We start from the raw sequence: 121,896 nt of genomic DNA, 5'->3' as shown, positions 1-121,896 counted from the left end.
TGGTTTGATGCTGGTTGCAGAGAGAAATAGTATTTCCACTGTGGGCCTCTTAGACCGGGCTCCTAGGGCTGACTTAACAACTGGGGGCGCTCAAGCCCCTTGAGCCCCAACGTTCTGGCCTGGACCGTTGGGAGGGAGGGGAGAGGGGCCCAGGACGCCGCGCGGGGGTACTGGCCATACCGGTCCGGTCCGGACCGGACACGGATCAGAAAGGCCTGGGCGGAGTATGGATCTCTACCTCAGCGCCTGCTCCAAAGCTGCCAGCGTTGCCGCCACCAAGACTGCCTCCAGCAGCGTGGCTGAGAACAGCCAGAAGTGCGGATATGTGAGTGGCAGGAGGCCTGGGCTCCTTGTCTTTCGATGGGTGCAGGGCAGGGAGAGACACCCGCAGGTCCTGTGGTTTCCAACAGTCACCATTCAGGTGCCCTCATGCGGTGTAGCGGGTAGAGGTGGCTGCAAGAGGGAGGGATCGGGAGGTTGCCGGGGGTCAGCAGGCGGGCGGTCAACCCGGGCTGTAGGAGCCCGGGGCTCCTTCGTCCCAGCAGGTAGTTCGGCCAAAGACAGAACTCTCCCATTGTACCTGACAGGACGTGAACAAAACCCACTTTCCAGTGGTTGGAGCGGCTGAACTATTGGATCTGCCTCTTGGGGTCAAGCTGCCTGCGATCCCTGGGAGCAATACTTTATTCTACACTACGAAGTTAAATCAGAAGGTAGTTTTTATCTTAACCTTGGTGTCTTTGCCCATTTCTGCTTGCTGTTTATGGCAGGCGCTGCATTATACAAAGTCCATGAAGGGAATTTGCACTGACATTCACAGGAAAAAAAAAAATCAAACCTCCATCCAAATCAAACCGAGGTATTGTTTAGGATTCATACCAAGCCACGTCATCCAGTATGGCTTACACAGGATCGTGGGCTAAAACCTTTGGATTCTTAGTTCTCTCATAATTTCATAATTTATGAGAGCATATTAACTTTTCTTTATAATAACACTTAAGATATTTCTATTTAGTGAGATTTTATTTACTTAGAAATAAATATATTTGATTCAAAGGTGGAAAATTACTAGTGTTGGCTGGTATTTAATTGTTATGATTTTAACTAAGAATAACTTGAACAAAACTCTCATTAGAGAAATTTCTCTATGGTTTTGTTTTCAGAGGAATTCTATTGCATATACAAAATTGAAGGGGGGGAGGAATGGAATTGAAAACAGTTAATATGGTTAAGTACTTGAACCTCACTTTAATGGAAGGAGGCTCTACCTCCCTGAAGAGACTCCATCATCTCCCTCAACCTTCTTTTCCAGTCTTTACTCCAACCCGGAGCCTCAGCTTTTTCCAGTTGAGGTTCTTTATGCCTTCTCACACATACCACGTAAATGTTTCTGTGCTTTTATTTGCCTTGTCCCCAAACTTGGCATGCCCTGTGCTCTTCTCCTCAATCTGTGAATTTCAGCCATCTTTCAAAATTTTTTCTAAACTATCATAACCCCCTGTGATCTTATATTTACTTAAAATTTGTATTGCCTTTGGTTTGTATCATTTCACTCAACACTACAATTCTATAATTGTAGGTCTGTACTTTAAATCAGACTGGGTTATAGTGTGTACTTCCCTCAAACCCTTTCATGTTCCTAGTTCTCAATGCTACTCCTACCCTTGAACCTCCCCAGCCCTTGAGTCAATAATTGACAGTAAAGGAGGTTCAATCTCTTCTTTTGGAATGGTTTATTTGCTTCATACAGCCAAAAATTCTACAAGGGGAATTCTAAGTGACCCCCTTACCTTTCTATTCTCTGTGATATCAGAAATGGGTAGAGCCACTTGTCTGAGAAACATGATTTTGTAAAATAAGTTTTGCTCCTCGAAAATACTTGTTTTTAAAAACAAATCTGTTCTACTAGAATAAAACAAGCTAATTAAAACATGCGTACTTCACATAATTTAACTGAGTCACACTCACACAAATTAGCTTCTGTAAAGTATGTTGAAACCTATCTCACTCCTCTTTTGTGTCTATATTTAGCCCTGCCTTTCTTTTGTCTCCCTCAAATAAATTCGTGGCTGCATTACCATTTTATGTCAAATAATTTTTCTTAATGTTCTCTCTCTTTTTTATTACATTCATTCCCTTTAAACTGTCTTAATTTAATTACAATTAGGCACCAAAGTATTTCCTTGAAGACTGAGTTTGTGAGAGCTTTCTTTTTCTTTCAGTAAAAGCTCCTCAATGAAGTAATGCTTTATATTTACACTTTTAGGGTTTTTAGAAAAAATTTTTTAAAGGTAAACAGACTCATTATTTTAATTGACAACAAAAGGGTTACCCTGGTTAAAGTGAATGGATTTGTTTAAAAGGTGCTCTTTTAAGGTCAGTAGCCCAGGTTTGATTTTGAGAAACATCTCATCACAGATAAAAGTCAATATCTAAAAGAAGTCAACAGCTAAATTTCAACATCTAAAAGAAAAAATCAGACCAATCCTTGACTCATGAATGTTGGTTGCTTCATATCTGGTCTCACTAAATTTAAGATACTGCTTTGTAGAATTCCTTTCTTTGCCTTCTCAGGAAAGCAAGGACTTGTACTTCATGATTTAGGCCCCTTGGAAAGGATGAAAGTCTAGTGTTAAGCAAGAGAACAGAAACTTTCCAAGGAAGTGTGAAACGGAAAAAAAGGAAAGCTAGCATCTTATCAGGTTCTACCAGTCTGCCTCTTTGTCCACGTATGAAGTATCCTCCCACCTACTTTAAGGGAGTTCTTTTTAGGATCCCACCCAGACAGCCTCTTTAGTGTTACAAATCTGACTGATGTGTGTCAGACAGAACAAGGCAGAGGTCACAAATCAGTACCTGCAGACGTCAGAACTGTAGTGTTTTATAAATTGAATTAGATGCCTGCAAACAGGATAGATGCTCTCAGGTTTGCCACATCTCCTACACATTCCAGCTGCCTTTCACTTGGCCAGTTCCTGCTTTGACATTACGTTAGATTAAAACTACTGTTTTTCTTCCCCCCCCCCAAAAAAAAAGTAAAGGAAAACAAAAATAAAGTGAGGCCATTAGGACAACATCCACACCTACTCCTATCATCCACTTTTTCCCTTTCACAGATTTTTCCCTTAACACATTAACACCACCCTGCTATTGAAAAAATGGACAAAAAACTCAAACCAAAAAAAAAAAAGGAACCACTTTGGTAATGTTTTAATTTTTAATTTATAAGTGAGATTAAATAACTGAGCTGTTTCCTCTAAAATAACAAATATAGAAACATGATTATTAGCTGATATTTTCCTTCTTTTATAAGTTAATGGCTTTTGCATAAGCTTGTATTTGGTCTTTACACATATGGAGAAATCTTAATTCCTATCAATATCCTTTACAACTGGTTCTTCAATATATTTTACTTTTTAATTTAAATCTTGAACATTTTTTCTAACTGTATCACTCAGAGATTGTTGGGTTTCTTTTACAAATAAGACCCCAAGATACAATAACTCTTTAATCCATCATCTTTAACGTCTGAGTTTTACTTCTATTTTTTTGATAAATTTGTTTCCATGAATCTTGGGAATAGATTTTCCATTTTTCAGAATTTTCAGATTATTGTTTAATAGTTATCATTGATATTATCTCTTTATCCTTCAAAAGCAGAGCCTTGACCCAGAAGAGGGAGGAGGGAAATGGAGAAACTTAGCATTAGCTTTATACATTAAACTAAATTTTATTCAATTCTCCTTCTTTTCCTCTATTCTTTTCTTCTCTGGCTCAGGGCCAGAGATTGATGGCGATCAGTAGAGGAAGTGAGTGAGGATGGATTTCTAGAATAATTCAGACCAGTGGGGTGGGGGGAGTAGAAATAAGCAATTAGTATTACTCAATCCAAATCATTTTGTTTCTGGGTTTCCCTACATGGGATTCTTCTTGCATGCTTTATTTTTAATGAGTACTCTAGTCATTTTAATATATAGGTTGATATTTAAAAGTGAAACTCATTAATTTTACATTTGTCATCTTTTTAAATATGTGTTTGCAGCTTTTTCAACCTTCTTATGGTTTTAACCTGAGTGATCCTTATTGTCGACTATTGGAAAACCAATATAAAAGTCTTCATGATCCACATTTAAGGGCATACCATTCACGCAAAGATATCCTGAGGAGATTAAAGAAAGGTGGCTACATTACCAGCAACAATAAAGTGGGTTGAAGCTTACTTATTTTTTAGTCATTGAAGACTTCCAAGACTTGATATAAGCTTGCTTCTATACCTCAGTAGGGTGGGGTGGGGTTTCACCTTTATCTTGGTCATGAGAGATACTTAATAAGAAATTATATGTTATTTGGTAATTTTGGATTAAGGGAAATCAACAACCGTTGTTTCTAAATGATACTACTACTTCTCTTTTTTTATTTTTAATATCAAAGATGATTACCAAATAATTTGAGAATATAAAAATAATTTCCCAACTACATCACAGTTCTCTTTCTCTGTCTCCAGTGGTACTATATGCTTGTCAAAGATTATATCCTATGAACTTTTTAAAAACCTGAGACAAATAAGAACATAACAAAATTAGCCTGATGGAATCCTAATAGAACATAGAACAATCTTATATTCTAATTTGTATTGAATATTATTATTATATTGTTTTATTCTAGTAACTCCAATTATATGTACTAAATTCCTTATCACAGCATAAGTCATATTAATAAAGTAATAAGATTTGGGTAGAAATTTCCTGCTGTTTGACAATTGTAGAGATTACTGTTATAAATGTATTAACAATTTATTATTCTTGGTACCAAAATATTATCAAGTGTATATTATTACTATTTTTCCTCCTGAAAGTAATTGATAGGATATTTAAATGTTTGTATTTATATTCTATAGTATTGTTTTATGTGTGTGTTTCTTCAGATTGTATGCAACTTGAGGGAATTGAATAAGTACAGGCAATATCTTACCAGTTTAAAATTAGACTTCGAAAGAAACTATATAAGAGAACAAGTAAGTTAAATACTTAAATTTGATTTCTTATATAGGGTTTGGAAGAAAGGTTTATTTATCTAAAAAGTATTTTCTTATAATACTTTTAATTTTAACAAACTAATTAAATTTGTATTTTCTGTGACAGGGACAGAGAGAGACAGAGAGACAGCCAGATAGGGAGAGACAGGAAGGGAGAGAGATGAGAAGCATCAATTCTTTGTTGTGTGGCACCTTAGTTGTTCATTGATTGCTTTCTCATATGTGCCTTGACTGGGGGTGGGGGGCTACAGCAGACCAAGTGACCCCTTGCTCAAGCCAGTGACTTTGGGTTCAAGCTGGTGAGCCTTGCTCAAACTAGATGAGCCTGTGCTCAAACTGGCAACCTTGGGGTCTTGAACCTGGGTCCTTTACATCCTGGTCCAATGCTCTATCCATTGCACTACCACCTGGTTAGGCATAAATGATAATTTGAGGTTGCTGTATTAGGCCAAGAAAAGGAAAGAGACCAGGTTACCTACAAATACACCAGTGGTAATCAGCATAATTTAGTAATTAAATTGCTACTCCAATGTATTCCTTCAATCTGAGTGGGGCCAATAAGTAGAGTCTATTATGGCAACAAATTCTGAAGCTGGAATCCAAAACATCTTAAATAACAAGAGAGGGACAGTATGAATAGTTATAATGTCCTATGAGTGACTCAAAGAATATGTACATTTGTGTTTCTATGCCCACACACATACAGCTGTGTTCAATGATAAAAGTAATGTGGAATGATGGGTATAAAGTGAGTGGATATAAATAGTGACTTCCTTTCAATTTTTGACTTGAAGTTAGTGTTTCTGTGTGCATGAATGAATCTGGATTCTAGGGTCAAAGAGGATTGAATAAAAATTATAAAAGTGTGTGTGTTTATACCAGTTTATGTTCTAAGATTGAGAGAGTGGATAGAAATGAGAGTGATTTTCCTATACCTTTAAGTAGTCTACAATTTATCGTACTTCCCTCTCTGTCTAGAATTTCTCCTGCCCCTCCATATTTTTGTTTTTTTTTTTTTTTTTTTTTTCAGAATGGATGAAAATATATGGTATTTATCTTTATTTTCAATGACAGAAATCTTTACTTTGGTTTGGTTGTCTATGTCTAAAATGGGTTCAAAATAGATTTAAATGCAGTTAAACAGAATTAACTATCTAGAAAGTACAGAAATTCTACTTAACACTACATATAAGAAGGCATATCAAAGGACAGTTTTATTTCTGGTAAATTTAAAATCATTATAGACACATATGTAGAAAATTGCATATATATGATACACACTTTTTTTTTTTAAAGAAAATGCTTGGAAGACAATTAAAGAAACTTCAAGAAAACAGTCAAATACCTAGACATTGTGAGGTTTCACAGTTCAAAAGTTGGTTGTTACAGCAGGACACTCCATCTTTTAAGGACCAGGAACGACTAATAAGGCACAGGTAAAACTGAAGTTAATGCATATTTTATGTATACATTGTGGACTCAAATAAGTTGAAAAATATTAGAAAGAATTGAAATTAGGAATTTTTTTAAAGTACTAGACACTATTTAACTCCATTATTGCCCTCAGTATGGAGAGGAAGGGAGACTCAGATGGAAGATTTCTTCAAGGTTTTGTACTGTATTTATTTCCTCATGTAAAAATGCACCCTTTTAAAAAAATTTGGGGTCTAAAAACTGGGTGCGTCTCATACAGTGGTTGTGGCATTTCAAATGCCAGAAAAGGACCTGAGGAAAAGGCACTATGTGAAGACAGTAATTCTTCATCAGACACAGATGAGGACAAGCCAATGGAAGGGAGTTTTAACAGGGAGGAGTTGTATGAATTTTATGATGAATAAACCTTGAGTTCAATAACTTAATGTAATACATTTTTTTTTTCAAATTTCAGGCCCCAAAATTAAGGTGCATCTTATACATGGGAGCGTTTTATACATGGGGAAAAACAGTGAATCACAAGGGACCCAGGATACATTTTTTTCTTAGGAAATTCAAATCTATTTTTTTCCTTCTATATTTGGAATCAATTTTTCAGTTATTTTAGCTTTCTTTTAAAACTCATCTCCCTAAACTGAGTGATTTATGAATAATTACTGTTTAAAATGTGTTAAATAAATTTGCTTTATATATTACTATTGTCTTGGCCATAAGAACAGATACTTATATGGTAAGGGGATCTGTATTACAAAATATGTTGAGAGCTGGCTTACAAGTTCATGAATAGAACTGATAGAAAAATTGTAAAAGTATTTTAGTTCAAGGAATAAAAAGTGAGCCAGGAGGTGGTTTGGGCAAAACAAAGCACCTGATATCACTATAAGCGAAACACCCAATTCACCTTCACTTACATTTGCACTTTTATTTAGATATTTGGATATGATAAGTAGAGAATTAGAACAACGGGAGCACACAGCAGAAGAACAGCGCCTACTCCAGATGGACAGAGAAGAAAGGCAACTGCGAGAACAAACTAGAAGAAAACTTAGTCTTCGTAGAAAAATTGAAGAGGTGAGAGATACATTTAAATATTAAGAAAATAATTGTGCACAGTGTTTTATTTGTCAGTAATTTTAGCTGTCTATTATACTTGAAATCATTTCAGGTCTAAATAATTTACCTACTTTAATCTTTTTTTGCAGCTATAATATATAAGTTGTAACATAAAATAAGGAGGCTGAAACCACAAACTGTAAATATAAATCAATACGTGCTCTTAAAGAGATGATTGTGAAATTTACAGACACCATTTAACTTCCCTAGAGTCTTCAATGTAAGCAAGATATATATATATATATATATATATATATATATATATATATTAGTTTTAGTAAAAAATAATCATGTCAATCACAACCATGCCTCCATTCCTAATAGGAGTAAAGTAAGGAGAGCCCTTTCAAAATCCTATATATGACTTCCATTGTACTTGACCTGGTTTCTGTTAGACTCTTGACTTGTTCTAATTTGCTCATTGGTGGTGGACGTAATATAAAGGTTTATTGTAAACACAAAGTACAATAACATTGTGCTCTCTAGGAATGGAAGCAAAAAGAGATGTTACTTCTGACAAAGATTGGAGAAGATAACGAAAGAGAAGCTCGAGTAGAGGAACAACGGCGCAGATGCAGAGAAGAGCGTGACAAGAAGGTCTATTTAACTCTAATCTCTAATTTGGTTTGTTAGAGAAGAAGCTTTTTCTAGTTTTGATTTTTGAAAAGTGCATAATATGACAATGGATCAGTTCCCCTAACAATATGCGTTATACAAAACTGAAAGTTATGAAAGTTTTTACTATATTTTGGCCATATTATATTCTGACCATAATATACAAAGTACTGCTCTATTATTTGGTATAATTATTTTTTACTTTATCTCACACCATAAACTATACTTGTAATTCCCATAAAGTACAGTGACAACTGATTTTTTTTTTTTAAATCAGAATTTCTTGGAAAAATTACTCAATTTTTACCTTCCAGTTAATTTTTAGAGTAGTGCTTTTAAATTTAAATAATATATAATATGTTATGATTTGGAGTCTAAACCTGTATATAGAGAGAAAGAAATCATTTGAAGTCACAGTACCAACCTATTGGTACACAACTATTGTTAACCTGTTGGTACACACACACAGGCACACATTTTTGTGACATTTTTATGAATGTTTATGTGTTCCAATAAATAAATTCATGTTATTATACCCTAAAGGCTGTTTTGTTCATTACTTTTTCATTTAATTAAATAACATGGACAATTTGCCATATTAATAAATGTTGGTCTGAATTGTAAAAAAATCATCTTAGGTTGTTTATTTTTAACAGAACTAGACATAAGTATAGATTTACATAATCTGGTTATATTGATATGTACTGCTATATCACATTTTTTTTCATTTTGGAAATATAAGAAATACAAATATGTATGATAATCTAATCTACTTTTGTCACATGCTACTTTTATTATTATCAAGAACATATGGCTCATATGGCACTCAGTCTATTCTAATTTATTGTAATTATTTTTCTAATCAATTGTTTACCACTATTTTTGTGTGTGGGAGTTCTCTTGAAGTTGGCTTTTTATTTTAAATTTTTTTATTTTTACTTTTTTTTTTTTTTGCTTCCAGACACCTCTGAAAATATTTTTGATTTTGGAGAGCAACAAAAGGCCCTAGGTTGTCCCTTCATTTTGGCCTGATGCCAAATTCTATTTAATGAGTGGTAGTCAATTTTAGTGGCAACTAGTACAAACAGATAAATTCTGGGATTGCCCATTAGATAGAACCAGTCCAATGATGGGAAGGCATGTTAACATCACAGGCTGCTTAAGCTATGTTAATGGCAGATCTCTCTGAAGTATTGATATTTCTAATGGAATTATTCTAGATTGTCTTTTTAAAGCATGTTTTAATACAAGAGGCTTTCAATTCATTTGTATTTCCCAATATTTTTATAACTTTTCCCATGAGATTTGACATTATATGTTTTTACTCCAAATTATGAGCTTAGAGTTTACAAAAATCTTTAAAAGATTTTTGTTTTTGCATCTTTGTCACAAATATGTTGTATCAGTCTTTTTACTCTTTTTTGCTCTTTGACTTATTTGTCTAATTTACTGTCTTGATTATTGTATCTTTCATAATCCTTTAAATAAGTAGTAGTAGCTTTTTCAGTTGTTCATCATTTTCAAAGTAGTTTTAGCTAATTTAAACCTTTTAACAGATCCATATAAATTTTAGAACTAGCTTGTCAATTTCTACCAAGAAATCTTGCTGAGATTTTTATTGAAATTGTGTTGTCTCGATACATCAGTTTGGGCACAATTGATCTCTTGATAATACTGAGTTTTCCAACTCATAAACCAAATGTGTCTATTTAAGTATCCTTAACTTTTCTTATCAATGTTATGTAGTTTGCAATGTAGAGGTCTTTTTTTTACTTTTAGGTGAGAGGAAGAGAGATAATGAAGCAGACTCTTGCATGCACCCTGACTGGGATCCACCCGGCAATCCCATCTGGGGATGATGCTCCAGTACTGGGCTATTTTTAGTTCCTGAGGCTGATGCACTCCACCGGAGCTATCCTTAGTGCCCTGGACCATGCATGAACCAATCCGGCCACTGGCTGTTGAGGGGAAAGAAGGAGAGAAGGGGGGGAGGGAGAGAAGCAGATCGTCACCTCCCCTATGCACCCTGACCAGAAATCAAACCCAGGATATCCATACACTGGGCTGACACTCTATCCACTGAGTTACCAACCAGGGCTCGGTATACAGGTTTTATACATCTTTGTGATAGATTCATCCCTAAGTATTTTTAATTTTTACTATTATAATTTGTATTTTTATTTTAAATTAGGTGTGTATAGAAAAGCAATTTTATATTCACCTTGTATCCTGCATTATTAAAAATCACCTATTAGCAAATAATAATCACTTACTAGTTCTAGGAGTTTTTGTCCAGATGCCATATATATATATATTATTATTATTATATATATTAAAAATAATATATATAAATAATATATATATTATTTTTCCCTGATTGCATGGACTAGACCCTCCAGCATAGTGCAGAGTATGTAAAAAAATATAAATAAATAAATAGATAAATATACAAACAGCAGTGATAGTAAACATTACTACCAAATACTTCTTTTGCCTCTCTCAGCTCTCTAAAGATATATTATGCTGCTTAATGTTGTCCCACATCTCACTGACACTCTTAATTTTATAATTTTTTTCTCTTAGTCTTTTCCTTTTGGATAGTTTCTGTTCCTCAATGGACATTAACCTCTTTTTCTGAATTGCCTACTATGCTGTAATGTATCCATTATATTGTCATCTCACACATTTAAAAAATTGATTTTTTTTCCTTTTTATATCTTTCATGTCTTTTCCTTGTGAATATGTGGAATGGAGTTATTTTATCTATGTTAATGTTCTTATCTTTGATTTTAACAGTTGGGTGCTGAGTGATTTTATATTTTTATAAATATTTTTAACTAGTTATTTCTTAGTACTGAGGCAAGACCCATTTTAATACTCTACCCAATGCACTGTGAATAAAATTTTTTCCAGGAAGGCTGATGAGAATAGACATGATAAGTAGCTGAGGAGCACTGTTCTCTCTAATTCTTCAGGATGGTTTGTCCTTCTGTGGCCTTGGGTAGTTTTTTTTTTTTTTTTTTATGCATGTACTGATCCGTTCTCTTGCTGAATGCACTAGGGAACCATCTGAGGAGTCCTGGGGTTCTTGCTCTGTGCAGTTATCTCCTTTCTGGTATATCTAGGATCAATATTAGTCCAGGGATTCACAAAGGGAAGTCACATTTTATGTGTTATATTCCGTTTACCTATGGTAGGCCTGAGTGACTTGTGGTTAAGTTACTCAGTAATCCTCCAGCTGAAGATGATTTAGAAATTTTCTCAACTTCCCAAGATATTTATGGATTATGAGACCATTTCTGACCTGACACTAGACTAGTTCTCTCAGTAGGTTCATTGAGGTAAATTGCAACCATATATTAAATATGTATATTCATTATGTTTGACCACAAGTGGAAATTTACTCCTTAATACCCTCCAAAATTTGTTCTCATGGTAACTCACAAGTCAAAACAGGAATGACTATTCATTTTCAATATACTAAACCATATTATAAGTATTTGTTTTTCATTTCTAAATAGCAATTTGATGCTAACCAATATATTTCCTTTAATGTTTTAGAAACAAGCTACTTTAGAGAAAAAAATGGCTTATCATTTACAAAGATTGCAAGAAAATGACTTTAGAAGAGAAGAGATGGGAAAAAACACATGTGATTACAGAGGACAGGATGGAACGCATTTCGAATGTAAGAACATTAAAAGCTGAGGTGGCTATTTAGAAAGTACTTTTCTATGTATATAAAATTTATTTTGTAAAACTTTGTTTACTTACACTCATTCAACTTGCATTGTACCAGGCATAGTTCTCGGCATTTCCCTGTTACTGTTCAAGTTGAAAATAGACATATATGTAAAAATTAAAACAAAGAAAAATAATCTTATCTAATGGTTCAGTGGACAAATCTGATTATACTGAAATTCTAACTAATTTCCCTACACTTTATGTATTTTTTGCTACTGAAAGTTGAAAAGGTTACATTTAAGATGATGGTTAATATATACCAACATAATCTTTTTCTATGTTGCCAGACAGAAAGAATAATAGACCCAGAGAAAAATAAAGGGAAGAAGGAAGAGGGGAGTTAGGGAAGAGTAAGAAAGAATGGAAGGAAAAAAAGAAAAATAAGTCAAGCACAACTTTGCTATGCCAAATCTCTACCAGCTTCCTGTTATTTATAACATTATAAGATTATAGGGGACTTTATCAAATCATTTTAATTACTGATATTAAAATTTCATGGCCTGAATGCAAAAATGTTGACTTATTTTAATTATCTGTGACTATATAGTATGAGGAAATATATGATCATTTTCCATGCAGTTATCATCATAGCATCACATCAATCCTATCTCTGTCCCAATCTTCATCTGTTTCTAGATGAGAACCTATGTATGTCACTCCAGTAATGACTAACTAGTCTCCACTGGCTCTTAATCTAATCTACTTCAAATCCATTTTTTAACTAATTATACTTAAAACTTAAAGATCCTCATTACCTCTCAAATGAACCTCAGACTTCTTAGGCAAGAATTCATCATCATCTAGGGTCCAAACCAAATCTAACTAATTTATTTTATTTCACATATTTCCTGGAAGAAGACAGCTATAATCTAAGCATTATTTACGTAGACACTTGAGCCAAACTGCTGAAATCTAAGTCCTGCTTTACTATTTTCCCAAACATGTAAAGAGCTTGTAAAAATACTTTAAACCCTCTAAACCAGGGGTCTCAAACTCGCGGCCCACGGGCCGCATGCGGCCCGCCGAACAATTTTGTGCGGCCCGCAGACTAATCCACGAAGTTCAAAATATTTTGGATAAAATTAAGTAAGCCTAGGGGCCTACTTTGTATTTTTCATTTCTCTAGCATCCTAGCTAGATATTAGCTTAGTTAACAGCAGTTGTGATGCGAACTACAGTTTCTGGTCGTTTTGTGACACTGAAAAGTGTTGCGTAACAGTTGCCTTTTGTAGACCTAGTGCGGCCGCCTAACAGCTATGATCTTGCTCTGCGGCCCACATGCTGAGTTGAGTTTGAGACCCCTGCTCTAAACTATAAATTTCATCATTGAAAGCAAAGATGATACTCCTAAATAATTTTTAAAAGGAGTTTAACATTTCTAGCCCATAGTTAGGACTCAATTTATGTTATTGTCCAATCAAATGAGACTATTGACCATTCCTAAAATACAAATTACCTTTCATACTTCTTTGCTTCTCTTTTCCAATTTTCTTAACCTGGATTTACATGCTTACTGACCATCTAGCCAAATGCTACAATTATCTAAGCTCCATTGTCAGTGAAACTCCATAAAGCCTTTCTTAATAACCCTTATCGGAACATCTCTCTCCTGAGAATGCCTATAGTACTTTGTGTCATTCTTTTTTTTTTTTTAATTTATTGATATTAGAGAGAGAGAAAGCAGGAGAGAGAGAGAAACATCAATTTGGTTTTTTCATTTATTTATGCATTCATTATTGGTTTTTGTAAGTACCCTGACCAGGGAATGAACCCACAACCTTAGAGTATTGATCATGCTCTTACCAACTGAGTTACCTGGCCAAGGCTACTTTGTGTCATTCCTGATACACCTGCACGTACTTCTGTCTTAATCACCCGTAATATTGTAACCTTTATGTTTCACAGAGCACCTACTACTCATTGTATGTAAGTATAAATTAAATATGTTTGCTGAATGAACTAATCTATTCAGCTCATTGACATAATGACAGCAATGTCATGCTTCAGAAAACACCGCAGTAACTATATACATATGTCCCTTACTCTTTAACTGTTAACTTTCTCAATTAATAGGAAAAGAGTTTCAAGTAGACATTTTAAACATTTGTTACATCAAATCCCTTTCTTTTGAAGAAGTAGAATATAAATTAATTCATATTATCAAAGTGACAGAGAATAAGAATATTTGTTTCACAAATGAAATGAAATTATACCTCTTTAGTAATGTTGTCATCTTCCATGAAGTAGAGAGCTTTCAGAGGGACACAAAAGAGAATGGGAGAGAAAGGGGCTATCAAGTGAATCTACTACAGTGGGAAGCCAGATCACTCACAGTTTACATTTCTGATAAAAAAAAAAAAACCCATTGAGCACACATGTTGTAAAGGATCCTTTGCTCTACCAAATGGTTAGGAAAAGAACTATAATCACCTCTATCTCAAAAAGGGTTATATACATGGTTGCTTATTCCAGGTTGTGGTGCACATCTAAGAGCTGCAATAGTCACTGTGCGCTGGTAGGTCTCCAGCTAGTAGTTATGTCAGCATGCAACCCCACAGAGAAAATTATATTTTACAGTTGAGCAGTGTAGCTTTTCCTTTCTGCTAGAGAAAAATTCTCTCCCTCCAAGTATGTCATTTAACTTGAAGGGACAGTACTTGAAGAGTTATTGTCTTTCTTCGTATTTCACACCTCTCCATCTTCTCCAACACCATCCCACCATTCCACATGAAAATTTAGCATATGGTTTAATTTCTTTGGGGCATGAAAACATAGTCAATCTTGGATAAGACATCACCATTATTCAAAATAAATATTTTATTATATTTCTTTAAGCTCATTCTTCAAAGAAGAAGAAGATTTATGATGATATAAAGTTAATTTATCCTGTTTCTGACCAGAAAGCAAATGGTAATTAAATAGTGTGATAAGAAATGCTAAATAGTAATTTGGGAAGACAGTATTTAGATAGGCTCTTTTGCGAAAATGCAGATAAATCCTTGGTTCTGTTATCAAATGACTGATTTATGGTGATTCTTACGAGCAATGATATAGCTTCTATTACTTTCATGATTTGGTCTCCAGTTGCTGATTTAGTGTTTTGAACTTAACATTCTATGTTCATTTCAGAAAAATTAAATGGAGGGTTTATTGCTATTAAATAAATAGTACATAGAACCCAACAAATTGCAAAATAATTTTTATGCTCAAAATGATTTTAGAAAACTCTGAAGTGAGTCATAAATTAAGTACATTAACTGCAAAGCTACCATGAACCCTATTGAAATAGCACTTTATTATTTTCCTCACACTGTTACTTCATGTTGTCTGTTAGAGCTCACTGGAACCCAAATGAGAGCATAAAAATCCTTCAAATATTACACTGCCAAAAGTGTAAGATTCCTCAAAATTGAACAATATTTATTTCCTTCCACTACAACGTTTTCAGGGAAAAATTAAAATATATAAATGTTAAATTTCTTTGCTTTTATAAGTTAAAATTCTAAAGAAAAAGAAAAGCTCAAAACCTTTCCTCCCTGAGTATGTAATTTGATTAGTCAGTTTCATCGAGCTCAGAAACCTGGGAAGAGACAGGGTTGCTTTAGCTGACGTTTTTCATTCTCAGAACCACTGATGTTGAGCTGATTCACCTCTAAACTTTATGGATCTCATTTTTAAATTCCAAATATTTTTGTATGAAACACCAAAGAGTTCTTACCATACACAAGTATGACAACACTAGCCCCACATCTACTAAACTGTAGACAGTAAAACGAAATTCTCAGTATCAAAAGCAGTTATCTCACACAGGATAACTGTCTGACATTCCAGTGTTTAATGCAGCCCAGACTGGTCTTAATCATATCAGAAAGTCTCAGTGGATTGAAGGAAAAGATGCTAGATGGAATATATGGTTTTCAGCCACACCAAGTTACCAGTCTATCTGGGACAACTGTGTGGAGAACAGACCTGTAAATTTTAAGCATAGCTGACATTCTATTAAAAGATGTATTCTGAAACTATATTGATACATACTGAGAAGAGGGGCAGGGGAGATTTATCTGTCTACTCCACTCTAAGAAAAGTCGCATGGGAGTCATTCTTTTTTGTGAATTTTAGAACTGTATAGCAGTGACATCACAAATTATGTATTATGAGAAGTACTCCTCTTTCCTATTCACCCCAATCAAACCTTCTTGGTTTCAATTTCATCAGTGAACCCTGATACAGACTCTGTAGTGTCATCGCTTTTACACTTTTCTGGGCAATGTGCCATACAGTTTGTAGCTAGCAACTCTCAGGCAGAGTTCAGAGTCCTGAATTTCCTATAGCCCCTGTTTCTGACCTTGTCTCTGCAGTTTTTCAGTCTCAAAAAAAAAAAAAAAAAAAAAAAAAATCCTGAGGTATTTATTTTGCTTCACTAAAATGAAATGGAATTTTTAATACAATTTCATGAATTTTAATGTATATATGCATTTGTGTGACCTTTACCACAATCACATAAGAGCAGTTCTAACATTCTAAAAATTTCCTTTTGCCGTCACACCTGCCTCCCTCCCACTAATAACCCCAGGTAACCACTGATACGTTCTGCATCATTATAGGTTTCTCTCCCCTTTGGAGTATGCCTTATAAAAGGGATCATAAGGTATTGGCCTTTTGATAACGGCTTCTTTCAGTCAGCGTAATACCTTCGAAATCACTGAAGTTATTGTGTGTGTCAGTGGTTTTCTCTTTCTTATTGCTGAGTAGTATTCTATTGCATGTATGTACCAGAATGTTTATATAGCCACCAACTGAAGAAAATTTGAGTTGTTTCCAGGTTTTGGTGATTATAAATAGAAATGTTAGTAGTATTTGTATTCTGTATTTTGTGTGAACAAGGGGTTACTGGGTCATAAAGGTATGTTAAAGTTTATAAATGCCCCAGTTTTCTAGAGTGTCCTAGCATTTTGCATTCCCATCAGTAATGCAAGAGAAATCGATTAGTTATGCATCATTGCAAGCATTGGTATTACCCAAAACTTTGATTTTAACCACTCTAATAAATGTAGTGGTAGCTCTCTGTGGTTTTCATTTGCATTTCCCTGATGGATAGTGATGTTGAATATCTGTTCATATGATGTTTGCCTTTTGTAAATCTTGCTTGGTGAAGTATCTGTTGAACCTTTTTGCTCATTTTTAATTGGGTAGTTTTCTTACTGTTGAATTTTAGGAGTTATTCATATATTCTGGATTTGAGTCTTTTCAGATATGTGATATTTTCTCTATGTCTGTGACAAGCCTTTTCATTTTCTGATCCATTGATTAGCCCTTTGCTATTATGGCACTGTCTTGATTGCTGTAGTTTTAAAATTTAATTTATTGTGTTTACATAGATTCAAGTGTCCCACCGAGTACATCCCCCCCACCTCCATGTTCCCCTCAAACTCCTCCTGACCCACTACCCCCCTTCACCCTCCCCCTTTCCCTCCAAGATTTGCTTTACTGCTCTCTATAACAGTGTTATGTATATATAATTTCACCAAGCTCTTTCCCTTCTCTGATTCTATCCTCTCACCCCTTTCTCTCTGTCCCCTTTTCCTCTGTCCCCTTTCCCTCTGGTCCCTTTGATCCTGCCTCTGTCTCTATTCCACTCCTCAATTCACATTGTTTATTAGATTCCGCAAATTAGTGAGGTCATATGATAATTTTCTTTCTCTGCCTGGCTTATTTCAATTAGCATAATAGTTTCCAAGTCCATCCATGTTGTCACAAAAGGAAATATTTGCTTCTTTTTCACAGCTGCATAGTATTCCATTGTGTATATGTACCACCACTGCTTTACAATCCATTCGTCCACTGACAGACATTTGAGCTGTTTGCAGATCTTGGCTATTGTAAATAATGCTACAATAAACATGGGGGTGCATTTCTTCTTTTGAATCAGTGATTTGATATTCTTAGAATATATTCCTAAAAGTGGAATGGCTGGGTCAAACGCCAGTTAAATTTTTAATTTTTTGAGAAATCTCCACATTGTTTTCCACAGTAGGCTGCACCAGTCTGCATTCCCTCCAGCAGTGCAGGAGGGTTCCCTTTTCTCCACACCCTCACCAGCATTTATTGTGCATTGTTTTGTGAATGAGTGCCATTCTGATTGGTGTAAGGTGGTATCTCATTGTGGGTTTGTTTTTTTGTTTGTTTGTTTGTTTTTTTTTGTATTTTTCTGAAGCTGGAAACCGGGATAGACAGACAGATTCCCGCATGCGCCCGACCGGGATCCACCTGGCACGCCCACCAGGGGGCGATGCTCTGCCCCTCCAGGGCGTCGCTCTGTCGCGACCAGAGCCACTCTAGTGCCTGGGGCAGAGGCCAAGGAGCCATCCCCAGCACCCGGGCCATCTTTGCTCCAATGGAGCCTCGCTGTGGGAGGGGAAGAGAGAGAGAGGAAGGAGAGGGGGAGGGGTGGAGAAGCAGATGGGCGCTTCTCCTGTGTGCCCTGGCCGGGAATCGAACTCGGGACTTCTGCATGCCATGCCGACCAGCCAGGGCCTCATTGTGGTTTTAATTTGCATTTTTCTAATGATTAGTGATGTTGAACATTTTTTCATATGCCTACTGGCCATCTGTATGTCCTCTTTGGAGAAGTGTCTATTTATTTCCTCATTTTTTGATTGCATTCTTTATATCTTACTGGTGTTGAGTTTTACAAGTTCTTTATATATAAATTTTGGTTATTAACCCCTTATCAGACGTGTTATTGAATATGTTTTCCAATTGTGTGGTTTGTCTTTTTATTTTGTTTATATTGTCTTTTGCTGTGCAAAAGCTTTTTAGTTTCATATAGTCCCATTTGTTTATCCTGTCCGTTATTTCCCTTGCCCATGGAGATAAATCAGCAAATATATTGCCGTGAGAGATGTCGAAGAGCTTACTGCCTATGTTTTATTCTAAAATGTTTATAGTTTCACAACTTACATTTAGGTCTTTTATCCATTTTGAGTTTATTATCGTGAATGGTGTAAGTTGGTGGTCTAGTTTGATTTTTTTGAAGATAGCTTTTCAATTTTCCCAACACCATTTGTTAAAGAGACTGTCTTTACTCCATTATATGCTCTTACCTCCTTTGTCAAATATCAATTGTCCATAAAGGTGTGGGTTTATTTCTGGGTTCTCTGATCTGTTCCATTGATCTATATGCCTGTTCTTATGCCAGCACCAAGCTGTTTTGAGTACAGTGGCCTTGTAATATAACTTGATATCAGGAAGTGTGATACCACCCACTTTATTCTTCTTTTTCAAGATTGCTGAGGTTATTCATGTTCTTTTTTTGGTTCCATATAAATTTTTGGAATATATGTTCTATATCTTTGAAGTATGTCACTAGTATTTTAATGGGAATTGCATTGAATTTATAAATTACTTTGGGTAATATAGACATTTTAATGATGTTTATTCTTCCTATCCATGGGCATGATATATACTTCCACTTGTTTGTATCTTCCTTGATTTTTTTTATAAATGTTTTAAAATTTTCCGAGTACAAGTCTTTAACCTCCTTTGTTAAATTTACTCCTAGGTACTTTATTTATTTTTTTTTTGTTGTTGCAATAGTGAAGGGAATTGTTTTCTTAATTTCTCTTTCAGACAGTTCATTGTTGGTGTATAAATATGCCTCTGATTTCTGAATATTAATTTTATATCCTGCCACCTTCCTGAATTCATTTATCAGGTCCAGTAGTTTTTTGACTGAGACCTTAGGGTATTCTATGTACAGTATCATATCATCAGCAAATTATGATAGTTTTACTTCTTCTTTTCCAATTTGGCTGGCTTTAATTTCTTCTTCTTGTCTGATTGCTGTGGCTAGGACTTCCAGAACTATGTTGAATAAGAGTGGTGAAAGGGGCCAACCCTGCCTTGTTCCTGATCTTAAGGGGACTGCTTTTAATTTTTGCCCATTGAGTATGATGTTGGCTGTGGGTTTGTCATAGATGGCCTTTATCATGTTGAAGTATGTTCCCTGTATTCCCAGTTTGCTGAGAGTTTTGATCATAAATGGGTGCTGGATTTTATCAAATGCTTTTTCTACATCTGTTGATATTATCATGTGATTTTCTCCTTCCTTTTGTTTATATGATGAATCACATTGATTGATTTATAAATATTGTACAAGCCTTGCCTTCCCAGAATAAATCCCACTTGGTCATGATGTATGATTTTTTTCATGTATTGCTGGATTCAGGTTGCTAATATTTTGTTGACGATTTTAGCATCTAAATTCATCAGGGATATTGGCCTATAGTTTTCTTTCTTTGTATTATATTTGCCTTGTTTTGGAATAAGGATTATGCTTGCTTCATAAAAGGAGCTTGGAAGTTTTCCCTCCTCTTGAATTTTTTGAAATAGCTTGAGAAGGATAGGATTTAGTTCTTTTTGAATATTTGGTAAAATTCGCCTATAAAGCCATCTGGCCCAGGGCTTTTGTTTGTTGGGAGTGTTTTGATAACTGTTTTGATCTCATTTGTTGTAATCGGTCTGTTTCTGTTTTCTGTTTCTTCCCAATTGATTTTTGAAAGATTATATGTTTCAAGGACTTTGTTCATTTCACCTAGGTTGTCTAATTTTTTGGCATACAGTTCTTCATAGTATTTTTACAATTCTTTGTATTTCTGCTGTGTCAGTTGTTACTTCTCCACTCTCATTTCTTATTTTATTTGAGTACTTGTTTTTTTTCTTGGTGAGTCTGTTTAAATGTTCATCAATCTTGTGTACCTTTTCAAAGAACCAGCTCCTTCCTGGTTTCATGATCTTCTGTATTATTTTTTTAGCCTCTGTCATTTATTTCCACTCTGATCTTTATTATTTCCTTCCTTCTACTTCCTCTAGGCTTTACTTGCTGTTCTTTTTCTAGTTCTTTCAGTTGTATGGTTAGGTTGTTTATTTGAGCTTTTCCTTGCTTCTTAAGGTATGCCTGTAATGCTATGAACTTCCATCTAAGGACTGCTTTTGCTGTGCCTCATAAATTTTGAGTTGTTGTATGTTCATTTTCATTTGTTTCAAGGAAAGTTTTGATTTCTTCCTTGATCTCATTGTTAACCCGTTCATTACACTGGGGAACAAAATTTTTGTTGCATCCAAAAAACACTTGTTCTTACCTAATTCGAGTGTGCTGATCTCAAATCTGACATTAGTTTTTTCTCTGTAAGCTACAGTTTTTTGCTATTCAAGATTTTAGGTTTTCATCTTACTGTAAAATTTTCAAAATTTAGTTTAACATAATGAAATAGAATGTCTTCTTGGGCATCATCTTTGTGAAAATATAATAATTTATATAATGCAGTAAATACACTAATACACTAAAAGATATGACTGCATCAGAATTTGCCTACAATTTCAAAGTACAACATATTAAAACACTTATTTTAATCATAAAATTTGCACAAAACTTATTTAAATTCTATTCAGGCAAAAATTTGCATTTGTAGCTCTTGTGTTTGTGTACTTGTGAGGACAATCTCATTTCATGCTCCAGCAGTAGTCTGCCATCATATTTCTGTCCCATCGCCCTTGATAATGCTCTTCAATTATCTTCAGATCTTGATGAAAGCGTTCTCCCTGCTCATCACAAACATTTTCAAGATTTTCGGGAAACTTATCAAGGTGACTTTCCAGAAGTGAATCTTAATGCATAATGAAGTAGAATTGCTTCTTTGGCATCATCTTTGTGAAAATATAATAATTTGAGGTATATCGAATATACCTGCTTTTATCTTCTCAAAATACAAGGCAAGAAAAGCAGAAATAATATGTTGAAAGCATTTACTTTCTCTATTCAAAGCCTGAACAAATTGCTTCATTAAAGCAAGTTTGATGTGAAGTGGGGGAAAAATGATCCTGTCTCAATTAACTACAGGTTCATTACAATATTTTGCATACCTTCTTCCAGAACTTCACATTTCAGCTACTCCTTCTGTGTCCAGTGTTTCTGCCAAGCACGGCTGTCCCCAAAACACAGAAAGCAAGGATACATCATGAAACCTCTCTGTTGTCCTAGCAGGAAATTTACCATTTTAAGATCCACACAAATGATCCAGTTATGCTCCTCATACTTCAAAAAGTCAAGGACAATTTTTATCTCATTATAGTCTTCTTGCAGATTAGTTGAATAATGAATTGAAACCACTGCACAAACATTATCGTTGTGTAGGACAACACATTTCAGACTCCGTTTAGAGCTGGCAAGAAATAGCTGCCATTCTGTTGGACTGTAAGTGGTAACACCTAGCTGGCTGAGAAGAATACTGATATCATGACAGTAAACAAAGTGTTTGTCTTTGGAAAAAAAAGTCCACAAAAATTTGTTCATGCTTCCTGAAATGGGATTCCTTGGATGACTGGTGAAGTACATTCTTTTCTTGAAGCCTGGAGGCTAATAACTCAACTGCTTTCTTTGATAGGCTTTAATGATTTTGGTATGGCAGTGATCTTGATATCAAAGCATGATTTGGGAGAAGTATTCACTCCTAAACTTTTTGGAAGAGTTTGTGCAGAATTCATGTAATTTTTACTTAGCTATTTGGTACAGCTTCAGAATTGAAGTCACTTGAGCTCAGAGTTTTCTTTGAGGAAATGTTTTAATTACATATTTAATTTCTTTAATAGATATGAGGTTCTTTACAATATCTCTTTATTCTTGTATAAAATTTGGTAGTTTGTATTGTTCTAGGAATTTGTCCCTTGCATATAAATTTTTTTAATTATTGCCATACATTTTTCATAGTATTCTTTTATTCTTATTTTTAGTATTATCTATAAACTGTTGAGCTGTTATCTTGTTATCTCTAATTTTCCTGGTACTAGAAATTTGTGTCATCTCTTTTTTCTGGTCAATCTGGTTTATTCTTTTTCAACTTCTCAGAGTAAACTATTAGTTTTGTTTTGTCTCTTGTTTTTCTTTTTTTTTAATTTTCATTTTTATCTTTACTGTTTTCTTCCTTCTGATTACTAAATATTGAGAAGTTGTAGAAGAATTGAAATGCTGATAAACTGAAGAATGGTATATAAAATGGTAAAAATACTTTGGAAAACAGTTAAGTATTTCTTAAAAGTTAAACACATAACTACCATATGACACAGTCATCCCAATACTAAGTATTTACCCAATCAAAATGAAAAAAAAATCCACACAAAGACTTATGCATAAAATTTCTTAAAGGTTTACTTAAAAATTATAAACAACCCAAACAACAAAAAATATATAAAAAATTTTGACATAACCTGACCAGGCAGTGGCACAGTGGATAGAATGTCAGACTGGTTTGAAACCCTGAAGTCTCCAGCCTGCGTGTGGGCTCATCTGGTTTGAGCAAGGCTCCCCAGCTGGAGCCCAAGGTCGCTGGCTTAAGCAAGGGGTCACTCTGTCTGCTGTAGTCCCCTGCTCAAGGCACATATGAGAAAGCAATCAATGAACAACTAAGGTACCACAACGAAGAATTGATGCTTCTCATCTTTCTTTCTGTCTGCCTGTTCTTATCTGCCCCTCTCTCTATCCCTCTCTCTGTCTCTGTAACAACAACAACAAAAAAAATGTGACATATCCATCCACTGGAAATCTTCTTAGAAAAAATGATTATTACATGTGACATTATGTTGAATGAAAGAAGCCAAGCAAGAAGTAAAAATAAAAAAGAGTACAAACTATATAATTCTATTCATACAAAATTCTACAAAATTCAAGATAATCTTGTGTGAGAGATACACAGCAGTATTGTCAAGGGATGGGAGTAGAAAGATGGATGGATTAAAAAGGTGGATGAAAAAACTTTTGAGAACACTGGAAATGTTATTTTAATTACAGTGATGGTTTCTAAGCTGTAGACTTTTTAAAATTGATAAAACCATTTAATTTAAGCACAGTATATTATATTTCAATTATATTTCTATAATTTTTAGTGGAACTACAGTGTTTGCTTCTTTCTTTTGCTTTTAGATCCTGCAACAAATTTTATTGATCAATCTCAAAGTAATTCAAAGAATGTTGGTAAAAAATCATCAAATCCAGTTTTTCAGTCAAATACAAGATACAATGGCACTGAAAAAAAGGTATAAAATTATATCTCGAACTTTTGTATGCTGATTATTATTTTATCTAGTAACTTTTACTTCTATAAGCTCTACCTTTTACTATTAGCATGGTACTGATTGGTTAGGAATATTAGGTTCTATTCAGGAATACTGAACCCTTCCCTGAGTGTGTTGAGTTACCTTTGTGCTAAACTCATTATATAATGTAGCAGAAACTAATCTAAACAAATATTTAGCAATTATAATGATAATAATTGCTAATATTTATTGAGCATCTACTGCTGATCAAGTCTTGTACTAAGCCAGAAGGGAAGGAAAATGAGGAAGTTGGGTGACATAAGATACAAAGGTGAATGAGACAATCACGTAAGTACTCATTCTCTAGTGGGCCAGAGAGTCACAGTAAAACGAGATTCCGGGGTGATAAATTTTATTTTGATTATAAGCAGTGTGCATATTAAGCTTTAGATTAAATTGGAATGGATTGGATTGTCTTTCTCTGAGACAAAATGAATGACTCTAAACTTTTAGAACCAACCATTAAATTAACTCCATGCTTTAAACAACATGTGGAATATTGGAAGAGGAACAAGTTTGTACATTGCTACATGCTAAACTCAATTCCAAAATAGTTAAATTTGAGATCCCTGTGAAAGGTAACCTAGGAGGTTGGTAAAATATTGTTCCTGAGATAGTTTTCATGACAGAGTTAGAAGATAAAGGGAAGAGGGAAATGTGTATTTGGTTGATAGAAGGCAAAATCTTTTTCCAGAAATATAGTTACTAATGAATGTTTTTTCTCTTTAATGTTGTATCATATAGAAAGATGGATTGATAACTAAAAAATCAAATACTTGCAATGATAAAGGTAAGAAAATGAATAATATAATTGTTTATTATTTGTTAAGAATATAATTATGGTCTCATAATAGTTTTTCAAGTTTTACCTACCTCTAAAAATTATAGTTATCTTAGAAAATGAAGCATGGTATAGAATTATTTATAATTATAGATGTTATAATTAGCCCAAATAGTTAAGTAATTGCTTAATAAGTATGGCTTTTGAAATTTGCAAAGTGTGGAAGTTAGGGTCCCTGCTCTGGCTGTTTATAGTGATAATTAGATTAAATTATTGACAGATTGTGATTTTATAGGTTACAATACAGAAATATGTCCTTAGGAAGGTCTTTATGGACACAAGTGCCATCAACTTACCACATACAATATATCCTGTTTCCCAGATCTCTTTGACTAGAAAGGTACATTGACTTTTTATTTGCCTTGTTAGATTTCTGGAAATCACTAAAAAGGTCTTTCATATAAATATCCTAAATATACACAAAGAAAATATCAGACATCTCCATCCAGTGACTAAGAACCATCTCAAATTCAAAACAAAGTCAAATTCATCATTTTCCTGATCCCTCTATTTTCTCCTGGGAACAAAACATGAATTATCGTTAACTCTTCTTCTTATACTTTGTATTCCATAGTTGCCACTTTCTGCCTAATCTACTTCCCTAATTTCCCTCCCTCTCTATTCTTTTCCATTCCCAATGCTCCTGACCTTGTTTTTTCCATCCTTACTATTTTAATACCCTTGCTCCCATCTCTTTCTCCTCTTTTTAATCCACCATGCATTTTCTGTGAAAGTATTCTTCCTAAAAAGACAGCTTTGGTTATTCAAGTCATTAATGGTTTTCTACTGCAGACTGAATGAAAGGAAAAGTTATTCTGGCCATGATCTGTGGTTAGTTACAGGTATTAAGCTGATCATAATATTATAAAATTAAGATCAGAGGTTAAGGATTAAAAACTTGTCCTTGGAACTGATGGTGAACCACTGAAAATTTATAGACAGTGAACATCCCAAAAAATCACATAATTCATTTATATATTTCCATAACTCAAGTAAATCCCCCATTATAGTAATCTTAGTGATTGTGGTAACTCAGCAGGGGGAACACTGGACCAATTTTATTCATTAATATTCACCCTAGTTCCAGTAACATCATCTTCTCATATTTAAAGTTATCTCTTCTTTTTCTAGAATCTACATACATCTCCGCTCAAGATACAGTTATTTCAGCTCAAACTTCACCCACAAAAAACTTTTTCAGATCTTCACAGTCTTATTTAGATACTACAAAACCTGAGGTATGTAATATTTATTTTGTCCTAAATATAAACAGAATTAATAAGGTACCATCATACGATCATCATTGCTATTAAAAAGTTATTCATGGAGTGACCAGACAGAACAGCTTTATTCCCTGAAATTAATCATGCCATAGTAACATTTTAATAGCCCTAAGATAGTCTTACTAGGGTACAACATGGTAGTTCACAGAAAGTACCTGTAGCCTGAAGAAGAAGTATCAAATTGGGTTTCTTCGTTTGTCTTTGACTGGTACTAACAGATAGTTCAGGGACAGCTATACTATTTCTCCCCATTCTCTTCTGACCAGTGATTAGTTAACTGCTGTTGGAAAATTACCAAAAAATATAGGGTATAGTTTCTAGATATAACAATTTTTTTTCTCTGTGGATTGCCAACATGTTATTATATGAGTCAAAATCACATCTTCTATTCCTTTAGTAACACAGTGCTAACTGGCTCAGCTGTGTTAAAGAGATAATAATGGCTTGAAAGAGATACCAATAAACTGGTAATTTATTAAATTCTTTTTGAATAAATTCTACCTGATTAGGGTGAAAAGTGGCATCATTTTCTGTGTCCTCCCAGACTACATTATGTAGCACTTCTAAAATGTGGTATTTTATTATTATAATTATCCATACTATGATATGCTTCCCTGTAGTAGTTTTAATATAAATAAACATTTAAAATAAACTTACTGTATGCTAAGACTCATAAAAATATTTCTTAACAACTTTGATATTTAAAGTTCTCATATTGCCAAACAATAATTTCTAAGGTTATGTCCTTTACTAAACAAAACAAAGCAAAACAAAAAAATACCTGTCTAGGTCCTGGCCCGTTAGCTCAGTTGATGAAGAGTGTTGTTCCCAAACAACAAGATTGTGGGTTCAACCCCCCAGTCAGGAGACAAATAGAAAGCAACCAATGAATGTACAACTGAGTGGAACAACAAATGAATGCTTCCCTTCCCCCTCCTCTCTCTCTCCCTTCCTTTGTCTCTCTGTAAATCAATCAGTAAATAAATTTAAAAAATTAAGCCCTAGCCCGATGGCTCAGTTGGAGCATCATCCTGGAGCACAGAGGTTGCCAGTTTGATTCCCCAGTCAGGGAACATACAGCTCAATGTTCCTAACTCTCTCCCTGCCTTGCTCATAAAAAAGAAAAAGAACAGTGTCTAAACTTTATAACTGATTTTTTAAAGTAATATATATATATATATTATTAAACTTTCAATTCACATTGGTCTTAAATAGCATCAAATGTCTACAAATATCTAATTTATGAGAAATACCATTTTATTAATATAATTATCCATCCTGTTTGCTACATGTTATACACAGGCTACCACTGTCAAAAAATGTATATCTGGGGCCTACATTCATTCACCTTTCAGAACTGGTGTAAAAGGGAGAAGTCTCTTGCTCTGGATTTACCTCCCTGAGCAGAATGAATTCTTGGACAAATCTAGACAGCGGAATCCCTATGTATTCTGAGAATCTGTTCTGTTTTCCAGCTCTACTTAAACTTTACTATATTGTTAGCTTTGGTAAAAAAAATAAGCCCGTTCTTTTGTCCCGTTAAGTTGATTAACTTTTTTACTAATCATTGCACTCCAGATATAATTTTAAAATACCAGTGAATACTATTGTGCAGAAAAAAGTTAACATAACAACTTGAGACTAATGCTTTTAGAAGGGCCTATTTGCAGCATCGGCCTTTAGCTAATGTTTGATAACTTGACTTTTCTAGCATTTCCTAATTGAACTTTTCCTAACTGAATAGATGGGGCACTGTACCTAGACTCTGCAAACAATGCAATTTTTGCAGAATATCTGATTACCTTTTGGGTGGCTGGAATTTGGGTATGCACTAAAGCAGGAATGACTTCATGACCAGATTTCAATAGAAACTTGGAGTCCTAAGTTTCTAATGGATTTCCTGGGTAGAAACATTGCACACATTTCTGCATTTTTTACTGCTGAAGAAAAGAAGATGCTCAAGCACGTCTTCTCACAGCAGGGAAAGAGCTTAGGAAGACTACATGAATTTCTCCAGACTCAGCTTGTGTTTTTTCCCCTTACTTATCCTACAGGGTATCCTTTTATTGTAATAAATCTTAGATATGAGTACAAATACATTCTAAATCCAGTGAGTCTTAACAAAACACCAAATGTGTGAATGGGCTCATAGACCTCTTATGATATAAATATAAAATTTTAAATTCTGAAAATAGTTGTAACATAAATAGCACTAATTATTGTACTTAACTTGACACTTAAGGGAAGTTCACAAACTCTTAATTTTTTAAATATATATATACATATATATATAATATATATGTATATATTATATATATATGTGCATATATATTTGTTGTTCAAATCCTGGAAAAAATCTTTTAAGGATATGTGTTTGTTTTGTTGTTTGGATTATACAGAAGGATATAAATGCTGATTGGAATGAAAGACAAAACAAGAAATTAAGCTGCTCCAATGGATCAGGTAAAGATTAAAAATAGCTATTGAGTAAATTATGCAATGTTTTAATTCATTCTTTGAACTAAAATTTATTGAGCTTTTGATTCATGCTGGCTATGGTGCTAAACATTAAATGAAAAAAAATCCATGGTTCTTACTCATGGCTGTTACTGTGAAGTAAAGAGATAGGCATGCCAATAACCACAACCCAATATAATAAGAGCAATAAAGACAGCAGGTTTGTATACAAATCAGAGCAATTTGAAGACAGAACCTAGAACTACCTAGGGTAGTCAGCAAAGCTCTTATACAATAGGCATAAGTGATATATACTATCCTTCCTATTTAGAAATAAATAGTACTTGCCATAGTATACTTTTTTATGTGTTTTAAATTAAATCTCCTTTATTCTATTAATTATGTTGATTTTTAAAATTCCACCAAAAACTTTTGTTACTTTAAGTAATAATCATTTGATCAAATACATTATTTTTTTTCTGTGTACCCAGATTTAATGTGCCAATGTTTTGTTTTACACTTTTGTTTCTGTAGTCATGGTAGTATTTAGTTTATAATTTCCACTTCTCATAATTTTTTTTTTCCAAATAAGCATCAATTCTTTATTTTCTGCTGAAAGAGCTATGGAAAATATTGAATTAATTTTTTATTAAAGGTTTTGTTGAGTTTACTAGTAAAGCTATCTGGTCTAGCAATTTTCTTTGTTGGATAGTTTAAAATTACAATTCTGATTTTTTAAATATATGATTAGTTGTTAGTCTTATAAGTTATCTTTTTCTAGGAATTGATCAGATATCCTAAATGTTCAAATGTATTAGCATAAAATTATTCATAATGTATCATTTTATGTACATATTACTTATACTAATACTTTAGTTATTTTTAAAATTTCAAAAATATAGATTTTTGTGTTATAATCACAAAGCACTTATTTTCTGACTTTTTGGTTAATGACCATTAGAAGAGGTGTGAGATGCATCTGACTGGTGTTTTGATTTTCATTTCTATGATGACTAGTGACATTTAGCACCTTTTCATATACCTGTTCTTTGTTGGTTTCATTAACTGGAAAAATAGCTGATCAGCTCTTGGGTTCATTTTTACTAGGTATTTTTTTCTTTGCTCTTCAGTTGTATCCCTGTGTATTAGATATTAGCAATTTATTGAATATGTGTTTTGCAAATACTTTATCCCATTTCATAGGTTATCTTAACATTTTATTGATAGTTTTTTATTGATTTCCCAAAGTATTTTAGTTTGAAGTAATTCAACTTGTTTAATTTTGCTTGCATTGTCTTTGTTTTAGTGACCAAGCCAAAAAAATATTTGAGAAGATTAATGTCAGGGAGATAACCCTCTATGTTTTTTTCTAGGAGTTTTACAATTTCAGGTCTTATGTTTGAGGTTTTCATCAATTCTGAGTTGATTTTTGTGTACACTGTAAGATAAGGGTAGTTTTATTCTTCAGCATGTACGTGGTTCTGTAGTTTTCTCAGCATCACTGATTGAAGAGACTATCCTTTCCTCATTAAATATTCTTGACTCCTTGTTGTAAATTATTTGTGTATATATATATATACATTATTCTTGGGCTCTCTATTCTGTACTGTTGGCCTATGTGTCTACATTTATGTCAATATAATATTGCTTTCATTATTATGCCTTCAAAATATTGTTTGAAATAAAAAAGTGTGATGCCTTTAACTTTATTCTTCTTTCTCATGATTGTTTGGTTATTTCGAATCTTTTGTAGTTCTATACAAATTGTGGGAATGTTTGTTTTATTTTGTGAGAACTGATTTAGAATTTTGATAGGTACTGCATTGAAACTGTAGACCACTTGGGGTAGTATGGCTATTTTAATAGTAATTCTTCCCTATTACTACAGAGGATATATTTCCATTTATTTGTGTCTTCAATTTCTTTCATCAATGTCTTATATTTTTCAGCATGCAGATCTTTCACTTCCTTGTTTAAATTTTTTTGTGATGCTATTTAAATGAAATTGTTTTCTTAATTTCTCTGATAGTTTGCTATTGGTGTGCAGACATGCAACTGATTTTTGTACTGATTTTATAGCCTGTATCTTTTTTTTTTTTTTTTAAATAAATTTTTATTGATGTTAATGGGATGACATTAATAATTCAGGGTACATATATTCAAAGAAAACATGTCTAGGTTATTTTGTCATTAAATTATGTTGCATACCCCTCACCCAGAGTCAGATTGTCCTCCGTCATCCTCTGTCTAGTTTTCTCTGTGCCCCTCCCCCTCCCCCTCCCCCTAAATCTCTCCCTCCCTCCCTACTGCGTCCTCCCTCCCCTTCCCCTCTCCCTCCACCCCCCCCCATAACCACCACTCTCTTGTCCATGTCTCTTAGTCTCGTTTTTATGTTCCACCAATGTATGGAATCATGTAGTTCTTGTTTTTCTCTGATTTACTTATTTCACTCCGTATAATGTTATCAAGATCCCACCATTTTGCTGTAAATGATCTGATGTCATCATTTCTTATGGCTGAGTAGTAATGTGCCACATCTTCTTTATCCAGTCTTCTATTGAAGGGCTTTTTGGTTGTTTCCATGTCTTGGCCACTGTGAACAGTGCTGCAATGAACATGAGGCTACATGTGTCTTTACGTATCAATGATTCTGAGGTTTTGGGGTATATACCCAGTAGAGGGATTGCTGGGTCATAAGGTAGTTCTATTTGCAGTTTTTTGAGGAACCACCATACTTTCCTCCATAATGGTTGTACTACTTTACATTCCCACCAACAGTGTATGAGGGTTCCTTTTTCTCCACAGCCTCTCCAACATTTGCTATTGCCCGTCTTGTTGATAATAGCTAATCTAACAGGGGTGAGGTGGTATCTCATTGTAGTTTTGATTTGCATTTCTCTAATAACTAATGAAGCTGAGCATCTTTTCATATATCTGTTGGCCATTTGTATTTCTTCCTGGGAGAAGTGTCTGTTCATGTCCTCTTCCCATTTTTTTATTGGATTGTTTGTTTGTTTGTTGTTGAGTTTTATGAGTTCTTTGTAAATTTTGGTTATTAGGCCCTTATCTGAGCTATTGTTTGAAAATATCAGTTCCCATTTAGTTGGCTGTCTGTTTATTTTGATATCAGTTTCTCTTGCTGAGCAAAAACTTTTTATTCTGATGTAGTCCCATTCATTTATCTTTGCCTTCACTTCTCTTGCCATTGGAGTCAAGTTCATAAAATGTTCTTTAAAACCCAGGTCCATGAGTTTAGTACCTATGTCTTCTTCTATGTGCTTTATTGTTTCAGATCTTATATTTAGGTCTTTGATCCATTTTGAATTAATTTTAGTACACGGGGACAGGCTGTAGTCGAGTTTCATTCTTTTGCATGTGGCTTTCCAGTTTTCCCAACACCATTTGTTGAAGAGGCTTTCTTTTCTCCATTTTGTGTTGTTGGCCCCCTTATCAAAGATTATTTGACCATATATATGTGGTTTTATTTCTGGGCTTTCTATTCTGTTCCATTGGTCTGAGTGTCTATTTTTCTGCCAATACCATGCAGTTTTGATTATTGTGGCTCTATAATATAGTTTAAAGTCAGGTATTGTAATGCCCCCAGCTTCATTCTTTTTCCTTAAGATTGCTTTGGCTATTCGGGGTTTTTTATAGTTCCATATAAATCTTATGATTTTTTGTTCCATTTCTTTAAAAAATGTCATAGGAATTTTGATGGGAATTGCATTAAATTTATATATTACTTTGGGTAATATGGCCATTTTAATTATATTTATTCTTCCTATCCAAGAACAAGGAATATTTTTCCATCTCATTGTGTCTTTTTCTATTTCTCTTAGCAATGCCTTGTAGTTTTCGTTATATAGGTCCTTTACATTCTTTGTTATGTTTATTCCTAGGTATTTTATTTTTTTTGTTGCAATCGTGAAGGGGATTATTTTTTTGAGTTCGTTTTCTAATATTTCATTGTTGGCATATAGAAAGGCTATGGACTTTTGTATGTTGATTTTGTATCCTGCGACCTTACTGTATTGGTTTATTGTTTCGAGTAATCTTTTTGTGGAGTCCTTTGGGTTTTCGATGTATAGGATCATATCATCAGCAAAAAGTGATACCTTTACTTCTTCTTTTCCGATGTGGATGCCTTTTATTTCTTTGTCTTGTCTGATTGCTCTGGCCAGAACTTCTAGCACCACGTTAAATAAGAGTGGAGAGAGTGGACAACCCTGTCTTGTTCCTGATTTAAGGTGGAAAGTCCTCAGTTTTACGCCATTTAATATGATGTTGGCTGATGGTTTATCATATATGGCCTTTATCATGTTGAGATATTTTCCTTCTATACCCATTTTGTTGAGAGTCTTAAACATAAAATTGTGTTGTATTTTATCGAAAGCCTTTTCTGCGTCTATTGATAAGATCATGTGGTTTTTGTTCTTTGTTTTGTTGATATGGTGTATTACGTTAACCGTTTTACGTATGTTGAACCATCCTTGAGATTCTGGGATGAATCCCACTTGATCATGATGTATTATTTTTTTAATATGTTGTTGTATTCGATTTGCCAGTATTTTGTTTAGTATTTTAGCATCTGTATTCATTAGAGATATTGGTCTGTAGTTTTCTTTTTTTGTGCCATCCTTGCCTGGTTTTGGTATGAGGGTTATGTTGGCCTCATAAAATGTGTTTGGAAGTATTGCTTCTTCTTCAATTTTTTGGAAGACTTTGAGTAGAATAGGAACCAAGTCTTCTTTGAATGTTTGATAGAATTCACTAGTATAACCGTCTGGGCCTAGACTTTTATTTTTGGGGAGGTTTTTAATAGTTTTTTCTATTTCCTCCCTGCTGATTGGTCTGTTTAGGTTTTCTGCTTCTTCATGACTCAGTTTAGGAAGGTTGTATTGTTCTAGGAATTTATCCATTTCTTCTAGATTGTTGTATTTGGTGGCATATAGTTTTTTATAGTATTCTACAATAATTCTTTGTATATCTATGATGTCTGTGGTGATTTCTCCTCTTTCATTTTGGATTTTATTTATTTGAGTCCTGTGTCTTTTTTCCTTAGTGAGTCTTGCCAAGGGTTTGTCAATTTTGTTGATCTTTTCAAAGAACCAGCTCCTTGTTTTATTGATTTTTTCTATAGTTTTTCTGTTCTCTATTTCATTTATTTCTGCTCTGATTTTTATTATCTCCTTTCTTCGGCTGGTTTTGGGTTGTCTTTGTTCTTCTTTTTCTAGCTCCTTAAGGTGTGAAGTTAAGTGGTTTACTTCGGCTCTCTCTTGTTTGTTCATATAGGCCTGAAGTGATATGAACTTTCCTCTTATTACTGCTTTTGCTGCATCCCAGAGATTCTGATATGTCGTATTTTCATTTTCATTTGTCTGTATATATCTTTTGATCTCTGCGCTTATTTCTTCTTTGACCCATTCATTTTTTAGAAGTATGTTGTTTAGTTTCCATAATTTTGTGGGTTTTTCCCCCTCTTTTTTACAGTTGAATTCTAGTTTCAAGGCTTTATGATCAGAGAATATGCTTGGTACAATTTCAATTTTTCTAAATTTGCTGATATTGTCTTTGTGGCCCAACATATGGTCAATTCTTGAGAATGTTCCATGTACACTAGAGAAAAATGTATACTCTGTCGCTTTGGGATGAAGTGTCCTGTAGATGTCTATCATATCCAGGTGTTGTAATATTTCGTTTAAGGCCACTATATCTTTATTGATTCTCTGTTTGGATGACCGATCTAGAGCCGTCAGCGGTGTATTGAGGTCTCCAAGTATGATTGTATTTTTGTCAGTTTTTGTTTTAAGGTCAATAAGTAGCTGTCTTATATATTTTGGTGCTCCTTGGTTTGGTGCATATATATTAAGGATTGTTATGTCTTCTTGATTCAGTGTCCCCTTAATCATTATGAAATGACCATTTTTGTCTCTGAGTACTTTTTCTGTCTTGTAGTCAGCATTATCAGATATGAGTATTGCTACACCTGCTTTTTTTTGGGTGTTGTTTGCTTGGAGTATTGTTTTCCAGCCTTTCACTTTGAATTTGTTTTTATCCTTGTTGCTTAGATGAGTTTCTTGTAGGCAGCATACAGTTGGATTTTCTTTTTTAATCCATTCTGCTACTCTGTGTCTTTTTATTGGTAAGTTTAATCCATTTACATTTAGTGTAATTATTGACACTTGTGGGTTCCCTATTGCCATTTTATAAATTGCGTTCTGTTAGTTTTGTATCTAGTTTGATTCTTCTCTTTTGTTTTTCTATCATTTGTTTTTGTTTGTTTGTATTCCATACTTCTTTCCTCTGTTGCTACCTTTTTTAAGTCAAGTGTTTTTGTGGTGGTTTTTTCAAGGGTGGTTACCATTAAGTAATGAAAAGGGTACCTACCATATTCATTGTAGTACCCTTTCTTATGAGTATTTCTGCGCTTCATCGTCCTTTGCTACTGTTAATTTTCATCCTTTCTCCCCTTTTTTTTCTTTTGTTGTCACAGTTTAAGTTTGGTTTTATTGTTTTCTTGGTGGAGCTGTTACTTGGGGTTCTGTTTTCTTTTGTTCTTTGAATCTGGTTGGAAAACCCCCTTTAGTATTTCCTGGAGTGGGGGCTTTCTGATGATAAATTCTCTCATCTTTTCTGTATTTGTGAATATTTTTATATCTCCTTCGTACTTGAAGGATAGCTTTGATGGGTTTTAGTATTCTTGGCTGAAAGTTTCTCTCTTTCAGGGCTTTAAATATTGGGGTCCACTCTCTTCTAGCTTGTAGAGTTTCTGCTGAGAAGTCTGATGATAATCTAATAGGTCTTCCTTTATATGTTGTATTCTTCTTTTCCCTGGCTGCCTTGAGAATTTTTTCTTTGTCATTGGTTTGTGTCATCTTCATTATGATGTGCCTTGGAGTGGGTTTGTTGGGGTTAAGAAAACTCGGTGTTCTGTTTGCTTCTTGAATTTGAGGCTTTAGTTCTTTCCACAGGCTTGGGAAGTTCTCATCTATTATTTGTTTAAGTATATTCTCCATTCCATTTTCTCTCTCTTCTCCCTCTGATATACCTATTATTCTTATGTTATTCTTTCTGATGGAGTCAGACAATTCCTGTAGGGCTTTCTCGTTTTTTATTATTTTTGAGTCTCTTTTTTCTTCTCTCTGTTGTGCCTCAAGTTGCTTGTCTTCTATTTCACTAATCCTATCATCTATCTGGGCTGTTCTATTAGCTAAGCTTGTTATCTCATTTTTCAGTTCGTGAATTGAGTTTTTCATTTCTGTTTGATTTGTTTTTATAGTTTCAATTTCCTTGGTAATATATTCTTTGTGATCGTTGAGTTGTTTTCTGATTTCCCTAAATTGCCTTTCTGTGTTTTCTTGTATATCTCTGAGTATTTTTAAGATTTCTATTTTAAATTCTCTGTCATTTGGCTCCAAGGCTTCCAGTATGCTAAATCTTTTCTCCATAGATTTTTCCACATCTATTTGTGTTACCTCTCTATCTTTTGTAACCATAATATTCAATTTCCTTTTTCTTATTGGCATCTGAAGGTGGTCTTGTTGATATTCTTAATTAAAATTAATAAAGAATAAAAAGGGAAAAAAAAGAAAAAAAAAAAAACAAAACACTCCACACACAAAAAAAGTAATGATTTATTATTTCCCCCTTTTTTCTTTCTTCTCCTTCCCTCCTCTCACCTCTTTAGGTAAATATTGTGATGACCTGTGAATTATATTATGCTAAATGGAACAAAATTGCCTATAACGGAGGGCCTGATTTGGGGTGAATAGTTCAAGGGGCAAAAAAGGGAGTAGGAACCTACTAAATGCAAAAAAAAAGAAAAAAAAAAAAAGAAAAAAAAAAGGAGGATATCTTAGACAAGCATCAAATGATTTGCTTGTAAGTGATGGTCGACTAAGAGATATAATGAGAGGGATAAGAGGGAAACAGAAAAAAGGAGAGAAAAAATAATATTTAAATAAGAAAAAAATAAAAATAATAAGTAAAAATCTGTTGTATTAAGTGGAGTGAAGACTAAATACAATGGAGACTTTGGGTTGGGAGGAATGCTAGTGAGTTAAAAAGCAATGTAAAAAGTACCCAAAATGCCACAAAAACAAACAAATAAAGGAAAACCAAGAACAAAAGCAGAAAAGAAAAGAAAAAAAAAAAAAAAAAGAACAAACAACAAAAACAAAAAAAACTTTAGTCCCAAATTAAATAATTTGTTCGTAATTGAGGATTAAATGAGAGGAAAAGTAAAAGGAGAAAAGAAGGAACGAATAGAAAGGAAAAAATAAGAAAAAGAGAGAAACAAAGGAAGAAAAAAAGGAAAGGGAAAAAAAACAAAAAGAAAACAAAAGGGGAGAGAGTGAGAGTTAAGGGTTTTGGAGTGTAACCCTAAGGGAGAGTAAGGATGAAGAAAAGAAATAAAATGTAACACTCATGGGTAGTGTAGTTCAAGAAAAGGGTAGCATAAGATGGGCAGAGAATAAAAGGACCGAGGTGGAGGAAATACAAATAAAGACAATAAGAAAGAAGAGAGAAACAACAACAACAAAGAATTAGTGGAACAAGTTATAAAGTCTGTGGATTTTTCTTGATTTTGAGAGGTTAACTTCTTCCTTTTTCTTTTCTCTCCCTCTTCCTGGTCGGTGACTCTGTACCCCAGGTTCTGCCCCTGTGTCACACTTAGGTAGGGATTTGCAGTTGATGGGATTCTATGGCAATGTCATATAATTGGCTTTAGTCTCACTGGTAGTCAAGGCTTGTTGGCGTTTGTAGAGTCCAACAATGAGAGAGAGTTTGCTTTCCTGGAGTCTCTCCCCTAGTCTCCCCTTCCTGAATTAGCAGCCTGGTGATCCAGCTATGAGGCTGCCACTGCTTCTGTCTGGGGAGTAAGAGGCTCAAAGAGCTGGGAAATCCCCACTCTATCCTCACTCAGCGCAAGGCTCTGGGTAAGGCTCTAGCAGTCAGAGCCTCCAGCATAATCACGTGGGGCTGGGAGTCAATTGTTGTCAAGGTGACTGTTCAGCGCCTACCATTCAGTTGGACCACTCAACCCAGGCTTTCCACACTTTGTAGCCTGTTTTGGCTGGAAAGAAGATGCACTATTCGCTGCTTGCTATATAGATCTTAATATCTGCCAAGTCCCTCTTGTTAGGAATATCCCTGAATATGGAGGCTCTGTCAATCAGAAGTTGCCCCCGCCCCTTTAGCGAAAGGCACTGAAAAATATTATGCCTCTTGTCTTGGATCGCTGAACTGGGAGAGATCTTATCAATTAGAGCCCCGTGGGTGCGTAGATTTTGTGGGTTTAGCTAATTTCAGTGATTGGATCCGCAGCTGTGCTCCAGAGAGTATTTCAGGCTGCCTGCGCGCCCCTCCCCCAACGCTTGATTGTTAGCTCGAATGGCTGGGTGAGGTGTCCCATCCACGGAGAGAATCTCCTGACTAGTAAAGACAGGTTTGGCGCCCCTCCTGGACTGCGTCACGGGGCGCGCGCGTGCACGGCTTCTCAGAACACGCCAGTGGTGGCCGGCACTCCCTGGGACGCGGGGCTCGCGCACACGGCTTCTCAGAGCACGCCGGTGGTGGCCGGCACTCCCCGGGATGCGGCTCGGGGCGCGCGCGCGGCTTCTCAGAGCACACCGGTGGTTGCTGGCACTCCCCGGGGCACGCGGGCGCGCGGCTTCTCAGAGCACGCCGTTGGTTGCTGGCACTCCCCAGGACGCGGCTCGGGGCGCGGGCGCGCGGCTTCTCAGAGCACTCTGGTGGTTGCCGGCACTCCCTGGGACGTGGATCGGGGCGCGCCCGCGGCTTCTCAGAGCACAGAGCACGCCGGTGGTTGCCGGCACTCCCTGGGACGCGGCTGGGGCGCTGGGACGCGGCTGGGGCGCTGGGACGTGGATCGGGGCGCGCGCGGTGCTTTTCAGAGCACGCCCCCGGGACGCGGCGGGGGCAGCTGCACGTGTGGGTTGACTCACCCCAGGCGTATTCCCTCCTGGGCAACAGTCCCTCTGCTTTCAGTGTGTGTGCGGAACTCCGGGATGCTCCGAGGATAAATTTTTCTGCTTCTAGTTGACAAATTTGTTGAGATTTGGGGGAGATCTGTTGGACGCGCTGCTCACGGCGCCATTTCCGTGACGTCACCCTATAGCCTGTATCTTGACTGAATTCCTTTATTAGTTATAAAAGTTTTTTGGTGAAATTTTTTTGGTTTCTATATATAATATGTAATCTGCAAACAGAGACAATATTCTTTCTTTCTAATTTGGGCATTTTTCCCTTGCCTTATTGCTCTGGCTAGCATTTTTAATACTATTGTGAATAAAAGTGGTGAGACTGTATTTTTGTCTTGTTCCTGATCTTGAAGAAAATGCCTCTTCTTTTCACCATTGAACATGTTAGCTGTAGACTTGTCATATATTTATTTTAATATATTGAGTACTTTGCATGCACCATGTGTTGAAAACTTGTACCACAAAAGGATGTTGAATTTTGTCAAATGCTTTTTCTGCATCTAGAGATGATATGATTTTTATCCCTCATTTTGTTAATGTCATGGATCATACTTAATCTTTTCCTTTTGTTGAATTATCCATGCATTGTAGGTATAAAGCCAACTTGATTATGGTGTATGATCCTTTTAATGTACTGCTAATTTGATTTGCTAATATTTTGTCTTGGATGTTGCATCTATGTTCACCAGGGATATTGGCCTATAATTTTTTGTTTCTCATAGTGTCTTTGTCTGAATTTGATATATGGGTAATCTGGTTTATAAAATGAGTCTGAAAGTGATCCCCCCTTTATTTTGGAAGACTTTGAGAAGGATTGGTATTGATTCATCTTTAAATGTTTGGTCAATTAACCACTAAACTATCTGGTCCTGAATTTTTCTTTGTTTAAGAATTTTTTATTACTGATTTAATCTCCTTACTAGAATTTGGTATATTCAGATTTTTGATTTCCTAATTTTTTATCTTCACAGTTAGAAGTTCCTAAGAATTTATCCATTTCTCTCAGGTTATAGAATTTTGGGTAATATAATTATTCATCATAGCTTTTTTAGGGTTCTTTGAATTTGCGTGTTATCAGTTGTAATGTATTCTCTTTAATTTTAATTTTTATTTTTTTTCCATTTTTTTCTGGTATGTCTAGCTAAATCTTTGACTATATTTTCTTTTTTTAAGCACTTATTCTAATAAACATTTTATTAATTTTTTTAGGTTCTACTTTATTTATCCCCACTCTAATCTTTGTTATTTTTTTCTTCTATTAACTTTGAAATTAGTCTGTTCTTCTTATTCTAGTTCTTTGAATTGTAAAATCAGATTGCTTATTTGCTTATTTAAGATCTTTCATTATTTTTTTAAAAATTTTCATTGAATTTATTGGGGTGACATTGGTTAATAAATCATATAGGTTTCAGATGCACTATTCTAAAATACATCATCTGTATATTACATTACTATAAATGTCCCTTTTAGAACTGGACTTGTTGCCTTCCATAATTTTTTATATCTTGTGTTTCCATTTTCATTTGTTTTACAATATTTTTAATTTGTCTTTTAATTTCTTCTTTGCTCCATTAGTGTTCGCACAGCATGTTGTTACCACACAAATACAAAGAATCATAAAAAAATAAAAAACGGTGGTGAATAATTATATCCCTCAAAATTAAATAACCTAAGAGAAATGAATAAATTCTTAGGAACTTCCAACTACAAATATCCATGTATTTATGAATTTTCCTTTTCTTTTATAATTTTAGTTTTCACCACTGTGGTCAGAATATTTGCTTCATATAATTTCAATTTATTTGCATTTATTAAGATTTGTTTAATTTCATGTGCAATTGAGAAAAACGCATACTGTTGCTGTTCTATTGAATGATTTGTATATGTCTACTAGGTCTACATGGTATAAAGCATAGTTTAAGATTTATGTTTCCTTACTGATGTTCAACTTAGATGATCTAGCCATGGTTAAAAGTGGGGTACTTAACTCCTTTACTGTTATTGTGTTATTGTTTTTCACTCCTCACGTGTGTTAATATTTGTCTAATATATTTAGGTGTACCAATATTAGGTACATAAATTTTTACAATTGTGATATATTCTTTATTAATTAACCTATTTATCATAATATACTGACCTTCTTTGTCTCTTGTTAAGAGTTTTTGGCTTAAGTTATTTTTTTCTCTTAAAATTATAGCAGTTGCTATTTTCTTTTGGTTTTCCAGTTGCATGGAATATCTTTTCCATACCTTCATTTATAGTCTATTTGTGTCTTTAAAGCTGAAGTGAGTCTCTTGTAGATATCGTATAGTTAGGCTTTTTAAAAATTTTCTTGAGCTACTCTATTTCATTTGAGTGAAGAATTTATCTTATTTACATTTAAATTAATTTTTGATAGGTATGAATTTATAATTGCTACTTTGTAATTATTTTCTGCTAATTTATAATTCCTTTTTTCTTTAATTCTCTTTTCCTTTCTTTCTTTTTGTGATGGTTACTTACTGTAATGATGTTTTGCCTCTTTATCTCTACATCTTTTGTCTAGAATTTTTTCCGTGAGGTGACCATGACACACACATAAAACATTGTATTGGTGGAAGAGTATATTGTAAGCTCATAACAATTTTAGATTCATACAGAGATCTATGTTTTACACTCTCCGCATTTTATGTTGTTCCTTTCATAAATTACACATATTTATATTTTGCATATGCTGACCTCAGAAAGCATCTTGGTGTCCATTATTTAAAATTTATTTTTCTTAAATCATGTACCTCTGTTCCATTAAAATCAGTTTCCTGAGCTTTATCTTTTTCTTTTTTGAACATACGCCCTTGTTTCATCATTTTTCTTGACTCTTTGTGGGCTTCTACTTATTAAGTAAAACAGCTAGTTCCCCACCTTGACATAATGGCCTGGTGTAGGAGTTAAATCTTTTTATTCAACCTGGCTCAAGCTTCTGGTTGTCTCATTAACCTTATATTTATCCAGGCCATGATCTTTCTTCCTACAGTATTTTCATTATTTATAAATATCACTAGTGAATGTATTTGGGGGGTAAAATTTCAGATTTTATTTGATAAAACCTGTATTTTACTCATTTTTTCAGATATAACTACGGCTGGGTAAAAGTTCTCAGGAACAAATATATTTTTTAGCAGTTTAAAGATGCCATTCTACTTAAATGTTCTACTTTTTGTCCTTAATAATAATTCCAATGTAAGGGAAATCTTTCCTTTCCTTCCTCCTCTTCAACACATCTCAACTGCTTTTAAGTTCTTTTGTTTTTAGTATTACTATGATGAGCAGCTCTGTTGAAGCTTTTCTTTATTGTCTCTCCCACTTTCTTTATTCTTTTCTTCTGAATCACTATATATGACATCCTATTTCTCTTCTACATAGTCTAATTACTCCCAAGTTTTCCATTTTTCTCTGTTACATTTATCCTTCAATTTACCAATTCTCTCTACAGTTATACCAAATTTATTATTTTATCAATTCAAATCATTTTCATATTTTGTGACATTAAACAATACATATATAATAAAATTTCTAGTTACTTTGCAAATTTGACTAGATTTTATTTTTTAGATTTTTTAAATAGGTTCTTAATCTATTTCTGTTTTCCAATCCCTCCTTTATATATTTAAAGATACAAAATGCATTTATTTTATACTTTGTAACTGGTAATTTAAATATCCACAATCTTTGAGGTCTAACTATAATGTATGTTGTTTATTTTCTACTAACAGTCATGGTGTTTGGTTTCTTTTATTTGTGTGTGTATGTGTGTAGAAAGTGTTATTGTTGATCTATGTGGGGCCATTTTTTTAAAGAAATGTATTGTTGGGAATTGTATTTGTATAGCATGTATTATTCCTTACAGTATAGAAACTCATCAAATTTAATGCATTAAATATGCTCAAATCTTTAAATATTAATTACACTTCAATAAAGTTGTTAAAATTTTTTCAAATGCTTCTGTTGGGCATCTGGGAGAGCAATTAACAGATTCACTTTAAATTATTTTCTCACTTGGAGTTTTATGAATCATAGCATGAATTTGATCTTCAAAGTCACATAAGAGATAAACTGTGCTTATGAATTCTAAGGAAATATTTTTATTTTCTTTGTCCTCTATCCACAGCTGAAACCAAGACATAATTTATTTGTACTGCTACTTCTATGGTGTACCATTTTTTTAAGGCAACTCTTTCATAAAATTGTAGCTTTTTAGGTTCCAGTATATTTTTAGGGACTCAGTATTTTTGGTTATTTTTTATTGAATTTATTGAGGGTGACATTGATATAATTATGTAGATTTCAGTTGTACAATTCTATGATACATCATCTATATATTGGTACTGTGCATTCACCACCTCACATCAAATCTCCATTCATCACCAGGCTGCTTCCTCTTTGGAAATCATCATACTTGTTGTGTGTGGTTATGATTTTTATTTTTGCTTAATCCCTTCACCTTTTCTCTCAGCCCTCCAACCCCCTTCTCTTCTTTCAGCTGTCGGACTGTTCTCTGTATCTATGAGTGTGTTTCCAATGTACCACTCCTTTTTATCCACTCATCTACTGATGAGCACTTGGGCTATTTCCGAATCTTGGCTATTATAAATAACACTGCAGTGAACACAGGGGTGCATATCTTCTTTTGAATTAGCTTTTCAGGTTTCTTTGACTATATTGCCAGAGTGGAAAAGTTAGGTCATAAGACAGACTTATTTTTTAATTTTTGAGTTAGCTCTATTCTTCTTCCCACAGTAGCTACACCAGTCTATTCCCACTAACAGTTCTCAAGGTTTCCCTTTTCTCCACATCCTTGCTAGCACTTGTTGTTTGTTGATTTACTGATGATAGCCATTTGACAGGTGTAAGGTGCAATCTCATTATGGTTTAATTTGCATTTTTCTGATGATCAATAATATTAAACATCTTTTTAAATGTCTTTAAGGGGGCTCATTGTTTTAATTCTCCTCCATCTTTTTTATTCCTAAAGCCTTGTTTTAAATCTCCTGACCCACTATTAAGTTTGAAGGCATGGCCAATGCCCACACACAAGACAGGCATCAGCTTCAACAATTGCCTACCATTCCAGATTTATGTTCCCCTCAATTTTTTACTCTCACGAATTTATCTTACCTCCTTGAAGTTTAGCAGTTTTTAAGAGGATAGTTTAATGTTTTGTGCAGAATTGTAGGCATAAATATTATTAAAAACCCTGCAGAGTTTTTTTCTTTTAAAATAGTATTGTCTTCATACCTAATTTCTCAGGTTTGTGTATTCTTATTCCAATTGTTTCTTCTCCAAAACTGAATGCACACACACACACAAAATCATATTTACACAAAGTCAAAAAGTTTCATAGGATTTAAGTAAGACATTTTATACAAATCATGGGTATGTACTAACCACTCATTTATTGGAAGAAACAAGTGTTTTCATTTAAGTTTGACCTTGAATTGGCTTTAACTATTAATACAACTTTCTATAACCGGGACATTCTTTTTGTCTAATACTTTTATTTGTGTATTTGCATAATTGACATATACCTAACCAATGTGCTGATAGAGATCTGCACAAAGACGTCCTATGTCATCTTCACACAGAGTATTTACTATAATTGAGTAGTGGAATCTTACTAAACTACATACAAAGCAAGTTAAATGATATTTGAGTCAGAAGAGATTGATGACAGACAAATCAATGTATAAATGTTGAGAAAATATATACTAATTAAATTATAATTCAACAAATAAATAATATGTGTTAAGTTCTGAGGATATAGTGGTAAATTTATGTCACAGAGAGACAGAAAACTAAACACTTAATTACAATATAGCATTATCAGTTTTATAATAGAAATATATAGAATGCTTTAAGAGAAATAGAGGGTTTTTACTTACATTGGTAAGTTGAAAAAGGCTTAGTAGACAATAATACAAGCTGAATAATACAGAAAAGATGAGACATTAAAAGAAAGCATAGTGTGCTCCAGACAAAAGAAATAGGAAAAACAGGAGCACAAAGGTATGGAAAACATGGTATATTTAGGAAATTATAAGTTATTCTATGTGTTTGAACCATAGAATACATTGAAAAACTAGCCAAAGATGACAATAGACAGGTAGGTAAGAATATCAAAGTGTATAGTATTTTTTATGCTTTGCTAAAGAATTTGGACTTCATGGAATACTTTTATTTTATTTATTTGTTTGTTTGTTTTTTTACAGAGACAGAGAGAGAGTCAGAGAGAGGGATAGATAGGGACAGATAGACAGGAATGGAGAGAGAAGCATCAATCATCAGCTTTTTGTTGTGACACCTTAGTTCATTGATTGCTTTCTTATACGTGCCTTGACCATGGGGCTACAGCAGATGGAGTAACCCTGCGCCCAAGCTGGCGACCTTGGGGTCTCAAACCAGGGTCTTCCGCATCCCAGTCCGATGCTCTAGCCACTGCGCCACCGCCTGGTCAGGCCATGGAAGACTTTTAAACAAAGCATTGACAACAGAGAATAAATAGCTCTTAGAAGATATTAATTAAAATTTTATAAAAACTAACTGTAATTTTCTTTTTCTGATAAATAGGACCTCAGGATCCTTCCACACACCAATGTTTTTGTCCTCCTAATACTCTTTCAAATACGTAAGTATCTAAGGAAAATAATGTGTAATTACAAATTAATATTTTCTAATTTATTTGTTTAGAAAATTAATTTTAACAGGGTGACATTGATCAATGTGTACATAGATTTCAGGCAAACATCACTCCATCATTTGATTAGTTAATTATGTTATATAACCATCACCTAATGCCAAATCATTTTTCATCACCTTATATTGTCCCTTTACACTCTTCCCCTAATGCCCTTTCCCCCTCTCCTGTATCTCCCTCCTCCTAGTAACCCCTGTACTCTTATCTATGTCCATGAGTCTCAGTTTTGTCTTTGTATACCATCTGTGTGTGAAATCATACAGTTTTTAGCTCTTTCTAATTTACTTATTGCAGTCAGTATAATGTTCTCAAGAGTCATTATGACATAAATGACCCTATGTCATTATTGCTTATGGCTGAGTAGTATTCCATTGTATATATATATATACCAAATCTTCTTTATCCAATCCTCTGTTGAGGGGCACTTTGGTTGTTTCTGTGTCTTGGCCACTGTGAATAATGCTGCGATAAACATGGGGCTGCATGTGTCTTCACATACCAATGTTTTCGAGTTTTGGGGGTAGATAGCCAGTAGAGGGGTTGGTGGGTTGTATGGTATTTCTGTTCTTAGTTTTTTGAGAAACCACTATACTTTCTTCCATAATGGTTGTACTAATTTACATTCCCACCAACAGTGAATGAGGGTTCCTTATTCTCCACAGCCTCTCCAACACTTGTTATTAACTGTCTTGTTGATAATAGCCAATCTAACAGGTATGAGGTGGTATTCCATTGTAGTTTTGATTTGCATTTCTCTAATAGCTAGTGAAGGTGAGCTTTTTAAAATATATCCGTGGCCATTTGTATATCTTCTTGGGAGAATTGTCTGTTCCTGCCCTCTTCCCATTTCTTAACTGGATTGCTTGTTTGTATGTTGCTGAGCTTTGTGAATTCTTTGTATATTTTTATATTACCCCTTATTGGAGCTGTTGACAAATTAATATTTTAATAATTATGTGAATTCTATTCAATAGTGAATAATTATATGGTATCCTCCATTTTTACAGTTCTTCTTAGGTTTAGTGAAAAGTCTGTCTTTTGATAACTCTCAGCACTAAGTTTAAATTGTAGACTAAATGAATGTTCTCCCTTCTCTATTTCATTATCCTCGTGGTGGCTGTATACTTTTCCTATTGTTAGAGCCTTCATGCCACTTTCAGGTATACCCTACCATGGCCTCTCCTCTTCAGGTGGCTTTTCAGGATCTGGACTTGTATTTTTGCTTTTTTCCCCTTTTAAACATATACCATTCTTTAGGATTTTTTAGATTATTGGCTTCCTAAGGATGGTAAGTGAGGTTACTGTATTAATGACAATCAGTTATTTCTCTCTCTTGAATTAATTATATTTGCTGTATATTCCAAAATAATGATTTCTAATGATGGATATTACTAGTCCTTGGAAAAAAAATTTAGGAACCTGAGGAATTTTTATTCCTCAAACCTTTGTGGCCACCTATTCTGTTGGTATTTATGTATGGTTTTCTCAACTTTAGGTGAAAGACACTATTATTTTAGACTCAACACTATCACCTTTTAGAAGAAATCAATTATGCACATACAGTCCAGGAAATATACTTTACAAACCCCACATTTCTATGAAAATGGTTAGGTAAAATTAAGCAATGTAAGGTGGTAAAAAATAACTTATTCAGAACAAGCTTCCCTGGAGGATCTTAGCTTTAGGACTGAGGGATGTCAGTTTGACTGACTTACTGAGGGGTTATCCTATGATATATAAAGCTTTCAGCCCTGTAACAGAAGCATAAGGAAGGAAATGGACTAGTACAGTTTAAAGAAATAGAACAAGGTAGAAGAATGATGAGCATGTATACAAAATGAGCATTTTTTAATGTACTAGATATATAAATGTTTATTAAGTGAAACTATAAATGCTTGCCTCTTTACAGAAAAACAATTAGAGGTGGGTTATAATAAAGTTTTAATTTCCCCCTTCTTCATTTGTACCCACCTAAGATTACAGATTACAGAGTTACTTGAATATTTCATAGCAAATACCTTGGAACTCTTTCATTAAAAATTTAGGTCAGCTAAGATGAATAACTCTGTGCATGATCTGGAGCTTCCTTATTGCTCCCTGCCAAATTGTCAAGAATAAACTACTTTTAGCTGCAGTCACCCAGCCTAATACCAGGTAGAATACAAATAAAACACAGCTACCAGTACTTTCTAGTCTGACTCTTTCCTTCATATACATGTCACATTTTTCTTCTCTTAATTTAACTTTATATTTCATGACATTCCTGTGGAATCATCACTTCTGTTCTATCATCCACTTCCTTTTCCTCTGTTGCTTAGTTCTAATTGTTCTAATGTTAATATATACTCCGAAAGCTTTATAAAATAGACATGGTAATTTAGATGCAAGACAATGAAGACAAAAAATATAAGAGCGATGGGTATAACCAGAGTTGCAAAAACGAGGCAGACACCGCAATGAAAATAGGTCTCTGTGGTGATGAGATGTTATTTTTCACAGACACTGCGGAACTGGAGAAAGGGTTGGAAGTAGGGCAAGCGAAAATACCAAAGTTCACCATTCTTACCTAGATGAGCCACTTTTCTTAAATAAATGTATTCTGGAATACTGAGGCTTTTAGTTGATTTCCAGAGTTCTGAAAACTATGAAAAAATTTACTATGGAAAACATTTACTCTGGAACACTGAGGTCGCCAGTTCGAAACCTTGGGCTTGCCTGGTCAAGGCACATATGGGAGTTGATGCTTCCTGCTCCTCCCCCTTCTCTCTCTCTCTCTCTCTCACTCCTCTCTCTCTAAAAAACCAATAAATAAAATATTTTTTAAAAAATTAAAAAAAAAAGAAAACATTTACTATGAAATTATAAAAAAAATTTGTTTCCAGTTTACTCATTACTTTAATGGAAGAATAAATTTTGATTTTTTTACTCTGCCATTTTCCCTGATATCCTTTATCTGGTTATTACAATTGATTTGTAGTGGTTTGCATTGAAGTTTTCTCAGTTATGTGTTAATTTTATGACTAGGTCATCTATATGTATGCCTTTGAGGCAGCAAGTGGGTTGAGGGTAGGTGAGGTGTTAATTAGAACACTGGCTCCTTGATTTCCATTTGATGCCTACAGTATAATGTGAAGAGAATAGAAAAATGAATATGAGAAAGTTAGGTTGAAGAACATCTAAAAGACAAAAACTATGCCTAGGTTAACCTAGGAAACCAGATTCTGAGAAAATAAAACTGGCCAAAAGATAGTGAACATGTCACTGACATCAGTTTTCATGCTCCAGTTTCCATACTTCAAAAAGATACTCGTCTAAGTATGAGCTGTTCTACCAATCCTAATTTCTGAGCTGAAATCATTGAGGCTTTCTTTTTCTGCCAAGATTTCAAATATAATTCTCAATCTTAATGTTTCTCATAGTTGAATTTTAGGGTTGTGGAAAATCAAACTTTATAATATGAAATACAGGCCTAGAAAAAATAAAAAAGGAGTGTCTATTTTTTTAAAGAAAATAGAAAGAAGATAAACAAAAGGCCCATGTTCAAACATGTAAAAATAAATACCATATATTGAAATATATGAATGTAAACCAGAGCTACAATCTTGGATCTTATCAACTCTTCATTTTGTTATTCTATAATTTTGTTTATTGAGTTGTTCTTTTATTTGTTACAATTAAGAAAACTTTTTATATCAGTATGTGGTAATGATTCTAATTGGGTCACATGACAGAATATTATCATACACACAAAAAGGGCTACAGGTCAATTGGTATTGAATCTGGCCAGAAGCCTATGGTTTTAATCATAATTATTGTATAATTTTCCACATAATTCCTTTCTGCTATTTGATAAGAATGTGGGTGGGACTATGGAATTTGAGGTAAGTAAATGATTATCAGAAAGCTCTGGTCAGATTCCTGGCCTCCTCATGTCCTTTAGAAGAGAGAAAGGACTAGTCTGCCCTCTCCCTCCAATTTTGTCATTCCTCAGAGACCCATAAATCAGGCATGGATAAGGTTGGTCAGAAGTAGAATTTTCAGACAGATATATATTTTATTACTCTTTTGAATAATAAAGTATATGGATCAGTACAAAAAAAGGAGGAGATACAGGTTCATACTGGTGGGCAATAGACAGAAATAAAGTTTATTCCTCCTTTAGAATTTCTGTATAAAATCTCTCAGATATAAAGAGAAAATGATTCATTGATTAGATATTTTGAGAAAACTTCCTTAAATTTTTTACCGTAAGTAATAACTAAATAATCATTTTTCTTGATTTTACAGACAACAGAATTTCATACAAGATTGCTTTAAAAAAAAAGTATGTATCATAAAGTAGTATGTTAACTATACTTTCTAATGTGTCATAATAGGAAAAGTATGAATCAAATAATGATTAATTAGCTATTGATATTAGTCTCATTGCCCTTTTTCTGCTTTAATGTTTACTTTTGGCTAATTCTTTGCAGTGGTCTAAAGTTCTTATTAAAAGATAATGTTGGCCTTTCTGGAAGGGGTTTCAGGGGATAGAAGGAACAGAGGGTGTTAAGGGACCCAGCCATTATAAAAAACAGCATCATATAGCACAAATCCATTTTACCATGGAAAGACATTAAGTGACATGGCTTTGCAGACTTGTCTGGAGAGCTTCAATTCCTGGGTCTGTCATTAGCCATTTTCATAGGAAAGGAGCCAAGAAGGTCACATAAAAATGTACTTGGTAACCTATGAACTGAGACTTGGAACTGACAAGAATGTATATTTGTAAGTCACAACTCTGAATCTAATCAGATCAGCCAGGAAAGAGAAAGGGGCTGGAGGATAACATATATTCTAATATACTTTTTCATGTGGACACCTGCTCAATTCATAGAATGTGTAGCAAATACAAAAGCTTTGATTCACGAGAATATTTCTCAGTTTAATATGCTGCTCACAAAAATTAGGAGATATTTCAAGATGAATATGAAATGATAAAGTATCCCCTATTTTTGGCGAGCAGAATATTATAATAGAATGCAGCTGAAAACGAGATTCTATTTTACTGTATTTCACCACATAGAAAACTTTAGGAAAATATTTTTTTCATATATTAAGGTTGGAAACACTTCTTCTCACCTAGCCTAAGAATAATAATATAGGTCTATTGTTTATTACCTCTGAATATAAAAAAATAATAGATATTTTCTTAGTTTATATGTGTTATAGTAGATTAGAACAATTACTTTCTCTGTTAAAAATCTAGATTTTAGTCTTAATGTATTTGATTTAGGATGTGATTATATAAATATCATACAACATATGGTACCATCCGAAATATGTTGTACAATTGATAATTGAAAAATATTTTAGGAGATTAGGTGATTAGAACAGAATAAAATGGCTTTCCCTGGGGTGCCCCAAACACTCTCAAATGTATCAGGATAGAGTATACTACATAGGTCTCAACTTTTCTTTGAATGTAGACCTGAAACATGAGTAATGTCATGCTAACAAGGGGATGTGAACAGTCCCCTTACAAGAATCCTATTGTTTACTGTGGTACCTACATATCAGCTTTGCATGCTTTGCTGCCCTCTCCTTCCAATTCTGTCAAATTACTGTTTACAATCTTTACGTCTTAAGAGTAATAACAATTTTAAAACAGTCTACTAGTTTATTAGTAGGTAACAGGATTTTTGCAAGCCCAGAGTAGACTTTTAGTAAGTAGAGGTACCTAGAATTGTACAGATACATTGATTTCTACTCTTGGCCCAGTTTAATCTATGACAATGCCATTGACCTCTAAGAAAATGGTCATCCAAACCAAGTCCCTAGGTTTTTCTTTCTACCTCAAAATGAGAAATTCTCCAGCTTCTCTGCCCTTGCTCAACCCTCCTGACTCTTACAGACCCAGTTTTGGCTTGGACCTTACTTATTTATCTAATCTAATGGTTCCTTCATTGCATTATCCTTTCCCTGCCTTCTTATCCAAGACAGTTTGCACTTATACTCATTTGTTGCATACAAAAGCATTCGATCTCTGCAAAGCATTAACTTTTTAGTTTCCTACCAATTAATTCTTAACAAGTAGCTATAGTAATTTCCATATACACAGATTATAGGCTCATCCCTTAATCAGGAACTGGGGAATAGAGATAAAATATTTTCCAGCTAGACAGATGTTTCTAAAGGCACCCAAATATTTTGACTACATCGGTTTTGAGAAATACTTTGTTAGAAATTATCTTGTGTGTTCTTAGAAATTTTCTGGGTCATAGACACTATGTTTCTTCTTGCTAAAATACTTGCATGTTATTAATCTAGAGATAAATTTAATGAAATTTTTCTTTTATTTTTATCAGAAAATCATATACCCTAGCAATAAATTTGGGGGAAGAAATGTCTGAGGAAAGTGACTCAAATGCAGACTTATATAATAATGTTTTATGGTAGAACAGAATGAACCAACTTGAAATTAGTCTGAAATTTTAAGTGAATTCTATCCTACATTCTCTTTATAACCATGATGGTATCCAATTAGACACTGCATGATATAAAAATATAAATGTTACCCTCTATCCCAGAAATAGAGTAAGTTGCTACATGATTTTCTTTTTATTCCTGCTTACCTCCTTTCCAGGTAACTTCTCAAGAACTGAATAGTATAATTCAAAATATAATGACCTGGGTTGTGGCTACAGTAACCAGTATATTATACCCAGCCATCACAAAGTATGAAGAAAGACTGAAATATAAAACATTCCCAGCATCTGAGGATTCTGTTCTTTCTTCAGATAGTTCAAGTTTTTGTAGCACATGCAATGAAGAGTTTACATATGGAAGCTACACATCTGCAACAACTAAAACATTTCAGGATGACCCCTGTGCATTTGCAGTTGACATTTCAATAAGGCGACCACCAACAGCTTTGAAACCACCTTGTGCCAATGTGGAAAGAACAGTTTCTGGAAAAACACATCACATGAAGGGACAGTCTATAACACCTAAACCCAATTATAATAAAAACAGCACGACATATGCATTCTATGAGCTCAGAAGTTGTAAATCTGATAGTTACCTTTTAACACCATTTGAAACAGGCACCAAAAAATCTAAGGATGCTACCACTGAAACAGATGGCTTAAAGAGTCCACAGTTTTCTGATCAGAAAGTAAAAGATGAAATAAAGAATTTAAAGAATATGTTTGTTAACTTTAAATGCCACTTAAAAGGGGAAACTGAGTTGATTTTAGAAGGCATTTTTCAAGAAATAATGTCTGATTTAACCCTGGCCATTCCCTCTATTTCTTCTGTTACTGCTGAAGTTTTTGTTGATGAAAGTGAGCCTGAAAAGAGAGACTTGCTCTCCAATGTTGATATCAGCTCAGTAGCTTCAGAGATTGTGGAAAGTATGCTTGAAAAGCTATACTCTACAGTTGAGAAAAAATACGTTGCAATGTTTTCACAAGAAGGTATGCCAGTTGACGCAACCCCAAGCTTAACACCCAGTGGAGAATATCTTACTCCATCAAGTGGGGAACCTTTAAAAACTCCACTGCCTCATACTATGGAACCCTTGTGTGATATTGCAGACGACATGGTGCATGCCATTTTACAAAAGCTGGTGACTCATGCATCTTGTAAGCAAGACAAACTTCCTCATCTCGAAGACACAACTAAATTTTCCTATCAGCAACATATGACAGACCCAACATCTATGTTCCCTACAAGAACTGACAAAGAGAAATGTAGTCATAAACCTGATGCAGCTAATTTAATTGATAAAGGAGAAATAAAAAATTTAATATCAAATAGTTTTTCCCAGTCTTCTTTGGTTGCCTATATAGAGGAAGCAATCAGCGCTATACTAGGATATGTACAAACTGAACTTAAGAATGAGAAACTTATTGCGTCCGAAGAAACAGTAGAATTCCTCCAGCTACTCAATGGTATCTTCACCAAGCTACATCAGGAGCCAGAAATAGCAGATGTTCAAAAATGTAGACACTCTAGACTGAGAAATCCTTCTGACCCCAAAGAAAAGTATAGACTAACTGGCACTAGATTATCTAGTGGCCCTAGGTCTAGGAAACCATTTCCACCTATTAATGTTCCTGGCATGGTTCTTGATTCTGAAGATGATAATGAAGAAATAGACAAAATTGTGGAAAACGTGCTTGATTCATCTTTAAGAGATGAAAAAGCCAAATCACAAGAACAGAATTCTGAACATTGGTGTACAAAAAGAAATACTTGTTTTGAATACGAAAGACATAGCAAGCCACCCTTAAAGCCTACTTCACTGAGAAGTAAAGTTACATTTTCTGATGAGGGATTAAAGACTGAGTTACCATGTTTTAATAATGAAGGAATTTTAAAGAAAAAACCTTGTTTGAATAAAGACACTTTGATTTTCAGTCAAGATCAAAAACATCAAATACAAAAGGCTTCAGAAAATGTAGTCAAAAGTATTTTAACAGAAATGGTCAAGGACATATCTTCTGTTTCTCCTGGTCACCTAGGCAGTCAAACTGGCAAAGAAGTTTCAGTTCTTGCATTAGAAAAATCTCAAGGACTGTCACTTCAAGAATGGATAGACCAGATGTTCTCTTTGTCAGAAATTAATACAGTGGCTCAAGAAATAACAGATGCTGTATTAAATATACTTCACAATGCATCAAGCTGTATTCCCAATAACACCAAAAGGTCCATTTCATCATCAGTTCATCAAACTCCTCTGGATAGTTCTGATATACACAATATGGTCAAAGAAGCACCAAATAAAAAACCATTAAAAATATGGTTTGACAGTGAAAATAAAATGAAATATTTATCTTCACTCCACTTAGATCCTACAAAACCTTCCCTGTTAAAGTCTGAGGAAAGTGAACTTGAATCTGTTGATGATATTATTGATAATATCATTAATATAGTGTTTAAAAAGCTGAAATTATTCATTTATCCAAAATTACAAATGGACTTCAAACCTTCACTAACAGAGAAATCTTCACTTCACTCTCAACTTAGTATCTACACAACTAAGGTGATAAACATTGTTTTGCGTGCTATCCAGAATGAATTGGAACTCAATAAGAAAAACTTAAACCTTCAGGAAACAGACTGCAACAAATCCCTTAGAGGTGAAGAATTTTTTGCTGACACTGATAAGTTAGAATCTCTTGTCTCAAATCTCAATAAAGACATTATGGCATTTCCATTATTAACTTGTATTTGTGAAATGTTATCAAGTGGACATTTGAATCAAAGCAGTATTTCACTTCCTACAGATAAGCCTAAGTCTTCAACTTCATATGGATCTGACAATGTTGAAAAACAAAACACTTTGTCAAATAAGCAGGATAAAAAATCTTTTCTTGACTATTTAGCTACTCCATGTGCTCTCCATAGTGACTTTAATGGAAAAGATTACAAAGAGAATACCAGATTGCAAGTGTTAGATAGTATTGGGGAAACACTATATGAAATGTTATGTAAGCTCATTGGAGCTCATCCTGACTGTCAGCCATCTTGTAGTAAGCTCAACAGAGAGAAGATAAATGGGAATCAGCAAACTAAATTGCAGTCTAATATTCAGTTTATTTCCAAAACAATTTTGGAATATATTCTTGAAAAATTATGTAGTGTTGATATGGATACCAATTTTGCAAGTTCTGAAACTATAACTGTCTCAGAGTCTCTTGATATCGATAGCCTATCATTTCATTCAATTATTGAGGAAATGGCCAAATGCATTGATGTAATCTCCAGCATTGTTTCCCAGATGTTTCAGGAGAGTAATAAAGTGATGGCTAAAAGAAAGTCCAAAACTACTGTTCCTATGTCTTCCAAAACAGAGAGCACAGAAGAAGGACATCTAAATAAACTGAAAGCTATGGCTTCCGATATTCTTAATATGGTTTTTGCTAAACTGGAAGGATTTGCCAATGGAAATTTAGAATCTCTGGATTCTATTATTGATGGAAATAAGGAAAGCAGTAAGAAAGACTTACAGTGTGAAAGACCCAGTGTTTCCACAGACACACATGAGGAACAATTTCAGTCTGTTTTATACTTGCATGCAAAGAAGGTATCAAGTACTATTTTGAAAGCTATACAAACAGAATTAAATATGAACTCATTAGATCTGAGGACAAGTATAAAAACACCACCTAAAAAACAAATTCTTAAGAACATAGTCAGTTTAATTTTAAATGCAGTATCCTCAGATGTGTTCAATGAAACTGAATCTGAAGAGAGAGACATTGAAACTTACCGATACAGGCCAGTTTATGGAAATTTTCTTCCTGGGGGAGCAGAATCAGATTCATTTCTAGAAGATGCTGCACCAAAAGAGGAAGAATTCACTTCAGAGATAACAGCACTAAAAGAAGAAACTGAATCAGATTCTATTAGACTATGGGATTTAGAAAAAGCTTTAAATAAAATTGAATTAAAACTCAAGGAACCACAGAAATCTCCAATTATTCCCATTATAAGAAATATTTTGAATGAAATTTTTCAAGATGCTTTAGTCAACCAATTAAATGTGCTTTCTCTCTCCCACTCTCATTTAAGTGGCATCCCTCACAATGTTGATAAACCAATTGCTCAAACACTTGTTCCACTTATAGATAAAATGACGGGACCTTTAGTATCTGAAGCAGATGTAACCATAGTGGCAGATGATGTTATTAGAACTGTATTACATAAACTTTATTCAGTTGCCCTGACTCAGAGAAATGCAAGTGAAAATAGATATAAAACCATCACCTTTTCAGCAAATGTTTCATTTCATGAGCACACTTATGGAGAAAAGTCCTCTGTTACTATGCTGGGAAAGAATCCATGTACTACTCAGTCCAGATTTAATGCTGACAAACAGGCCAAAATAAATGTAGCTGAAGACATTGTACAGGCAGTATTAACAAATCTAGAAACTTTTGCTACTTCCAAAGTAATATCTCTCTTTTATCCCCAAATGAGTTTCAGAGTTCCAGTAGCCTTAGCTGATCAGCAGGATAAGAGTACATTAAGCAGAGTACTATCAGCCAAAGATTCAAATTCTGATGATCAGTTTTTTTGCTCTTCAGAGGACCATATTAGGTCACCAAAGATCAACAACTCATGCCTACACTCTTTAAATAAATTAAATACACATGCAACTAAAGTGGCCAGAAAAATTTTACAAGGAATCAAACATGAGTTAGATAAAGAAAGGGAAAATCCTTTCTTGTCTCATAACATTGTGGTTTCTGAAGGTATTGCAAGTCAAATTGTTAATACAGTGTTAGATATTGTATCCTCTAAAGGTAGACACAATATAAATATTTCTGACAAAGAGTTGAATTCAGATCAGCAAGAAGGTATTATTGAAACAATGTTTAATAAGACTGAATATCGAAAAATACTTCAGTTACAAATACAAGATACCATTGAATATATTTTATATGATATTTATGAAAAAACATTGTACCAAAATAATCTCTCATTTTCCACACCCACTCTGCAACACAGCATGGCTGGTAAACATTCTGGAGCAAATTCTGAAATGCACATTGAGGGGGAAAATAGGATTATTCCAAAATTTTCAGTTCCTAAATCACATGTAATTTTGATATCCAGTGATATAGTGGATATTGTTCTTCGTAATCTCAGTTCTGCTATCATGCTTGGCATAGAAGCAGAGGATCCTACTTCTGCAGGATTGCCCCTTACTTTTTGTGATATGTTTCCACAAACAGAATGTCAGCCTCCTCCTCTTATGCGGTCAAAAGGCAAAAGGAAAACACAGTGTGTTTCATCTTCAAGAAGTCTGAAATCAGCATATGCTGTTGATAGTCAGATAACTGTGGTAGAGGAAGAAGACACCATGAGATCTGCTCCTGACCCACATGAAGAAAATGCTAAGTTTATTACTAAAACTATTTTTAATCAGTTAGAGTCTTTCATCACAGAAAGAATAGATTCATTAATTACTTTTGATTTCCAGCCTAAAGAAATGTCCTTTGTTAGCCCAGAACCGGGAAATTGCAAACAAGATGACAGCATTTTTCATGAATCAAGTGAAATGGAATCAAATGTGAATGTCTTGAAAATATCAACTGAAAATGCTCTCAGCCAAGAGCTCATAGATTCCACTTTTTCCAGTTACAAAGAAAAACTTAGATCTACAGTTCATTTACCACAAGCTAGTCTTAAGGAATATGCTGACACCATCACCAGTATAATTTTGAATCTTATTAAAAATGACTTAGACCTAGAAATCCAAAAGGCGTATTCATATCCAAACAATATTTCATTCCAAGAAAACATCTTTGTGAGTGAAATGGTCAACAGTATCTTAAAGATTTTAAATGATAAAAGATCTGAAAAGGAAATTAGTTTTTACCCAAAAGACAATCCTAATTTATTTCCACAATTAACTGTATCAAGTGAAATGTTGTTGGAACAAAGAGAACAGGAAGAAAACATGAAATTATCTCTGTTTTCACAGTATCCATTAGAATCAAACCATATTACATTGGAAGAGAAATACCAGGGAATTGTTTTGAAGGAAATATTTATGAGAAATGGACAATCAAAACAAAAAGAAAAAACTGCCTTGCTTAGTGGAGTGAAAGAAGTTTTAAATAAAGTGTATCAGCGAATAATGGAAATGAAAGGGCACTTGCCTTCATTTAATGAAATTCACCACTTTGTATCTAATTCTAAAATTAAAACATCAGATACAATACAACAAAGCTTTTTTCAATTACATATCAATGGTATAGCAAATGATATAGTTGAAATTGTTTTGGAGGAAATGTACTCTGTAGTTGTGACATCATTATACAAAAGTAAAAAAGAAGCATCTGAAAACAATGATACCTTACCCAAGAAGCCATCATGTGCTAGAGAAACTGAACAAGCAAGAAAGGGAAGTAATCCCACTAGATATATGATGCCACAGGTTTATCTTTATACAGACAATCAAAATGACTCTCTATCAGAAAACAGTTTTCTGCAATATTCATCATTGCAAGTGGGAAATGATTTAGTCCTAATGGTTCTCAACAAGATCACAGATTTTGCCTCATTTTATCTAGAAGAGGCTTCATCTCTTGAAGGCTGTTCTGATGAGTCGCAGCCTCTAAGGCTACATAGTTTTAAAGTGAGCTTGAAGGACAGTCCTCGGGCAGGTTTTAAAACAAGTTTAAAAACAAAATCAAAAGTTACTCCTTTGCCCAAGTTTAGAACAAAACCACACCTAGGACCTAATGGTGTTAAGTCCAAAAGCAAGACCAAGTTAGGTCTTGGAGAGAGGACTCTAAAAGACAGCCAGACCAAGACTACCATTGGGCTGCCACGTATCGTAAGGACAGGAGATGCCAAAAGCTCACTAGAAATGAAATTGCCCACTTCAGAACTAAAAGTGTATGCCAAGCATATAATAAGTAATATCCTGGAAACAATTGTGAAAGAATTTGAAAAGGTAAAGCAAACTAGAGCAATGGTGAATGTGAAAGCTTTACAATCAAATAAAATCATAGCAGCAAATAAAATAGTTTATTCAATTTTGCAAGGATTATATGCTGCAAATACCCACAGTTTGACTCATCCAATCAAATTCTCACATCTGGACAATCTCAAACATTCACAGGAGAATACAGGTCCAGGGTCTCTTGCCAAAACACCAGCATGTTTTTACTTGGAAAATGTTTCTTCACAACTCGAACAGATTTTTCCTAAAGATGGTATATTTAGAAAAATGTTTGACAAATGGCAAATAGAGTCAAATGACATGGAAAGTGAAAAATGTAATTTACTGATGATAGCTGAAAATGCTTTGACTGCAATTTCAATAAAAGCAAAAGAATTTGAATATTCTCTTTCACTTTTAAATTTGCCCTATCTTGAGGAATGTGAAAGTAGGTTCCATAATCGTTTCAAAGGAACTTTAAAGGATACCGAAACACAAATTAATATGTTTGCAAGGGAAATTGTTGAAATGCTATTTGAAAAATTACAGCTGTGTTTTTTGTCCCAGATTCCCACCCCAGATAGTAAAGACACTCTAGCAAATAGAAAACACATCACTACTAAGAGTAAATATGGTTTGCCAACCATGGACATCTTTAGCAGTATAACAACCTATAACATGGACACAAAAGACCAAATTTCTTTGAGCTCTACAAAGCAAATTATTATAGAAATTGTAGAAAGGATGTTAAACATTTTAGAGTCATTTGTAGACTTGCAATTTAAACATATCTCTAAATATGAGTTTTCTGAAATAGTGAAAATGCCTATAGGAAACCTTTTTCCTATCCAACAGAGACTATTAAGCAAAAAGATGTTGCCAAAATTACAACCACTGAAGAATTCTTCTAATGAATCCAAGTTAAGTACTATTATTTCCAAGGAAAATGTACAGAATACTCTTCTACAGGTTCATTCATTCCATTCAGAATTACTTTCATATGCTGTTAATATCATACGTGACATGCTTGTTGTAATTAAGAACAAGGTAGACAAAGAAATAAGACAAGTAGAACCATCATCAATTAGCATATTAAATGAGAACACTGTAGCAAGTGAGATCATTGGCACACTGATAGACCAGTGTGCTTGTTTCAATAAGTCTCTGATCAAAAATCCTGCAATGTTCCCAGAAGTAGAAAACACCTACACTGTTAATCAGGTTGAATTAGCAACTAATATGAAAATACCCAGGTCAAAGTTGAAACAAGTTAATTTTGAGAATAATCCTCCACAAATTAATGTATCTGGTATGGTGTTTCATTCTGAAGAAGATATGAAAAATTACAGGGCTTCACCAAATCTATCTTCATATGCCAGAGCCTCTACAGAAGACACAATTAAAAGCTCAGAGCCAATGGAAAGGCCTGATTCAGAATATAGACCAACATGCTCTAGAAACAAAGTACAAGACTATGGCCCAAGGGAATGGCCATTTAATCAAGCCATGAAAGGGAATAGCTCCCTTCCCGAAGGCAGTATCTTACAAAAACTGTTTAAGAAAGGGAATGAATCCACAGAAGAATCATTAAAGCAAGGCATGTCATTCATAAAAATGGGAAAAGGTATAAATCCAAAAGTGTTTCATTATGAGACCCTAAAGCCACTGGCTGAGCCATGCCAAACTGAGACAACTGTTTCACCACTCAAAATATGTTTAGCAGCCGAAAATATTGTCAATACTGTGTTGACTAGCTATGGTTTTCCAAGTCAATCATCCATTAATGAAAGCATGGAAACAATGAAACCATTTTTCATATCAAAGCAAAATGCTGGAGGACAAAATAATGAGGAAAAAAGTTTGCTTAGAATGTGGGATAACAGAATCAGCTGTATAACTAAAGAAGAAAACAAAAACTCAGAAGACAGCAGGGAAGATTCTTCTTTATTTCAAAAATGGAAAGATCAAGGGTACCCAAAGATAAAGACTCTAAAGGAATTTGAAGTAATTTCTTTTGCTGATCATGAACTGGGTCCAAATGAAATTAATTTGGTAGCAAGACATGTAACCACATCTGTGGTCACATATTTCAAGAACTTCAACACTAGAGGTAAGCAAGAGATAACTTACTTTAAAAGTTGGCATAATTTGGAAAAAAATGTCAGATATGTTTAAAGATCTTCTGTCCAAGAAGCTACATTTACTGTTTTTCTCAAAATAGTCTTGGGGGTGAGGTATTTAGTAGATCTTAATACATCAGGATACCTAAAAAAAAAAAAAAAAAACAAAGTTAAATATTTACATGGTTTGAACCTGAAAAAGTCTGTTGTTCAGTTTCCTATATCTGCAAATGAGACTTAATGGCACTATATTAAAGCAGGTTGAGCATGAGGTATGAGTTTCAAAGAAGTTTTAAAGTTCTTATGCGTGACTTCTTTATACGAAAGCCACAGTTAATTGACAGAAGGTGATTCATCTTTTCAAGGTTTATAGTTATTGTTGCCATTATTAGTCACAGTTTATAAGAACAGTGGAATTAAACATCTTGTTTTATTTGTATTACAGTATTCCTAATTTTTTTAGGTGTAACACTCTAAATGTATTTTTACAAAGATATTTCACTCCCTTTCTAAGAATGTGTATCTATATGTTAGAAATATCTATATATGTTAGAAATATCTATATTTTACTCCCTTTCTAATAATGTTTATCTGTAGATGTTAGGTTCTAAGAATGCTTCTCTGTATCTGTACAAAAAAAAATGTAATAGCCATTTCTGTATATCCAAACCTGTTTATTATTGGTAATTTCATGAAACTGAAATAATACTATAATAACCAGTTTCCACTAATTAGTTGCCAAGTTACCAGTCCAGATATAGCACTTGCCCAATATTCAAATAGGATAAAACATAGTAAAAGTCCTAACACTTGCAAGTAAAGGTCATTTTCTGTTCTTAAAAGTGGCATCTTTTCAAGGTGGATAGTTATGTGACTGCAGCTGCAAGCTTGTAAACACACTTTCTACAAGCATAGCTGAGTTGAATTTAATGAAGAAAAGCAAAACTAATGAAAGAATAGTATTTATGACCCCATCCAAATTGTATTTCTCTTTTCCATCAAATTAGTTATCTTTTCTCATACATATCCAGGGCCTTCCAGTGATTTCATTCATTTTCCTTCTCTCATCTGGAATATTGTGTCTTCACTCCCTATATCTCAATATAGGAAGATATTGTCAAGCATTCAAAGTTCAGCTAAAAGCCTCCCAATTCCCACAAAGACTTGCTTGATTCCATATGCAGAGGTATAATAGATGAATACCATAAGTTCTGAGGAAATTTTGAAAAGTAAGAGTATTGTTCTGGCCACCACTCCAAGAAGTTGGTCATCCCAACCAGATACATGATTTGTATTAAATATTCTGTTGAATAAAAGAAAGAATAGAGTCTTAAGTCTCTCTGGCTTGGTTTTCTATTTTTGTTACAAACTGAAATCTAGGAGCAAAAGTACTATTGACAGAGTCATCTATTCCTTACATTTTTGGAATTAGCACACTTTTTATTTTAGCCCAGTTGTTATTGTAGCACAATTCCTTAATCTCCTAAAAGCAATCAATATATGGCATAACATTAAATGTTTTGACTAAAAATATTTTTATATAATTATATGAGGTCTCTATAGATCACTTCAGGCATGCTAGGATGTAAAACTCAACTTGAAAATCATTTTCGGTCCTGGCCAGTTGGCTCACTGGTAGAGCATTGACTTGCATATAGAAGTCTCTGGTTTGATTTCCAGTCAGGGCACATAGGAGAAGTGACCATATTTATCTCCACCACTAGCCTCTCTCTCTGTCTCTGTCTCTCTCTCTCTCTCTCTCCCTCTCCCTCCTCTTCTCCCTCAGTGACTCAATTAGAGCAAGTTGGCCACAGCACTGAGGATGGCTCTGTGGACTCTGCCTCAGACAATAAAAATAGCTTGGTTGCTGAGCAACAAAGCAACACCCTAAATGGGCAGAGCCTCACTTGGTAGGATGGATCCAGGTTGGGTAAATCTCATTTGAGGCACATGCGTGAGTTTGTCTCTGCCTCCCCTCCTGCCAATTAATAAATACAAAATAAAAATAAAATCATTTTCACCCCAAGAATTTACAACTTCTTATAGCCCTTAGCCATCTAAGCAAGATAGGTACCAGTACTTGACATAGAGATTAGAAATCTTCAGGGTTATTCTCTCAACTTTCTGACTAAAATGAAAATATCAAAAGGTAGAAAATAAGTATTAGAAGAAAACCCAATTTCTTTCTTGACTAGATTTTTGTTTTTCTTTAGGGTGGTATTCCAAAAGTGAAATTCGTATGTAAAAAATGTCAATATATTGAACTTTCCATATTTCTTTGAATGCATGCTAAAAAATATCTTCTTTTTTAAGCATCCAGTGAGAAGACATCTACTGTTTCTATGCTGTCAGAGAAGAAATATGAATCAAAACAACCTCTAAGAAGTATATACGATGATTCTTCACTTTATCAATTTTGTGACCATCTCACAGAGTCTGTCATTTGCCATTTAATTTCAAGCATTTCTGATAGCACCAAAGATGATAGAGAAAGGGAGAAAGCATGGGAAAACCAAAATTCAGGATATAACAAGATTATTTCAGTTGACTCTCAAGTGTTTAGAAACAGGTCAATTTCTATTGGAGAACTTGCTTTCAGTATTTCTGAAACCATCATTAAAATTCTTTTTAATAGTAACATTCTAGAAGCTGACATTGCACAGCAAATGTTTTCCTTAAAAACCAGGTACATTTATTGCCCAGGTGTAGCTGCTACTGACTTTGATAATCTCTTTCAGGATCTCTTAATAGGAGTGATTCACATACTGTCAAAAGAGATAGGAATGACTCATCACTTTGAAAGCAATGGAAGAAATCAATCATTTTTCATGATCAGAGGCAACAGTGTGCCCATTTGCAACAAAACAAATGTCATGAAAAGACAGATAGGTTGCAGAGATTGGAAATTATCTACTGACCAAAATGATCAACTCACTCAAAAAGATAAATTAAATTATCTGGCATATCAGTTAGACAGTCTAGTTAGCAATCTAAAAACTCATGAATCCAAAGAAGTAGTCAATAAAGTATTTAATATTGTCTTAGATTTATTTTTACCAGATGAACACCAGGGTGAGGCTATGGATTCTGATCAAAAAGCAATAAATATTTTCCCATCCTCAAATAATCAACAAAATAACAGCATACTTGGAAATAACCTAGGACTCACTCCAAAATCATTTTTTCTTCTCAATGTTGTGTGTGAAAAACTTATTAGAACACTTTTGGAAAAATTCACAAACAATGTCTTTCTTGGTAATGTCCATCTTTCTGATGAAACATCAGCAGAAGAATGTCAACTTTTAAGAATACTTCAAAGTATAGATGAAGAATTTGATTTCTGTAAGGGAGCGATTGATTGTGAACAAGTTCAAGGAGAATATATGTCAGACCTTTTGGAAAATCTGGCAGAAATGGATCAAGATTTATTTTCATCAGACTATATGCTTACTATTATTTCCCACAGCTTGGTTAAATCAGTGATGTACAAACTATGTCACAGTATGCAACTCTCCCAAACTTCACCTACTGTGAACAATCATTTAAAATATAGAACAAGAGAAATACAGTCTGGTTTTATAAAAGGAAAAAGGCCAGAATTAGCAGAATTAGGACAAGATAAAAGTTCTTTAGGATTTATGAGTTATAATGATAATGCTTTGATAGAATCCCTGAATAATCCCAGTATGGTTAGCTTCAAAATACAAGCACCATTTGGCAAGAAGTTTTTAGAAAATCCTTCTGTGTTACGTCTTAAAAGACAGGGAACAAAGGATATGGATACAATAGCCCTCCATAAGAAGCTATATCTCGGAGATTTGAATGCAGGAATTTATTCTGCCACATTTTTGGAGGAAATAATTTCAGACCTGTTTTTTAATCTCTCAACTTCACTGTGTAACACAAATGAAAATGTTACAGAGACCCATCTTAATAAAATGAATACATTATTTGTCAACAATGTAGTGAATGAGTTTAATAATGCTCATGTCACTGTTCTACGGAATGCTGAAGAAAGGCTGTGTTTTCTACCAGTCCATAAAAGAACTGTTAGTAAGATTGTTGACTCAGTTTATTATGATGTTTTACAGAAATATAAATTGAAAGTGACCTGTGGTGGTAATCAGGTACATGACAAAACCCCAATAGCAGAACAAATAACTAATGGCATATTGTTAGAGATTTTAGACTACCAGCTACCATCTTGCTTCAGGGAAAACCTCATACCTATTTCATGTTACCCTCTCAAAGCTGAAATTATACTGCAAAAACTACAAAATAACCTGAGAGAATTTACTTCCAAATTAAAGTCTTCAACAGGCTATAGCACCAAGCTGTCATGCTCATTTTTAGAAGATATCATCAAAAGACTTTTATCTCAACTCACTGCTCAACCTAGTAATGTTTCCATTTTGGGAAAAAAATATTTTATGAGTTCAGATTTTAATGAAATGTCTAATTGTATAATAAATAAGGTTATATCAGCCATTTCAAAACATAATATTTGGTTCACTATATATGATAATCAACATCTATGTATAGGAAAAAACCTCCAGAAGATGGTGGACTCTGTTTATAGTAATATCATACAAACATCTGACTCACTTGTTTCAATACAGAGAAGCATAATCAGCCAAAGCCCGATTATGGTTGACCGAATAGCCAGTTTTATTATTCAAGAGATTATTGAGAATCATCTTCAACCATTTCTGTGTGAAAAAGGTTTGTCTCATCCACATACTCCATTGGATGCAATATCAAACATGGTTACACAGGTGCTCAGTGATGTCACAGAGTCATATAGACCCAAGATGCCATCCCCTTTAGGTAATGACCCAGATATGTTCACAGGGGAAATTGTTGCCAGACTTTTATCAAAGATTTTTAGTCCAACGCATAACACTGAAATTGAGCTAAGAGACATGACACAAAAAATAGTAAAGTCAATAAATAACCATTTTGACAAGGCTAAAATTCACTTTCTGTGTGATGATAAAGAGCAGTCTTACCACTCTGTAGATACAGACATTGTTGATGAACTCGTCACCTCTGTGTATAGAAATGTTTTAAAACAGCACGGGCTAGACCCTGAGATTAATAAAGAGTCTGAAGACAGTGAAATTTTTGTGGAAAATATTACCAAATTAACTGTAGCAGCTATTTCTGATTACCTTCTTCATCCACTCTTTTCAGGGGATTTGTTGTCATCTTGTTCTATTTCCACAGCTGAGAATATTGTTCAAAACATTATGAGTAACATCAGCAAATCTACCAAGCCAAGTCAGAGTTTATCTCCATATAACACCTTGCTGCCATACACATTTTTAGAAGACATGATCGGAGTACTATTATCTAGAATCTTTCCTTCTGCATCTAACAGTGCTCCAAACACAGAAACTCTAAAAAGCAGACCAGGAGTGAATTTCAATGAAATTGCCTCAAATTTAATCAGTGATATTAGAAAGAAAATTTCTCAACATGAAATTCAGTTTTCAAATGATGAAGAAGAAACCAAGTTTGTTTATTCAGAAGATGATGTTCAACATCTTGTTGACTCAGTATTCAAAAATATTTCACAAAACTCTGAGTCACAAGAATCAGTTGAGCAAAATATCACAAGTAGTAATGATGTTCTTATTGATAGAATAGCAGGTTATATCATTAAATATATCTGTCAACATCATCTTCAGCCATTTGTGGATGGAAAGTCATTGCCTTCATCATCATACACATATCCTGACAATGAAAGAAAGCATTTGTTTTACGCCAGTGTTTATTCTTCAACTTTCTTGGAAGATGTGGTCTCTGGAGTTTTAAGCAAAATATTCCACAGGGTGTTAGGCATTGTACAAACAAAATCAATAAGAGAATCAGAAGATGAACTTTTTGATAAAGCTGAAAAACTCATACATTTGATAGCAGAAGAATTCTCAAAAGCCCAAATTAGCATTATAGAGAATGCTGAAGAACAATTATGCTTACCTCTAGTGGAAAGAGATACAGTCAAAAACATTATAGACATGGTGTTCAGCAAAGTTTTGCAAGAATATGAAATGAAAACAATGCCCAATAATAATTTTCTATATGATACAAAGACACTGGCTACAAGAATAACTAAAATCATTCTGGCTGAAACTTTTGATTTTCAAATTCATCCGAATTTTATAGGAAAGCTTCCTTTTAAGTCACACTCCCAACTAAATGTTAATGTTTTGATAAAGAGAGTTCGATGTGACATTACTAAAAAAATGTTTCAAAGACAGGCATCAACAATATATACTACTATGTTATCACATGCTCATTTGGAAAAAATCATCACTCAGCTTATATCTCAGATGAGTCCATTGGCCTCCAGTATTGAATGTACAGATACTTCTCAATCAGACTTAAGTAATACTGTCATAAAACTGATGAATGAAATTATGTCAATAATTTCAAAACATGCAATATGTATTATTAAACATGGCAATGAAAAACAAAATATGATTTCAGAAAAAGATATCCAGTCAATGGTTGATTCCATTTATGCTGATCTTTTACATTCAAATCTATACCAGTCTCTTTCAAAAGATAAAAAAGATATAAGTAACATGCCTGTTTCAAAAATAGCAAGTTTTATAATAAAAGCAATATTTAACCATCATATTCAGTCATTTTTATCTGGAGATAAAACTTTCCTTTCAGCTGCAATTGATCAAAATTATGAACAGAAAGCAGCAGATCCTAAACAAAGAGGGTCGTCATTCATTGTAAACTCAACTGTCTTTTTAGAGGAAGTAATTTCTGAGCTTTTGTGTAAACTCCTTTATGCATTTTCACATAACATCTTGGCTACTGAAAACCCAGATACAGTAAAAGTCAGAATTGCTGGCATTGTTACAACATTAGCAAAATCTATTGTTCAGGAGTTCACGACATCGGAGATTTTAGTTGCAGATTATTTTGATGGTGATGTGTGTTCTTCAGAAAGATACAAAGAAATGATTCAAAAAACAGTCAACCTAATTTATGAAAAAATATTAAATGAATATCAATCTCTGATTCAAGTATATAAGGCTATACAAAGTGACACTACTTGTTTTGGAAGGAAAATATATAATTTATTATTGGAAGAAATTTATGACTATCAGGTCCAATCATTAGTTTCAGGAGAACTAGTGTCTTCTTCCTATTCTTCCCCTCAAGCTGATAATATCATCAGAAAGGTGTTAAATGTCCTCATGAAGGATAGTCACACTTTCCCATCATGTATTACTGTGCTGCATCGCTCTCTTTTAGAAGATATAATTTACAAGCTCCTAGTGCATATCTTTCCTTTAACTGACACTGAAAGTGAACTAAAAGAGGAAGATACTTCACCAGATTCTGAGTCTGTGGATGCAGCCTCAAAACTGACTGATAAAATCATTGAAGAAATTTCTGAACATGAAATCCGTCTTGCCACAGCAGAAGAAAATGCAGGAAGTACTCAATTAGAAGTGATAGAGAATTTGATTGACTCTATATGTAATAATATATTGAAAAAATCTGAATTTCAAGCTGAAGTGAAAAAAGATGCAGACAAGAAAGGAGGCTCATTCCTCAGTAAAATAGCTGGTTTCATTATGAAGGAAATCATGGATCATCATCTGCAGCCATTTTTACATGGTGAAGAATCTTTTTCCAGTGATCATGACAGTGTGTCTGTACTTCCTAAACCCAACAAGGAAAAGACACAGACTTCTGTATATTCAGCTACATTTCTGGAAGATGTAATTGTTGACCTTGTTCACAAATTTTATTCTCTTCCAAGTATTAATGAAGAGTCTAAGAAAAAAGAAATGCCAGAGACAGACATTGTAGGCTTGGCTATAAAATTTGCAAACTCTCTGATAGGAGAGTTTAGAAAAAGTGAAATTAAAGTTCTACCAAGTGCTGAAGAAATGTCTGCTTTTCCACCAATCGATAAGGAGACAGTTGATAAGATATCTGATTTTGTGTATGACCAGTTCATAGGGAAGTACGAATCTAATGAAATTCAGAAGGGTGGTAAAAACAACCTTGTAATAGAAATGATTGCTGCCCTAGCACAAAAGGCAATCTCTGCTTTCAAGATTCAACCACTTTTTTCAGGAGACTGGTCTTCTACCTTCTTTTCATTTCTTAATCTAGATAACATCGCCCAAAGGGTTCAACATCTACCACAGAAAGCCTCTACACAGAAGAACAGATGCTTAAAAGAAAACCAGCTTAATTTTTCAGAACAATCATATAGGCACACGTCAACCTCAAACCAGAAAAATATGTTGAACATTTTGGAAACAGATAGAGGTGAAATGAGTAGAAATAAAAGTGTTCAAACTGAGGAGTCGTCAATTAAAAAAGACTATATCCGAGATCTGAAAGCTACCTCTATACTTACAACTATGAAATACAACATGGCTAACCTGTTATCAGGGTCAGCAGTAGGTGTGGCAAAGAAAAAGAAAAAGAATGAAAATGGAATGACAATTTTAATTAAAAAATATTCTGAGAATGTATCAAAAGTTAAATCTCTAACTACTAGTGTGAAAAGTAAAGATACTCAGATCCCAGAAAAGAGGGTAACATGTAAAAATAATGAAACTGAGAAGAAATACAAATCTGCTTCAAAAGAAAAAGAGAGGCAATGGAATGAGGTATCCACACAAATTCCAGCAACTACTGATGATACAGAGGGTAAGGAGGAAATACGTGGACCAGATTTTGAAACAGACAATGAAAAGAGGATTGACAAATCAAGAAAAAATTTACTTGAAGAAAAAAACAAGTCCGTCCAGTTATCTTTGACACCCAAGACAAGAAATACAGGAACCACAACAGAGAAAGCATTAACTCAAATGTCAAACACTGAGGAGAGAAAAGCCATCCTACCTCTAACAGATGTAAATGAGAAACAATGCTCAGATTATGAATATGTTCAAAATATCACTGAAAATATCTATGAAGATGTTTTTCATTCAGGTTATTCACAAGAATCAGCAAATTACTCAAATCTCCAAATCCCCACAAGTGATACATCTCATGTAATAGAAGAGGTTAACAATGATTTTGCACAATCTGTTTCAATAAAGAATTTATTCCCATCAGTTGACAAAACTCTCCCTGCCAAAGAGCAAGAAGAAGAAAAAGAAAAAGAGAGCAAGAGTGGGAGCAAGAAAAAACAAGAGAGAGAAGATGAGAAAGTGAAAGATACACTTACAAATGAACCTACTAAATCAGATAGTCCTCAGTACTCACCAAAAAGTAAACCTGGCATTATTCCTGCTAAATTTTTAGAAGATGTTATCATCGAAATGGTTAACAAACTGATCTTTTCTACCTCACCAGAAACACAAACAAATGATAGATGTCAAAATGTAAGTGATAATCAGAGTCAAGCTGAACTGCATGACACAGCTCTGAAGCTTGTTGATTTCCTCTTAAAGGAGTTTTCAGAGGCTCAAATTAAGGTGTTTAGGCCGAATAAAGTAAATCAGTGTTTTCCACCTGTAGATAAAGTGTCATCAGTCCTCAATCATAAAGAATCAACTACAGAAGAAGCATCATCTAACATTAAGAAAATAACTGTGGATAAAATGCCACATAATCTTAAAGTGACTAAGAACACCCCTCTAAATAAGATAAGTCTTTTAGATAGAATGCCGGCAATCAATAGGACATTGGTTAACAAAGTTGTTCACTCCTCTGTATGCAATATTTTGAAGGAATATAGATCTCAAGAGTCCATTTGTAAGAATATAAAGAGTAATGGGGAAATTTTAGCAAGAAGACTGACTAGTACAGTGATAAATGAAATTTTTCAACATAAACTCAATTTGACATTTTGTGATGAGGTCCCAGCTTCAGCATGTTTGTCTCTGGAATCAAAGGATGTTATTAAAAAGGTCCAAAAGGTGGTTCAGACAGCCAGCAAAGAATGTCAGACATCATCACCATATATCATCATGCTGCCTCATAAATTTTTAGAGAATGTGATTTCTGCTCTTTTATCTAAAATTTTCTCAATAGTATCCAAAACCAAAGCAGAAATATCAGAGGGAAGTTGGCTCACAGAACTGGATTTCCTTCAAATGAAGTTATTAAGTACAGTCATAACAGAGATCTCTAAAGATAAAGATATAATTATTCACTATGTGGAATCCTTACATCCCAACGATGATGAAATTATTCAATTAGTGGTTCATTCTATTTATAACAACCTCTTGTCACACTTTGGATCAAAAGAGGTTATACAAAGTTGTGTAGCCAGTGGATGCAGAATCCTTTCAGAAACCATAGTTGATTTAGTTCTACGAGAAGTGGCTGGTAATCAGTTGCAGAACTATTTCTCTGGAGAGCTAACTCCACATCAGTGTGTAGAAGTTGACAGTATGGTTGAAAATATTCTTAAATATGTTATCCAGACTACTGATGCCCCCCAGCCTCAACCATCACATGCTCATGTATTATTACCTTATAACATCTTAGAAGAAGCTGCTGTAAAATTTTTATCAAAGCTTTTATCCATGTTTCCAAATGTGGATAAGGAAAAAAACAAATCTCTAGAAACTGAAATGCAAAACATAACTTCAAAAATATTAAATTCAATACAAGAATTTATCTCAAAAAATAAAATTAAACTTATACCATCAGCCAAGGGATTGCCTGCTGTATCTTTAGCTGACAATGAAACTATTGAAAAGGTAGTTAATTCTGTTTATACCAGAGTTTTAAATCATTCTGGATCACATACTTCTGTATTCAAAGATTTAATGGGAAAGAGCAATGTCCTCTCTGATATAATAGGTTTTTTAATGGTGAAGGAAATTTCCAATTCTGTATTTCAACTTCAAGTAGAGGAAGAACTATCAAGTTCAGAATTAGTTCTGGAAGCTGTCAAAATTATGGAAAAAGTGGTAAAAATTGTTGATGAATTTAAGTCAAGGGAAAAGTCTTCATCCAAAAAAGTTTCTATGTTAGATGCCACGTTTTTAGAGGAAGCATTGGCCTTGTTCTTGGCTAAAATAGTAAGGCTGCCAACTGCCTCAAGCAAAGATGCAAAAAACTTATCAAAGCCTGAGTTGAATAAAATTGCATCTCAACTGACAAAATCTGTGACAGCTGAAATTTCCACAAGTAATATTAATCTTGTTGCTGCTGATCCTGAAGAACAGATTTTAAATCCAGAAAGTGTAGAAATGATTTCTCAGGTAATTGACTCTGTGTATAGTAATGTGCTACAACAATCTGGAACGCATAAAGATCTTTACTATGACATAAAAGGTACAAACAAAGTCTTCCCTAAAAAAGTGGCTAGTTTAATCATTAATGGAATTTCAAACTTTCCATTAGATACAGATGGCTCAAAGAATTCAAATGTTGATCTCTTTGGAGATCTAGATGTTAACAGAATTGTTCAAAAGGCAGAAGAACATGTTTTCAGCATGATCCCTGACAAAGAGAAAGAAGAGTCACATCAAGATCCAGTTGGAGAGGAAACGCCAATTAAAATAGTTCCCCATATTGGGAGTAAACCAATCACAATAGATCCAAGCATTATTTCAGAACACTTAGCGGTAATTTCTATAAAAACTCAACCTCTTGAGCAACTTCAGATGGAGTGTTTAAAAAACACTGGACATAGCATAGCGGAAGTGAGAAGAGCTTCAATAGATGGGAGAAGTTACTCCTTATCGGACTCATCTGGTGTGGGAGAACTAAAGAGAGAAAGACGTACCTCATTGAATAGGATGGGACGACTGGATATTAAACCCTTAGAGGTAAGTGCAGAAGCAACCATGGAAAAACAGGTGAACAGTGAGATATGGTGGTTCTTTGATTCCATTCTGTAAATAGGTATTTCGGGATTGTTTGTTGTTGATGTTATTGTTATTGTTATTGTTGTTGCTGCCCAGCCCAATAGGAGAATTGGTTGTCCTGGTTCATTCATCTAGTCATATGATTCACTTGGACTTGCGATATCTGTGACTTACTCTAAAGATCTCAGGCTAGTGTTCCTAAGACAATCAAATTAAAATGGCTTATAAAAATTAGAATGGGAATACAGAGACATACCCTAACAGTAAAATCAGATTGACTAAAATTGTTATCATCATTGAAGATTCAAAAGAAACATAATCTTAGATAGTTTCTATAGTACATATTGTGAATATCTAAGGGTGTTTAAAAGGGCTAGTTAGAATATCAAGATATACTTATGATATTTCACAATCTATCTAAAATAGTTTTAATTTTCAAACTTATGTCTCCACAGCAGTATTCTTTTTACTTTTAGCAACATGTATCAACAGACTTCAAACTCTTAGCTTATATGTGTTTCTTATTATTTCACTTTAATTATAGTAACCTTTCTCAGTATCTTGTATACTCCAAAGTACCCAGTTCTTTCCTTTTCTAGCCTTGTTCTAGATCCAGCAGCCTTAAAATGCTGCCATTTTTATCAATTTATTTCCTCCTACTAAACACTTAGCTCTGCCCTGCAGCTCCATATTCAGGCCCCAAATATGTTAAACTAATTGGGTCTTTAAAATGCCAAAATAATGTCCTGTTACAAGGAAACTTTAACCCTCAGGACAAAGGAATTGTCTGGACTATGGACTATGATGTTATATTGATCCACTACACATTTTTATTTATTTAATTTTTTTTTATTTAGACAATTAAATTTAACAGGGTGACATTAGTCAACCAGAGTACACAGATTTAGAGAAAACATCTCCACATTCATTTGACAGTCAATTGTGCTGTATACCCATCACCCAAAGTCAAATCATCCTTTGTCATTCTATGTTTTGTTTCTAAGTCCCTCCCTTTTCCCTACCCCTTCCTCTCCTCCTTTCCACTCCCCCTTGTACCCCTGTACTTTTATCTATGTCCATGAGTCTCAATTTTGTGTCCCACCTATGTATGGAATCATACAGTTCTTGGCTTTTTCTGGTTTACTTATTTCACTCAATATAATGTTATCAAGATTCATCCATGTTGTCGTAAATGATATTATGTCATCATTTTTTTTTTTTTTTTTTTTTTTTTTTTTGTTAAGCATTTTTTTTTTTTTTTTTTTTGGTATTTTTCTGAAGCTAGAAACGGGGAGAGACAGTCAGACAGACTCTCGCATGCGCCCGACCGGGATCCACCCGGCACGCCCACCAGGGGCGATGCTCTGCCCACCAGGGGGCGATGCTCTGCCCCTCCGGGGCGTTGCTCTGTTGCGACCAGAGCCACTCTAGCACCTGGGGTAGAGGCCAAGGAGCCATCCCCAGCGCCCGGGCCATCTTTGCTCCAATGGAGCCTTGGCTGTGGGAGGGGAAGAGAGAGACAGAGAGGAAGGAAAGGGGGGTGGAGAAGCAAATGGGCGCTTCTCCTGTGTGCCCTGGCTGGGAATCGAACCCGGGTCCCCCACACGCCAGGCCGACGCTCTACCACTGAGCCAACCGGCCAGGGCCTATGTCATCATTTCTTATGGCTGAGCAGTATTCCATTGTATATATATACCACTTCTTCTTTATCCAATCCTCTACTGAAGGGCATTTTGGCTGTTTCCATGTCTTGACCACCATGAACAATGTTGCAATAAACATGGGGGTGTATGTGTCTTTGTGTACCCATATTTTCAAGATTCGTGGGTATATACCCAGTAGAGAGATTGTTGGGTCATATGGTAGTTCTATTCTTAATTTTTTGAGAAACCACCACCATACTTTCTTCCACAATGTTTGTTCTAATTTACATTTCCACCAACAGTGAATGAGGGTTCCTTTTTCTCCACAGCCTCTCCATTACTTGTTATTACCTGTCTTGTTGATAATAGCTAATCTAACAGGTGTGAGGTGGTATCTTGTAGTTTTGATTTGCATTTCTCTAATAACTAGTGAATATAAGCATTTTTTCATATATCTGTTGGCCATTTGTATTTCTTCAACAGAGAAGTGTCTGTTCATGTCCTCTTCCCATTTTTTTATCAGATTGTTTGCTTGTTTGTTGCTGAGTTTTGTGAGTTCTTTATATATTTTGGATATTAGCCCCTTATCTGAGCTGTTTGAAAATATCATCTCCCATTTAGTTGACTATTTGTTTTGTTGACAGTTTCTTTTGTGTGCAGAAGTTTTCTAGTTTGATGTAGTCCCATTCATTTATCTTTGCCTTTCCCTTGATTTTGGGGTCAAATTCATAAAATATTCTTTACTGCCAAGGTTTATGAGTCTAGGACCTCTGTTTTCTTCTATGTAATCTATTGTTTCAGATCTTATATTTAGGTCTTCAATCTATTTTGAATTCATTTCTGTGCAAGAAGACAAACGGTAGTCAAGTTTTATTATTTTGCATGTGGCTTTCCAATTTTCCCAGAACCATTTATTGAAGAGGCTTTCTTTTCTTCATTCTGTGTTTTTGGCTCCTTTGTCAAAGATTATTTGCCCATATATATATGGTTTTATTACTGGGCTCTCTATTCTGTTCCATTGGTATGTGTGTCTATTTTTCTGCCAGTACCATGCTGTTTTGATTACCATGGCTTTGTAGTATAGTTTGAAGTCAGGTATTGTAATGCCTCCAGCTTCATTTTTTCCCTTAGGATTACTTTGGTTATTCAAGGTTTTTTATGGTTCCATATAAACCTGATGAGATTCTGTTCCAATTCTTTAAAAAACGACATTGGAATTTTGATGGGAATTGTATTAAATTTGTATGTTGCTTTCAGTAATAATGCCATTTTAACTATATTTGTTTTTCCTATCCATGAACAAGGAATATTTTTTCCATTTTATTTAGTCTTTTTAAATTTCCTTTAATAATACTTTGTAGTTTTCAGTATATAGGTCCTTTACTCTTTGTTATGTTTATTACTATTTTATTTTTTGGTTTGCAACTGTAAAAGGGATTATTTCTTTTAGTTATTTTTCCGAAGTTTCATTGTTGGCATATAAGAAAGCAATAAACTTCTGTATATTAATTTTGTATCCAGCAACTTTACTGTATTGGTTTACTGTTTCTAATAGCCTTTCTGTGGAGTCTGGGGTTTTCTAAATACAGGATCATATCATCTGCAAAAAGTGAAACCTTTACTCCTTCTTTCCCAATATGAATGCCTTTTATTTCTTTCTCTTGTCTGATTGCTCTGGCTAGAACTTCCAGCACTATGTTGAATAGGAGTGGAGAGAGTGGACAGCCTTGTCTTGTTCCTGATTTTAGAGGAAAAGTTTTCAGTTTCTTACCATTTAGTATGATGTTAGCTGATGGTTTGTCATAAATGGCCTTTATTATGTTGAGGTATTTTCCTTCTATACCCATTTTCTTGAGTGTTTTGAACATAAAAGGATGTTATAGTTTATTGAATGCCTTTTCTGCATCTATTGATAGGATTATATGGTTTTTGTTCATTGTTTTGTTGATATGGTGTATTACATTAATCATTTTACATATGTTGAACCATCCTTGTTTTTATGGGATGAATCCTACTTGATCATGATGAATTATTTTTTTAATATGTTGTTGTATACATTTTCATTTTTATCAAAGCCCCTTGCCTTAATGGTGTTCACTCACATGAGGACTAAGTTTGTTTAGATATATAATTTTTTGTCCTGGAAAGTGAAAATAATTTTATAGAATTTATGCTCTTTTTTCTTGGAGCATAAACTTTAAGCATGAATTTTCTCCAGCACTGCCCTGCAGCCCACTGAACTAAGTCTCAAGGCTGATAAATATGTTAAAGACTGTTTTATGTTTCTATACCCAACTAGTGAGATTATCATGCACTGTAACACTAATTTCATCTCTTTTCTCCTAAACTTTTTGGACCAGGTGAAATCCTTTTCATCTCAAAAACTTCCTATTCCAAATGGGTTCTCATCATTGCATTAGCATATTACTTGGTAGTCTTCATTTATATAGAAGTAGTCTCTGGGGAATAAAATTTGTATGAACAGATTGTAGAGTAAAATTACTTAAAATTAATTGTTAATTATCTGTATAATTTTGTCAAAAATCTTACTTAGTTACTAGCTGTCTTTGCTTAAGTCTTTTATAGACAGCAGAAAACAGGAGGAGAATGTTTAAATCAAGCGTTTACCCCTGTCCTTGTAAGGAGAGGAAAAACCATCTTAAAAGTAAAGAAAAACAAATGAAGAAGCTGACATAGCAAACTGTTAAGACACATTGTTTATACTAATTTGGGAACCAACGCTATTTATTTCTACATAGAGGAAGTGAAAAGACAAAAAAAAAGTAACCCTAAAACAGTAAATTAGAGAACCCAGATACTTGTAGGCTCTCAGGGTTTTAATTTTTGATTTGAGGTACCATAAATTCTCAGCACACTAGGCTTATACATTATTAAAACCATATGTGTTAACAAATTTCAAAGCCATATAGAACTTGCCATTTTGTTGGTAATCACTTGCCAATCACTGAAGACTAAAAAAGTAGGACAATTGTATCATTATACTTGTATTTGAACTGTCTTTAGGCATTGAAAAGGAAAGTGAGATCTGATTAAGGTGGTGAGAAAAAATGAAGATTAATGTTTTTAAAAGTCTTTTGAAAAATATGTTCAAAGGATCAGGGATGAAAAATATGGATAAAAGAGTCAAAAACATTCACAGTTTTAGTTATTAATCTTTTAAAAATCAAGATTTAGATAACTAGATTTTTATTGAAAACAATAGCTTTCTTTTATTATTCCTTATCTAAAATTTTATAAACATATATTATCACACCTACTTCTGTCACAAAACTTTAAAAGAAAATATAACAAAAAGTAAGTTATAATGTCACAAAATATAAAGATTAAGAACAAAAGGAACTGCATTAGGCCTTCTGTACTGTGAAGTAAATTATGGTAGATAAATATGATCTCTGAATGTAAAAGAAATAATAGACACCAAATATTTCTTATAATTTTTATTTGTTTCTTTGTCTAAAAATACTGCTAACATACAATTGAGTGGCATGTGAAGATAATATATATTAACTGAAATTGAAACTAGAAATCATATTAACATAGTTATATTACAATAAAACCATAACAGAAGGGATTGAGGCATTTGTTTTTAATAGTCACTGTAACTTCAATTTTAGGCTGTTTGCAGAAATTCATTTCAGAATATAAGAAAGCCTGATATCAGCAAAGTGGAGCTTTTAAAAGATGTTCAGAGCAAAAATGATCTCCTCATCCGATTAGTAGCTCATGATATTGAAGATGGTTTAGAAGGTAACATAGAGGAGGAGGAGGAACTAATGTCTGACAAATATGAAGTTGTTCTAAGAGAAGCTGTAAAAGAAGAATCCTTAGAAGAACAACTTGAAGATCAAGTGAAAGAAGCCACAAAGACAAATATTGGAAGCACTGAAGCAATATCAAATCATATAACAGAACCTAAGGAGAGAGAAGTTAAAAGACCTTTTGCTGAGCTTTACATGACTACCTCCTCAACAACCACGGCTGTAACAGATTCTGTTGGGGAGAAAAAACCCCATCTAAAGGTGAGTGAGAAACATGACTTTCAGGGATTAGATATCTATGGAAAGAGTAGAAATCTTCAGAAATTCTACCAAAAATGTACCTTAATTAGGCAAAAAAAAAAAAAAAAAAACCTAAACTGATTCCATTCTTTTCCTAGGCATGGTAAAATTTACAGGATAAGAGAAGTAATTAACTAATTAAGCCATAAAATTCAGTTGAGGGAAAGTAGATAATGAAAAGAGACCTAGATTAGTGAGAAGCCCAAGCAGAACAGAAAATACAAATTAGGTAAAAGATATGAAAGCTAATTTTTATATCTATTACTTAATAGATTCCTGCCCTTTTTAAATTTAATTAGCAAATACACATTGAAAATTCTGTGTAGAGAAGGCTTATGCAGGTGGGATGTGACCAGAAGGTGTGCCAAGGTAGGAGGAAGTAGAAAGATCCACCCAAATTCATATTGTCTAGGTTTCCACTGAAAATTATTTGAAAAAAAAAAAGACTAAAAATTTCACTAATCTGGGAAAGAAAACAGACATCCAGAGATTTTCAAATAAGATGAATTCAAAGAAAGCCATATTAAGACACATTAGTAAAAAATAAATAAAGTAGGGATAGAGAATCTTAAAAGCAGTAAGAGAAAAAGCAACTTACTATATACAAGTAAATTCCATAAGGATACTAGATTTTTTTTTAGCAGAAACTTTGCAGACTAGAAAGAAGTGTCAAGACGTATTCCAATTTCTGAGAAGAAAAAATTTCCAACCAAAAATTTTCTACCCTGTAAGGTTTTCATTCATAATTGAAGGAGCAATTATGAGATTTTCATATAAGCAAAAGTTAAAGTTTATTATTACTAAACCATCCTTACAAAAAATGTTAAAAGAACTCTTCTAAACTAAAAATAAAGTACACTGATTAATAATAAGAAAATATATGAAAGTAAATATCTCACTGGAAGAGATAAATATATATTAAAAGTAGTATATCAATCACCTAAAAAGCAAGAATGAAGGTTAAAAAAACAAAATAGGTAAAATTAACTAAAATTATAATAATCAGTTAAGGGAAGCATAAATTTAAAAAATGTAAAATATGTCACCAAATAAATAAAACAAGGAATAAATAAAAATATAAATTTTTGGACTGTGTTTAAATTTAATTTGCTAAAAACTTAAACTAGACTGTTACCTATATATGTTTAATGGAACCTCACAGTAACCACAAAGAAGAAACATACAGTAAACACAAATAACAAAATGGCAATAAATACATACTTATTGATAACTACTTTAAAGGAAAATGGCCCAAATGACTAAATCTATCAATAAAAAAAAAAAGAGTGGTTGAATGGATTAAAAAAACACAAGATTTCCTTATAAGAGATTAACTACAGAAGTAAGTACACACACAAACTGAATGTAAAAGGATGGGGAAAATATTCTATGCAAATAAAAACAAAAAGCTGTATAGTTATAATCTTATCAGACAAAGTAGACATTAAAACAAAGACTGTAATAAAAGACAAAGGCACTACATAATTCTAAAGGGGGCAACCAAACAAGAGATTACAACATTTATAAATATATAAGCATTCAACATAGGAATACTAAAATATGGACCCAACAGTAGAAATTGACAGCAGTACAATAATAGTAGGGGACTTTAACACCTCACTTAGATCAATGGATAGGTCATTGAGACAGAAAGTCAGTAAGGGAACATCAAGTTTTAATAGCACCAAATGAATTATACAAGTTGGGACAAACATAGGTTTATAGTGGTTGATATGAAAAATAATATAATAATTAATAATGAAGTTTATTCTTATATTAATAGTTTTTCATTATTATATTATTTTTCATATTAACTAATGTAAACCCACTTTTGCCTCACCCTGTTTTTATATACACAGAGATCATTCAATTCAAAAGAAGCAAAATATACATTCATCTCAAGTTCATTTGAACATTCTCCAGGATAGATAACAAGTTAGGCCACAAAACAAGCCTCAATAAATTTAAGAGCCTGACCTGTGGTGGCGCAGTGGATAAAGCGTCGACCTGGAAATGCTGAGGTCGCCGGTTAGAAACCCTGGGCTTGCCTGGTCAAGGCACATATGGGAGTTGATGCTTCCAGCTCCTCCCCCCTGTATCTCTCTCCTCGCTCTCTCTCTCTCTCTCTCTCTCTCTCTCTCCTCTCTAAAAATGAACAAATAAAATAAAATAAATTAAAAATAAATAAATAAATAAATAAATAAATAAATAAATTTAAGAAAACTAAAAGCATATCAAGCATATTTTCTAATAACAATGGTATGAAACTAGAAATCAATTACAAGGAAAATAAATGGAAAAACCACAAATACATAGCTGTTACACTACATTCTATTGAACAACCAGTGAGTCATCAAAAAAATAAAAAAGAAAATAAAAAATACCTTGAAACAAATGAATGCAGAAATACAATATACTAAAATTTATCAGATTCATCAAAAAGTAGTACTAATAGGGAAGTTCAAACAATACTACCTCAAGAAACAAGAAAAATCTCAAAAAACCTAACTTTTCACCTACATTAACATAGAAAGAAAAGAAGCAAAAAAAAACAAAAAAAAAACCAAACCCAAAAACAAAAACCAGAGCCTAAAATTAGTAGAAGGATAGAAATAGTATCAGAGAAGAAATAAATGAAATAGTCTAGAGAGGCAATAGAAAAAATCCAATGAAACTAAGTTTATTCTTTGAAAAGATAAAATTGACAAATCTTTAGCTAGACTAACCAAGAAAAAAGAGGGCTCAAATAAAATCAGAAATGAAAGGGAAGTTATAAGTGATACCACAGAAATACAAAGGACCACAAAAGACTACTACAAACAATTATATATCAACAAATTGAAAAACCAAAAAGACAAGGATAAATTACTAGAAAATGCAATCTTCTAAGACTGTGTATGGGGAAAAAATTGGAATAGATGATTTATTAGTAAAAATATTGGATCACTAATCAAAACCTCCCAACCAATAAAAGTCCTGGACCAGAGAACTTCACGGAAGAATGCTTCCAAACATTCAAAGAATATTTAATACTTAATCCTTCTCAAAATCTCTCCCAAATTGAAGACAAAGGAATACTTCTTAAACACATTTTACAAGGTTAGCCTCACCCCTTTACCAAACCAGAAAATATACCACACACAGGTCAATATCCTTGATGAATACAGATATAAATATCTGAACAAAATATCAGCAAACTGAATTCAACAATACAATGAAAGGATTATACACCACAGTAGGACTTATTTCAGGGACACAAGAAAGGTTCAGCATCTACAAATCAATGTGATACACCACATTAACATAACAAAAGAGAAAGTAAAGCTATTATGATCATGTAAATAGATGCAGAAAAAGCATGTGGTAAAAATTAAACATTCATTTATGATTTTTTAAAAAACTCTAAATGAAATGGTTATACAGCAAATATAAAAAAGGCCATATATGACAAATCCATAGCAAACTTTACACTCAACAGTGTAGAGCTAAAAGTTTTTCCTCCAAAGTCAGGAATAAGACAGGGATGCCCACAGTTGCCACATTTATTCAACATAATGTTGGGGTCTTAGTCACATCAACTAAACAATAAAAATAAAGGGCATCCAAATCAAAAAGGAGGATATAAAACTCTCACTATTTGTAATTGACATATTATATATAGAAAATCTTAAAGACTCCACCAAAAATTGTTAGAATACATGAATTCAGTAAAGTTGTACTATAAAAAATCAATACAGAAATCTATGAAATTTCTGTTAACTAATAACTATCAGAGAAATGAAGAAAATAATCCCATGTGGATAGCATCCAAAAGTATAAAATACCTAGGAATAAATTTAACCAAGGAGAAGAAAGACTTATTCATGAAAAACCATAAGATACTGTTGAAAAAAATTGAAATCACAAAAAAATAGAAAAATATTTCATACCCATGGATTGGAAGAATTCATATTGTTAAAACATCAAAAGCAATCTACAGATTCAATGCAATTCTTATCAAAATTCCAATGGCATATCTAATGAAATAGAACAAATTATTTTAAAGTTTGTATGAAAACAAAAAATATCTCAAATAGCCAAAGCAAACTTAAGGAAAACAAAGTGGGAGGTATTATGCTCCCTGATTTTAAGATATTCGACAAAGCTATAGTAAGTGAAAGAATATGGTGTTGGCACAAAAACAGACACACAGACCAATGGAACACAGTTGAGAGCCCAGAAATAAACATGTACATATGTGGGCTATTTATGACAAAGGAGGCAAGAGTATGTAATAGAGAAAAGAGACTCTTCAATAAATAGTGTTGGTAATACTGGGCAGCCAAATGCAAGAGAATGAAACCAAACCACTAACTTACACCATACACAAAATTAATACAAATGGATTAAAGACTGGAACATAAGACCTGAAGCAATAAAATTCCTAGAAGAAAACATAGGCAGCAAGCTCCTCGGCCTTGACATTTTTTTGGATCTGCCTACAAATGCAAGGAAAACAAAATAAAAATAAAATCAAAAATAGACAAAAGTAACTGAATCAAAATAAAAAGCTCTGAACAGTAAAAGAAACCATCTGAAGTATATGGAAACAAATTAAAAAATATATATGCACTCCAATATTTATGCAGCATTATTTACAATAGCCAATATATAGAAGCAACCTAAGTGTCCCCTAATGAATAAATGGACAAAGAAGCTGTGGTTACATATACAATAAAATATTACTCAGCCTTAAAATAATGAAATCTTGACATTTTTGACAAAATGGGTGGACTTTAAGGATGTAATGCTAAATGAATTAAGCCAGAAAGAGAAAGACAAATGTCATATGATTTCACTCACATGTGAAAATTTTAAAAAATAAACAAAAGCAAACAAAGAAAACCCCTCACAGATGTAGAGAACAGATTGGTGGTGACCATAGGGTAAGAGGGTAGGAAAAATGGTGACAGAAGGGAAGGAGGTCAACTGTATGGTAGTGGAAAGTAACTAGATTTGGGGGGTTGATCACTTTTTATACAAATGTTAAATTATAATGTTGTATACCTGAAACTTATACAAGAATATTTTTAAAAAAACATTTTAATATAACATTAACAAAAGTCAAAATATATCATATGAATAATAATCCCAGTAATAGTAGCCTTTTTTGTTTGCAAGAGAGAGAGACAGACAGGAAAGAAAAGAGATGAGAAGCATCAACTTGTAGTTGTGGCACTCTAGTTGTTCATTAATTGCTTCTCATATTTGCCTTGACCAGGGGTATGGGGGTGGGGTTCCAGCCAAGCCAGTGACCATGGACTCAAGCCAGCAACCTTTGGTCTCAAGCCAGGGGGCTCAAGATAGGGGGTCATGTCTATGATCCCAAGTTCAAGCCGGCGACCCTACGCTCAAGCTGGTGATCTCATGCTCAAGATGAATGACCCCACACTAAAGCCAGTGAACCTGGGTCCTCAGCATTCCAGGTCAACAGTCTATCCACTGTGCTGTCACCTGGTCAGGCAATATATAATAGCCATTTTTGGGATTCTAACAAACATCAAAATAAAAGTATTCTGATAAAAGTTATAACCATGAAATTACACATCACTTTTGGCAAATAAATCAGAGCGCTGGTTATGATGACTGACCTGACAAGCTTCTGAGTTGGCCAGGGTTATAGCCATTCATTTTATTTTTGAACGTAGTAAGATATGATTAAAAATACTAATAAAGTACAGAAATGGAAAACTATATTCTTCAAAATTATGCTAGGTTAGTCTTTAAAATCTATTCAAACTCCAATATTATAAAATATATCATCTTCACTGAGCCAATTCCAAAAATTATATTGGAAAGAGACATTTTAATTAAACTATAGGGTTCATCTACCTTTTGATAATTTCTAAAACATTTTCTCATGTTGTAGATTAAAGTGCAGTAATACTTGGTTTCCACTTTTTCAGAAAGAAGAAAGTAATATTACTGAATCAGAACAATTCTTAATACACAGAATTATGAGCTCATCTTCATACAACCTAGAAGATCTGATTTCATCTGCCAGGTACATGAAATTAAAGCAATACAAAGTAAAAATCTGAGATGAAAATAATGCTTATAGGAAGAATGGTTCCCTATTAAAACTGGCTGAGCAAGAATTCAGTCTTAGACTTCCCTCATTCCTTATTATTCCTTCCCATAGCTCCCCACTGTGGATCCTTCCAAAGGCTTTCCCTTTCTTCTTGAACCCCATTTTTATTCTCCTGGACTCTACATCCTTTCTAGTCTAGCAATGTATTGGACCAAGAATTTGCTAGTGTGTTTGTATTTCTCTTCTTTCTTTCTTTCTTTCTTTCTTTCTTTCTTTCTTTCTTTCTTTCTTTCTTTCTTTCTTTCTTTCTTTCTTTCTTTCTTTCTCTCTCTCTCTCTCTCTCTCTCTCTTCTTTCTTTCTTTCTTTCTTTCTTTCTTTCTTTCTTTCTTTCTTTCTTTCTTTCTTTCTTTCTTTCTTTCTTTCTTTCATTTTTATATTGGGAGGTCATAATTGTATTTGTACCACTTACCCAAAGGCTTTCTGCTCAAATCTCTTGAGTAACCACATGTTCTAGTTGTATAAATACCTGTAAGAAGAATCCAAAGGGGGAAAAAGCCATGTGAATAAGAACATTCAGAGAAAAGTCAATAAAGTATGGGATTTGATGTGGGACTGTAAGAATGCACAACATTTATATGAGAACACAATCCAAGTTAGAATAGCCATAGGAGCTGAGTCTGTACTGTGTGGCATTTAGAGAGGTCAGAGTGCAAAGTACATTGTAGACCTGACATCTAATTAATAACTATATCTAGAATAGTTAAAACTTATCTAAAGTTGTTCTTAAGATTATAAGGATATTCATCAGCAGGAGAGATATCATTTGCTATTGTGGGAAAAGCAATGGGTATAAGGAGAAAAATATACCTTGTTACATATTCTTTTCATAAAGCATGAAAGTATTGTCTTTTTTTTTACACGGACACAAAGTAAGTACTTTGAAACATTTATTCCTGGACTGTTACTGCCTTTTATTCCTGCAGATCATTTAAACATACATAATTTGTATTGCAAACACCTCTTACTGTTTATATTAACAATAAGCACAAGGGCATAAAAAATGTCAAATAAAAGTCAATTTAGAGCAAGATGGCAGGCCAGAAAACTGCAGGCCCTTGTTTGCTCAGGAAAACAAAAAATAAACAACTGCCTGACCAGGTGGTGGCACAGAGGATAGAGTGTTAGACTGGGATGTGGAGGACCCAGGTTCGAAACCCTGAGGTCGCCAGTTTAAGTGCAGGCTCATCAGCTTGAGTGTGGGGTCGCTGGCTTGAGTGTGGGATCATAGATATGACCCCATGGTTGCTGGCTTGAGCCCAAAGGTCACTGACTTGAACAAGGGGCCACTCGCTCTGCTGAAGCCCCTCCCCCACCATCAAGACACATATGAGAAGGCAATCAATGAACAACTAAGGAGACTAAGGAGCCGCAACAAAAAATTGATGCTTCTCATCTCTCACCATTCCTGTCTGTCTGTCCCTATCTGTCCCTCTCTCAGTCTCTCTCTCTCTGTCATAAAAAAAATATAAATAAATAAATAAATAATAAACACCATACTATAAGAGCTCTATAAACCAGTCAAATGTCAGCAGTAAGCAAGTGACTGCCCAAACAAGGAAAAACCACATTCAAAATGGTAGGAAATTCTGCAGGGTTTAACTTCCTCATTCTCAACCTCCTCCATAACATAATATGCCACAGTTAGGTAGAAATAGCTCAATTCCCAGTTCCTTTCCTTGGGGTGAAAAGAATGGATTTTACTTATTTACAATATTCTGGCCGATTCATAGAATTTCTAAAGGAATTTATTTGTCTCACCTGAATAGAAGTTCAGAATGACAGTACTGGCATAGATTGGCTCTAAGCCTGTAAACCACAGAAGACATTTGGTGGGTGACACAGTGCGTGAAAATCATAGAGGACTGCAGATGCATATGCATCTGAGAAAAAGAGGTTTACTTTATCCAGAGAAATAGGTGGAACATCTAAGGCCCTGAGAAGAAATATAATAAAGACAGGAAATAAAAAATTTAAAAGTAGATCAGAGAAAAAAAACAAAACAAGCAAACAAAGGGGAAAAAACCACACACACACACACACACACACAAAATAGGCCCAGAAGGATATATGCCTAGAAAAGGCCTAAAACCTTAAAACTCTACTTCAGGTTGTTCTCAAGGTTCATAGTGCTACTAATTAGTGAAGAGCTTCCACACTAATCTCCAAAAACTGGGAGAAGTAGCTATTTCTTCAAATGCCCAATTTCAATATAAGATCACAAAGTACAAAAGAAACTTGGAAATAGGGCCCATTTAAAGAAATCAAATAGGTCTTACATGTGGTGGTGCAGTAGATAAAGTGTCAACGTGGAGCATTAAAGTCACCAGTTCAAATCCCTGGGCTTTCCTGTTCAAGACACATATGGAAATTGATGCTTTATGCTCTTCTCCCTCTTCTCTCTCTCTCAATATGTCCTCTCTAAAATGAGTAAATAAAGTCTATACATAAATAAAAATAAAAAAAAAATAAATCTCTAGAAAAAGTCCATATGAAGCACACGAATTGGACATAGATGAAAAAGACTTTAAACAGCTGTATTTAATATGTCCAACCACTATAGGAAAACACAAAGAACTAAAGGAAATCATAGGAAAAGCAGAACAAAATGAGAATGAAATCAAAGAGATATAAATTATTTAAAAGAACAAGACAGAAAAAAAATCTAGAGCTGAAAATGTATAATAACTGAATTGAAAAAATTCACAGAGAAGACTTAAGAAAAGGTTCAAAAATGCTCAATCAAGCAGCAGAAAGAATCAGTGAACTTAACAAAAGTTATTTGAAATTATTGCATCAGAGAAGCAAAAAGGAAAAAAAAAAAAAAAGAACTGGTAAAAAGTGAACAGAGCCTGAGGTACTGATAGCTCACCCTCAGCAGATCAATATATGCATCATCTTTGGAGTGTCGAAAAAAGAGAGGAAGGAGTAGGGAAACCATTTGAAAAAATAATGGCTGAAACCACCCAATCTTTGGAGGAAAAAAAGGCACAAATATACAAATAAAATGAGCTCAATGAATTCTAAGTAGTGTAAACATGCAGAAACCACACAGAGACATATTACAATCGAACTATTAAGAGCCAGAAACAAAAAGAGAATCTTAAAGCATCAAGAGAAATTATATGTCATGTATAAGAGATTTCCATAAAACTATCAGTGAAATTTTCAAAAGAAAACATCCAGATTGAAAGGCAGTAGATGATATATTGAAAAGACTGAAAGAAAGAAAACTATCAAATGAGAACTCTATAACTAGCAAAAATACCGTCAAAAATGAAAGAGAAATCAAGACATTCTAGTCACACACACAAAAAAAGGCTGAAGTTCATTTCTACTAGACATGGCCTACAAAAAAATGCCAGAAGCTCTCCATGTTAAAACTAAAGGATGTTAGCCCTGGCTGGTTGGCTCAGTGGTAGAGCGTCGGCCTGGCGTGCAGAAATCCCAGGTTTCATTCCCGGCCAGGGCACACAGGAGAAGCGCCCATCTGCTTCTCCACCCTTCCCCCTCTCCTTCCTCTCTGTCTCTCTCTTCCCCTCCTGCAGCCAAGGCTCCATTGAGCAAAGTTGGCCTGGGCGCTGAGGATGGCTCTGTGGCCTCCACCTCAGGTGCTAGAATGGCTCTGGTTGCAACAGAGCAATGCCCCAGATGGCCAGAGAATCGCCCCCTGGTGGGCATGCTGGGTGGATCCCGGTCAGGCGCATGCGGGAGTCTGTCTGACTGCCTCCCCATTTCCAACTTCAGAAAAATACAAAAACAAAACAAAACAAAAACTAAAGGATGTTAAACAGTAACTCAAATCAAATGAAAATATAAAGTCTCTAGTAAAGGCAAATACATTAACAATATTAAAAAAAAACCCAAACAGTATTATCAGCATTTTAGTTCACAACTTTGTTTCCTATTTTCAACAGGATATAGAAGACAAATATATAAATATAATTATAAATTTATGGGAATTGGTGCAAAATAAATAGTTATTTGGGACATCAAAAACACAAAGAAGATGGAGGTTAATTTATAAAAGAGTAGAGTTTTTGTATTGAAGTTAAACTGGTATCAATTAAGATACATTGTAATAACTTTAGGATATTATATGTAACCATGTGATAACAATGAAAATATGTATAGAATATGCATAAAAAGAAATGAAAAGGGAATCAAAATATGACTCTGCAAAACATTAACTAACATAAAGGAAGACAGTAGTAGAAGTAGTGAGAGATAAAAAAAAAAGGCTAGAAGACATACAAAAGAATAAAAAAATGTCAAAAGTAATTGTTTTCCTATCAGTAATTATTTTAAGTATAAATGAATTAAACTCTCTAATTAAAAGAGATTGACAGAAAGCTTTTAAAAACAAGACCCAATTACATATTGTCTGTTAAGAGACTTACTTTACCTATAAGGACACACACAGATTAAAAGTGAAAGAATGGGAAAATATAGCCTATGAAAACATACACCAAAGGAGAACAGGAGTAGCTGTACAAATATCAAGCAAAGTACACTTTAAGTGAAAACTATTACAAGAGATGGAGATCATTATGTAATGATAAAAGAGTCAACTCACCAAAAAGATGTGACAATTATTATTATTATTTTAGCAAGAGAGAGAAGAACAGACAGGGACAGACAGACAAGAAAAGAGAGAAAAGAAGCATTAACTCATAATTGTGGCACCTTAGTTGTTCATTGATCGCTTTCTCATATGTGCCTTGACGGGGGAGCTCCAGCTGAGCCAGTGACCCCTTGCTCTAGATGGAGACACTGGGCTTCAAGCCAGCAACCACTCAAGCACTCAAGCTGGATGAGCCTGAGCTCAAGCCAATAACCTCAGGGTTTTAAACCTAGGTCCTCAGTGTCCCAGGTCAATGCTCTATCCACTGAGCCACCACCTGCTCAGGTCAAAAAGATGTTAACAGTTTTAAATAGACTACTTTCAAATCACTGGGGAGCAATTTTTTTTTTCATTTTCTGTTGCATGAGGTTTTAGAACTTTTTCTATATATTTCTGCATCGCTGATTCCAAATATGAAATCCGCTTTTTTGGTGCATGCTCTGGTTTTTATGCAATTTTAATTTCTTTTTGTTACAGTTAATGGCATGCATTGGTTTTTAAATTGGAGTTAAAGGGCAACGACTCTTGGATTGAACATAAACACAAGGCAATTAATGTTTTACAAACATCACTTTTACATAATTGTAGTTGTTTTTAAATGTAAAAAATTATTATCTGATAAAAAACACCCTCTAATTTTGTTTTAAGATTGAATCATGGCTTCTTCGAGAAGGCGTAAATGTAAGCATAGTCCTGACACCTTCTGTTCTATATGTGGCTGTTACACACTTCAACGTCAAAGGCACAATCTTTCATCATTTGTGACACATGCATATATTGCCTATTTTCAAGGTCCCATTGGTGATCAAGACAAGAATTGGGCTCCTCGTATTGTGTCATAATTGTGAGGAAATGCTTTGTGACTAGACAAAAAGAAAACACAATGGAATGCCTTTTGATATTCCCATGGTTTGGCGTGAACCTAAGGACCTCAGCAGTGACTATTATTTATGTCTGATCCATACAAAGGGCATTGGCAAGAAAAAATGGCATATGATCGCATATCCTAATATTCCTTCAGCAATACGACCTATCCCACACTCTGAGACACTCCTGGTTCCAGTTTTCAAAGGTTTCATTTATTCTAAGGATGAAGAAAGTGAACATGGTGATCAAGTGTATTTTGGTAAGATGCATGAGGAAATGGTTGTAGAATCTGAAGGGTTTGCTTCTGATGCCAAGCAGTCACTAACCCCTCAGCAGTTTAACCAACCCAAATTGAATGACTTAGGAAGAGATTTGGGCCTATCAAAGAAAGCAGCTGAGTTATTAGCCACCAGGCTTCAAGAAAATAATGTACTTCAGCAGTCAGCTAAAGTATCTCATTTCAGGAAGCGTGAACAAATTTTTGTGGATATTTTTTCCGAAGACACACTTTGTTTAATGTCATGATAGTCTTCTCAGCTAGCTAGGTGTTACCACATACAGTCCAACAAAATGGCGGCTATTTCTTGACAGCTCTAAACGATGGCAGACTACTGCTGGAGCATCAAACGAGATTGTCCTCAACAAGTACACAAAGGCAAGAGCTACAAACGCAAATTTTTGCCTGAATAGAATTTAAATCATTTGCACAAATTTTATAATTAAAATAAGTGATTTAATATGTTCTGTTTTGAAATTGTAGACAAATTCTGATGCAATCATACCTTTTAGTGTAGTAGTGTATTTACTGCATTATATAAATTATATTTTCACAAAGATGATGCCCAAAAAGACATTCTACTTCATTATGTTAAACTAAATGTTGAAAATTTTACAATAAGATGAAAACCTAAAATCTTGTATTGCAAAAGAACTGTAGCTTACAGAGAAAAACTAATGTCAGATTTGAGATCACCACACTCGATTTAGGTAAGAACAAGTGTTTTTGTGGATAAAAGAAAAATTTTGTTCCCCAGTGAGGTAAATGGAATAACCAGACAGAACTTCTACAGAAATTAACACTATAGGAAACAAATTAGAGAACTTCAATGAAATGGATAAATTTCTGGAAACACATAACTTACCAAGATTGCATTATTAAGAAATAAAAAATCTGAACAGACCTAGATCTGGTAAAGAGGTTAAGTCAGTAATCAGAAACCTACTGACTAAAGAAAACTCAGGACCAGATAGCTTCATTGGTAAATTCCAGAAAACATTTAAAAGATAATTAACACCAACCCTCCTCAAAATTCTTTCAAAAAATTGAAGAGGGAATATCTTCAAACCATGAGATCAACACTACTTTGATACCAAAGCTTGATAAAGACACTACCAGAAAAGAAAACTATAAACAAATATCCCTGATGAATACTGATACAAAAATTCTAGCAAACAGAATTCAAGAGCATATTATATAAGTTATACATGATGACTATGTATGATTTATCCCAAGAATACAAGGGAAATTCAACTTATAAAAATCAATCAATGTAACACAACATTTTAAGGGGATGAGGGAAACATACACATTCTCATCTAAATTAATGCATATAAACCACTTGACAAAACTTAACAACTATTCAAGATAATAATATTGAACATACCAGGAATAGAAGAAAATTACCTCAAATAATAAAGGCCATATATAGAAAACCTACAACTAGGTTTCTGTTCAGTGGAATAGAATAGTCTAAGAAGAAATCCTTTATATGCAGCCAAATAATTTTTTAGAAGCATGCTAAGATGATTAAATGGGGAAAGAACAGTCTTGTTAACAGATGGTGTTGGAAAACTAGATAACCTAACACAACAGGATTTGGCAATAATTTCTTGGATGTGACACTAGAAATACAAGCAACAAAAAAAATTAAATAAATTGGACTTCATCAGATTAATTTGTGTGCATGTGTGTGTGTGTGAGAGAGAGAGAGGTAGAGAGATAGATATTGGGACAGACAGGTAGGGAGACAGATGAGAACCATCATTTCTTTGTTGCAGCATCTTAGTTGCTCATTGATTGCTTTCTCATATGTGCCTTGATGAGGGGTGGGGAAAGGTGCTACAGCTGAGCCAGTGACCCCTTGCTCAAGGCAATGTCCTTGGGATTTAAACTAGCAGCAATGGGGTCATATCTATGATCCCAAATTCAAGCTGGTGAGCCCGCAGTCAAGCTGAATGAGCCCATGCTCAAGCTTGAGGTTTCAAAGCTGGATCTTCAGCATCCCAGGCAAATGCTCTATCCATTACAAGCAAAAAATATTTTATGTTTCAAAGGACAAAGTAAAAAGTCAACTTATAGAATGAGAGAAAATATTTGCAAATCATATATCTGATATAGCCAGAATATATAAAGTACTCTTAGAACTTATTACCACTATTACCACTACCACCACCAAAAACAACAAGAAAAACATGATTAAAAATTGGAAAAAGGAATCGAATAGTTATTTCTCCAGGGAAGATATACAAATGGAAAATAAGCATATGAAAAGATGTTCAACATTACTAATCATCAGGGCAATGCAAATCAAAACCACAATGAAATGCTATTCACATAAATTAGAATACCTATATATATATCAATATATATACTTTTTAATCAGAAAATAACTGGTGTTATCAAAAATGTGAAGACATTAAAACTCTTGTATATTGCTTTTAGGAATTTAAAATGTAGTTTTAGTCACTGTGGAAAATGACATGATAGTCTCTCAAAAAATTAAATGTACAGTTACCTATGATCCAACAATTCCATTTCTGGGTATACACCAAATATAATTAAAAACCGGGACTCAAACAGATATTTGTACTCGGGAGCATTATACATGATACATATTATAAATAAGTAAAATGTGGTATACACAGTCATATAATGTTATTCAGCCTAACAAAGGAAGGAAATTCTGTGACATGCTACAATGTATATGAACCATGAAGACATTATGTTTAGTGAACTGTCACACACAAAAGGACAAAAATTACATGATTCTACACATACTTAGAGTAGTCAAATCAGAAGCAAAAAGTTGAATAGTGGTTCCAGGGGATTGAAAGAGAGGAAAATGAGGTGTTAGTAATTAATGGAGACGGAGTTTCATTTGGGAAAAACAAAAAAGTTCTGGCAATGGATGATGATGATGGTTGCACAACAATGTGAATGTACTCAAGTACAGAACTGTATATTTAACATAGGTTAAAATGTTAAATTTTGTGTTGTTTATTTAACTAAAATTGTTAAAGTGGGGGGGAAATTAAATTAGAAATCATATTTATCAGTTTGGAAACTCAGTGATATACTATTCCAAGTTTACTTCCATATGAAGAATGACTGACAGATTTTCTTTTACTTAATTGATAATTTATTCATTAAATACACAGAAAATGAAATGCTCTTTTTCTTTAGTTTTAGTGAGACCAAAGATTGTACCCCAGATACACATGCTAAAGAAGGTAAGATTTATTCTGTTTTACTTAAATGAAGAAGATTTAAAGGAGGACTTTGTGTACTGCTTTGATAAATATTTTAGTTACCAAATCTAAAGTTGATACTGTGTTGTTGTTTTTTATTATGAGTTTTAATTACATTTGGTAGTTGATCCAGTCATACATCATTCAGGTGTTAAAATGAGCCAACTGGTTTGCCTTATCTGAATTGTTAAGAGTTTATTAATGGTTTTGATAAAAAATATGGTATGCTATTATGATTTTACACTTACCATGCTCCTGTAAGAAGCAGCCAAAAACTGTAGTTTCTATCTGAGCCAAAATCCAAAACCATACAATTTTGGGGGGATTTATTTTTCCTTGGTGCTTAGCTCTCCATAAATGTACCAAAAAAGAGAGGGGTGGGGTGGGAGGCTTCAGAGCTAAATATATTTGTTGACATTAAAAACTGGCTAGTATGGATCTCATTTTTTCTTTTACTATCTTGGTACCAACACCTCAGAACATTTGTGAGGACTTTTTGGTCCTCTACTTGTTGAATCCTCAAAGGATCAAGGTGGTTCTAACAATGATAGCATGTACAAGAGAGAGAAAGTGCTGTATTTGCTGTTCAGTGGCCTTGAAACTTAAATCATAAGTTTACCCAGGATTTTTATATGACCCATGCAAAGGGTTACTAAAAAAGTATATTCTCTCATGGAAAGTAGAAATGGATATTATTTTTGTTAAGATGGTTCATAGTATAGCATTGTATGCATGCCAGAATTCTATGAATATACCATAAGCAGAAGGTATCACAATAATCACTGATATGATAACCTGTGTTATGGATTCATAGGCTGTTATAGTGAGACAGAAACTACTTAATTTAATGTCCTTCATTGTTTATGTAAGGAAAATCAAGTTCAGGGTGAGGAAATGACTTGTCCAGAGTCACTGTGAGTCAGAGGGAATCAGTTTAGACTCATAAATTCAGTTTGATTTGTTTTTTCTTACTTTGTTCCAATGATCAAACTTAATTCTTATATCCTTTAGTAGTACTGCAGCTGTCCAATTCAATCATTTATATATTCATTTGTTTAAAGATTTACTGAGCACGTCCTTTGTGTTACATCCCATTTGTGACTGATAGTATCCTTGCTCCTCATAGAATTTACATTGTAATTTGGGGCAGGACATCAAAGAATAAGAACACAAACAAAGTAACTTCATATAAATACTTCCAATCTCATTTAGGACAAAAACCTACATCATCTGGACATTACTCAAACCCCCCATTAGCTCTAATCACCTCCACTGTTTCTATTTCTGGCTCACTCTGCCCCCACCATGGCACTACCTACATTACTTCTTTGCTTGTTTTCCATACTGGCATTTATTATCTAACTGTCCAATTTTTTTTTCACTATCTACTTCTAGAATATAAGCTCCATGAAGATTATAGCTATATTTCCAAGAACTTATAACAGGCATATAGTAGGAGGAACCATTTAGTAAAATAGGAGAGACTGTAGGAGTAACTAAAGGGAGGGGCACAAAAATTCTGTTTTGATTATGTTGAGATTGAGGTATCCATTAGATATTCAAGTTGAGGTATCACATAAGCAATAGGTTAAGTCTGGAGTTCAATGGAGAGGTCAGGGTTGAACATATACATTCTTAGTTTTATATAAAATATACCATAACATTTCAAATAATTTAAACCTCAATGTCTGAGATCCTCAACTATCAAGAACTTTCTGCAAATCTTCATCAAAGAACTAAGACAGTGTCTATAACTTTTAAGGAAAGGACAACAGATGTAAACCTCCAATGTAGCTAAGATGTTGAAATTTTCAGAAAAAAGATTTTAAAACTGATTATAAAAATTTCCATGAAGTAATGGCAGATATGCTAGAGTCAAATGGAAAGTAGATGTTCCCAGAAGAACTTAATATATTTACTCATCGAAGACATGTGGTAGAATCTGCTCCCTGCTTTTGGATTAGAGATTCTAACTCTAATTCTCACACATTATAGTTATTTAGACATTTATTTTTAATTAGCAATATCTGCCCCACCTTTAGGGGTTTCCATTCATCTGACAGTGTGTGAAACAGGGGCTCATGTTTTTGTTTTCGTTTTTTTTTAATTTCTATACATAACTCTGTTATGCAGACAATAAGGAGAATCAGTGCTATAAGCAGTCTCTGCTCCATTCTCTTCCTCAGGTCTTCGTTTTGAATATAAGCTGCCTCAATATTTTACATAATCTATACACAACATATTTTATGTTGCATGTTTTTAGTTAGTCTTCATTGATTTTTCACTTTCTTTTCTAATTGCTAGCATTATGGAATATCTATAATGAAACCCAGCTATCTTTCCCAGACTTTTCTATGCTAAGAAAATTGCTGCTTCTGCATTCAAAGAGGTGATAAAAGCCTACAAAGTGGAGCAAGTACTAAGTCATGTTCTCTGCCCGAACAGGTCCAACAGAGCTACTTTATTGTTCCAGGCCTCACAAGAGCCAAGATTTCCATTAAAGAAAGGAGTTATTTAGTGAACATCCATTCACTTCTCCCTTTGTCATTATTTCTATTACCAGAGAGTTTATGATTATTCAAATTTAGCCAAAAGAGGAAGAAGACAGACCAAACTGGCATTTTTTGTGACTTAAGATATCTGTATCTTTGATCATAGTTTGATGGTAGCTAAGGTCCATAGAATCAATCCTAAGCAAAAATTGGCCAAAAATTATGAGCCTAAATCTCAGCAAACTTTTAGGCATATCTCGTGTAGTGGCCAACGAAAGACTAAGTACTTTGCTGTGTCTTGGCAGTTTATTATCACCTCTGAAGGAAACAAGAATATTCTATGTAGTGTATACCCCTCAAAGGAAGTCATTTTGGAAATAAAATATACTATCTTATTAACATTCCTCCTGGAATGAGTGGCTTATCTCTTGCAGCATTTATTTATACCTATAATAATTATGGGGCTGAAATAATATTTACTATTTATACATACAGCAACTTACTGTTTATTATGCAGTGCTCTTACTTTAACTCAAACCAAAGCGGTCATAGAAACATTTATTAGGTACCTGCTATCTCCATTTTATTAAAGAGGAAAGTAAGGGTGGGTTATTCAAGGCCACTCCACAGATCGTAAGCTGTAGAGCTGGATTCAAGCACAGAACTGCTTAACGTTAAAGCCTAAACTCATTCAACATCACCAGAGTTGACACACTCAAATTTTCACAGGAGCCAGATAGGTAATATAAACACGAGGAGTAGGCTGAGCTAGGGGCTGATGACCCACTCGAGATGGACAGCCCCTTCTAAACGCGGCAGCTGCTGCTCAGCTCCAGCCACTGGCATGCTGCCTTGCTGCCAGGCCTTCCAATTCAGGTATTAGCACTTTTCAAAAGAAGTTGGAGATGAAATTTTATGGAAAAATTCCTGACTTTTAAGCTTTATCAAATAATTCAAAGTTTCTGTTAAATGTTTTGTGGACCAAAAACAAAACAAAAACCAAAAAACTGTCCCTATTCCCTACACCATTCAATACCCCTCTGCCAATCTCAGAGCCCTAATTTACAAAAGAGAAAATGGAGGTAAATAGCTGTCTGAGGTTCCGCAGTCAAAAAAGTACAGCTTTTAAGGCTCAAAAATAGGTCTTCCAGCTTTGATCTTACATTCTTCCTTCCCTCCACGTCATAGTTCCCTATAATTGCCATTGCATTCCAGAATGAGGCCACATTGGATGATGCCCAAAGATAGCCTAAAGTTCTGTGCAAAGAACTATTAACTGATATACATAAAGGTTCACTATTCTCTCTGGAGATCAGTTTTATATATGCTATGAACCTAGGATAACAGCCACTTACGAGTTTTGAACAAGATGCAGGAATCTAAAACTGAATATAGAACCACCCAGGATACATCTTAACAATGAGGATGCCAGGACCCTCTCCAGACTAGTAAATTAGCAACTCTAGGTACTAGTGCTCAGGAGCGTGCATTTTAAACAAGACCACCACGTTTCAAGAACAGATACTCATTTTACCTCTTCAATGAGGATTTCAGAAGTCTTGAGCCAGTGCCTCAATTATGTTAGTAAAATTTATATCTTTCTTTTTTAGAATGCACATCTTTCTCTTTCATCCATGCTTTTGTCTTAGCTGCTGCAGATTGTGGCCTTTTCTTCTTTAATTCTTATGTCAGTTTACCCCGCCTCTCCAATAACCCTGGCCCCGCCCCCCAAAAAAACCCTCTAAACCATTTTTTTGGTCTTATTTATTGTTAAATTTGCTGTCAGCTATTTTAACTTAATCATAGAAGCTATATCTTGCTAGAGAAGACAAAGTTTGGTAAATATAAGAGGTAAAGTCATGAACTTGGGCATGTACTGAAATTAAGAAAATACGGACTTTTATTGTCTATATGTTTTCACGTCTTATCACATCCTATCATAAATTTTCAGAAAAGTACATAAATGCTCACTTCTGTCTTTATCTATAAAATAATTTTGTTAAGTTAAAATATATTTTCGAAAAGCCCATGTGCTAAATAAATGAAATTCAAATGCATACTGTTATTATCTATAGACTTACCTAATGACAAAAAAAAACCCCACAAAGTTAGTCAGCTAAAAATTACTCCAAATAGGTGAGAAATTATAGCAGTTTCATGCACTTCTTTCACTTGACCACTCTGAAATAGATACCCTCAGTGTATAGAATTGAAAGCTAATTTCTCATGTGAGTTCCTATGTGAAGCTTTTTCAGAGTTTTCCTCTAGAAAAAGAAAGGCATCCTGTGCACATACCTAATTAAAGAAGTATCACAGTGCAGTAGGTATAATGATGTTGCAAGAGTCAGAAAGCTGGACCCTACCTTAGCATAGCCACTTTCTACTCATGTGACCTTAGGCAAGGTATTTGACCTCACCAATCTTTAGTATTCTAAAATGGAGATATCATTCTTCATGTTTCCTTCATAGAAAAATAAGCTTTGCAAATGATTTTTAAACCCATAAAGTATTTTATAAATGTCATTTTCTAAATTCTAAATAATTGGTGCTATAGTGTAACTGTAGTATTAAAATTTCTAATACATATTCATATTACTTTTTGGCTTTATCCACAGAAACTCTCCTGGCCAGTACTTACAAACAAGGATCTAAAATGCTGGCAAAGATATCTTCAGCTGTGTCAAAGGTGTTTTCTCGAAGTAGCTCTGACACTTACAAATCTTTGTCACAACCTCACCAGAAAGAACACTGAAACTTTTATACCTAATAGAACAATACTTACTTCCATTAAAAAAATAAAACAATTTTTAAAGCATACCACAGTGCCCTATAAGATGATTTATATAATATTGAGCAAAAATAAGTAAATAAATAAGAGTGAAATAAAGTAAAATGGAGGCCTGGGTAAGAGAAGGGTTTGGTACATGTTTCTGATAAGCATTTCAGTATGAGAAGATGCTGAGTGCTAGTATTACCTATGGGCTTCAGAAAAAAAGAGACACAAGTGTACCTAGTATACCAGTCATCCATCATCCCTCAGTTACAACCAGAAAATGAACATGAATTCTTCTGTTAAATTTTTGGAGGCATTTTTACCAAAATAGTAAATTAAGATGAAACTCAAGCTGGATTCTATGACACAGCTATGAAACTTATTGGTTAAATTGCATTTGGGTGTTCAAAAGAAGTATTTATATAAGATATAAGAAATAAGCTGTTCCACCTGTAAATAAAATTTCATCAGGCAAAAAGATCAAAATCTGGATAAAAAAATAGACAGAAGTAAATAATTACTGTGACCTGACCAGGCAGTGGTGCAGTGGATAGAGCATTGGACTGGGATATGGAGGACCCAGGTTTAAAATCCCTGAGGTCATTAGCTTGAGCCCAAGGTCGCTGGCTTGAGCAGAGGTCACTTGGTCTGCTGTAGCCCCACAGTCAAGGCACATATGAGAAAGCAATCAATGAACAACTTAGGTGTTGCAACAAAGAATTTATGCTTCTCATCTCTCTCCCTTCCTGTCTGTCTGTCCCTATCTGTCCCTCTTTCTGTCTCTGTCACAAAAAACAAACAAACAAAAACAAAAATAACCCAAGCAGCTGGTATGGCTAACATGAATACTTACTGGGAAATTAGGTTGTCACTGTGTAGGCTATATTATACTGACAAGGGCATACAGAGATTCCTGTGGAAAACACTTAAGAGCTTTCCTTTCAAATTCACTTCTAAGAAACTATCTCATTTCACTTGGTCACTGATATCAGTTGAGTGAGAGAACGCAGTTCATTGCTGCTACTGCAAAGCAATTAACTGGCAATTCCTGTTGTAGGCAGAGTCCCGAGTGTTCTTTAATAATAGAAAGAAATGAACCAGATCCATAAGATTGATGCAAAAGATGAAAAATTATATTATATTTCCAAAGGTTACTAAGTGTCTAAAATAGCAAGAGGTTATGGAAATAGAGCATGTTCCAATATGAAATCATTTTACACACAAACTCATACTTCCCCTGCTTATTAACTATCACAAGTTACGACTACTATAAAAAAATTAAAATTTTCCAATGTGTCTTCAGAACTAATTATGTTTTGTAGAAACCACCAAATGTATTAGGATATATGGTTCAACTGAATTTTCTAATGTCATTGGTAACTGGAGAAACCAGAGAACTAACCAAAAGCTATGTAAAACTCTCAACTGGGAATCATATTCTCACACTAAGATTTGTATATAGTGGTCTAGGCATCATCTATTTATAATATTTATCCAGGGATCTGTCTTGAATTTACATGTAATTAAGGGATATTGTGTTCTCTTTCATTGAAATATTCACACTTATATTTGTATATCACCTTATTATTTACACTACATTTCTGAATATATTGATATACTTAATAACTATTTAAGATATAGGAAGAATTGTTACCTTATTGAGATAAGACCGCTAATGTTATAAGGGTAAATAACAGGTTAATGTTACATATCTGGTCATTTGCAATCTTTGTGTTTGCTAGACTGTGAAAGAGTAAATTCCACCTGACCAGGCGGTGGCACAGTGGATAGAGTGTCGGACTGGGATGTGGAGGACCCAGGTTCGAGACCTCGAGGTTGCCAGCTTGAGCGCGGGCTCATCTGATTTGAGCAAAGCTCACCAGCTTTGACCCAAGGTCACTGGTTTGAGCAAGGGGTTACTCTGTCTGCTGTAGCCTCACGGTCAGGGCACATATGAGAAAGCAATCAATGAACAACTAAGGTGCCACAACGAAGAATTGATGCTTCTCATCTCTTCCTCTTCCTGTCTCTTTGGCCCTATCTGGCCCTCTCTCTGTCTCTATATCTGTCTTTCTAAAAAAAAAAAAAAAAAAGGAAATTCCACGGAAACTATCTGTTGGGCAGATAAATTATATTTTGCTCACTCTCTTAAAGTTGAACACTGCTCTCATGTGGTGATGCTCTCACGTGATACAGCTAGTTGCTTTTCTTTCCTGGGATGGGCTTGGTTATGTTCATGTGTGCTGGAAGAAGGGGTTGTCCCAGGGAAAAGTTTTAAAAGGATGAGCTAGGTGACTATTTTAGAGAGACCACATTGTTCCAGGAGAGAGTGGCCATCTTCTTATAAAGAGAGGAGGTGCCCATGCTGTAGCAGGGCAGAGAGAGACCACGTGGAGGAGAGAAAGGTCACGTGGACGGAATAAGGCAGCCAAAATGGAAGCAAATGGTGGGGCCTTTGATACTGAGAAAACTCAGATGAGTCAGTGGCTTTGGGAGTCCTGAATGGAAAGGGAAGTGTTTCCCGCTGTGTGTATTTTCTCACCCACCTGGTGCCAGCTAGGATTAAAGGAAAATGGACCACCAGTTTTTGGCTCTGTTGATTCCTTACCATCTGTCCGAATTAAATGCAAACCTGCGTTGGCCAGGTGGCTGTGATTGTGGCCATGACTACTGGCTTTACACTATCAAAGTCAATTATTATAATATAAATATGCCAAGTTTTAGAAATAAATTAATGATAGGACTAAAAGAAGAGCTTATAGTAGAGAATGAGTAGAGAAAAGAGATGATTACAAAAGAATTTTTGATGAACTTGTATGTTCTCATCAATATTTCATCCTATATTTTTATAGTATAGCTAGAACTACATTTTTGCACATAAAAACCAATTATTACACATATAGTTTATGGAAAATTTCTGTATTATGAGTATACTGAGTATCTTGTCAATATGCTTGAGCTGATAAATGTTCAGCAGGTACTACTCAACAGAATTTTTATATCCTCAAAGTCTGACACCAATGACAAATTGGAGAATTTTTCCGTAGCTGTCAAGTGGTACAATAAATGATTATGACAAACTAATAAGTAATTTTAAAAGGCTGCTTCTTGATTTTCTGTATTTCATTAAGTAATCAGTGAGATCTACACTATTTTTTAATAATAATAATACAAGTTTGTCTTTGTCATGCTTCTGAGTATTCCAGATCACATAACAAATGATATATGAGACAGAACATGCTCTCTTCTGTTAAACCAAACACAAAGGAGATTTTCAAGATGAGAAAACAATCCCACTCTTCTTGCTATTTCTTTTTTGCTCTGGATAATCAAGTTATTTTTATAGTTCTTTAAATGTGTATTTTACAAATATTTCATAAAATATACTTGTATCACTTATGTTTTGTTGTAGAGGCCCTGAATAGGAACTTAGAACAGGGACAGAGTTTATTGCCCTGAGATAAAGGCCACAGTGGCTTTACTGATAAATGTACTGAACACAGTACTGTGCTGAATGCAGCATAATAGGGATAGATTAGCAATTCTGATTAATCAATATGTGGGGACATTTGAGATATTTAGCTTGTCTTTTCATCTGCTCTAAAGAAGTTCCCCTTCATGACTTCCTCATTCTCTTCTTCTCATTCTCTTCTCTGTGGAGTCTTTGGGGTTTTCAATGTATAGGATCATATCATCTGCAAAAAGTGAAACTTTTACTTCTTCTTTTCCGGTATGAATGCCTTTTATTTCTTTTTCTTGTCTGATTGCTCTGGCTAGAACTTCCAGCACTACATTAAATAAGAGTGGAGAGAGTGGACAACTCTTTCTCTTCTCTGCTTTCTGACTTCCTCATTCTTGACCCTGCTTCTGTTTTGTATGTGTCAATAAATACCCATAAGGACTTGGGGGTCAGGGCCATCTCATGAAGCCTGTATAGGGAATTGTGAGGCTGTTTTCCCTAGCTTCCTCAGTGCATGCCATGTGGTCTCCAAGTAGACATTGTCTCTGTGACATTTTGTTACATATTATACATAATAGATATTTAAATAAATTGATATTTTAAAGATTCCTCATTTAAATAACTAATATTATAAATATAGATAGAACTTATCCACATTAAGGTTCTCAATAATTTTTAAGACTTTAAAAAGTTACTGAGATCAAATTTTGAGAGCCACTGCCCTCAATTATTACAGCATGTATACCAGGTACATAATATACTCATCTTTCCAAATGGGAACAGAGCTCTGCTTATGCTATATATAAGCATTTTTTTGGTCTATTAATTGTTTTAGGATAAATATTTTCCACAGAATATTTTGCAAATATTTATTAAGCTTTGCAAATTAAATTAAAATAAAAATATTAATAATATGGATCAAAAATTGTGATTTAATTTTTGTGATAGTTTATCATTATACCTAAAGATTTCCTTTTAGAGTCATGAAAATTAATTAATATTATATTGGTGAGTATCTAAAACTTATCTATGTTAGGCGTAAAATATTTTAAAGTAAAGGTAAAAACATGTATACACTCTTCTAATAATGATCAAAAATTTAAAACTCACAAATATGTAGAAATTAAACAACACACTCATAAATAACCAATGGGTCAAAGAACAAATAAAAAGAAAAATCAGGTAATGTCTTGAGACAATTGAAAATTAAAATGTAACTTACCAAAATTCATGGGAGGCATCAAAAGCAGTCCTAAATATATATATATATATATATAATAATAAAAACTTACATTAAAAAATAAGAGATATTTCAAGTGGAAAACATACATTTGCTTCTCAATAAACTGGAAAATAGAACAAACTTAGCCCAAAGTTCGTAGAAGGAAGAAAATACAGATCAGAACAGACAAATGAAATACAGACTAAAAAGACAGAAGAAAAGATGAAATTAAGTGTTATTTTTTGAGAAAAATAAAAGACAAACCTTTAGTTAAACATATCAAGAAAAAAGAACTGAAATAAAAATGAGAGATGAAAAAAAAGACATTACCACTGATACCACACAAATGCAAATAATAAGAGACTTCTATGGAAAATTAATTATAAGCTAATAAATTGGACAACCCAGAAGAATTAGAAGAAATACCTAGAAACAACTAACCTACAAAGACTGAATCATGAAGAAATATATAATCTGAGCAGACCAATAATTAATCAAGCAATTAAATCAGTAATAAAAAAATTTACAACAAAGACAAGCCCAGGACAGGTTGGCTTCACAGGTCAATTTTACCAAAGACTTATAGAAGAATTAATACTTATCCTTTTCAAACTCTTCCAAAAAATAGAAAAGGAGATAAAACTTCTAAACTCATTTTAAGACACCAACATTATCCTAATACCTAATGACAAAGATATTACAAGAAAGGAAAATTACATGTCAATTACCATGATGAACAAAACTCAAAATGGATGACAGTGTTGAATATAAGATATGAAACTATAAATTTCTTAGAAGAAAATATAGGAAAAGCTTCTCAACATTTGTCTTTACAATAACTTCTTGATATGATAACAAAAGTACAGGCCACAAATGCCATAAATAAATGGTGAGATTACATCAAACTGAAAGTGTCTGCATAGCAAAAGAAACAATGAAGTGAAAAAGCAACCTAGAGAATGGGAGAAATTTTTTGCAAGTCATATATTCAAATATAGGTTTACTTCTTTTTTTTTAAGTGAGAAGTAGGGAGGCAGAGTTACAGACTCCTGCATGTGCCCTGAATAAGATCTATCTGGCCAGCCCCCTGTGGGGTGATGCTCGGCAACTGAGCTATTTTAGCACCAGAAGCAGGCCATGGAGCCATCCTCAGTGTCTGGAGCCCATTTGCTCCAACCAAGCCATGGCTGCAGGAGGGGAAGAAAGATAAAGAGAGAGATAGAGAGAAGGGAGAAGGAGAGGGCTGGAGAAGATGGTCACTTCTCCTGTGTGCCCTGATGGGGAATCAAACCCGGGACATCTACATGTTGGGCTATCACTCTACTATTGAACCACTACACCCTGGGCCGTCACTCTACCACTGAACCAACCAGCCAGGGCCATACAGGGTTAATTATAAAAGAAACTCTTACAACTCAAAAGTTAGAAAAAAATACAACAAACATAAAAACTAGTTTAAAAAGGACCCAAACAGACATTTCTCCAAAAGGAATAGAAATGGCCAAAAGGTACACAAAATGCTCAAAACTACAAGATACCATCTCACATTCACTAAGATGCCTATTTTTATAATATAATTTTGTTAAAGATTTATTGATTGATTTTACTGAGGAAGAGGAGAGTGGAGTGAGAAGTATCAACACGTGGTTGCTTCTAATTGTTTATTGATTGCTTGTTATATGTACCTTGACTGGGCAAGGCCAGAGTTTCAAACTGGCAACCTCAGCATTCCAAGTCAATATTTGATCCACTACACCTCCACAGACCAGGCTCTATTTATTTTTTTAAGTGTTGATAGGAGTAGAAAATTGGAATTCTTGTACACTGTTGATGGGATGTAAAATGGTGCAACAGCTATGGAAAAGAGCATGGAGACTTCCAAGAATTTAAAATAGAATTATCATATGATCCAACACTCCTATCTTTTATTATATACACAAAAGATTAGACTCTTGAGGAGACAGCTGCACTTCTGTATTCATTGTAGCACCATTCACAATAGCCAAGATACAGAAATAACCTACGTGTCCATGTACCAATGAATGGATAAAGAAATATGTGGTATATGCATAAAATAGAATGTTATTTGGCCTTTAAAAGGAAGAATTCCTGGCATTTGCAACATAGAAATGGCCCTGAAGGACATTATGCTAAGTGAAATAAACCAATCACAGAAGGACAAATACTGCATAGTTCTACTTATATGAAGTATTTAAAGTAGTCAATTTCACAAAAGCAGGGAAATGGAGAATTGTTATACAATACATATAAAGTTTTAGTTATGCTGGATGGATAAGGTCTAGGGCATCTGCTATACAACACAGTACCTATAGTCAACAACATAGTATTGTGCACTCAAAATTTGTTATAGGAGTAGATCTTATACTAAGTGTTCTTACTGCAAATTGAAAAATAAAAAGGAACAAAAGAAATTCCTGGGAGATGTTAAATATCTATATTATCTTGATAGTGGTGATGGTATCATAGGTGTTTGCATATATTTAACTCATCAAATAATATACATTAAAGATGTACACTTTTGCCTGACCAGGCGGTGGTGCAGTGAATAGAGCATCGGACTGGGATGCAGAGGACCCAGGTTCGAGAACCCGAGGTCGCCAGCTTGAGCGCGGGCTCATCTGGTTTGAGCAAAAGCCCACCAGCTTGAACCCAAGGTTGCTGTCTCCAGCAAGGGGTTACTCGGTCTGCTGAAGGCCCGTGGTCAAGGCACATATGAGAAAGCAATCAATGAACAACTAAGGTGTTGCAACGCGCAATGAAAAACTAATGATAGATGCTTCTCATCTCTCTCCGTTCCTGTCTGTCTGTCCCTGTCTATCCCTCTCTCTGATTCTCTCTCTGTCTCTATAAATAAAAAAATAATAATAATAATTAAAAAAAAAGATGTACAGTTTTTATACATATATTTTACCTCAATAAAGCTGTTAAAAATAACAGGTACCTTCCTTAATCCTATAAAATGAATCTAAGAAACAGCTACACCCTATCTTCTTTAATGAAGGAAATCTGAATCATTTCCCTGTGTAATCAAGCAAAGGGTAATGATTCCCACTTTTAACACTGCTGTACCTTGTCCCAGCCTTTGATATAAGGCAAGATATAAATAAGACATAAAGACAGGAAAGTAAGGAGTAAATCTTTTACAGAGAATAGAATTGTTAAAATAAAAATTTTATGGAATCTAAAAAAAAATTACTAAAATTTATAAATTAATATAACAAAGTTCAAGAATAAAAGGTTAAAACAGCAAAATCAGATCAGTTATAATTTTATTATCTGGTGGCAACAATTATAAAACATTTCATTTCCATTCTATATACAAAAATAAAGTATGGAAAAAAACTAGCAAAAAAAGTATAATATTGCTACAGTGTAAACTGTAAATCATTAATGATAGAAAATAGGAAACATAACTAAATGGAGAGATAAACAATATTCATGGACTACAATATTCAATACTTTTAGGATAGCAACATTTTTTCCCAATTTAAACTGCTTTCAATGCAATTACAATTATATAAATTGACAAGTTGATTCTAAAAATGATTCTGAATAAAAAACGTTGGGAGATTTATTCTAATTTCAAAAAATAAATCTGCAAAAAAACTAGTATTAGTGAAAAGATAGATGTGTAATATCAATATAAGAAAATAGAGCATCCAGAAATAGGTCCATATCCACAGGGTCAATTTGTTTTTGACAAAGATGGGAACAGAATTAAATTCAATCTGTATGCATGAAGATTGAGCATTCTTCCTTTTTATACACCATGTATAAAAATTAACTCAAAATGAAACACATACTATCTAAATGTTCAACCCAAAACTATAAAATGTCTTGAAAAACAAAGTCTATAATCTTTCAAAGATTTATTTGATAAGCTAAACAAAACATGATACATAAAAGAAAATTATAATAAATTGGAACTTCATAAAATTTGTTTTTCAAAAGATATCATAGGCCCTGGCCAGTTGGCTCAGTGGTAGAGCGTCGGCCTGGCGTGCGAGAGTCCTGGGTTCGATTCCCGGCCAGGGCACACAGGAGAAGCGGCCATCTGCTTCTCCACCCCTCCCCCTCTCCTTCCTCTCTGTCTCTCTCTTCCCCTCCCGCAGCCGAGGCTCCATTGGAGCAAAGATGGCCCCGGGCTCTGGGGATGGCTCCTTGGCCTCTGCCCCAGGCGCTAGAGTGGCTCTGGTCGCGACAAAGCGTCCCCCCCCCCCCAGGGGCAGAGCATCGCCACCTGGTGGGTGTGCCGGGTGGATCCCGGTCGGGCGCATGCTGGAGTCTGTCTGACTGTCTCTCCCCGTTTCCAGCTTCAGAAAAATACCAAAAAAAAAAAAAAAAATTGCATTTATATAATTAAGAGAAAAGCTGCTGAGCTGCCAGATATCAAGGTGACAAACTAGAACAATAAGCCAAATCATAAGTAACTATCAAGCCTGTCTTCACTTACCTTGTGTACCAGCTTGTGAGGACTGCCGTAACCAAGTACCACATATGAGCGGCTAAAAGTCTAAAATCAGGCGTCAGCAGTTGTTTCTTCTGAGGCCTCGCTTATTGGAGGCTCACAAAGACAAGCAAGCAAACAAATAACAACCAAAAAAAGCACTAATAAACAAAGGAAAATCTCCTTTATGCAGTGAAAGGCAAGGGAGCAGGAAAGCCGCACCTCATGGCGGTGAGAGAGAAAAGTGAAACAATCCCAGCCAAGGGCAAGCCCCCACAGCCTTACACAAACCGCACACACGTGGTTCTGCCACGCACCCACACACCAATCAGACAAAGTGCTTGCAGCAGGTAAACCCACAAGCAAGCTTAACACAGCTGTTTTCCTACTGTGTGTCTCTATCTTTTTTTTTTTTCCTTTTTGTATTTTTCTGAAGCTGGAAACGGATAGGCAGTCAGACTCCCGCATGCGCCTGACCGGGATCCACCCGGCACGCCCACCAGGGGGCGATGCTCTGCCTATCTGGGGCCTCGCTCTGCTGCAACCAGAGCCATTCTAGCGCCTGAGGCAGAGGCCACAAAGCCATCCCCAGTGCCCAGGCAAACTATGCTCCAATGGAGCCTTAGCTGCGGGAGGGGAAGAGAGAGACAGAGAGGAAGAAGAGGGGGAGGGGTGGAGAAGCAGATGGACGTTTCTCCTGTGTGTCCTAGCCGGGAATCGAACCCGGGACTCCCGCACACCAGGCTGACGCTCCACCACTGAGCCAACCGGCCAGGGCTCTGTGTGACTCTATCTTGAATTCCTCTTTTATAAGGACTCCTATCAAACTGGATTAGGCCCATTCCACAATTTAATTTAATCTTAATTGCCTCTTTAAAGTCTGTATTTCCAAATACAGGCACTTCAATAATCTGAGGATTAAACTTCAACATATGAAGAGTTTTGAGACACAATATAGCCCATAACACTGTGATAGTGCAGCCAAGAGTAAAGAAAAAGAAAAGTTCAAGCAAGTGACTAGTGGTGGCACAGTGCATAGAGCACTGACCTGAAATGCTGAGGTCCCAGATTCAAACCCATAGGTCGCTGGTGGGTCGCTGGCTTGAATGTGGAGTTACGGACATGATCTCATGGTCTCTGGCTTGAGTGCAAAGGTCACTGGCTTGTAACAGCTTGATTTGAGTTAGGAGAGTTGGTGCATACTACAGAGACCCCAAATAGGGAGTGGTGTAAACAAAAAGGGAGTGTTGTTACATTGAGATCTGGGATAATATATTCACATGAAGAGAAATAAGCCTTCTAGCTTCCACACATTTCTTCCCACACTCCACCCCAGAGGTAAGAAGTGTGTGGCTTTTAACACCAAAAAATGAAGTGTATCTGCATAATTCCTATAATTTTTCAGATAAAGTGATTTTTTTCTATGACAGGTTGGTCAATGGTGAGGCAAATGGTGAGGCCAATGAGGACAGGAGTTCTAAGATAATATAGGAGATAATGGAAACTAAAAGTTGGGTAGAGTGGCTTTAGTTTTTTTTATCAAGGTAAATCACCATTGTAATTTAAATAAACTAAAGAAATTCAAAAGAATAATTTTGGAAAAACCAATTGCCACAAATGTGTTGAAGTCCAATGTCCTGTCTGTTTCACTAGGACTTTTCTTATTCTGGTCATCAATGAAAGTTTGTTAAGGGATAATTGAGCTAATAAAAGTATGTTCCTAATCCTCCCTACCTCTCCACAGATTATGAAATGAGATGCACCAAAAGTGATTTCACAATCATAGGTTTTAACCCCAATAACAAAAAGTGCAGAAAATATATGGACTAACTCTGAAAATGACTCATTTTTTTCCTTTAAAAAGGGATTATAGATTATTTCTTTGAAGAAGGAGTTACAGTTTTAGTAGAGTTTTGACCCAAAATTTTGACCTCAATGTTTTGTTGTCCAAGGATTAATTATGAAATAACTAATGCCTCATTGGTTAAATTTTACGTGTGTATGTGTGCCTTCATGTGTATGTATGTATAATAAATATTTATATGGGCCTTGGCTGGTAATCCCAGTGGATAGAGCGTTGGCCCAGTGTACAAACATCCCGGGTTCAATCCACAGTCTGGGCACAAATGAGAAGCAATCATCTTCTTCTCTTCTCCTCACTCTCCATCTCTCTCTCTTCCAACCTCACAGACAATGGTTCAGTTGGTTTGAACATCAGCCTCAGACACTGAGAACAGCTTATTTGATTCGAGCATTGGTCCCAAAAGGGTGTTGTCCAGTGGATTCTGGTTGGAGTATGTGTGGGTGACTATCTCCTCTCCTCTCACTTAAAAAAATAATCAATTGTGAACCATGTGAAACTGCTGTATTGGCAAATCTTAACCTCCAAAATAGAATTTTGTATAATTCAACCTGAACCATAAAATTGTAGGAAATTATTTTTTTCTCATTGTCACTCCTCAGTTCTCTGGCATATATCAAGTGTTTAAAATATTATTAGTACTTCTAGAAAGAAGAGGTCTAACTCAAATACAACCATTATCACTGATGTGCCTGAACTTCTCTGACAGTAATTATTTGCCTTTCTACCAAAAGCAATGACATCTTGCCAACTTTTGAGAAAAGCTTAGAAATGAAAATGTTTTACTGCTCTTTCTCATATAAGTTTGTAAACCTGAGTTTTTGTTGTTATTGTTCGCACTATTATTTATATAAGTGTCAGTATTATCCTGGCTCTATTCTCTAGTCAGTCATTTTTTCCCCTCTAAATTACTATGGTATTAACACGAACAAAATTGAGAAAAGTAAGTTTTCAAGTGTCATTTAAATATGAATTGATTGCACATTGAATGTCTGAAACTATTAAAAGGTACAACATTCTTCCTATGACATCACAGAATGTTAAATTGGAAGGAATTTATACATAAGCTATTTACATCAAACTTTAAGAAATTTGTAAAAGTAAGAGATGATTGAGAAATGATAGAAGCTATCCCAGATCATGAAGCTAAATAATGGTTGAAATTTTCTGACTGCTACTTAGGAAAACATGCTACCTACCATTTAAATGTATTTTGGAAATTCAAGAAAATTATTTCCTCAAAAACTTCCAAATACTCAATGTTGGTTATCGCAGATTTACACGTTTTCAGTTTATTTCACTTCTTCAACAGAGATCACACTTGCTCCACAGCAATGATCAACTGACCGCAGTTCAGGTGTTTGTTCAACATCCTGTTTACACAGCTTTTGTCCAAGGCTGTGTACACAGCACACAATCTACATATCCCAGATGCTGCTAAGTCACTTCCTAATTGCAGAATCTGGGCTTAAAATGCCCACATGGCTATGTATCATAGTTAGACATCCCAGATCTGCATATTTCAAGTGACAGTATACAACGCTAGGCTGGTTTAATGATAGAAAGAATCATTCAATGTTTGAATTCAGAAGTCAAAAGACCTCTCTAATCAGATCAGATACATTCCAGTATATGCACTCTTAGATAAAATAAATATTCACAACAATCAATAAATACTAAATAATCATAGGGCTATATCTGTAGAGCTCTCTGTAGCTATTATTTATGTTTAGAATTGCATTTTAGTAAATAGGTAGCTGGGAGACTAAAATTCTCAGATTTCAAAAAAATTGTCAACCCAACTGTATGCATTAGCAACAAAATCCTGTTATGCTAAACAACTAAGGTGTCACAACGAAAAACTGATAATTGATGCTTCTCATCTCTCTCCTTTCCTGTCTGTCTGTCCCTATCTGCCCCTCTCTGTCTCTGTAAAAAAAATAAAAAAATAAACCCTGTTATACAAGTTGTTATCTCCTCTTTCAGTATGAATGCATCTTGCTGATGTTTTAAAAAATTTGAAAATTCTTTTCTGCTATATGTCCATAATTTATTTAAATAACATGTTGTTTTCTTAAAGAACAATTTAGCCCTGGCCGGTTGGCTCAGCGGTAGAGCGTCGGCCTAGCGTGCGGAGGACCCGGGTTCGATTCCCAGCCAGGGCACACAGGAGAAGCGCCCATTTGCTTCTCCACCCCTCCGCCGCGCTTTCCTCTCTGTCTCTCTCTTCGCTCCCGCAGCCAAGGCTCCATTGGAGCAAAGATGGCCCGGGCGCTGGGGATGGCTCTGTGGCCTCTGCCTCAGGCGCTAGAGTGGCTCTGGTCGCAACATGGCGACGCCCAGGATGGGCAGAGCATCGCCCCTGGTGGGCGTGCGGGGTGGATCCCGGTCGGGCGCATGCGGGAGTCTGTCTGACTGTCTCTCCCTGTTTCCAGCTTCAGAAAAATGAAAGAAAAAAATTATTAAAAAAAAAAAAAATTAAAAAAAGAACAATTTACTTTATTACATGTTTCTGATTTTTGTCCATTTAAAACTGCATTTACTAGCCCAGAAAAATAAAACCATTTTTTTTTCTAAATGAGGAAGTGAAGGACAGAATTAAAATTATTCAGATTTTGTTTTTGTGCCAGAAATCAATGGTGAATGAATTACATGCATCTCAATTTTTTAGGCAAAATGTTTCCTCAAGTGAATTTCTTACTTCTCCCTGGACAATTGGATTATACTGGCAAATATGTTTTATAACTATAAACAGAAATTGAAAAAAATATTCATTGTAATATTAAGACCATAAAAATTATATTAACCTATCCCATCTAATTATAAAATTAGCATGAACAGGATTATATGTGGTATAAAAGGAAAATGTCAGTTTTTTTCAATAGCTGCATAGGTAAAATTGGACATGTCAATGGTCAGTGCAAGGTTTCATTTCCTTTGTAAAATAATAACTTTGAAATATCGCTGTCCACTGATTTCTTAACAATTTATTTCACAATTAATCTGTAGACTACAGCTATAGTAATAAAAGGAGGTATTTGTTATTCATTTTAGTATTTAACAGAGAAGATGGTTAATAAAATAAAAAGTGTATCCTAAAAGGTGAAGTTCTTGATTCATTGAGAGCCCTTAATTTCTTAGTTTAAATTTATTAACAGTTTTAAAATAAAGCAAGTATTTGAGCGAATTTTGACAGCACTGTTGTTAGTAATAGAAAATTTCATAAAAAGCCCTTATGGCCTTTGAGATAATTAACAGCATTTCTGTATTTCTGAGTCAATTTTAGGCATCAAGGTCATTTTTATGTACTCCAAAAATTCAGAATGTCAGTTCTGGTCAAAAGAAAAAGGTTTGATAAGCTCTGACAAATTGTTCTCTATAATACTCACCTTAAGCGAAAACACAAGAGTAACAAAATGTCATAACTATGGTGGCTCCCAAGATTCACTCCTTGATTCCAAGCACAAATTGACCTGCTAGTGAATGAAGGCACTATCTTTGGCTTTATGGATATTAAAAATGAATAAATCATAGAATTTTTTCTCAATATGCTTACATTTAAATATGGAAGACATACCTTCCCTCTGTCAATTTTACTAAGTTGATTAACCTTTACTGTCTGATACTTTAGAAGCTTGTTTGTCTCTACAATATTCAAAAGTGTTGGTGATGTGAAAAGCTGTGGGGTATTTATGTTTTGTTTTATTTTTACATAATTAATTCATCTGCCTGTGGGTGGAGTGCAGAGCACATTCCTAGCAGCTGTGGCTGACACAATGCTGTGAGAATACTCCAGCTCCCAGAACCCTCCTGGGCATACCCATGGAGGGAGCTCGCCCGCTATAAGGAAGTGACTTAGCGCCAACCACGCAGCTCCCTGATCTTTTCAGTCATTGGCTTTGAGGAACACGCTGTAACACCCCATAGGCTGAACCTGTGTATATAAGCTAGCTTACTTCTTGAATAAAGTGGATCTGCATCACTGAACCTGGTCCTGGGAGTCGGGTCTTTAATGCGTCTCTGTCATCCTCTGTATTCTAGAAGAGTTGCATTAATTTTCTTTTAATTTCACTGACACAAAATCAGAGATGGTATTTTAGGTTATGGAGTTTAATTCTTTATTACTACCTGTTTAAAAAGTAAGTGCAGAAGTTGTATTAGACTTCTGATGCTGCTGTAAGAAATTACCACAAACTTGATGGCTTACAGAACAGATATATTTTCCCTCAGTTCTGGGCCAGAAGTCCAAAACCAAGGTGTTGACAGGGCCACACCATTTTTATATGTTCCAGGGAAAATGTGTTCTTGCTTCTTTCAGCTTCTAGAGCTGGTTTCATCACTCCACTCTGGTTGTCATCTTCTGTCCGAAGACATGTAAGGGCATTTGCTATTGAACATAGAACTCACCTTTATCTGTCTGAAGACATGTAAGGGCATTTGCTATTGAACATAGAACTCACCTTTATCTGTCTGAAGACATGTAAGGGCATTTGCTATTGAACATAGAACCACCTTTACAATCTAGGGGCACCTTTTCATTTCAAGATTCTTAACTTATTTCATCTGAAAACATTTTTTTTTCCAAATAATTTGACATTCATAGGTTCCAGGAACTAGAATGTGAGAGCCAGCATTCAAGTTAACAGAGCGATAAAGAAAAGAAGAGTGGTCTTGTTCTTTATAGTATCCTTTAGGAAGATGGAGATGACAGACTAAATAATGTTTTCTTATTAAATTTATCAGGGTGACATTAGTTAACATAATTATACAGGTTTCAGGTGTCCAATTGTACAACACATCTCTGTACACCATATTGTTTGTTCACCCCTGAAGCCAAGTCCTCATCCATCACCATTTATCTCCCCACACCCTTCTCCACCTCCACCCCCCCAGCAGTCACAACACTGTCCATGTGCATGAATTTTTTTGTATTTTTTTTTCTCTATCCCTCCCTCTCTCCCTTACCGAACCATAGCTGTCAGCCTGCTCTCTACATATGAATCTGTCTCTATTTTGCTTGTTAGTTCATTTTGTCCATTCGATTCCACATCTGAATAAAATCATATAGGACTTTTCTTTCTCTGATTGGCTTATTTAACTTAATATAATGATCTCCAGGTCCATCCATGGTCATAAAAGATAAGGTTTCCTTCTTTTTTATGGCCACATAATATTCCATTGTGGAAATGTACCATAGCTTTTTTTATTCACTCATCTACTGATGGGCACTTGGGCTGTTTCCAGAGCTTGGCTATTGTGAATAACACTGCAATGAACATGAAGGTACATATATTCTTTCCAATTAATGTTTCAGAATTCTTAAGATATATTCCCAGAAGTGAAATTGCTGGGTCAAAAGGGAGGGAGTTCCATTTTTAATTTTTTGAGATAACTGTATAGTGCTTTTCACAGTAGTTGTACCAATCTGCATTCCAACCAACAATGCACGAGGGTTCCCTTTTCTCCACACCCTTACCAACACTTGCTGTTTGTTGACTTATTGATGATAGTCATTGTGAAAGGAGTGAGGCGAAATCTCCTTGTGGTTTTAATTTGCATTTTTCTGATGATTAGTGACATTGAACAGATTGAGTAACTTTTGAAACATGATGACCCTTTCTGAAAATTCTAATAGATGTTTCCTCAAGTAGAGATTTTTACTTAGTGGAAATGGGCATGCTTTCTCTTCTCTCATGGTCACTAGACTAAGTTATTTTCCAAATAGCTGTCTGAAATTCAGGGGAAACTTAAAACCATGTATCATAGTTACACATGTGAGAAAGCAACAGTCTCAGAGCTCATGCCAAATTATGATCAACAAGTTTTGAAATAATCAATACTTAATCTTATAGCTCTAAATTTTACCCTCATTTCAGGGTTACTCATTTGTTGCATCTCATGCATTGACAAAATAAAGCTCACATGTCAATTCAGCCTCCTATGTCTTTTGCATATAGAGCACATAAACAAAGAGCGCTTTCAGATATTTAAATAATTGACAAGAATCAAAAGAATAATCAAAAATTCATGTTTATATATAAAAAAAGAATTCATGTTTATAAACAAAGTTGTATTAGAATACAGTCATACTAATTCTTTTACGTATTTTCTATGACTGCTTTCAGACTTCAAGAAAAGAGCAGAGCAGTTTCAACAAGAAAGTTATAGCAGCCTCACTTGCCTCTTGGCCTGCAAAGCCTAAAATATTTTGTTTCTAGACCTTTGTTTGCTAAAAAAGTTTGCTGAAACCAAAACCTGCTCTAGATTTTGAACTATTAGATTATTCCATAGCAGAATGTAAAGTTTGGAGATTCCTTGCATTTTATGTAATTTACATCAATAAAATAGAACGGTCTTCCCTTTGAATATCAAGTATTATAGATAGTGAGGTTATATCTCTTGACTTATAGAAAAGTTCTGACTCTTTCTTTAGAAAAATGCTGTCTAGCTTGCCCCAATTTTTAGAAATGCTGTCATAACTACCATTCAGAATTCAAAAAACAAATTACTAAATTCTATTCTAACATTTATGTCAGATATTCACTTCCACATTTTGAATGCCAATGACAAGAGATATTAATATCAGGACTTCAAAATTCAATAATGATGGTGTCTGTGAATGTGTTTGTGTGCATATGCGCTCTTTTTTTTTAATCCTTAATTTCCTTCTGAAAATTTCCTCCCCCCTTTTTTTTTCGATAATGAGGGAGTGGTTTCTGACTGTACTTTCCTATTTCTGAACTAATTAGAGCTATCAATTTTTTAATAAGCGACTTGAGCCTGTATTTATCTATTCATTCCCTTAGGTTGCAAGTACAAATCAAGATAAAGTAAAATCTAAAATTTTTGGCACCAAAACATATTTAGTTATAGATAACAAATACCATGTTTTAAATATAGTATCATAATTATAAATATTTAGTAATATTTTAATTTTTGATTTTAATAATTATATACATTTTTAAGACAAGAGGAAACAATTTTTTTTCAAATCTTTTATGGTACAATTTGTAAAAAGAATTAAGTGTTAAGGTCACATTAAAATTGTATATATTGATATTACTTAAAGACCACAAGAGAAAGTGGAAAAATTGGTGGCTTTTCTTAAATGAATACATATAGATATGTATTCATATACAAATTTTAAATGTATATTTATATACAAATTTTAAATGTAAATAATTGTGCAGTTCAGGAAAAACATGCCTAACAAACGCAAAAAGAAATGTTATGGACTTAATTATAACAAGAATAATTTATACTATAAGTCATGTTTTTCATGTAAGTTACCATATACCACCAAAAGGACAATTCAGATATCATATGTTGAAAATACAAAAGGACATAGTACTACTTTGATGACTCGTGATTCTTTTTATTTTTAATTTACAGAGCAAAAGATGTACCATGAGTACCAAGAGACTTAATATGGGTATTTATTACTGCATTATTTTAAAAAGTAAAACATTAGAAAAAAATTTTAAAAGCCCATCAATAGAGAAGTAGATAGCTTGACCGGGCATTGGCGCAGTGGATAGAGCATCGGACTGGCATGCGGAAGACCCAGGGTCGAAATCCCGAGGTTGCCAGTTTGAGCGTGGGCTCATCTGGTTTGAGCAAAGCTCACCAGCTTGGATCCAAGGTCCCTGGCTCAAGCAAGGGGTTACTCGGTCTGCTGAAGGCCCACAGTCGGGGCACATATTGGAAAGCAGAAAAATAGTGACTCAGAGATGATTCTGGGAGAAGAGACAAAGCAAAGAGAAGACAAAGCAAAGAGAAGAATGCTCCCCCTGGGACTGCATTCCCCAGAAGTTTCTCAAGTGTTGTGCTGTGTTTGGACAATGAAGGTAGACTCCAGAATGCTGTGGTCAGTAGGCACGTAGTAAGAAGGGTCTAATTAAAATTAAAACATGATTATTAGCCTGACCAGGTGGTGGTGCAGTGGATAGAGCATCAAACTGGGACACAGAGGATCCAGGTTTGAAACCCTGAGGTTGGCAGCTTGAGCGTGGGATCATAGACATGACCCCATGGTTGCTGGCTTGAGCCCAAGGTCACTGGCTTGAGCATGGGGTCACTCGCTCTACTATAGCCCCCAGTCTAGGCACATATGAGAAAGCAATCAATGAACAACTAAGGAGACTGACGAGCTGTAATGAAGAATTGATGCTTCTCATCTCTCTCCTTCCTGTCTATTTGTCCCTATCTCTCCTTCTCTCTGTCTCTCTGTCTCTGTCACAAAAAAATTATGATTATTAGAGACTAGGGGTGAAGGCATGGAGACACAACCTGGTCTCTATTCCCACAACTGTACAAATCTGCCACCACAGCAGGAAAGCAACCATAGACAATACTCAATAGATGAGTGTGTCTGTGTTCCAAGAAAACTTTGTAATGAGTTTCTACATTCCAATTTCACATAATTCTCATGTGTCATAAGACATCATTCTTCATTTGACTTTTTAAACTTTCGAAAATATAAAAACCAGGCTGTACAAAAACCTGTGGAGGCCAGATTTGCTGGGCGGGCAATAGTTTGACAGCCCCTGAACTAAAACCATTTGTAGAAATAGACACTCAAAAATCATTATCCTGAGTAAAAATGCAGGCTAAGAAAAATAAATGTTTATTAGTCATCTTCCCCCATGTTATGCTGAGATAACAAAAAGCCTTCAATCTAGTGTCATTGTAACATTTCTTATTCATGTCACACATCAGGCCTGTTGCTGTTCTGTGTGACATGTCCTCTATCCTGAGACCCTGGTTAAAAGAGCAAGGTTTACTATTTAAAACAAACAGACTGGATATATTATATCTAGTGATATATGTATGAAAAAAATAGAAAAGTATTCTCTCTAATATAATATAATTAAGTTCAATTTGGGGTTGAGAGATAAAAGAATGAACTCGGGAAGAGAACAAAGCAAAATGCTGTGTGTTAATAACCACCTAAAGCAAACATTTTATTAACTTTTATTACTTGTGGCAAGAATCTGGAGGTTTTTGTGATAGAAAAAAAAATTAATATTTTCTTAGTTCCATATGGTCTATTAAACCAATTACTATATTTACCAATTTTACTTCTATATTTCACAAATTTAAAAAAAAAATTGCACCTGTCAAATAAGAACTTATATTGCCCCATAAATAAGACTAACTAAATTCCATGTAGGTTAACTTAAAATCTACTAGATTTAAATTGCCTTTACCAAGTTGTCTAAATAGAAGGGTCTGTGATAGCTTTATGTTAGCATTTTGTCCAAGACTGGTTTACAATCTCTAAAAATTGGATGTAGGAAAAATAGGAGACATTGTACATGCTTAGTATGGAGACTTTTACACTTTTAATTTGTATTCTCTTTCTGTAAGATCCTATCCACTATTCTGTTTCTCTTAACTGGCCATAAAGAGACCTTGAATGGACACTTTCATATTACTTTAAAATATGTGTAAATAAAGGAACGTTGTCCTCCCAAGGCTGAGTATGCATTTTCTTTCTAATAGACAATTTAAAATTAATGACAAAAACTTGAAGGTTATTTGCAGTTATACTATCAGCTGAATATTTAAAATATGCATGCACCCTATAATCAGATTTCAAAGCAGTGTATTCTTTAATGTTCCTTGAGAAAACTGATCATCTAAGAGCAAGAATAAATATGTGTTTCTAGATCTTAGAAGGAAATTATTTCCCTTATGTTTAACTATGGAAATGGCAGTTTGTGGCACTCTCGTCCTCAAAACATTAAATCTCAGTTTTGTAAGTATGAAAAAAATATGCTAATGTGAATTTTTGAGGGGTGTAGCAGTATATAAGCAAAAATTTCTTACACGGGACCAAGTTTTCATTCAATTTTACACCAACTATTATGCTTCCCAATCTGAAGGCTTTTATATTTGATTTTAAAACTTGGGGTTTGTTTGTTCATTGATTAGTTGGTTTGTTTGTTTTGTCTGGCTTATTCTGCTGCTGTGAGCTGAAGTACCAGACCCTCTACTCTACTCCTAATTCATTCTATAAGGAAACTATTCTATATCTGCATAGGAGAACTGGTCTCTTAGGAAGAGCCAATTCATAAGTCTCACAACACAACCTATAGAAATCTAGTCTTAACTTTCCCAATGTTTCCCTGAGGCCTGCCACTGCACACTTATTTTCCTCAGAGTAAATCCCTATTACCCTACATGCAGCTTCGGGTCTAGTCTTTGCATTTGATTTTTTCCTTTTCTTCACAGTGCCAGAAGCCAGCATAACAAGTGACATATTAAAAACATACAGTACACTATAAATATTTGAGGAATAAATGAATGGTTGACTTTTCACCTGAATTTTTTTTCAACAAATCAATGATGAGAAAATTGTTCAGTGTGTGATTACTAAAACTCATTTAAAAAATTAGACTGTGTGTGGCATTTTGAATATTAACTAATTTTAAGTTTGCTATCAGTTTCATAATCATTTTAGAAATAAATCATTTTAAGATTTAGAAAGCCTTAATTCTTCTAAGAGCATCAATCAATAAACTCTGCAAATTGTAGAAAATTTTTGTCTTCTGAAACAAATATTTAAGAGAATATTTTCTAAGGAATGCTTTCCAAAGTCTTCTTATGCTTGATTTTCTATATAAATGTGCAGGGCTTTTACTCCTAGAAGGATAGTGAAAAGTATGTCTATTCAATCTTCACTGAATGTAAGCTCCCACATATTGAGGTTTTATGTTGTGCATGAACCAATTTTCTTTCTGTCTGAAAGAGTCCCTTTAGCAACAACAACAATTAATCAAATTTTAAGATTGGTTTTCTTAATTACGCATAAGATTAAAATTATATTTAGAAAGTTCATATATCTACTCTTCCATTGGACAACTGAATCTGAAGTCTTTAATTTGTATGTAATATCTTTTTAAGCCTGACCTGTGGTGGCGCAGTGGGATAAAGCATCGACCTGGAACACTGAGGTCGCCGGTTCAAAACCCTGGGCTTGCCTGGTCAAGGTACATATGGGAGTTGATGCTTCCTGCTCCTCCCCCTTCTCTGTCTCTCTCTCTCACTCCTCTCTCTCTAAAAAAATCAATAAATAAATAAAATATTTTAAAATTAAAAAAAATATATCTTTTTAAGAAATGGCTCTTTGGAATATGCATACATTCTTTCCATATTTTATAAGAAGAGTTTCCTTTGTAATGATTCTGCTTAAAAACTGTAGAAAGTGATCTCATAACCATAAGGTTTTATAAACTCTGGGTTTACTGCATGCTTCTGAGACATTCTGAATAACTTATTTAGTATAGGCATATAGCATAGTAAATTGTGAAGTGTAGAAGTTATATCAAGAAGCACTGTCATGTAATATATCTAATCAATATTTTCAAAGTTTTAAAGAAATAAGAAACTTAAGAAGAGGTTGTACTAAGGAACATAAATTTGCCTAAAGTCTTAGGAATAAAACATTAAATGACCATCCTAAAATACTCTTTAGAATATACTCTCAAATAATTATGTACTTTATAAGGTTATACATTATGAAAATAAAATATATAATGTGCCATTCAGAGTTACTAAATATTTCTTGGAAGTCAACCTAATAAACAAGAAAGTGAAATTAGAAAAATAATTTTCAACGAGAGAAAGCTGTGAATGCATGTGCAATTCAATGATATATTGATAAATCAAATATGTAACTCAAAAATGAATGGCAAAATGCCTCCAATTAGTGTTATGTTAATTGTTAAAAATTCTGTAATTAGTGTGGTATAAATGACTGTGTTTCTATTATACCAGAATGGTTCTTACAAAATAAAATATTCACTATTCAGCTTTTTTTAACGTTCATTATTCACCAGTCAATTTGAATAAGCATTCCCCATTCATTTTGTTTTTAATGAAAAATAGTGTCAACATTGTTTTATACACTGCAATTTTTTAAAGATCAACAATAAAGAAATATAAGTATTTAAACAATTTG

General features: G+C 34.3%; 1 protein-coding gene across 1 annotated transcript; it reads left to right on the top strand.

Annotated features, from left to right (window-relative positions):
* The first annotated feature begins 226 nt into the window (after nucleotides 1–226).
* LOC136388117 (fibrous sheath-interacting protein 2-like) lies at nucleotides 227–89,939 on the top strand. Its single transcript, XM_066360119.1, has 19 exons — nucleotides 227–325; nucleotides 588–713; nucleotides 4,043–4,204; nucleotides 4,925–5,014; nucleotides 6,332–6,471; nucleotides 7,399–7,540; nucleotides 8,069–8,179; nucleotides 11,759–11,885; nucleotides 23,916–24,028; nucleotides 24,833–24,878; nucleotides 26,061–26,167; nucleotides 28,612–28,675; nucleotides 45,277–45,334; nucleotides 49,691–49,727; nucleotides 52,029–60,957; nucleotides 63,281–72,747; nucleotides 78,065–78,469; nucleotides 84,454–84,551; nucleotides 89,909–89,939. The coding sequence occupies exons 1-19, from the start codon at nucleotides 227–229 to the stop codon at nucleotides 89,937–89,939; spliced, it is 20,352 nt and encodes a 6,783-aa protein (XP_066216216.1).
* The last annotated feature ends 31,957 nt before the right edge of the window (nucleotides 89,940–121,896 follow it).

Source organism: Saccopteryx leptura, chromosome 1, assembly GCF_036850995.1.
Source record: "Saccopteryx leptura isolate mSacLep1 chromosome 1, mSacLep1_pri_phased_curated, whole genome shotgun sequence".
Lineage (NCBI taxonomy): Eukaryota > Metazoa > Chordata > Mammalia > Chiroptera > Emballonuridae > Saccopteryx > Saccopteryx leptura.
Note: the sequence above shows the minus strand (reverse complement) of the source record. Positions and strands in the feature narration are given on the sequence as shown.

What these genes read in the sequence shown, in the direction of transcription:
- LOC136388117 (XM_066360119.1), top strand. Translation starts at nt 227, where the DNA reads ATGGATCTCTACCTCAGCGCCTGCTCCAAAGCTGCCAGCGTTGCCGCC. An exon ending in CTACGAAGTTAAATCAGAAG is followed by an intron (nt 714 to 4,042) that starts GTAGTTTTTATC and finishes ATGTGTTTGCAG; the next exon opens with CTTTTTCAACCTTCTTATGG. An exon ending in GGATGGAACGCATTTCGAAT is followed by an intron (nt 11,886 to 23,915) that starts GTAAGAACATTA and finishes TTTTGCTTTTAG; the next exon opens with ATCCTGCAACAAATTTTATT.